The 121,896-nt window shown below is 35.4% G+C and overlaps 8 protein-coding genes and 1 long non-coding RNA gene across 11 annotated transcripts; 3 read left to right on the top strand and 6 right to left on the bottom strand.

The window, feature by feature from the left end:
- Positions 1 to 294: 294 nt before the first annotated feature.
- LOC109019888 lies at positions 295 to 8,833 on the top strand. Of its 2 annotated transcripts, XR_002000842.2 has the most exons (7): positions 295 to 530; positions 3,686 to 5,489; positions 6,555 to 6,665; positions 6,906 to 7,055; positions 8,314 to 8,475; positions 8,558 to 8,607; positions 8,697 to 8,833. XR_002000842.2 is itself a non-coding variant. In XM_019002266.2 (5 exons), exons 2-5 carry the CDS (start codon positions 3,696 to 3,698, stop codon positions 8,458 to 8,460), a joined length of 2,202 nt encoding a protein of 733 aa, XP_018857811.1. In that variant the 5' UTR covers positions 295 to 530; positions 3,686 to 3,695; the 3' UTR covers positions 8,461 to 8,569. The 2 variants fall into 2 exon arrangements, 1 of the variants encoding a protein (XP_018857811.1); XM_019002266.2 differs by lacking the exon at positions 8,697 to 8,833 and having other exon boundaries at positions 8,314 to 8,569.
- A 4,639-nt stretch (positions 8,834 to 13,472) lies between these two features.
- Positions 13,473 to 15,859, bottom strand: LOC109019890 (cytochrome P450 CYP749A22-like). The gene is made up of 5 exons (XM_019002268.2): positions 15,389 to 15,859; positions 15,089 to 15,312; positions 14,685 to 14,917; positions 14,190 to 14,568; positions 13,473 to 14,074 (listed from the first exon to the last, which is right to left on the bottom strand). The coding sequence occupies exons 1-5, from the start codon at positions 15,672 to 15,674 to the stop codon at positions 13,643 to 13,645; spliced, it is 1,554 nt and encodes a 517-aa protein (XP_018857813.2). The 5' UTR covers positions 15,675 to 15,859; the 3' UTR covers positions 13,473 to 13,642.
- A 6,632-nt stretch (positions 15,860 to 22,491) lies between these two features.
- On the bottom strand, positions 22,492 to 24,913 carry LOC109019891. Its single transcript, XR_002000843.2, has 3 exons — positions 24,403 to 24,913; positions 23,812 to 23,916; positions 22,492 to 22,839 (listed from the first exon to the last, which is right to left on the bottom strand). It is a non-coding gene; the product is annotated as an uncharacterized LOC109019891 (long non-coding RNA).
- A 446-nt stretch (positions 24,914 to 25,359) lies between these two features.
- Positions 25,360 to 27,711, bottom strand: LOC109019886 (cytochrome P450 CYP749A22-like). Its single transcript, XM_035686289.1, has 5 exons — positions 27,370 to 27,711; positions 27,040 to 27,263; positions 26,689 to 26,924; positions 26,163 to 26,541; positions 25,360 to 26,056 (listed from the first exon to the last, which is right to left on the bottom strand). The coding sequence occupies exons 1-5, from the start codon at positions 27,650 to 27,652 to the stop codon at positions 25,625 to 25,627; spliced, it is 1,554 nt and encodes a 517-aa protein (XP_035542182.1). The 5' UTR covers positions 27,653 to 27,711; the 3' UTR covers positions 25,360 to 25,624.
- Positions 27,712 to 39,369: 11,658 nt separating this feature from the next.
- LOC108989383 (nucleolar protein 14) lies at positions 39,370 to 47,930 on the bottom strand. The gene is made up of 14 exons (XM_018962956.2): positions 47,562 to 47,930; positions 47,306 to 47,440; positions 46,622 to 46,772; positions 46,329 to 46,411; positions 45,631 to 45,690; positions 45,229 to 45,441; positions 44,183 to 44,311; positions 42,971 to 43,642; positions 42,156 to 42,348; positions 41,845 to 42,038; positions 41,176 to 41,280; positions 40,855 to 40,994; positions 40,255 to 40,533; positions 39,370 to 40,146 (listed from the first exon to the last, which is right to left on the bottom strand). Exons 1-14 carry the CDS (start codon positions 47,784 to 47,786, stop codon positions 39,882 to 39,884), a joined length of 2,844 nt encoding a protein of 947 aa, XP_018818501.1. The 5' UTR covers positions 47,787 to 47,930; the 3' UTR covers positions 39,370 to 39,881.
- A 1,108-nt stretch (positions 47,931 to 49,038) lies between these two features.
- Positions 49,039 to 50,489, bottom strand: LOC108989364 (universal stress protein PHOS32-like). Its single transcript, XM_018962929.2, has 3 exons — positions 50,011 to 50,489; positions 49,820 to 49,914; positions 49,039 to 49,696 (listed from the first exon to the last, which is right to left on the bottom strand). Exons 1-3 carry the CDS (start codon positions 50,336 to 50,338, stop codon positions 49,412 to 49,414), a joined length of 708 nt encoding a protein of 235 aa, XP_018818474.2. The 5' UTR covers positions 50,339 to 50,489; the 3' UTR covers positions 49,039 to 49,411.
- Positions 50,490 to 59,807: 9,318 nt separating this feature from the next.
- LOC108989369 (E3 ubiquitin-protein ligase At3g02290-like) lies at positions 59,808 to 62,904 on the top strand. Of its 2 annotated transcripts, XM_018962935.2 has the most exons (6): positions 59,808 to 59,914; positions 60,632 to 60,782; positions 61,829 to 62,030; positions 62,100 to 62,204; positions 62,391 to 62,500; positions 62,699 to 62,904. In XM_018962935.2, exons 2-6 carry the CDS (start codon positions 60,666 to 60,668, stop codon positions 62,723 to 62,725), a joined length of 561 nt encoding a protein of 186 aa, XP_018818480.2. In that variant the 5' UTR covers positions 59,808 to 59,914; positions 60,632 to 60,665; the 3' UTR covers positions 62,726 to 62,904. The 2 variants fall into 2 exon arrangements, with proteins under 2 accessions (XP_018818480.2, XP_018818479.2); XM_018962934.2 differs by having other exon boundaries at positions 61,829 to 62,204.
- A 10,221-nt stretch (positions 62,905 to 73,125) lies between these two features.
- Positions 73,126 to 88,862, bottom strand: LOC108989394 (agamous-like MADS-box protein AP1). Its single transcript, XM_018962972.2, has 8 exons — positions 88,507 to 88,862; positions 75,857 to 75,938; positions 75,544 to 75,608; positions 74,751 to 74,850; positions 74,603 to 74,644; positions 74,313 to 74,354; positions 74,055 to 74,170; positions 73,126 to 73,468 (listed from the first exon to the last, which is right to left on the bottom strand). The coding sequence occupies exons 1-8, from the start codon at positions 88,689 to 88,691 to the stop codon at positions 73,360 to 73,362; spliced, it is 741 nt and encodes a 246-aa protein (XP_018818517.1). The 5' UTR covers positions 88,692 to 88,862; the 3' UTR covers positions 73,126 to 73,359.
- A 20,103-nt stretch (positions 88,863 to 108,965) lies between these two features.
- Positions 108,966 to 110,405, top strand: LOC108989361 (protein BIG GRAIN 1-like E). Its single transcript, XM_035686336.1, has one exon. It carries the CDS (start codon positions 109,138 to 109,140, stop codon positions 110,137 to 110,139), a length of 1,002 nt encoding a protein of 333 aa, XP_035542229.1. The 5' UTR covers positions 108,966 to 109,137; the 3' UTR covers positions 110,140 to 110,405.
- Positions 110,406 to 121,896: the final 11,491 nt, after the last annotated feature.

The following is a 121,896-nucleotide window of genomic DNA, read 5'->3' as shown; positions in this document are numbered from 1 at the left end:
TCTCAAAATAATAATAATATTAAAAAATAATATTCTAACAATATTTTATCAACTCAACTCAATTTAACATCTAAACACAACCGTTAAAATTTTCATCTCACTTTTCAAACCTGCCCTGCCCTAGTGTGCTCTACACATCTTATCATTTCTCCCAATTTTAATCCTTTAACCCAGAAAATTTACATAATAAACCTTCGGCTCCCAAATGTCGTTAGTCAACAAACAAATCCCCGTCTCACACGTCTGTGAAGCTGGTTATATCTCACTCAGCGTCACGCGAGACTTCCCCAAATCTAAAGCGTACTGAGTCACAACTGCCCACACCACACGAGTATCTTCTGATCGTATAATATCATCGATCCGTTGTTTATTTGGGTCAGAGTTGTGTTTTTTTTGGGAACTAGGGTTTCTCTTTTGTTACAAAATTTTCGATTTTTGTAACCCTCAATGTTTACGCACTCGCCCCGTTCTCCTTCTCTGATTTTGGTCTCTTTCGAATGCGAAGAGTTTCAGGTTCCTCCTTGAGAAAGGTAAGCTTCGTTTCTGGTTGTTACTGTGCGATTGATCCATGCTGTATTCGATGTCCGATGTTCGAATTCTCAATTCTACTTGTGTACTTGCTTTTTTCGTTTTTTTTCCCCTTTGGAAAAGGGGGATAATCTTTATAAAAAAAAAATCTGGATGATTATGAAGGTGCGCGCTTTGTATTTGACTCCAAGCTTGCGGTTCGGCTTTCTAGTTTCTCCTTGGTTCCCGTGTGGGTGTTTGAATTCCAATGGTGTTTTTTGTTTATAGTTGAGATATATTTTCGAGGCCAAAAGATTTGGTTCGTGTTGATGAAGCTGTCCTTTTGTATAGCTATCTGAATTCTTTGGTTCCAACCGAATAGATTTCCTACAAGTGTTTTATGAGGGTTACCTTTCATAAGTTTCTTGTATCCATTCTCAGGCTACGCTTATTTTTTTGATTCAATAAAAATTTATTCTTACTTATTAGAAAAGGTGTATTATGAGGCCGGATTTTGAAAAGAAACTATAGGGCGATGAACGAGTTTCTGGGAAAAAAGAAGAAGCCTTGGGCATCTTGAATCATGTGTAAAACTGAGCGTTACTTGAACGAGTGTACACTTTCACCATCATGCTTTCCTGAATTCACTATTTCTGTTTTCTGTACGTAAGCATGGTAGTGTTTTATTACTTTATTGCCGAATAAAGGTCTCTACCCTTGTCCTTTTATGAAAAAAATTAATTATTTGATGGGAATCAGTGAGAATGGAGTGATAAAACCAAGAGTTATTATCCTTTTGGCTTGAGATGGCTCAGAAGTAATGCTGCTTATGCTTGATCAAATTTTATGTGATGAGTTGCTTAAATAAAGGAACTGTATGTTCTTGGTAATTGCGATCATTGCTTGCTCTTGATATTTTGTTTGCTCGTGTTCCTCTATAGTATGGAAACCATTAGTTTATAGGTTATAATTTTCCTACATCCTACTTTTTCATGCCCAAACTAACCTCGAGTGTTGTCTACTACATCGAGCCCAATCAATTTGGAAATTTCACCCGCAACCTCCTTCAATATTTTTGCATAAACTAACTCTATAGGAATCCAAACTTCATCCGAGCACCACCTTCCTCTTGCTATCTGTTTTTTATTTTTTAAATTTTAATTCATCACTCTTGCAAAAATGATCTGTCATTCCACAACACCATAGCCATTTTTCTTGCAAAGCATGATTGAATGTCAATGGAATTTTGACACCGAAACTCCCACTCCCAATTCTGAATAGGAGCTTACACTGTCTTCCAATTAACAAGGTGACGTTTGAAATTCATATCCTAAACCATAGAAAATCTTTTTATTTTCCACATTATTAGTCATTCCAACAGGCAAAGGGAAGAGGGAGAAAATAAGTTGATGAGCTAGATCATGTACTGTTAAACACAGTCAGTCTTCCTCCTTTGGGTAGGTGGAGTTTCCTCCAGCTTTCAATCTTCAAGAAAACCTTACATCCAAATATTCCGATAAGGATGCTAAGGTAGAAAGAATAAGGTTGTGTTTGGGTAGTGGAATGATCTAACTATTCAATATTTTATTAGTACTTTTCTTCTACTTTTCACTACTTTTTACTACTATTCACTACTATTCAATATTTTATCATTACTTTTCACTACTATTCATAGATCATCTGAGATCACTTCACTATCCAAACGTAGCCGACAATGGTCGAGTGGAACCTATTAAAAATTATGAAGATAGGTTTTATTGGGTTTGTAAAAGTGGTGGGACCATTAAGAATATGTTTGGATTGAGAGTTTTAGGAGATGTTTTTATTGAAGTTAGAAGTTGTGGTGGGGCTCATTAAAAATATGAAAGGAAGAAAATTTTCTTGAGATGTTTTTGAGTTTTGAGAAGTTTTTAATTTTATATTGTTATGGAAACTGTTGATAAAAAATATGTTGTTATGGAAACTGCTTTGATGATTGAGATTTTCTTGGCATAAATAGTTTGGATTAAGAATAAGAAAATTTTGAGAAACTTTTGGTTCCCAAACATGAACTAAGCTTCATATTTCCAAATCTTAAAGGACTGTTACACCTCCTTGTACCTCCATTGTCAAGAAGAATTGGAAGTGGTCATTGAAGCTATTTTTGGCCTAGGCAAGGGTGCCCTTGGTTGGTACCAATGTAAAAAACCTTTGCCTCACTCAAAAATATATGTACGAAACCTTTGTGTCGGTCAACTTCAATAAAATGAACACTCTGACTAGGTGTGTCTGATTTCTACTTTTTGTGTACATGGGATACTAAAACTTATCTTTCTTATAAAAAAAAAGGTCATTAGAAAGGACACTGAGCCACCATCTTCCATAATCATTTTGAAAGATTTTTGACTCATTCTAAAAAGTTTTATCCCTGCATGTTAACCCAAAGCTTGGTTGATTTGAATCAAAGCAGAGGGGCGCAGCTTCATGCCTTAATCACAACTTATTAAAAGTCGTGATCCTAGAGGAAACTCATGGAAAGGAAAAATATATCTTTTGGAATGCTTTAAATATTGTATTGCTTGAAGTTAAAGAATTATTTACTTTTAGTAATGAATTATTAATTCTTGAAATGGATACTTCCATTTACTTTTCATATGCTGCACAAGGTAAGATGGATATGTCTCCTGTAATCTCACATGGAGGATGTGAAGATCAATTTAAAGAACTAATCATTGCGATTGAGGCAAGCTACGCGCTTGAAACCAAATCAAATTTCAAGAAAAGCAGGGAGTTACAACGTCTTTCTTGGGCAATCAACTACGACGCTAAGGGTGGTAACTCAACTAGGGGGAAGTCTAAAGGGAGGGCATTGTGAAGACAAGAATCAAGGGGTTGGGGTTGGGTGTTCGGGTAGAGTTTTAGTTCTATGGGAAACAAGGGGTTGGGGTTGGGTCTGGTGTATTTTGGGTTATCTTTCCACAGGCTTTTTGGGTCATTAGGGGCTTTTTGGGTCATTTTGGACAATATGTTTTCTTGTATACATTCAGTGTACTTGGTTTCTCCTTTTGATATATATAATTTTTTACTTATCGAAAAAAAAAAAAAGATGGAAATGTCTCCTGTGTATGGATATGTTGTTTATTAGCTATGGTTTCATGTTGTCTTGAAATACACATATTCTTACTTGTGTTGTTGACAGGCAGAATTAAATGAGAGGAAAAGGAGTATCCATGGGTCATTCTCAGCCTGGAACTTCTGGGAACAAGAGAATGAAAAGTGGCAACACCAAAGGAAATATTGATGATTTTGTTCTCATTGACGTTGACAATGATCTATCTAGTAATGTTGTTATTATTGATGTTCCTGAGCCATCTATACAACGGGGGTTAAGCGGCTCTAGTGTACAGAGAAAAGAGAGAAAATTTCCGCATCAGGGTGTTATTAGAATTGATGATGATGAAAGTGACGTGATGGATCATCCTGGATCTGGTGACAAAGGTGGTGGGGAATTGGATAGTGATGCCACCTCAAGCAAAAGATCTGGTCCTGCCACTAAGAATATGCAGAATTTTATAGATTTAGATGGTGATGAATGTTGGGTTGTTCATGAAAAAGGATCCTCATTCAGGTTGTCGCAGTGCAAAAAGCAAACATACTCAGATAAAGCTGCCTGTAGGAATCGCTATGGTTTGTATTTTGAGTCTGAGACTGGTTCATCTGAAAGCGATTCTTCTGATTCTGAGCTTATGGAAGGTTCTTTTGGAAAAATTCATGAACAATGGCAAAAAGCTTCCTTAAAGAGAAAGCATGATATTCGCAATGGTCAATCAGGTTTAGATGATCAGACTAGTATTTCTGGTTCCCATATTGGCAATCGTACCAATATTGAAGTAGATAATAGGACAGAAAAGCACCCGGAGGTCCCTGTTTCTTCAAGTTCGAGTAGTGAGCTTTATGAAAAAGAAAATTTGTCTTCCTTTTTTGGGAGTGGTGGAGGATACAATGAGGGTACTTCTTTCAATCCTGCTATGGAAGGCCCTTCTGTAAAATTTAATCAGAGAGTTCACCAGACATCTACTGACGATCCTCCTCTTAGCTATGACTGGCAAAGTTGCAATCATGTTAATGAGTGTGGCAATGGCTTTCTGAGCGGTGAGAGAAATCCTCAAAGGCCTCCTTTGTGGACCAATCAAAATCACAGTGATAAGCAATCTAAACGTACAAGGTCCACTCGAGAAGGTGAAATATGTGTTGATCTTGATGGAGCTGTATTGAGGAACAAAGATGGCGCGTTTCCTCAGGCACCTTCTAGTTGCAACAATTTTGATGAAATGCATGTAAATATTGATAGAGCTGCATCAAATTTAGCTGATGGTAGTGAAGAACTAGTTAACGGTGTTGTCAATGACTTTTACAATGAACACAGTCCCCAGGATTCATTTTTATGGTCCAATCAAGATCAAGGTGCTAAAAACACCAAGTATAAGAATTCCAATGAAGACGATGGTGAAAGACATGCTAATCTTGATGAATGTTTATTGAGGAAAAAAGATGAGGAGTTTCACCAGGGATCCAGTAATAATAATATTGATGACAAAGACAGAGGTGTACTGAATTCTGAATTATCTGGTGAAATGCGGGTTGATTGTGGTGGTGCTCATCCCGAGTATGCAGATAGTACTGCTCATGGTGAATCTTTCTTTCGTGACACCCCTTTGGAAGGCAAGTCAGGAGTGAGTAATGGAAAACCTTTCGTTGAGGAAAAGGGGAAAACAGATTCTGAAAAATTATTATTTAGCAACACTCAATGCAAGGAAACCCATTTTGTGGAAGCAAAGGTGACTTGTGATGTAAGGGGTCAATTACTTACTCAAGATGTCGATGTTACTCCCCAAGGTCAGATAGATATTATCAACGAACGCGAAAAGCTCAAGGAGACTGATGAATACAAGCGAGCAATAGAAGAAGAATGGGCCTCCCGGCAGCGCCAGTTGCAAATTCAGGTTTGGCATGCTTATTTATAGCTGGAGTAGTTGGTTCTCAATGCTGTTCTATTCTCTTACATGCCGTATTTACCTTTTGCTATTGGATATGCTACCATATATTTTGAATAATTGAATAGCATCTCGTTATTAATTCTCCCGAACTTTTCGTATCTTGTCCATCAAGGAGGATCTATTATGTGTATGTCAACGCATAATTATTAGCCTGGAATTGTGAAAGAAAGTACTTGCTTATGGAACAAAGGGCCAGCTACTTTGTTCTTCTTATACATTTCATACACAGCCATATGGATTAACTTGTCTGCTTCTATGCCTTCACAATGTTTTAAACCACTCTGTATGGTAAGGGTTGTCTGTTATGATTTATTACCAAGCATCCATAACGGTATAATGCGTATATAATCAGCAAGGTCATATGTGAGAAGTTTTATATTCTGGTAGATTGTAATTATCTACGAATATTCTATGTTTGTGTTTTTCTCTTGTTTGAGACAAGGCGTAAATAGAGGATGAAGTATTCCTTAACAGCGAAAGAATTTGGGAAGAAGTTAATGATAATGTGTTATTGTAGTTTGAAACTAGTCCGCTTGTGATTTAGTGTGCCTAGACCTAGACACTACTTGGATGGGTAGTCCTAGACACTTATCATACAATCCTTGGATGTACAATAAGCACATTGGCACTTCTTGTTCTTTTAACTCAATGCTGAAGAGCTCAAATTTTAGAGAGAAAAACAGTTGTAAAATTGGTTAATAGGAGAACCATAACAAGCTTCAGCCAACCTTAAGATCCATCATTTACAGTATCAATTCTGCCTTTTCTTCTCCCTTCTATTTATTATTATCATTTTTGTGTCATTATGTCTTTGTTGCATCATACCATGTCCATGTTCTTGTGCTTTTTACTGCACCTTAATGTAGCAGGCAACTTAAAGATAGTTGTAGTGATCACGAAGTGTGTCGTAAAGATGTTATAAAGATGGTTTGTAGGCTGTCTTGAACTGATTTTCATTCTTTTTAATGAGCAAACATATCATCTGAAACTATGTATGTTTGTCATTTACAGGCAGAAGAGGCACAGAGGTTACGCAAGAAAAGAAGAGTTGAAAGGCGTTTAGTGGATATGCAGAGAAGGCAACAGCAACGTGTTCAAGAAATGAGAGAGACTCAAAAGAAGGTTTGGATTTAGTATTATAGATTCATTTATCTTTACTTTGCAAAGCAACTCCTACTCAGTCATCTTTCATTTTCCTTTTCTTGCCCTGCCTCCACTTTCATATATGTTCTATATTTTACTTTAAAAAATATATATTTCGTTCTCAACTAACTATCAAGTTCAGCAAGATATGACTCATTGGTTCCAATGCCCATTCTAATTATGTTTTTCCCACCACCTCTTAAATGATGCCAAAACCAGGATGAGGAAAATATGAACCTGAAAGAGCAAATTCGTGTTGAAATAAGGAAGGAGCTTAATAGATTGGAAATGTCGTGCATTGATATGGCCTCACTGCTTCGTGGCTTAGGAATCCAAGTTGGAGGCGGTTTTTATCCTTTGTCACAAGAGGTTAGTTACATGCTCTCTCTCTCTCTCTCTCTCTCTCTCTCTCTCTCTCACACACACACACACACACACACACGGAAACTTTCAGTCAGTTTTTTTTAGATCTAGATTTACAAGAGAAATATGTTACTTTTAGATCTAGATGAAGAAATGTTGGTAGACTGGCCATTTATTATAATGGGTACACTTTACACTTCCAAACTGCCACCATTGTTGCAATGTGTACCATAATTTAACAGTTAGATCTTAATGAATGATACACATTTTTAACAGGTGTACATTTGAATTTTTCATAGTTTAGGGTACATATTGCAATACAGATGGTAGTTTGGACGTGTAAACTGTAATTTTCCCTTATTATAATTACGAGAGAATTAGGTTAGCACCCCAAACTACAACCCTTTTCAGTTTTCACCGCAGGCTATGTAAAATGCCAATTGACAACAGTTTTGTGTGCCAATAGCAGAAGCAAAAACTTACTACTGTACTCCAAACACTGTTGTGTTTGAATTTTATTTTATTTTAAATAGGTTCTGTGTCTGAACTGAGTTTGGTTACAATTTTAAAGAATAAAGCCACAGTGAAAGTGGCGACACATACACCTTATATGAAAACCTTTCCCTGCTCTGTTTTATTAATCATATTTTGATGAGAGGTAATGGTGATTCAGGTGCATGCGGCTTATAAACGAGCCGTATGTTACTTTTAGTTCTAGATGAAGAAATGTTGGTAGACTGGCCATTTATTATAATGGGTACACTTTACACTTCCAAACTGCCACCATTGTTGCAATGTGTACCATAATTTAACAGTTAGATCTTAATGAATGATACACATTTTTAACAGGTGTACATTTGAATTTTTCATAGTTTAGGGTACATATTGCAATACAGATGGTAGTTTGGACGTGTAAACTGTAATTTTCCCTTATTATAATTACGAGAGAATTAGGTTAGCACCCCAAACTACAACCCTTTTCAGTTTTCACCCCAGGCTATGTAAACAACCCTTTTCAGTTTTCACCCCAGGCTATGTAAAATGCCAATTGACAACAGTTTTGTGTGCCAATACTACTGTACTCCAAATACCGTTGTGTTTGAATTTTATTTTATTTTAAATAGGTTCTGTGTCTGAACTGAGTTTGGTTACAATTTTAAAGAATAAAGCCACAGTGAAAGTGGCGACACATACACCTTATATGAAAACCTTTCCCTGCTCTGTTTTATTAATCATATTTTGATGAGAGGTAATGGTGATTCAGGTGCATGCGGCTTATAAACGAGCCGTGTTAAAATTTCACCCAGATCGAGCATCAAAAACTGACATACGCGAGCAGGTTGAAGCTGAAGAAAAATTTAAGCTTATTTCTCGCATGAAGGAGAAATTTTTGGCGACTTTGTGTTACTAAATACAAATAGAAGGGGTATTATTTATTTTTATTTTTATTTATAAAATTCACCAATTTTCTCGGTGGCATTGATTATAGACTTTTGTCTCATGGTTAGTGATTTGATTTCATATAGTATTTGATGTCTCGGAGCCAGGTTGCTACCAGGTTGGAAAATTATATTTGGAAAGCAACTCCAATTTTCGGATATAACTCAAAGAAATAATTGCTTTAACTGTTGTTTCTTCTTGTGGCAGCTTTGAGGTTGGAGGTGACAACATGAACAGCCTAGTTTTGGCATCTGCGAACTGCAGCATTGGTTCCTCCCTCCTCCCTCCCAGCTACAAAAAAAGAAAAATAATGAACTGCAGCATTGGATCCTCCCTCCTCCCTCCCAGCTAGAAAAAAGAAAAATAAACTGAGGGTAAATGATCTTTTCTCCAGGGAAGCTATATTTCAATTCACCCGTTATCATGCAGATTAGTCATTTCAATTTAAAAAAAAAAAAAGAAAACTAGGGAAGCTATATTTCAATTCACCCGTTATCATGCAGATTAGTCATTTTAATTTTTTTTAAAAAAAAGAAAACTCAATCCGAACCTAAAAATTAATAATATTAAATTGAAAAATGAAGAGTTTGATCTAAATATGTCAAATCTACTAGCAAAAATGTTGAGGGAAATAAATTGATCTGCATGCTTTTGTGGGCATTTAAAATATGATAGCAGTCCCTTGGTGCTCGTCCCTTACTTGGGGGAAGTACTTTTTTGCTCTCCAGACGAGCACTTTGCGTTTCCATGGTGGATGCTTGCTGAAGTTGCGAGCTTCATGCTAGTTCATATTGTTGGCTTAGGGGTGAATACTTTTGCTTTTGTGATGCTCGCCTATGGACAAACTTTTGCTCGATAAGGGGGTGAGTAGTTTTGCGCTCCACAGTATTCACCTAGTATTAGAGAACTTCGCTTTCCCTAGTTCTCGTTGCCCTCCATCAGGTAAGTACTTTCTCCCTGGTGATCAGGGGAAGCACTTTCAATTTTGTTGTACTTGTCCTAGGTCGAACTTCGTTCTCGCTAGTGCTCGCCATGTTGGTAGGGACTTTGTTTTCCCATTGCTCGCTGAAGTGGTGAGGTTTATGCTCATTAATGTTGGCGAGTACTTTCTTTTTTCTAGAAGCTCACTAAAATCAAGAGGCCTTACTCCATAATCTTGAGCAAGATCGTTGGCCTCTTTTATTGTTCACAAGGAAGAATTTTTTTTCTCTGCTCTATTATCCCAAGTAGCTTTTTGTGGAAATTTATCGAGTTTCATATGTACATAAAATTTGAAAAAAACCTTAATGCCACCTTTATTGCCCATATTTACAAAAAAGTGGGGGGCTGTGGAGATGAAGGATTTCCATCCTATAAGTCTGGTCAATGGTGTCTATAAGATCATTTCGAAAGTTCCTGCCAATCGTATGAGTGTGGTGATGGAAAAAATCATTTCAAAAAATCAGAATGCATTCATTAAGGGGAGACAAACCCTTGATTCAGTATTAGTTGATAATGAATGTTTGGAAATGAGACTTAGAGAGGGAGTTCTTGGTATTCTTGTTAAATTGGACATGGAAAAGGCTTTTGGATCGTGTCAACTGGGAATTTCTTTTATATTTACTTGGGAGACATGGCTTAGGAGTGAAATGGTGTGCCTGGATTAGACATTGCATCTATACAGTTAGATTTTCGATCTTGGTGAATGGTTCTCCAGTTAGATTTTTCACTAGTTCTCGAGGTTTGTATCTCATCTCATTCTCTTTATTATTATTATGGATGCTTTTGAGTAGAATGATTGATGCAGCTGTGGAAGGGAATCTCATGTCAAGTTTTTTGGTGGGAGGAGTCTCTCATGGTAGTATCAAGGTCTCACATCTTCTGTTCACTGATGATTCTCTTATTTTCAGCGATCCTAATCATGACCATCTTCGATCATTGAGAGCTCTTTTATTATTCTTTGAAGCTGTTTCTTGACATAGAGTCAACTTATCTAAGTCAGAAATTGTTCCAGTGGGTCCTGTCTCGAATACTAGGGACTTGGCAAACATTTTAGGTTGTAAGATCTCCTCTCTTCCAATGAAATATCTAGGCCTTCCGTTGGGTGCCCCTTATAAATCGTTATTGATTTGGGATGGTGTGATCGAGAAAATAAAAAGAAGGCTAGCGGAGTGGAAAATGATCTATTTATCCAAAGGGAGAATAATTACTTTGATTAAAAGTACGTTGTCCAATCTTCCAACATATTTTCTTTCCCTTTATCCTTTGCCCATTGGGGTGGCTAGTAGAAATGAAAGAATCTTCCGTAATTTTTTGTGAGGTGGTCTTGGAGATACCATGAAGCTTCATCTTGTAAATTGGGATAAAGTCTGCTCATCAATTACTTGTGGGTGTTTGGAGATCCGTAATTTGAGGCTTTTAATAAAGCCATTCTTGGTAAGTGGCTTTGGAGATATCAACTAGAGAGGAATACATTATGGAAAAATATCATTGATGCTAAATATGGGAGGGCTGGGGGAGTTGGTGTTAAGTTAGAAGTGTGTATGATGTGGTTTGTGGAAGTACATACGGAATCCGCATTAACCACATTTTCTTTAAGGTTGGAGGAGGAGATAGGATTCGCTTTTGGCATGATCTTTGGTGTGTGGATTTGACACTTAAGAATGCTTTTTCTTCTCTTTTTAGAATGGCAAGGGATAAAGACGCCACCATAGCTGATTCTGTATCATTTTCCAATAATATTCTCCAATGAAATGTGAGATTTATTAGAGATGTTCATGATTGGAAAATGTCGATTGTTACTGTCTTTTTCAATAGATTGTATGACATAAAAATGGAGCAGGGAGGAAATGATAGAATGTTGTGGTAATATGCTAGAAATTCAATTTTTTCTGTTCGTTCTTATTATAAAGTGCTAACATGCCATTGTGTCAACGAATTCTCTTGGAAGGGTATTTGGAGATCCATGGTTCTGACTAAAGTTGCTTTTCCTATTGGTTGGTGTCACTTGGAAAGATCTTGACAACGGATAATTTGAGGAAGCGCGGTATAATTTGCTTGGACTGGTGTTACTTGTGCAAGAAAGATGGGTAGTTGGTTGATTATTTGTTTCTGCATTGTGAGGTGGCAAAGACTATTTGGGACGAGATTTTCAACAGGTCGGCTGCTGATTGAGTGATGCCCAAAAGAGTGGTGGAGCTATTGGCTTGTTGGAAAGGATATATGGGCAACCATCATATTGTTGATATTTGGAAGATGATTCTTTTTATGCTTAATGTGATGCTTATGGCTAGAAAGGAATGGACGCTGTTTTGATGATAGAGAACGTTCGTTGGGAGAATTTGGAGAATTTTTCTTTCGAACTCTTTGCTTTTGGGCAAAAACTCTTATATTGAATGGGGATATTTTAAACGCTTCTTTTTTAAGACTTTGCTAGTTCCTAGTTCTTAACTTGTATTTAGGTGTTTCTATTTGCATACTTCTGTGTATTTAGGTTATGTTTAACTACTTGTATTAATAAAATCTCTTTTTACTTGTAAAATAGAAAAGAGTGCTCGGACCCAAGGGAAAGCAAAGAATGCTCTCACATCCTAAGCTCATCCCATCCAGTTGAAAAACTAATTGGAAATGACATTCGCGCTAAGGGGGTGATTCGGATCCAGGGTTTTGATTCTGGTGCTTGTCTTTGTAATCAGTTGTCCAATCATTTGCCACGACCTTCCAATTGTCCAAGCATCCATTCCTTCTTTCTCTTCTTTAACATCTTTCTTCCTTTTGACACGATGTGATGTTACTCTACACTTCACGGCCTTCCACTTTTGGGATTGAATATTAGTTGGCGTGATGTTAAAACATGAACTGTTAAAATGGTGTTAGTTTCAACTTCTTTGAGACTGACAGTAAAAAATCTGAGTGGGATGGTGAGAATGGGAAACCAAGGAAAAGATGAAACGTGCCTAAGAAATGCAAGACTGCCATGCGAAGCAACACTGACGAAGAGAGAGAAGAAATCTCTATGGAAGAAACGAGAAGCGCATGGGGAATGTGCGGCTGGAGAAGCAAACGCAATGTTCAGCTTTTCATCTTGAGATGCAACGCTTCCTTGGTAACATGCGGGATGGGAAACGACCAACAATAGTGAAAAGTTGGAAAAACCCAATAGAGGCGGCTGACAAGGTGCAAGTTATTGCAATCATAGGGGCAAAATTGTTTAAGTGCGTACAATGATCAAAAGGGTAACCCCAAAGGCCACAACAGAAACATCTTGAAGGGCTTTTCAGTTTTCCTTCCATGTGATATGAGAAAATTACCAAAAAAAAAAAAAAAACAATCAAATGAGCTGTAGCCAGACTTTAGATTGCTTTTAAATATTGAGATGATAAAATATTATTTTTTAATATTATTATTATTTTAAAATTTTAAAAAGTTAGATTGTTTATTATATTTTATATTAGAATTTAAAAAAATTATAATGATAAATTGAGATGAATTTAGAAACTGAACGAAACCTACTCTTAAGAGGACGTTTTCGTCCATCCAAGTGACAAAAATCCTCAAGTGTCTCCTTATCTACGGGGGATAAGCTCGCAAAAATCATGGAATTCTCACTCTATTTGCCCCTTCCAACGCGACTTTGAATGGAAAATGCTTCATGTGCAAGACTATTTTGTCGTTTTATCTATGTTGCTTGATTACCCAAATACCCTTCTGGCGTAATGATCCTTAATTGAAGCACAAGTCTCCCCAATAACGTCGTCTTTTAAGGATGAGATTACGAATACAAGCACTCTCTCTCTCTCTCACTCCTGGGTCTTGGGTGCAGATCTCCTTGCTGCAGCCTTAGAGAAACACTTTTTAACTTACATAGCAGCTTCTATCATTCTCTTTCCACACGAGCTTCCGATGCCTTATTGGAGCCTTCTAGTTTCGGTTTGAGATATATACAGAAATTGTAAAATGTAGTCTTAAGTTATATTTAACAATTTTACTTGGAGAAAGTGACCAATTTGAAAGTGTATGTATATTGAGATATAGGATATATGAGATATTTGTTCACCAAATACTCTTCCAAACTATCATATTATAAATACATAGGAGAAAAACAGGTACCACATTCCAAGGCGTTGGTGTCTGGTGTTCTGTCCATTTGTTTTTTCCCTGCCAGTTCCTGGTCTTCACAAGGAGTGCAGCATTACCTGAACTCCATGTTGTGGGCGAAGGGTAAGATGCTGAACAGGTGCGTGGACATAGGCTGGCGATAGGGTGAAAGCATAGCGTTGCAGAATCATCGAAAGAGCAATCTTTGCTTCTGTGGTGGCAAAGTTAAAGCCAACACAATTTCGAGATCCCATGCCAAAGGGAATATAAGCGGCTGTATTGTTGTTAGTGGCTTTGGCAACTCCTTCTGAGAACCTCTCTGGTTTGAAAAGATGCACGTCTTCTCCCCATATTTGAGGGTTATGGTGAACTTCTAAAGTTGGGATGAACAACATCAGATCAGCTGGAAGTGTGAGATTTAATCCCAGTCTAACTTTACTTTCAACTTTTCTTGTCATTGAAAGTACAGGAGGATATAATCGTAGAGACTCGTGGATGATCGTGCTCATCTGCATTGGACAAAATACAACAAAAGAAAATAGGAATTTGGGATATGTAGCCGGAATGGATGTGTTCTGCAATTTACTCTAGAAACTTATTTGAGTTTATATCATGAATTCTTACGGTCTTGAGCTTCGTGATGCCTTCTGGGTTTGGATTTTGGTGGCCAAATATTTCGAGCACCTCCTTTCTTGCTTCTTCTTGCCATTCTGTGTGGATTGCTAGAAGAAAGACAGTCCACGAAAGCAACCCGTTTGTGGTTTCTTGTCCAGCAAAGTAAAAGGTCTTGCACTCATCCACCAGATCTTCAACTGAAATTCTTTTGTTAGAATCGGCATCGTGATGAGCCTTTACAAGCAATCCAAGAAAATCATCCCCAAAGCTAGCTATCTTCTTGGTCATTGCCTTCTCTTCTCTTTCCTTGACTATCTCTAATATAGAGTTGCGTAAATCCTTTTCAAGCTTTTCTGATTCGATTTCATCATCGGTTTTATAAACTTTACTGCAAAATGGACGAATGATTAATGGAAATGAGTACGAGAAAAGCAAATCATGCACAACGAATCTTTAAAAATGGGAGGAGCTCTGTGCTCCCCTGTTATAGAGTTGTGGACTTACCTGATGCCAGGAAACCTGAGTTTATAAACATTCCTGGATGATATCAAGGTCATTCTGACCAAAATCTGAAAGACTTTCTTGCCTTCTCGGTAACTGCTACCAAATGCTGTTCTGGAAATCACTTCTGATGTCGTTTGAGTGAATTCTTCAAAAACATCAATCTCTTTGCCTTCATGACGTTTCCACCTTTCAAGCATCACCTCGACACTGCTGATCATTGCTGGAATCATACTCTGGTAAAATAAAACCCTTCTTAAAGTTCACAAAATTAGGAGATTCTGTCCCTTCTGTTATTATAGCAGGAATCCGTACATACTGATTAATGATATGAGCTAATATATAGCCTTGCTTTTGGTATTGAACTTTTTTCTGAAAAATGCGTACTTTTCACACTAAGAGCTTACTTTGAGCCTCTCGGCATGGAAGGCATAATTGGCCAGTTTACGCATCTTTGCCCACTTTTCACCTTCAGAAGTGACGAGCCCATCTCCTAAGAGCTTCTTTATATAGCCTTCAGTCTTCCCCTTCTGATAGGTTCCGTCTCTATTGTTCAGTATCTCTTTGATAAGCTCCGGTTCTGTTATGACCAATTGAGCTATACAGCCATACCATTGAAGATAATTCTTCCCTGCACCAGAGAAAAAATAAAAAATAAAATAAAATAAGATAAAAAAAATTCAGAAAAACATGGTTGCACTTGTTACCGTAAATGTTGATCCATGAGTGAATATGAGGTTGAACTCTGGATAATATATCATGGGAGAAATTGATCATGGGCCTGTTCGTGGCCTCCTTTTTCATTCTGAAAACTTCCTTGGTGGTTCCATGGATGAATCTGTAGGAAGGACCTCTGATTCCCTGTAAACCCATCTGGGTCTGTATGCGATTTGGAATCCACCACAGTTTGTGAAGACCATTGAAGAGAGCTAAGAGGAGGTACAGGCACAGAGAGCTTGAAAGAAAGATTACTATGGCTTCGACTGCACCCATACTGTCGTCTAGTAACTTGAGAATGGTTTTCCTGGTTGATTCAATTCCTCACTCTTCTTGCTTTCTCTTCAACTCTGGGATGAATTGTTTGTACAGAGTCAACGAAATGAGTTGGAGAACCTGCAAGGAGAAGGGATAATCTTTTATAATTGAAATTGAACGGCTGCCACTTCGTGCTTGACGTTGTGGCTTCCTGCTTAATGCCTCAAATACTTTTGTCAAGACTCAAGATCCATTTAGGCCTGATTTGTTATTATAATTATTGTCGATTCAATTATCTCATTTTATTTAATTATTATAATTTTTTTAAATTTTCAGATAAAATAAAATAAATAATTTAATTTTTTTAAATATCAAAATAAAAATAATATTAACAAAATATATTTAAATAATATTTTATTCAATTTTTAACTTTAATTTTAATTTATCTCATATGTGAAAAGAAACAGAGCTTAAGATCACAGTCGCCAAAAAAAAAAAAAAATCAGTTTTCTATAATTAGATTACTCTTTAATCATTTCAATTTTGAATAACCACACTTTGTGTCTTATTTACTTACCCTCTCGTTATAACCTAGTTACATAAAGTAATGCTTTTTTTAAGTTTGTAAGTGTACAAATTTTGTACCGAATTATTTTTTTTTTTGTAAAAATTAGGCCACGCCATAAAAAATGTAAATTTCTTTTTTCTTTAACTGTTTTTAGATATTGAGTTGAGTTGAATTGAGTTTTTTATGAATAGTAGTGAGTTGAGATAGTATAATGAATTTTGTGGGATCCGTTTAAAATGAGTTTAATAGATTGCGTTTGGTTGCAAGATTCAGTTGAGGTCAGTCTTATTTTAAGCTGACTCTAATATTCAAACACTCAACTCTCAAATTATTAAATTCATCTCCACTCAAAACCTTCTTACACGTGAGACCCACAACTTTTTTCAACTTCTCATAAAAAGTACTAAACTTATCTTAACATCTAAACATACTTTAAATTCAATTTAGACGAATCTCACATAACTTTCTTCACTACTCAACTCACTAATATTTATAAAGAATTGAGTTTAGCTCAACATCTAAATAAAATCTAAATGTGTTTAGATGTTAAGATGAATTTAGATGTATTTATGAAAAATTAAAAAAGTTGTAGATTCTATGTGTAAAGAAATGTTAAATTGAAAAATGTTGTAAGTCCCACTTGTAAAAAAGTTTTGAGTCGAGATGAATTTTGTAATTTGAGAATTGAGAGTTGAGTGTTTAGATGTTAGATTTAACTTAAAATTAAATTGAACTTAATTGAAATCAAATGAATTTAACAATCAAACGAGACCTAAGCCACCTATTTTTTTTTTTTTACAAATGTATGCACGCTAAAGTCTGATCAGTGACAACCTTAAATAAATATATATATGAATAAAAATGAACAGTAATAAATAATAATTTTGTTTGAGACTTTTCTTCTTTCACTTATATTCCTCTACACATCATATTCCTCGCAAAATACCAAGAAATGATAGATTTCAGATCATACGCATACATTAAACATGAAAAAACCACATAAGAAAAACTCAATTTTTCATCACGTTGTAAAAATCACCAAGATTTTCTTCCGTCGGCCAAAATACAGCCGATCTAAGAAATTATTTTCTTCTGGGTTTCGAGTACTTCTTCTGGGTTTTTGGATCTTTGAGCTCTGTATCTACCAACGATAAATAAATAAAATTGTTAATTCATCATGGCCCCACTTCTGAAATATTACACTTGAATTGAAATTTGTTGTACAATTATTTATTGTATTTTTCGAAATAAATAAATGCCATACTATAAATGTCATACTTGAGTGTTATTTTTGTTTAATGATTTATTAAGATATATAACTTTTGTTTAATAATTTTTTTTTAAGGTAAAGAATGAGAGTTTATATGGGGGCAGAGAGAGCTGGGCTTCCCGTCTGAAATTAGGGAAGACGGGTTGGGATTATGTTTTGGATTTTTGAACTTTAGATATGAAAGTAGATTTTTTTTTATAGGTTAGATAGGAAAATGGATAATGTTACAAATTAGTTTGTGCTCTTCCATGACAGATCAAATCATGTATTATGCATCGTTCAAAGTAAATGATAATGCAATAATTTTATTTTATAATAAATTATAATATAAATAATGTTTATCTATATAATTTAATTAAAAAATATTAATAATAAAAAATAATAATATTTTATTATTATAGAGTGTTTAATAATTAATTTAATATAAATTTCAGGAAACGAGTGATTAGCTAAAAGACATTCAATTGGGCATGCGTGCCTAAGGCAGGTAACATGTTTTACTAATATATATATATATTGAAAGTCTTTTCAAAGGGGCCAAAAAAAGCGAGCACCACTTGCAAGACTTCTGAAGGCTCTATGAGTACCCCTTTGTCAAGCTTTTGGCAACTTTATCATGTTTCATTGTCGTTTTTGGATCATAAAAAATTGAGTTTTTTGGTTTTAAAATGATATACTGAGTCCTAGTGGGGGTGGGTCACCCGCACCAGTCCCGTCTGGGCAATCGGCCTATACCGCCAAGGAACGGATGGGTAATCTGCCTACCCCTCGTAGTGTTGCGGGCAGATGGTTTAAATTTGAGGACGTGCCTAATTACAGTCCAATCAATGCCACATTTAAAAAAAAATAATGTTACATACAGTCGTGGAATGCGCAAATGCCGTGCAGTTGCTTTGAAAAAGAGTAGGGTCCATTATTAAAAAATTAATTTCTTTTCAGGTGGGTCCTTTATTTATTCACTTTTTTCAAAGCGACTGCACGGCGACTGCACGCTCACGACTGCAAGTATCATTTCTCTTAAAAAAAATTGAGGATGTGCATTTGAGTCGTTCTAATCTCGTGATTAATTATAGTTCCCATCAATGTCACATTTTAGACCAACGATGTTCTATCCCCCTTTGAGTAATGCGGAAGAGTCAGGACGAGTTCAAAATATTATCCTCGTAAATTCCTTTTGAACTTTCAAAAAATATATATATATATATATATATATGCTTTCATGCATTTGACTCGTTCTAATCTCGTGCCTAATTACAACCTCCATCAATGTCACAATTTGGACCAATGATGCTCTATCCTCCGTCAAGTAATGCAAAGGAGTTGGGACGAGTTCAAAATATTATCCTCGTAAATTCATCTCGAACTTTCAAAAAAAAAATATATATATATATATATATATATATTTTTCTTTCATGCATTTGGCTCGTTTTAACATCGTATTAAATTATTACCCCCATCAATGCTTCGTTTTGGACCAACGATGCTCAACCATTTGTCGAGTAATGTGGACGAGTCGGGTCGAGTTTAAAATATTATCCTGGTAAATTCCTTTCGAACTTTTAAAATATATATATATATATATTTTTCTTTCATGCATTTGGCTAGTTCTAATCTCGCCTAATTATAGCCCCCATCAATGCCACATTTTGGACTAACGATGCTCTATCATTCGTCGAGTAATGTGGAGAAGTCGGGACGAGTTCAAAAATATTATCCTCGTAAATTCCTTTCGAACTTTCAAAATATATATATTTTTTCTTTAATGCATTTGGCTCGTTCTAACCTCGTGCCTAAGTAATTACAGTCCCCATCAATGCCACATTTTGGACCAACGATGCTCAACCCTTCATCGAGTGATGTGGATGAGTCGGGCCGAGTTCAAAATATTATCCTGGTAAATTCCTTTCGAACTTTCAAAATATATATTTTTTTCTTTCATACATTTGGCTTGTTCTAACACCGTATCAAATTATAGCCCACAGCTATGCCCCCTTTTGGACCAACGATGCTCAACCCTTCGTCAAGTAATGCGGAGGAGTCGGACCGAGTTCAAAATATGAATAACGGTATTACATTTTAACCCGATGAATAAACATTTAGTTAATATCTATAATATAAATGGTAATCCAAATAATGCATTTTCATTTTCAGAAAATTCATCAGACGTATGAAAAGAAGGAGAGGCCAAGGGGATTGAGGTTGAGGGGACTAATGAAGTATCGAATGATGAAGGAGTTGAGGAGCCAAAACCTGGTATGGAGTTTGCCACTGATAAAGAGCTTATGGTTTATTACAAGTGATATGCCAAGCAACAAGGTTTTGGTGTTATAACATAAAGGACGAAGAGAGAGGCAGATGTGAGTGCCAAGTATCTGACAAGTGGGTGTCCGTGGGGTGGCAAGTATCATCCTAGCAACAACAATATCTCGAGGCCAAGACCAACAACTAGAACCGATTATAAGGTGAGGATAAATGCTCATTTGGTGAAGGGTGTATGGGTGGTGACCACGGTTGAGATTGTCCATAATCATAGTACCATCAGCCCACAGAAGTCTAGGTTTTTTAGATTGCACAAATGTTTGGATGAATATAGTCAAAGGATGCTGGATTTGAATGACAGAACAAGTATTCGAATGAATAAGAATTTCGGAGCACTTGTTGTTGATGCGGGGGGGTTTGAGAATCTTGATTTCCAAGAAAAAGATTGCAGGAATTTCATTGACAAAGCCAGACAATTAAGGTTGAGTAAAGGAGGTGGTGATGCACTTACTGACTACCTTAAGAGGATGAGGTTGATCAATGATGGCTTTGTTTATGTTGTGGATGTGAAGACTTGAGAATTAGAAATGTGTTTTGGGCTGACGCACGAAGTCGGGCAGCGCATAAGTATTTCAGAGATGTCATCACATTCAATATGACATACCTAACAAATAGATATGGTATGCATTTTGCTCCCTTTGTTGGGGTTAACCATCATTAGCAGTTTATACTGTTAGGTGCTGGCTTGATTTCAAGTGAGGACATAACTACTTTTGTATGGTTGTTTCGTGCATGGTTGCAGTGCATGGATGATCGAGCTCCAAAAGCGATAATAACAGACCAAGACCGAGCAATAAAGTCTGTTATTGCATTGGTATTCTCAAACACTTGCCATAGATATTGTCTATGGAATATACTGCAGAAACTTCCCGAGAAATTGGGATCCTACTTCCAATTCAATAATGGGTTGAAGACTTCCATTCTTAGTTCCCTATATGATTCACAAACATGCGTAAAATCTGAGGAGAAGTGGAGGCAACTAATTCAGAAGTATGACCTTAGTGATAATGCATGGCTGCAAGGGTTGTACAATGAGAGGTCGTTCTGTACCAGCTTACTTGGAGGGTGTCTTTTGGGCTGGCATGAGCACTACACAACGGTCTGAAAGCATGAATGCTTTATTCGATGGATTTGTACATTCTGGTACAACACTGAAAGAATTCGTAGATCAATTTAATAATGCTTTAAGGAAAAAGGTGGAGGTTGAGACTACAACTGGTTTCATGTCCTATAACCAAACCATCCCATATGTATTTCCGTTACACATTGAAAAGCAGTTTCAAGCATTGTATACAAACGCAAAGTATAAAGAGGTCCAAAAGAGTTTTTGCGGATGATGTGTTGTAATTATCTATTTCTCAACAATGAATGTTGCATATTCACATTCGATGTTTTGGATGAAATTACTATTGAGGATGACCATATCAAAATCGTCAAGTACACAGTTTATTATAACGAGGAGGAGTGTGAATTGAAATGCACATGTGCATTATTTGAAATGAAGGGGATACTTTGTAAGCATGTATTGAAAGTTTGTCAGATGAAGAAGATTCACAGTGTACCAGAGAAGTACGTCTTAGATCGATGGCGGAAGGACTTGAAGAGAAGATACACATCGGTCAAAAGTAGCTGCGATGACATGCGGCAAAATTCAGACGCGTGAAGGTATGAGCTTGTCGTGAAATGATGTCTAAAATTAGCAACTCGTGTATCCCAGCGTGATGAACATGTCAATGCATTCATGTGCCATTTGGATGAGTTTGAGAATAACTTTAAAGAATTATCACTTGAATCTAGTTCAACGAAGGTCAGAGAAAACGTGGCCGTAGACAACGATAAGAAAATATTAAGCACACATGTTGTCCGAGGAAAAGGGAAGCCTCCATTGAAAAGGATGGTTTCGCTTGTGGAGAAGGCTGCGATCAAAAGAAGAAAGAAACATGTGGTAAATTTTTTTTATATTAATTATATATTTATTGGACTGCATGCATTACCATTCTAACATATGTGTATTTTTTTTGTTTGAAATTTAGATTTGCAGAAAAATATTTGATGATGAATCACAACATGGTGTGGTATCGGAAGCTCAACCTAGTGCTAAAGTGGATCAACTTAGTTATAATGTTGATGATATTCTTGTTGAAACATAATGTAGTACTGTCACACAACCAACACCATTGGGCAGTGAGGAGGTCCTGATTGTGCTTTAATAATTTGTTGTATCATTTATTGTTATGATGAAATATTGTGGTGAGAATGTTGTTGCGATATTGTAGTTATGTTTATTTTGGATGTTGTGACGAAATATGCTGGGTTTTGTGATGATTTGTAAAGAATGTAAATATGGTCGATGAGTTTGTAAAGAATGTTTTGTAAAGAATGTATATGGGTTTTGTAAAGAATGTATATGGATTTTGTAAAGAATGTCTATGGATTTTTATTAGAATGTTTTTCGGATAGATTTGTTCTACTTTATGAGAATCTAGACAAATTTGTGATGCCTATTAATACTGGAAGGGTTTTTTTTTCCCCCTGCTTAGGTTATGAAACTGGACAGATTCTCACAACTGGACGAGTTTTTATCACTGGACAGCTAAAATGGACAGATTTGTTTTGCACTAAAATGTATAGTACTATTCTCACAAATACAAAAAAGTTAGCATCTATCACCATAAACAAATCATTCCATAATTACAAAATATTCATAGAGAAGTATGCAATTACAATAACAGTCGATACATCTATCATCTGAACAAACAAAAAACTATTACAATAGAAAAAACCCAATACAGACACAATAATATACGGCCACATCTACTCTCTACGACCCACATTCAAACTTCCTCCATTTGGATGTTCAAATCGTTCTCTCTTTGTATTAGTTTATCTTATTTTCTTGACACTTCATACTCGCGCAACAATAAATCATCTTCTCTATTTTGGAGTGCATTTTCTTTTGTTATAAATTTCTCTTTTATCAATTGAAGTATATCGGCCTATATGAAGAATTGATAACTTGATTTTCCCTACATACAATGCAAGAATTTCAAACATTAACATGTGACAACTGTGTTGTAATTGGTATTTACAGAATAATAATAATAATAAGTTGGCTTATCGTTTTATACGTCAGACAAGCATAAAATTTTCTTGCTGGGTTTTGGTTAGTTTGAGAGGTCTTTAGTAGTGTTTTCAAACCACACCAACAAGTTGGTGCTTCTATTTAAAATGCATCCACTATAAATGATGATGATTGACTTGATGTCATAGCTGATATAAATGACAACCTTTGCTGAAGCAAATAGAAACAACTACTGAAAATAGCCCAAAACAAGATAGTAGCAAAGGTATCGAAACATAGAAGGTCACATGATTGTACTAACATTCTGCTACATGTTCCAACAAAAGAATGACAACAAAAGCAGTCCATTATATGCAAATGACCTGTTTTTATAAAGCACTATCAAGTTTTACAACCAAGCTCCTATCCAATCCTATCTCAAACTGTAATGTGTTTGGCTTTTTCTTTCATTATGAGAAGCAGGCTTCCTTAAAATGAAAAGAGTATGTAGCTAGTTGCATGCATATGTATATCATTTCTATACTCATAAAAGAGTGTAAGGCATAAAGAGTGTAATGTGTTCTGGGAAGCTGTCTCGCTGACTCAGTTGAACCAAATTGGAAATTGCCGAGAGTAATTGTATACGTGCTGAAATGGAAGTAGCTAAACAGTAATTGTATCCAACAAAGTGCCCTTCTAGCTAAAAGCATTTGTTGCTGTGATAGTTGGCCTAAAATTCGTATACAAACAAGTCTGGCAGAACTAAAAAAAAACAATTCTTCCATCACAGCCAAGCTCCTATCCAATCCTATCTCAAATATAAAAAATTCGTGATGAGATAAATATAAGAGAAATCAAAAATGTAGGTGGAGTAACATGCAAAATGTTGAGAAATTGAGAGCAAGAGGTCCAGAGAGTGAAGGAATGGAGGTGGAACCTGCAAAATTTTGAGAAACCGAGAGGCCTATTATGATCGTATCCATAGGCTAGCTACTGGAACTAGTATCCATAGGCTTCCTCAATGTTAAGTGATCCTACAAGCCTATTATGATCATGCCCAAAATAAATATAATAAATCCCATTTAATTTCAGAGAAGTCATAAGAGCATAAGCTAATATACCAACAATGACAAGTTCCAATTAAGTAGCCAGTGTAAATGGAAAGCATTAACCAATCTAGTAACAAGAATAAAGAAGATGGAATAATGTGAATCATCAACCAAATCAATGCAACGAATAATCACCCATGACACACCATTTGAAATAAGAATAAAATAACATAACCCACATTGAAATAAGCTCAAAACAGCTCGAATCGAAGCAAATTAGTTGATTTTACATGTATGCCTCACAAAATTGAAAAAGCAGCCACTAGAACAACAAGCGGTTCACCAATGATAACTCAAAAAGCAGTTCCACCACCACAAAATAGAAAATCAAAATAAAAATTGACAATCGAATAAAAATTTATGCTAAATTATCAATTCCAATTCATTGGAATGTTAAAAAAAAAAAAAACTGAAATTACCTTCAGGACTCCAACTTGGTGCTGCGAAGAGAGGCGGAGAGCGAGTTGAGTAATGTGGAAGTAATGTCATTGTGATACGGAAGCATCATTTCCACACAACAGCTCATCTCTTTATCCCAACAAAAATACAAATGAAATGGTGGCCAGTGTTAGGGCTTTATCGTGAAGTGGATTTTGAGGAAAATTTCTGAGATCTATTAAGGGATTTCTCGAGGGATGGTATCGACGGGGGAGAGGGATTTGGCATAGGGAGAGAAGTGAGAGTAAGATGGCTACGGTGCGGCCTTGAGGGTGAGAGATGGGAGTGAGGGCAACAGACAGAGGTGGTTTACAGACAGACAGAGGGAGAGAAGTGTGGGTAAAAGATCTGATTTGTGTGAGGGAGACGAAGACAGAAATGAAGGGATCTGAAGGTGGATCATGGACAGAGGGAAGTGATGGAGACGGGGAGGAAGGGACTCAACTGGATAGATGCAGATGCATGTGAACCCTGTTTGAGAGGAAAGTGGAAAACCGTGACGTGTTGAGCAAATCGGGTTTGCCACGTCATGGTGTGTAGTGTTGGTAAAGTGAACAGGCCTAAAAATAGATTTTTCCTTTAAATTTATAAAGCGAAGTGATAAGTGGTTGGGTACCACCCGTCCACTTAGGTATATATATAAATTAAGTTAAGAAAAGTGATGCAGATATAAAGTTAGTAAATATAGAATTTATATGAAAATAATTAATTTTTTAATAATAATTCTTATTTTTTTTTTAAAAATGATTGCGTAAAACTTTCAAACTCCACGACTAGTGTATTTAGAATTACCCTTCCATATTACCACTTCATTGCATGTGTTTTGTCCTTCCCGTTAGTTATCGCTTAATCATTTTATCTTCTTTCATTTATATGTGTTTTTTTTTTAAATTAGTAAAAGAAGCCCATGCTTAAACATCTTAATCCACACAATCAAGTTATAAATAAAATATGAAATAGAATATAAATAAATATTTAATAATGTCTTGCACAGTAGTACCTCGGGTGTGTGACTTAATTCTATCATCGGAGCAGTTGCAGATTACACTTTGGATTCCCTTCGTTTGCTTTATCTAGAATGACCGAAATGTCTAATAATTGAAGGAATCTGTCCCGTCAACAGAGCACACAAAAGCATGTAAATAACATGATCAATAATACACGACATCCCGGCCACATGATGGCGCCATTTGATGCTGGTGTTCACGAGGAGTGCAGCACTATCTGAATACCATGTTGTGGACGAAGGGTGGGATGCGGAACAGGTGAGTGGACATATGCAGGCGAAAGAGTGAAGGCGTAGCGTTGAAGAATCATTGAAAGAGCAATCTTTGTTTGGGTGGTGGCAAAGTTCAAGCCAACACAGTTTCGAGGTCCCATGCCAAAGGGAATATAAGCGGCTGCGTTGTTGTTTGTAGCTTTGGCAACCCCATCTGAGAACCTCTCTGGTTTGAAAAGATGCACGTCTTCTCCCCACATTTGAGGGTTATGGTGAACTGCTATATTTGGGATGCACAAGCCCAGATTAGCTGGAAGTGTGAGATTTAACCCCAGTCTAACTTGTCTGTCAACTCTCCTTTTTATTCGAACTATCGGAGGGTATAACCGAAGAGACTCATTGATGATCATGTTCATCTGCATTGGAAAAATTCAACAAAAAATTAAGAGCATGTAGGATGTGTAGTTCTGCAATGTTCACCGTCAACTAAATATATGGGTTTATATCATGATAACTTCTTACGGTCTTGAGTTTTGTGATGCCATCTGGGTTTGGATTTTGGTGGCCAAATATTTTGAGCACCTCCTTTCTTGCTTCCTCTTGCCATTCCGTGTGGATTGCCAGAAGAAAGACAGTCCAAGCAAGCAAACCGTTGGCGGTTTCTTGTCCAACAATGTAAAATGTTTTGCACTCATCCACCAGATCTTCTATGGAAATTCTTCGGTTTGCATTGTCATCATGATGAGCCTTTATAAGAACTCCAAGAAAATCGGCTCCAAAGTTGGCCACCTCCCCGGCCCTAACCTTCTCTTCTCTTTTCTTAATGATCTCTAATATACAGTCACGTAATCCATTTCCAAGCTTTTCTGACTCAATTTCATCCACCGTTCTATAAATTTTACTGTAGAATGGATAAATGAATATTAGATCAGGACATGAGAACTGAAAAAGCAATAATTTAAATCACCAAGAAATATTGTTCATCATATGGGAGTAGTTGTATATATATATGCTTCTATGCTCGCCAGTTTCAGAGATTTGGACAAACCTCATGCCAGGAAACCTTATTTTATCAGCATTTCTGAATGCTAACAACTCCATTTTCATCAACATCTGAAAAATGTGTTTCCCGTCTAAGTAACTACTACCAAAAGCTGTCCTGGAAATAATTTCTGATGTCAATAGATTGAATTCTTCATAGACCTCAATCTCTTTGCCTTCATCATGAAGTTTCCACCTTTCTAGCATCACCTCTACACTACCGATCATTTCTGGAACCATGATCTGAAAAAAGTTCACAATATTAGGAGATTCTGTCCTTTCAAAATACTCACTTAAAGTACATGTTCTTCAACAAACAGTAAATGGCATGCAGTAGAAGCACTAAGATCTAGCTTACTTTCAGCCTATCTGCATGGAAAGCATAATCGGCAAGTTTTCGCATCTTTGCCCACTTTTCACCGTGGGTTGTCACCAGTCCATCTCCTAACAGCTTCTTGAGATAGCCTTCGACCTCTTCCTTTCGATAAGCTCTGTCTTTATTGTTCAGTATCTCTTTTATAAGCTCTGGTTCTGTTATTACCAATTCAGCTTTAGAGCCATGCCATTGAAGATAATTCTTCCCTGCAGTACCAGATCGAGAAGAAAAATTAAAAATTTGACCTAATTTATTGAAATATTCCTTGCAACTAAGATTCAGAAAAACAGAGACGTTGGAGTTGTTAATTACCATATTTGTTGACCCATGAGTGAATATGAGGCTGAACTTTGGAAAATATATCATGGGATAAATTCATGGGCCTGCTCCTGGCCTCCTTTTTCATGCTGGAAATTTCATTGGAGCTTCCATTGATGAATCTGTAGGAAGGGCCTCTGATTCCTTGTGAAAGCATTTGATACTGGATGCGATATGGAGTCCAACACAGTTTGTGAAGAACCTTGATGAAAGCGAAGAGAAGATACAGACATAGAGAGCTTGAAAGACAGATTACCATGGTTACAACTGCCACCATAATTTTTTAATTTTTTGCAACTTCAGAATTGCTTTCCTGAATAATTCAGTGTCGACTGTGCTTAGTTCTTGGGTATGATATATAGTCCCTCATTCTGGGATAATTATTGAGTTAATTACTAAATATTAAAACAGTTTTAAGTTCTTGTTTGTTTTTACAGATGATATGAGATGAGATGAATTAAGATTAAAGTTTAAAGTTAAATAAAATATTGTTAGAATATATTTTTTTAATATTTTTTTATTTTAATATTTGAAAAAGTTGAATTATTTATTTTATTTTATGTAAAAATTTAAAAAAATTATAATAATTAAATGAGATGAAATAAGTTATGAGAAATTATAAAAACAAATGAGAACTTAAATTTATCAAACTATTTAAACTATATATATATAATTAAAACTTTTTCATCTTTTGTTTTTCTTTAGAATAAAATAATTCCTCAGTTTCATATAAATATAATCTTTGTAATTAAGAAAAAAAACAATGATATTTTTATCTATTTAAAATAAAAATATTACAGGTGATATCAGAATATTTCATTAAAAGAGAGTTGGGAGCGAGCTAGCTAGCTAGGGGCCGGAATTCTAATAATCTTTCATTGTGTTATGATGGATCAGGTTGTGGCCTTGCACACCTAACCACAAATTTTAATTTATTTATTTTCTACCTGATTAAGACTCAACATATTGTGGTATGCATGTGTAAAACCCAGCACATTGCTTCACCCACGTACGTGAATAACGTCTTTCATTTTCGTCACATGAGTTAACACCATATTTCCTTTTTCTTCATGCACGTTTTCCTTCCCTTTATTTTAAGTGTTATGTTTTCTATTTATAGCCTATATATAGATTAAGTTTTTCTCAACCCTAATTGCTTTTCCTTTGTTCTCTTCACGCCGTAGCCACCCAAGCCGTTCGGTCATCACCTCCACAGTCACACGAAGTCCACCCCTCAAGCCGTGCACCACCACCCTCTCCGTGTAAACTCTACCTCCGTTGCACCATCGAAAAGCAGAGCACCAGCCGAGCCAACGAGTCGCCACTTTCCCCCAGACCTAGCCCACACAGAACCTCAGCCTCGTAGCCGCCTCCCAACGCCTCCGTAGCCTCCATTACAAGCCCCGAAAATCCCCTGTTTTAGTTGTCTAAAACAGAGCAGCGTCCAAGCAGCTGCAGTCGCGCTCCATCGAGAGCTCCTCCGCGCCGTACCCCAGAGAAACTGCCGGCGAGGACCTTCCATCACCCCAGTCCGTCGCACGCTGCCTCGAGTCCCCCGGTAAGATCACGCCATTTCTGTTGGTTTCTCTTCTCTCTCGGTTTCTCCCTCATCCTCTCACCGTGTGCCTATTTGCTGGTCGCTCTCTCTCTTTTCTCTCAGCCAGTGACCAAGCGCCACCCCCCATCCGCTGTAGCCAACTGCTAGCTCCACGCCGTCGTGCTTCCCCCCATTTCCGTAAGTGATGCCGCTTCACTGTTGTTGAGTTTCTTTTTCTTTTTCTTTTTTTCCTGGTGTATACATATATATATTGTAACTTACGTTAATTCAATAGTAAGAAGTATTATTACCTTTTACCCTTAAAGTATGCCTCCAGATTTATTGTTTTGGGTGTTTAGTTCAATAAGCTTATATTACTGTACTTCGGGTTTGAAATCATGAGTATATTACGTGGGTTACAGAGTATGTTTTATTTGGACGTTGACGTGTGGTTTATTTTGTTAAGTTGGGTTTATTTTGTTAAGTTGGTATTTTCTTAGAGACTGATATTTTTATCGGAAAATAATTATTAAGTAAATACTGATGAATTTTTTTGGAATAATTAGTAAGTGTAAAATCTTATTGTTGAATCCTTTTAAAAGAATAATTTTATTTAAACAAAAGTATGATTATCTATTTATAATGATTTCGATATAGTTATGTTATTTTAGTTTTATAAATTATAGTAAGATCTCAATGGTGAATAAGTCAAAATTTAATGTTTTAGTCGAAGTTATTGTGTTGGATATTCGTGAGTTAGAAAGTGATGTTGGTATTTAGAAATAATGAGAATTTTGAGTTTGAGGAATTAAAAATGGATTATTTTAAAAGTTGTAGGCTTGAATATCGAAATACGAGATTGATTGGAAATATATGGAAATTTACGTGATTATCTTATAGGTGACGATTAATTTTTGTTCGGCATTGTTGAGGAAATTTTTGAAAAGTTAAGAATTCCAGGTAAGTGGGGTTCCTATGCTAGATTTACATAAAAAGATATGAACTGAGGTTGGTTTGTAAAAATATGCATGTGGTGTTAAAAAGAAAAAGTGAAAAATAACCTCAATATATGTTTTGCATTCACTCATGAGATACGTATGAAAGAGAAAAAAAATGTTTTGACATGAAATGTGTAGACATGAGCAATATTTGACATGTTTCTGAAATGTGCAAAAGAATGAATACGATATATGTGAATTTTTGTACATGTGATATAAAATATCTTGGAACTGTTTTTTATCAAAAGGAAATGATATGAATATGTTTCGCACGTGTTTTGATATGATATGGATATGATAAAACTTTGGCATACTTATATGTTCTGACTATGGTTCTGAGATGATGATACTGTTTCACGTGATATGGTTAGTACCAACATGATATGATATGATATGAGTGCACCCACTTTGGAAACAAAGTGGTCTTTTTACGTGTTCTTTCATGTATACACACTCGGGGCTCCGAGATTGAAAAATAGAAAGTTCACCACATGATACTGCCTGTTTTGGCCACCGAGGATATCATAACCCTACTACGGGAGTTAAACATGGTATATGATATGATATGATATGATAAGATGAAGATGTTTAGTTATGTTATGCCAAATTGGTTTTCTTTTTAAGATGAAAATGGTTTATGAGTATGAAAGAATTTAATCGTCGCTCTGATTTTCTGATAACACGCTTTGAGATGTGTATATGAAAATGAAATGTTTTATTTCTGCATACCAAACTTTGTAAAAATGGCTCATGTTTACATACTAGTATATGTTCTCTGCTTACTGAGTTGTGGATAACTCACCCCCTTATCTTTTTATATTTTCAGATGACATTGATTGCCCAACTGGGAAGCATAATTAGAAATTGGAGCTTATCTAGATATGGATAGAAAGTTGAGTTTCATTATTAGTAGAAGGGTACAACTTGAGTAATTGAAGTACTTGGAGTTGTTTGGACCTGTTGAGATTTTAAAGATGTATCATTCTGTTTTCGCTGAGATTATTGAAAAAATTGTGGACTCTTTTGGATTATGTTATTTTTGTAATGATGAATTATGGAGCTTGTCTTGTGGTTATTTGGATAATATGATATTGTGTGTTATTTATGAAATCCTTGGGGTTTTAGGTACTTGGAGAGACAGGTTGGTAAGTGGCATGTAGTAATTCTCTGACCCTTTCGGGTACGGGGCGTTACAGCATGTCTGCATAACCTTAACAAAACCATGAAATGGCTTTAGGTGGACCAGCCCCAGCAAGGGGCAGTGCAGCGGGTACTGCAAGCATGCGCAGGAGGAGGACAACAAGTAGCGGGGCATCAGGAGGGGCAGCCGGGACCATGCTCCAGTTTTACACAGATGATGCCCCAGGTCTCAAGATCTCTCCAAATGTGTTCTTGTCATGAGGATTGGCTTCAAAGCCTTCGTTGCTATTCTTCATGTCATGGGTAAGTTGTACTTTGTGTGCAGAGAGGCGTAGAAGGACACTGGTAAAGGACTCAAATGATAGGATATACTAAATTCAGTATGCTGAATTCTGGGTTTCGAATGAATATGTAGACTTCAAATTTCTCAACTTTTTTAATGATTGGTACAGTACTTGTATCCGTTTCGGTTAATTATTGAGGGAGAGGTTAATGCTGCTTAAAAAAAAAAAAAAAACCAAGATATATATGATCGATCTTTTGCTCAAGTTAAAATAATCGCAAAATTATATTTCTAATTAAAATTCGGGGTGTGCAATCGGATTCAAATCCAGATATCCAGCCATAATTGAATCTGGATCCGGATTTTAAAAACTGAGCAGTTATCTGCTAGGATTAATCTGGAAATAATCGGAGCGGATAATTGAATTTAATCCGGACATCCGGATTTTTTTTCTTTTTTTGGCTATAAATCTAGATATCCGAATTGTAACTAGATTTAGATATCCAAATTTATTAATACTTTTAAAAAAAATTGTTTAAACTTTAAAAAATATTTTTATAGCACTTTTTTTAAAAAAATTATGATGTCATGTTTAAATTGCCCAGATTTTTTTAAAAAATAATTTAAACACTTAAATTTTTTTTAAGAAAAAAATAAATAACAAAATAAATAAAAAAGTAAAATAAATAATATTGTTGTTACATCACAATACAAAATATTAATTTACAAAGAACAAAATAAATAATAATACATCATAACTAATTAGACTAATACAATGCTACTACTCTTCACATCTTGAATCTGAAATTGGGGAGAAAATTGATTTCTTTCACTACAACACAAGTTGAAGCAATATCAAATCAAGTGTACAATGCCAGCTCTAAAACTTTACAATCACAGATAGAATCCAGAGGTAAGCATTGGTGAAGTGCCATTTTTATAATGACATCCATAAAGTTTCAAGCAATAATTGCATCGAGCATTAGGTTCAATGAAATCAACATGTTTAACCCTTATAAAATAATCACATACAATAGATTGATTTGTAGCCTTCGTAGCTCTTTTTGGCTTTGGAGGGAGAGATGGTGCGGCCTGGGTTTTGGGGTATTCATGGATGAATGCACTAAATGATTAGTGTCTTCCTCTGTGTCTAATCAAATATGAGATGAACTAGAACCACCAACATTACCACTAAAACTGTCTTCTATCTGTTTTAAACATAAGAAAAAAAAATATATAATAAAAATCTAATGAACAGCTAACATAGTCGATTAGTGATAGCCAAAAAAGTATAAAATTGCAACATTTCCAACACAAGTGCCAGAAACCCAAGTTTGTGGTTAAAATAAAGAAAAAAAAAAAAGAAAAAGAGCGAAGTGGGCCACTAGTTAGGGACCCAAGTTTAGGAAAACAATCTTCTGTTTCTTTTACATTAAGAAATATTACACTTTGGGTTGCTTGGATCACAGAGAAAATGGATTCAGGAAGGATCTAAGATATTCTGCACACATAATGCTCCTTTTATAGAGAGGTTGATTGGTACTTCATTGTGAATTGGAGGAAATGTCATCATACTCCACCACTAGTATTGTAAAAATCAAGCATTCTTTGGAAACCATTTTGGGTTTGGGTCATGTTTCGATACAAAGTCAACAACTCCCCCCACCCCCATTGGAGAAAATTTTTTGCTTGACTACTGTCTACCCAAACAGTCAGTCCAACATCTACTATTTTATCATGGAAAAATGCATCCCTTTCGGTCTTGACAGGCATTTGAATTTTGAATCTTGGAGAAATCAGAAGCATGGATGGGTGACAACTAAACAAGAAAATAATAAACTACCGTTTTGCACTAAATTTGTAAGTGCAAGTGATTCAACAACAAATTCTTTTCAACTCAAGAATTGCAAAGAACAAAAAAGGTAGATTCTTCATTTGGTCCTGTGTCTTTTTAACTTGAGTTAGTTGGTTTTTCTCTTCAACCTTTTGTCAAACACGTTGTGAGCAACTCTGTTTATTCCTACAATATACCATAGTCATTGAATCTGCTTCCGGAATACAACCAATCCAGAATATTGAGTAGCCTAAGATGCATTTTACACAACGTAGGAATAAAAGAAAATACTTGAGAGAGAGAGAGAGAGAGAGAGGAACATACAGTAGGTTTCAAAGTTGAGAGAGAGAGATGGGGCAAACAGAAGCTGAGACTAGGGCTTCGAATTCGTCATTCGAGCGACTTGAGAGAAGCTGAGAGACTTGAGAAAAAAAGAAGAGGATTCATCTGAGAAAAAAGAATTTCTGCTTGAGGATTTGTCTGAGGATTCGTCGAGAGTAGTATGAGAGAGACTGATAGAGAAAGCTTTTCTGCTTCCAAAACAACGTATGAAAGATAGACTGATAGAGAAAGATTTTCTTCTTCCAAAACGACATCATTTATTGTTGGTGCCTTACTAGTAATATAAGAGCGTGGAGTAGATATTTTGCATTGTCCTAAAAAATCGCGTTTTCATGAAATAAAAAGGAAAGTACAAGCTAGATGAAGAAGTGTTACAAAATTAAGGGGCACGGAATACCAGTTTGGGGAGGTCATCATTCGTCTTTCTTTACAGAGCCGTGCATCATCCCTTCCCCCTAGAAACTGGTAGGTTGAGTTGTAGACGGAGGCCTGCTACAATTCTTCGGTGGTGCCCAGCCTATTTTGTTCCTTTGTTGTCGTCCAAGGCGAGCCCTTCATCTATCTACTTCAGCTCCTGGACGTAGCATTCCCTCACCGACACCTGCTCTCCTCAGACTTCCCTCACTCCCTGTGGAGTTGGGAACTTCATTTAGAGGTGGTGGGTTGACGTGACGACCCTTAAGTTGTTAAGGGTGGGCCTCCCGATGATGGCCTTGTATGCCGACAGAATTTTCACCACCAGGAAGTCAACCATAACAAGGGTTGCGCAGGGGCTTACTCCCCACCAGGACGGATAGCATGATGGTTCCCACTAGCTAGACAATACTTCAGGAGAAATCTTTTAAGGGCATGGGGACGGGCAGCAATTGGGAGGCCTCAATACCCATCTTGACGAAGGCTTCCAAGAACAAGATGTCTATGGAGCTCCCGTTGTCGATGAGGATTATGTGAGTGGAGAGGTTGGCAACGAGCATTGTGACCACTAGGGTGTCTTCATGGGGGTACATAACCCCTTCTTCTTCAGCCTCCGTGAACGAGATTACTGGAGTAGGGTCACCCATTCATTGTTTGGCGGGATGATACTCAGCTGAGTATACCTCATAGTATCGGGCCTGCCTGGCATGTGCTTTCCTACTTAACGAGGTGATGCCCCGCCTACGACCCTCCAGCTATGGTTTGAATTTTCCCAAGGGGGGCTTCTACCTTGGTGGCGAATGGGGGCGACCTGGCGGCGGCTCCCTCATCGCCAGTCGTTGAGGGTTGTTGGCTCATCTGTGTCGGTCACCTCAGTCCCAACTTTTTTCCCTCGATCTTCCCCCTTTCTCTTGCTCTTGTCTTCTAGCTGGGGAGCGGCTACCCTCTGATGTTCCACATATTCCTTCCTTCCTCTCAGGGAGAAGCAGTCTTCGATGTTGTGTGAGGTGGACTAATGGTACGTGCAGTAGTAACGCATTGTTTCCCAGTCGTCCTTCTTTTAAATGGTGAACGTGAGCTGGTCGTACTATGGTGCGGGTCCCTTTGCTGGGAATTCCTCTCACTGCTTCTCCTAAGAGCCCTTCTCCCCTTTCTCATGGGGTTTGGCCTCGGTTGGGGCCTTCTCCTTCCTCTCTGCACGCTCCACTTCCTTCCTTCATGACTCTGTCAATGCCCAGAGAGTGTGACAAAGTTGTCGGCCTGGTCCATGAATTCCTGCAATGTCGCGGGAGTCCATCTGGCTAGCTCTGCTATGAACTAAAAGCACGACCAGACCCCTCCCAGGAGCACCGCCAAGGTTATCTTCTCATCTTCGTCATCGGTGGTCATGCGATCTTTGTTGAACCTGGCCAAGTAGGACTTTAGACTTTCATCCTTCTTTTGTTTGATAGTGAGGAGGTACGCAGCCGGATGCCACCTCCTCCGACTGAACATGAATTAGGTTAGGAATAGTATGGCTAGCCTGCCAAAGCTGTCCACCGATTTAGGTGCTAGTGACCTAAACCATACACGTGCTTACCCCTTTAAGGTCAGTGGAAATGCCCTGCAAGCTATTTCCCCAGGGAAGCCATGCAGCGCCATGTGAGCCCTGAAAGTTTCCAGGTGCTCAAGGGGGTCTCTTCCTCCATCATACATTTCCATAGTGGGGACTCTGAACTTTGGTAGTAAACGAACCGCCATTACTTCTTCAATATAGTGTAGGCCCATGATCGTGAGCAGCTGGTCCACCGTTGGTGACATACCCACTTTTCTTGCTATTTCCTCATATTTCCCTTTTAGGCTGCGGAGTTCATCCTGCATGTGTTTTTGCTCCTCTTCCTTGTTAGGTCCCTCCTGCATGTTCCAGGATCCCATGTGCTCAGTCTCGCTAGATCCCGCTTCTCCATTTTGCTCCCGTTGGGGGTTTTCTAAGCTCCTTGTTTTCTTTGCGGAGTACCTAAACCTCACCAATTAGCTTCGTCACCCACTCCTCTATAATTTTCAATCTTGTTTCCATGGTGTCTCCCATGTTTCTCCTGAGTTGTTGGAACGGATTGTCGCTGGCATGAGAAGGACACGCAAGATCTATTATGATCCCACAAACGGCGCCATTATTAATATCGTGTTTCGCACACCTTTGGGCCAAGCTCCAACAACTCAGATCTTCGAAAAGGGGTCCTGCACATGGTAGAAAAGATTGCGGCTTTGAGATGACGACCTTGGGGCCGAGAAACCTCCAATGCCAAAGTTAGTAAATATTCTTAGAGTGTAACAAATAAGTAAGAGAGTCTAGGGATTAGATAGAGTATTCTCATACTTGGGATTTGCTATTTATACTACCAGTTCTATAAGCAAATCGTGCCTGCTTTCATGAAGTTCGTGTTCCCCATACTATTCCTTTTGTCAGAGTTTTTAAATGTAACGTGGCTTTGCAACGGCGTCATTAATGTGGTGTATTGTCCGGGTGATGGAACCATTAATGCGGCGTGGTTCTCCAACCTTCTCCTCTTAGTCTGCCTTCCTTCTGGTCTGTTCATGCCTTCTCTATCAGCAAATCAAAGGTTCTCCTTATATCACGTATGCGGTGTGAGCGGCACTCGAGGGCTGGACACTAGTCGAGGGGTTCTCATATCGACGAGTCACATCCTCTGCAACACCATCTCTCCTGCAGGTTATGTACAGAGGAGCTTCCTAGTGGGCCGGGTTCATGACTTTCTGATCTGGGCCAGGCTTGATGGGGCCTCTTGGGCCTTATGGGGAAAATCCCTTTACAAGGTGTATTCACATGTATACTTTCAGTTTACCTGAGCTATGTCTAGCTATCTTCATATCAATGAAATAATTTATTACTTAAAATTATAATAATAATAATAATAATTATTAAAAAAAAAAAAAAAACAGGAAGAAGAAGAAAGAAAGAAAGATGCCCTGAAAGAAAATGTGCAACGATCAGCTCAATTAGTAATTAATAGGTCATGGAAATTGTAGCCTGGCCTGGGCATTCATGCATCGAGTAGCTAGCTAATAAAGTCACTGTAGCATTACAATTTTCAATTTTGGGCGGTACTGTTTTTTTATCGTGTACTACTACTGACACGACCTATCTTCTTTTTTTTTTTTTTTTAAATGAAACATTAACATAGAAAAAAAAAAATCGAGAAGAGATATTGCATGCAGGTCAATTGCTTATAAAGCAGAGTCCAATTTTCAAGAACATCTTATACAAAATGTTGGGCCGATCTTAGAGCACTGAGAGCATTGGCAAGGCTAGACCATTGCCAAGTAAAGTCCAAATTTTAGATTTTTTTGAATTAAAATTTCTGTAGACTAGCTAAAATGATATTTGTGAAATTTTGAGTTACAGTGATTTAAGATTCTTAGTCATATTTGGAGAGTCATTGTAGAAGGATCAAATCAGATTTTTTTCATCCAACTACTTCTCTTTTAATATTAAATTTTAATATTAATACAAAATATTAAATATTAAATACAATTGTATTTACAAAATATTATTTTTTAAAATATTATTAAAATATATTACTATTTTGACTTTAAGATGGCTAGTCCAATGTAGATTAATCTCTCCAAAAATTTTAGTTATAGCCAAAACCTCAAATTCTAGTAAGCCATTAATGCATTTTCAAAATTTGAAGAAATGTAGATAAAATGATCTACATTGGCTTCTTCAAAAATTAAAAGTTTCAACTATGAGTTACAGTAATTGTAAGTATATCTTCAAATTTGAAGATGTACTGTTCATCTTCAAAAGTAATATTTTATTGTAAAAATTACTCCAATTACTTTACTTTTCAGTTTTTATTTTTCACGATTTTCACTTCCTTCGAACGACCTCTCACTTTCATTAATTAAAAATATATTATTAATTAATATATAGTTAGTTGAAATATGTGAAGAAAGAAATATTATTACTAATTAATATATATAGTTAGTGTAATTGTAAAATATATATATAAATATTATTTAAAAAATATTATTATATTATTATTTTGAATAGTAGTGATATTATTAATTGAAATTAGATTAGATGAGATGAGATGAAATGATATGCACCTTTGTATCCAAACAGGCCCTTAAGGGAATTAGGTGCCACGTGTTGAATACAACGGCCTTAACGAATACCCACAACAAAACCATCCCATAATTGTTGAAAAATAATCTTTAACCTTAAAGATTTTGTCCAATATGTACATGAAGATGTGCTCATGTTTTCGTTTTATTCATTTATTTGGCTCTAGTAAAGACATGTTTGTTTAACATATGCGAGTGTTTTGTCGATCAAAACAGCCATTGTGCATAAAATTAAAATGCTTTTAGTTTTGGACCTTTTTTTATACTCACAACTATATCATGTTTCATGCTGCTGTTCTGTTTCTTGCAGCCGAAGTACTATGTTTGTTTGTGTTTATTTGTAGTTTTAGGTTGCCTAGGCTTAGTCATTGTAATGTGGCTTATGTCTTTATTGTTTCTAATAAAAACATGCTTGCCTGCCATATCTGTCTGTGTGTGTTTTGTTATCGTTGGAATTAGGGGAATTTTGTCACAATCAAAGCGCAAGAACAGGCATTGTGCTTGCTTGATAACACATCTAAAATTAAAAAAGAGAAATGATTTGTATAAGCTTCATACAAGCCCTCGTAAAAAAATAAACATCATCTTAAAAAAGTGTAAAAAATCTATTCTTTATTAGTACAACTCACTTTTTTACAAATAACTTGTATAAAACTTGTCTATTTAAAACTTGTACCTAACGATACTCAATTCAAAATGCTCTTTTTTGAGCTTTTTTTAGATTGATCTAAATCTTGTATCTTGCTGCCGTTCTATTGCTCGCAGCCATTGTGCTTTTGGCAGTGTTTTCTTTGGTAGTTTGTTGGTTGGCCATTTGTGGAGTGGCTTATATGGCCTCAACCTCTCATGAGATTATGCTCAATTTTGCTGTAGGATTCGTTCATGATATATCGTAAGTAGGCCGAGAACTCTAAAATCGTGTTATTTGAGTCAATACAGCATCCAGGAAATGTACCACTTCAAGTTTTTATCGGAATTTAAAAGCCTAGAGCATGAGAAAAAAAATACATGTGAAGTGGACTTTACCATATTTATTGATATCCAATTTTTTTAATTTTTTTTTTTTATATAAGTAAAGATAAAATTACTACTCAGATTCTGTAAAAATACAAAATACCCCTAAATTACAACTTTTTGATAGTTTGAGGGGATGATTGCCAAAATAATGGGTTCTGATCTCTCCTTAGCCCCAAAAATAAAAGACTTCTGATCTGAATGATGCACAAAAACACGTGTATAAAGTAATGCAATATTTGCTCAATTGAAATGGCGGCGGGTTACCTTTGGTTCAGCTTCAGCATCCACGTACGAGCCATAGTAAAAGCCAATACCTCTCATCTCTGCATTTGGTATGGTGTTTATGTCTCTACTCTTCATAATAATATAGAATTTATGAAATGATCTGCCTCACATCCAGGTTTAGCTGATGATGTAATAGTCACATTCTTCAATGGCACTCTCCTCAATCTTCAGAAGCTGATCTCCGACTTAAACATCCTAATATGCATATGTCTAACAACATTCGCAGAGACAGCATCCAAGGGCTTACAATGGTGGAGCCAGGACATTCTGGGGGACAAGAAGTTTAAGGCTTCAACTCAAGGCAACCAAATATGCTAATTTGGTATTTGGAGGCCATGTTCCGAATAAGCTAATTTAGGGGGGCCAAAATTGTTAAGACTCAATTCTCTAAAATCACAAAAGGGATTTGGTGCAGTTAATCGAGATAAAGCCTCCAATTTATTTCAAGGCTTCAACTCAAGGCAACCAAATACCCCAGTAACAATTTTTATATATATATATATATATATATAGCATAAATAATCAGCTTCATCTCATCCTCTTCTTGCCTTTCCCCAATTGCCCAGATTTGAAAGCATGTTCTTGTTCTTGAAGGAAGGCTAAAGCCTTTCCATACTTCTCTGCTCTTTCTTCTTCCAATAAGGTCTTGTCTTTTTCCTTCACCTCATATAAGAAAGAATTATCTTTACGCAGTTCACGAGCAGCCCCTTTAGCTTCACGATTTAGAAGTTTCTTCAACTTTCTCTGCTCAGCCCGTTCACGATCTGGATCATAATCTCTACCTTTAACAAAGCTGCAAAACAACATGATGTAAAATGCTCAGTTCCAGCCATCCATTCTTAGTAATGTTATACATAACACAAAGATAAAAGTTTGGGGAAAGGGGAATGGAGTGAATTACTTCTCCTCAAATTTTGGATTCAGTAATTTGATAGGCACTGGCTTTTGCTTCCGCATTTGAAGCGGACGCCGCAACAAGTAATGTTCTTCGGCTTTAGTCTGAATGAGTTGAGCAACATCTTTGAATTTATTTTGCAATACATACGGCATATTTTCCTGTTGTGCTACTTCAAGTAACAACACAGAAATTGGCAGAAAAATTTCAGGAAAGGAACTTAATCCCTCATAAACGTTAACATATCCTCGTAGGGTTTCAATAACAGTTACCAGCACACCAGCCCTACAAGTTGAAAGGTCAAACTTAATCAAATGGCAACAACCTTACAAAGAGATTCTTATAGAACAAAACCTAATTACGACATTTTGAACAGACATCATATTACTAATACCAAACAGAGGAATGCAAAATGTTTGGACAAGGCCACTATACCACTGGGCGGTAAATCACAATGCATCATCAAGTTCAATACCCCAACACTTTATAAATTTTTTAACAAGTAATACCCCAACACGTTGTACCATATTGTATCATCAAGTGGTGTGATCAAACCCCATCAACACCCTCATTTGCCAAGGAAGAAAAAAACCACCCACCACCAACCTGAAGGTATCAGAGGTAAAAAAAGGAGAGTCCTCAGGCATATCCATTAACATTATAAAATTCAGTGGACTGATCTCAATCTCGCGATCACGTATACAAAGCAAGGGCCTGAGTGCTTTAAATTCCAATCGATAATAAAACTGCAACAGAATAAACACGAGTCATTTCTGAATGAATCTTTAGAGTAGAATGCCCATCAGCAGGTATAATCTCAAGCAAATGCAAGATAATTGACAACTTATTTGATTAAGAAGAACATTAGATGCATTCTAATGTTAAAACTGTGATACAAAACACAAATAAGAGATCGAGGAATCATACCTGAGAGTCTTGACATTGAACCGGTTTTGTGTTTGCTGCAGCCATCAGCAAAGTTCGGAGAAACGTTATTGCTTCCGGACAGAACTTCTGAGATTGTCTAGTGACCTGCAATAAAATTAATCAAATGAACAACTACAAATTGCAACTCAAGGTTAATGACACACCAGTTCAGTCATGCAGCACAGTATATTACCAATGTTGACCATATTAAAACACTCAAAACTTCATCAGTGGTGATATGAAAGTGAAAGCGGAATCAGAGAGTGCAGTATACTTAAAAGTGGCATGTCTGCATAATGAACAAAGCAATTGAATAAACATAGAACCAATAAAATCTTTGACTCATGAACTGTCCATTCAGAAGTTTTTCTTATTTTTTATAAGAAATGCAATTTTATTAAAAAGCACAGTGAGGTGAAACTGAAGTACACATGAAGTATACAAACAGAAAATCCAACTAGCATGAAGAAGAGAGCAAAATTGTTAAGTCTAGAAAACTATAGAATCAGAAGAGAATAATGCTGCTGACTGAGGAAAACAAACATATGATGGATGAGAATAATACTCTTCTAACACCACTCAGACTCTTCTACAAACCTTATCAAACATCCCACAAGGAAATCAAAATCTATTGAAAGAGGAAAGCAAATAGTTTAAGAAAATACATACAGAGAGAAGCATAGAGCATAAGAAAGATCCCATAGCAATATCCCGCCCCAACACAATGGGACAGCGCATCAGATATTCACACATCAACAAGATTGCTGGAGTCATGACCACATGACGAAAGTCAGAGCATGGGAATATCATGGACCAGAGCCTCAAAAGAAATAATGTTTTTGAAGAAGGCCAACTGCTAATTTCTGCAAGAATATAAAGAATTGAACAGTGTAAAAATATTTAAGATAAATCTCAGCAACCCTTTCTTGTAACAATGAATTTGGAAAACAAACAATGAATATAATTTTCCCAGGGCTGACCTGGATCTTTGATGATCTCACAAAGTTGCATTCGAACTCGTAGTATCCTCTGACGAGCACATATTGCAGCAAAGTACGGGATCTCCACACTCATCTCCATCAATGGCTTCACCAGCAAATTTAGTAGCTCGAAATTTAAAGGCTTTTTATTTGCTAAGATGGCAAAATACTGAAGTAGTATGCCATAGAATACCTACACAGGAGCAGACATAATGGTGAATATCAATGGAATTATGTTGATTATATGGTTTGTGTATAAAGCATAAACAGTCATGGCTGTGTCTAAGAATAGCCAATAAACCTTCTGCTTTAGATATTTCTGGAAACCATAAGCTATTATAAGTTAGAAACTAGAATGATCAGCTTTTTTGAGAACTCCTAATATGCAAAAGACAAATCAAATATGCATTAAAAGTTTTGCTATTATCAGCCTCCTAATATGATTTCAATGCTAGGAAATAATCTAGTTTTTCACAAAGCTTTAAAAGTTTTTACAAAGATGAGAGGTCAAAAAGCTACTTGAAAGGAGTACACATTAATATTTTTCATATGTAAACAATAATTTTAAGCACATCAATATCTGGGTAACATCAGCAACCTTACAAAATTCAGCCCAAAATTACATTATATAGCTTTCTGACTTCATACAGCCTTGAAATTTAAAAGACAAAATTTAAGAAATTCAAGTGAAGTCTCCAAGATTTGGGAAGCCTAATCGGTCAGAACTTGGACCAATAAACAAAATTGGTCAGAATTTACAAACAACCAATAAAAATACTTTTATAAAAGTACAAAAGCCTAAGAAAGATTCATACTTGCATTTTCTTTCGATTTTCTGCTGCAAGCTTGATTGCATTGCTTGTCCGAATTCGATTGAGTATCAACGTAATGTCATTATTAGAACGATTGCCCAATAATGCAGATAACTCTTCAAAACTCTTTGGAGCTTCAATCAAGTAGGGAATGTCCGGCGTTGAAGAGTGTTTACCATCTGTTTTGCTTTTTTTGGCATCTAAAATATCTCCATTTCTCTTACTAGCTGCAAAAGCAATAGTTTTTTCTTTCTTTTTCTGGGGTTTTGGCTCCATCTGTTGCCCATCATCATCATATTCTTCACCTTCTTCTTCACCATCTTCCAAATCTTTAACCAAAGTGTCATCATCACTTTGTTCCCAGTCCTTCAAAGATAGATTATTTTCACCTTCCTCGTTATCTTCATCAGATCCTTCTTCATCACTATCATCTTCAGCAGTTTCAGAATCACCTGATGAATCACTAGTTTCACTCTCAGAATCATTGCCATCCCTTCTTTCAAGAATCTCATCAACCCAACCCTTTTTAGACCTGGGCTCTTCTTCAAGCGAGAAGGAATCACCAAGATCATCCCCAGATATAGATCTTTGACCCTGGGTAGATGGTTTCAGAGCATCATCATTGTCTTCATCACTGGAATAATCAGGAGCAAGCATTCTTTTCTGTCGTTCATCCTGAAATGTTGAACATCATAAAATGTTGTAAGTATTCAAGTTTATATTTTACCTCACACAAAGGAACATGTCCCATTCCCAGAGTTTTTTTTTTTTGTAAGTAATCAATAATATATTAATAGAGATAGGCAAAGCCCAAGTACACAATTCCCATTCCCAGAGTATTGCATTGAATGCAATGATAAAGTCGTATGAATCGATAAAAACAGGACCCAAATTGTCAAAATGTAGTGACAAGTATGCTAATTCAAGCATGGTGCATATTCAAAGTCTTACCATCATTCAGTTAAAAAATTACAATTAACTTGTAAGAAATAAACTATTTATAAAGTGTAAGAAAGTAGGAATCACAATATTTCCCAAGTCAAGCTATATTCATGTACCCTAACAAGATATTCAGAAAACTGCATGTCAAACCCTCTATTAGCAATAACAAACAACAAAACCATAGCCCAGAGAACAAGAACTACATATCCTGTTAGTATGCAGTCACATACACCTATATGGGCACCTACAAGAATTATGATGATGCGCTCATACCTCCAAACGCTCTAATCGTTCTCTCTCCTCCTGGGCAATCTCTTCAGGAGTCTTAGTCCTGTCTGAGGGGCGAGCACGCATTTCCAGTGCCATCTCTTTGACAAGTTTGTCGTAAGAATCAGGTTGATCCTGTCATATGCAATAGATTCTCATTATTGCGCAAATCAACACATATGAAAGATCATATCATAAAAACACAAACAGCATTCCTTTTTTTTATCAGTAAAGGATAACTCTATTAATGAGAAAAGTAGGCACAACCCAAGTAAATGGGACATATACAAGAGCAACACCAATGCATGATCGTCATACAAGGAAGTCATGAATGTTCATGCCATTAAAATCTATAACAAAAAATCTACTCTCCAAGTTTCTTGGGCTAAATTTACTCATCAAAAAATCTATAACAATCAACCAATGGAATAAGGTATTAAGAAAAAAAATTCTAAGCTCGTCCAATGTCCGTTCACGATCCTCAAAACTCCGAATCAATTCCTCTCTATCCATATACACTACCATAAACAAATCGGCACCATCTTCCACATAGATGCTATTTGAGAGTTACCTTGGATGCCTCTCCAACTTGCCAGTAGATCAACCACCGTTCGTGGCATCACCCAAAGTAGCCCCACTCTAGCAAAGATATCATTCCAAAAACTCATGGCCACATCACAATGCAATAATAAGTGGTCCACGAACTCCCCACTTTTCTTGCACATACCAACACAATGATTCGGCATTTCCTTAGATTATATAAGGTGAGGATCTTCCCTAATGATGCTTGTCTAGACAAAGAAAGAGGCTTTTTTTTTTGTGGGTGGGGGGGGGGCGCTAGTCTTCCACATGTTCTTCCATGAGAATGGATTTGTATTTTGTATCATACGGGACTGCATGCCAAGCCATAGATTTTGCAGGGTAGCGGGGGAGAACAAGGTAGCCTCTGTTTCCAGAGCCCTGGTTTCTTCTTCTTATTGAACTTAAAAATTCCAAATGCCAAATGTATTGCACAAAAGTTGAAATCTAGAACCTTCATCAGAAAACCATACCTGGCTAAAATTTTCTGTTTTTTGAGTTGTAGATGGCTCATCCTTCTTCTTTTTCTCATTCAGAACACTCTTGTTCACAAGAGCCTTCAAAGCATTCAGCTTACCAGGTTCAGTTAAAGATAATAATGCTTCAGACTGCACTAAAGATGTGAAGTTTTTGTCCAATTCATCCATCAAATGTTCATTATCTTCTTTCTCTCTTGCTTTTTGTGCCTGAAAAAGGTTAGTGAAACTTGTTAATTGAAACAAAGATTAAGAAAATAGGATACCTTTATTCACAAAGAATTTTTTTTTATTGGCACCGGGTATCCGGGAACAGCATCCCAACTAATCCTGGGGGTGCACAGGCCCTCAGTAAGGAGTTTCACAAAGAAATTTTCTTAATGTGAAAAAGATTTTAACCTTAAAAAATTTGCTTTTTGAGATAATTTCCTCCATCACTTCTTTCTTGCTTTTGTGTTTCTGCAGTGAAAAGACATAACTTTGTATCAGATTGAAGCCATCATCTAACATCAGTCATTAACTATGAAACAAAAATTAATCAGCAGATGACACAATCCATACTAGGAATATGATTCTGGGTAGAAAAATCTAATCTTCACATCAGGAAAAATGAATAAACCAAATGATCACAGCTAGAATATATGCTGCAAATCTAAGGAATCAACTAACAGTAATGTCTACAAAGACTAAGTAGCGTACTCAAGATAAATTACACCTCTGTAGAACAAACAGAGAAATGAAACTTTTTTCCCTTCAGTATTTTTTTATAAGTACTTTTTTCCCTTTAGTATTAGAGCAAGGAACCGGGGGAACTACTTAAACGCATTAAAAAAAATGATGGTTGCATAAAGCTCCAAGAAAGCTAAGAGGCACAAGATGGAGCAGCAAAAAGGCAATTATAGAAAAAGAGAGTAAACATCAGTGAGTTGGGGTATACAAATCTATAACATCAAACAAAATAGTCCGAAATAAGAGAAGTATCATTGAATTGACAATCTACACTGTTCGTCATGCTAATTAGGGGCATGAGTAACAAATAATAATATAGAATGTGAATGTAGTACACCAAAATAATAATATAGCAGAATAAGTCTCACATTTTCCCCTCCTTCAATCAGATGCCTCTCCAGTGGATTCTGTGTCTTATGAGCATTAAGTTGATTTAGCATGGCTGACTCTTCTGCACAGTTAAAGGCATCCTTAATAGGTAAGTAAGCAACTTCCAACTGTTTAACAGAACCATTACAAAAACAAACTACAAAATGCAGATTGTAATATTCTGTAATCCAAGCATATCTATCACTAATCGAAAGCAGAACTGTCGGCCAAACTACTTGTAGAAAATTCTAACAAAGAATGTCTACATAGCATCACAAAATCCCATACATACTCTTAGTGGATTCACCATCATAGTCATCATCATCAGGCAACAATTCATCCTCAAAATCATCCCTTTCAGAGAATGCACCAAGACCTTGGATTTCAAAATCTTCTTCTTCTCCATCTGATAAGTTATACTTGCTTTTTTTATTCAGTTTCAACTACAAAGGAAACAAATGGAGAAGTTTTCAGGTAAGAAGAAGAAAAAAATGAAAGATAGAAAAAAATCACAGATCCTGATTACTCTCATTTAACTCAGTCAGTTTGATATATTCAGTTATGCAATGTCTGGGTTCCCAGAAATCTCAGCAAAAAAGGGAGAATTTCACATTTGAGTGGCACGCATTTTGTCATTTTTGAAGTACAATCTCAACAGACCATGTAGAGTATGATATCTCAAGAAGACTAGTCAGTAGAAATTAATGCCACGTCTTACCGAGAAGCGACAGGAAATAAAAATGACAAAAAAATGGGTAATCAGTATTTCGGGGAAAAAAAAAAACAGAGAACCAGCCAACCATAATTCAAACTAAATGAGTAACTTGGCATGTTATTTTCCATTTATCGGGCATTGAAAAAAGAAATAATTATAAATCACAAGACTTTGTTAGATTCCTTAGTCCTAAAGCTACCACCAAAATGCAGTAGAGAATTATTCGACATTCAAGTGTCATGGGAATCCAAATTAACATACCTGACGCTCACGCTGAGACCGCAGAATAGCCTTATCAAATTCGGCAAGCGTGTCATTATTCTCTCCAATACGCTTATCCAAGAACACCGAAGCCTTCCCACTTTGTTCGTACTCCTTCAGCAGCGTCTTCTTCCTCTGCCTCAAAGGAAAAAAAAGAAAAAATTAAAAATGCCATCACTAACCAATATAATCGACACAATGTAACTTTGAAAATTGAAGGGATTAAGAGAGGGTTAAATGGGTAAGCTCTTCGTGCCTTTTCCACAGCAAGGGAGCGAGCGAGGCCGACACGGCGCTCTTCCCCCTTGCGCTTCTTCCCGAGGATATCGAATTTTCTTCGGGACCAAATGGTCTCGAATGGATTGGCTTTTGGGGCCTGGACTTTCATGGCTACGACGTTCGGGCCTGACTTCTTCCTCTTTTTCTTGTTCTTCTTGATGTCGTTGGGACCGGCGCCAGTGGGGTTTGATAGCTTAGCCATAGCTAATTTGATTAATTCGAACGAGGGACTGAGAGTGGCGTTAGGGTTTCAAGTCCCGGAGGAGGGTGGGTGGTGCAGAGAGTTTAGGGTTTTGCTGGGGGTTATGATCTCTATGAGCGTGATACGCTGGGTGGGCTGAATCGGAACCGGTTCGGATTGGCGGTCTAACTAAATATTTTAGCCCATGATGGGGATTGTTAAATAAATATTTTAAAATTCATTTACATTAGATTATTTATAAATTTGGCTAAATTATTAAAATAGTTTTTTTAAACGATAAATATATGTTTTTATAAAATCTAAATTAAAAAAGTCACATATATTCTTTCCTTTAAAAAAATATTTATTTCTCACATGATATCTACTATAAATCTATTTGGTTTCTTAATTGAATCGAAGTCCTTGATTCAACCATCCCATAGACAACATTTTATGTTTGGAATTTCAATACGACTATTAAAATATTATATGATAGAATAATGCTAGCATGTCTTTTTATTTTGTCTTTGAATTTTGACCGTTCATGTATTTATTTTTTTTTCTTACTGATTAAGAAAATGATTATTAGCGTATTGATATTTTTTTTATTTTTTAAAAATATTTAAACATGTTTAAAAAAATTTAAAATAAAATAAATAAATAAATAAAAGTGCAATTTGCACTATAGGGCATGTATACCAAGTGTGCAAATTGAGGGGGCATAGTAGCAGTATCCTATATGATGTATATTCATGTATGTTTATTTTTACAGAAAACGTTGTACACTACTCTTTTTTTATTTTTATTCATGTATGATAAATAATAAGTACTGCAATCTCAGGCAAGTGAAGAATAGCAAAACTATGTAGTCCTTCAATGTAAAAAGACCATTTTTAATCTCAAATCACCTCTAAAAAAGACTTAAGTTTATATAGGCAGAGGTGAATTTAATCATCTAACTTATGTTCTAACTCAAATGTATTAATTGTATGTTCTGGATGTTTCCTCAGATCCTCCTACTATCATGTTCTAACTCAGATCCATATGCTCTTTTCATGCAAGCTGAATTTTCACAAATGGGTTGGCTTTAAGCAAAAAACCATGTGAAAAAACTTGGCATGGCTACAACATAAAGTTGCAGCAACGAAGTGTATGATGAAGGTGAGAGCTGTGACAACCAAGGACAGTTCCAGGTAGATGATGATCCAAGAGTCCCCTCAACTTGTCAAATTAAGAATCCAGAAAAGGTCTGCAACCATGTGCCTTTAGGTACCACTGTAGCATCCGGAAGAGACCCACTGTCTCCCATATATATACTTTTTCATTCACAAACAATCCCCTTTTCATTATCATTTACAGACAAATACATATTCATTGCTGTATGATTAGACTATTCTTTATGGTCTCAGCAAAGACTCACGTAACAGATGATCAGGATTCCTTATAATTTTCTAGCCAAAAGCCTTCTATAATTCGAAGAAAGATAGATATAGCATATGCATCTCAATGTATTTAATGTTTGGGTCCACAAACAACATTTAATATTGTGAGATCTACAAACTATGTCTTTCTCTCTCCGAATTATAGAAGGTGTTTAGGTTTATAGGAATCGCAGTCTGTAACAGATTAACCTGCACTTAAACTGCTTAAGCCAAGAGCCAGAAGTCTTTCTGACGCTTGGTGGTGATCAAATACCCTCCAAGCTTCTTGCTTTTCCTCCTCACTGCAATTGCCAAGCAATCAGCATTATGGATACAGTACTCCACAACTCCACCTGTGACCCGTTTGTCTGCCCACATCATCATAAGGCGCCATGTTGTGGAGCGTTTCTTCTGACCTAAAACCAGCATTGACACCCCTTGTTTTCTTGCTTCTTCCACTATAGCAGGTCCTTTTTCCTTCCCTTCCACAACTGCCACCTCAAGTTTCACCTATAAATGATGAGCAAGTGAAGTGCCATTCAAAGAAGCAGGTATATAAAGTGAGTATAGCAAATCATGAAGTCTTGAAATTTATACAAGAACAATCAAGGAGCTCAACTGTAATGTACCCACCTCAGGTTTCTTCGACTGACACAGTTTTTTCAACGAGTCAATAAATTCATAACTCCTTGGAACAATCTTCTTGCTGGACCCTTGACTGCAGGTGCCTGTGAGAAAGATTCAAAACCAAACTATACTCTAATTTACTGAATAAATCAGTCAACTTACATGGAGAAAAGTAAGAGTTAGAAGAAGAATCAAACCTTGCTTAGAAGGCTTTGTTACACAAAGAAGAATAACAGTGTCCTCGATCTGAACTGTGTGGGAGAGTGCCCATTGTAAAGCTCCCTTAGCTTCAAGGCTGGAATCAACCACAACCATTATTCTCCTACTAATCACCAATCCGGGTTTCAGCCCATGATCACCTGATTTTTCTTCTTTGAAAGTGCCAGGATTCTCACTTTTTTTATCAGATTTGTTGGAACTCATGACATTCCCAGGCTTAGATTGTACTGGAGGGGAACGAACTCTAGCATGAGGCCTGATTCTGTTTAGGCAGAAACTCGGCAACTTTGTGCCTGCTTTGGCCATCTCCTGAGATAGGCTCTTGAGTGAAAGTGAGGCCCCAATTATTATAAGAAGCAGCAGAAGAGGATAACAAATTTCTAGATATTAATGTTGCTCTGGTCGACGGTTGATTTCTGCTTTGCTAGCTTTCCCTTTTCTTTTCTTTTCTTTTCTTTTTTTCCCCTTCTTTCTTTTGCTTAATCATGTCAGTTCTTGGTTCCTTTATATTTCCCCGTGTGTGGGGGCTAATTCCTGAACGTGCTTGTCATGAAGCCGTAGGCCCATCCCTTCTAATTCCAGCTGTTCAGTTCAGCATGACCAGAGGAAGAATATATCTGGCTGCCTACTCTGATCAGTACGTTGTATTGTTAAGGTGATTTTCCTCTTTCTACCAGCATCTTAACAAGTGAGGGTTATAAACGGTCCGGTGAACGGACCGATTGGACTGTCCGGTCAGTCCGTTCATCAGACCAGATTGAGATTGAGACCAGTCGATCTCGATCTACATTTTAGAAGACCGAAAAGTTTCGGTCCGATCTACAGTCCAGGATTTTTCCGAACCGAACCGAATGAAAAATAAAAATAAAATAATATTTTATATATATTATTTATATAATAATTATACAATTAACAATATAAAATTTTAAATATGTTATTAACACTTGTTAATATTATAAATATATAATATCAATTAGTTAATTATATAGTAATTATATAAATTAATAATGTAATTTTCATCTAATTTATTATCATTGACCATATAAAATATTTTTTTATTGAGTTTGTTACATAATCTACATTAATAAGTCACTTAATTTAATTTAGTATTTTAAATAAATTTTTTTTATTAATTAATTTTAAAAAAAATAGGCCGGACCGAATGGACCGACCGGATGGGACCGATAGCTACCGGTCTGATCCGGTCCCTATGGATGTTCAGTCCGGTCCAATCCAAAAAAATGATGGACCGTCGCCCGAACCGACCGATTTGCACCTCTATTAACAAGACATAGTTCAGCTAATTGTAAAATGTTTTATCAAACCACTAATATATATACATATATATATATATATATAGTTCTAAGGTGTGCAAATCTTATACACTATCTTTAAAAACCATTAGGTCCGGCCATCCCGTCTTTCTCTCGTTGCGCCATCCAAAATCGGTTAAAAATCGTCAAATCGATCGGAAACTAGTCAGAATTGATATTGTCAGTTTTCTCCACTTAACCGATCGGTTACACCGGTTGTATACAAATATAAAACCAATTCATTCGGTTTTTACCCCTAATTTTTATAATTGTTACAAAAAAAGAACGATAATAAAAAGTTGTAATAATATATATTTATTTATATACAAAAAAGAGTAGTGTTATTATACCTCTTCAATTTGTTAATTTGGTGTGCCACTAGTGTAAATTGTGTTTATTTTTATTTTTTTACTTTTCATTTCAAATATTTTTTAAATATATTTAAATATTTTTTTTAAAAATATTAATATATTAATAATCAATTCTTTAATTATTAAAAAAATTAAAAATAAGTTAAATATATGAGCAATAGAAGAGAAATTAAAGAGTCATAATAATATTATTAAAGTCTCATTTACTACAAGACAATCAATCATATCGTCGTACGATCAGTACGGAGTAGTGAGTACTAAAGAGTAAAGACTACCAAAGATGTGACTTTATTGAGTACTAAAGACTATCAATCATATCGTCCCATTTACCCCCTCAAACTACTTCTCCTTTTGCAATTTGTGATCCCCTCTCTCAAGAGCATTTTTATCGATTTAGGAGTGTTTAGATTTGAAGATGATTTGAGATGACTTGAGATGAGTAGAGATGAATTGAGATGGATTGTGAATAGTAATGAGATTTGTGAGTTAAAATTGCTGAATAGTAATGAATAGTAGTGAGATGAGTTGAGATGAGATGAGCTGAGATGACTTGCGAATCTAAATTATATTTAAAATTTAATCAATATCATTCTTTTTTATATTTATCTATTTTATTTAAATTTAATCTCTACATTAAATTATTCATTCACTCTTTATATGATAATAAAATACTATTAATTTAATAATTTTTTATTTAATTTTTTTATCACATTTTATATCTCTATCAATTAAATGTTAATAATAATTATATTCTAATTAAATTAATATTAAAAAAAATCATATTTTAAAAAGTCATTTAATGTTAATAAAAAAATATTTGATTAAACTCATTTAAAATTCTATTTAAATTTTTTAATTACAAACTAAATAGTATTTTTACTTGGAGTGAGAAACTAATATTTTAATATTTGTTTAGAGTGAGAAATTAGTATTTTAATGTTTGGTAAATCAATTGTGGTTCTCCATATTTGGTCAATCACTATAGCAAAAGTCTAAATTATTTTAAATTTGCCCAATTCAATGTGGGATGCTTTTGACATCAATTATATAAATTTTAACCAATCTCCTCATTTGATTAAGCCAATAAAGATGCTCTAAGATCATACATTATCAATTTATCGTTCATTAACAGTCCTATCTACATATATAGAGATACGCGCGAGCACTTAATTAATATCCTTTGCTTTGTTGTTTATTTCGGTAAATTAATTAACTTCCTTTTTAGTTGGGTGAGACAAGATTTTTAATAAAAAAGTATGATTTTTTTCAAAAAAAAAAAAAAAAAACTAATTAATACATAATTTAATGCATAAAAAAAAGTAAATTTTAAGAAATATCTTTGGATAATGATAAGTTAGTGAAATTTAATAATTACATGTTTTGATAGATTATAAAACAAAAATATTTGTTCAAATCTTTTGTTCAAAAGAAAACAAAAGATTTGATCGTGATTCAATCTTCTGTGGGATTAATTGAGAGCACATTCAATTTTTTGTGATGTTGCTTGAGTTGATCAAGGTCTGCACCAAGTTGAATCACATATTTTCTTTGTGAAGTCTGTGTTGCAATGTTCTCCAAATATGTTAATTTTATATAAATTTATTTCCAGCCACTTTTGTGCATTATGCAATGCAGCACATTAACTTCGAAAGAAGAGATAACTCAGTAATCATGTGATCACAATAACTTTTGTTAAATAATTGTCACTTATAACAAATAAAAAGTGTATTCAATTATGAGTTAAATTTCGAAAATGTTATTTATTGATCAATGATATATTAAATGGGACTTCCAAAACTTTTTTCTTGTTTTGAGAAGGAGGGGGGAAGATGTATATTTTTCTCATTTCTGATTTTGAATGGTTTTTATTTAATTGTGAGTTAGGGGTATTCCCATTATTTATATATTCCTATGTTGGACAGGAAATGTTATGTCAAGTTTTATAGAAAAATACCATATACACAAAATAAGTTTTGAACTCATTTTTACTCATCAAAAGTTTGTGCTCCAGGAAAGATATCTCAAAAGGCTAAAAAAAAGTTTGGTACTACCAAATGCAGTAGCCATCATTTTAAAGACACCCAGATTACAATATATTCCCAAACACTAGCTCAAGAAAGGAAACCCAACCACTCATAAATTGCAAACATGTCATCCAGATTAACATTAAACTCTCTTCTATTTGATCATGAAGCCAAAATTTTATCATGTACCTCTGGTGGATGGACAACTCCAGTGTAATTATTTGAAATAATCCATTGATGGTTTCCTGTAAATGTCGCTCAACCTACTATCCTAAAAATATTAATAAAAAGTAGCACCTACGAGCTTAGTTTCAGGAAAAGCACTTGAATAAAGATAGCAAGTAGAAATGAATAAAGTAAAAGAATAATGACTTTTTGCTTGTTGACATGAATCACACACAAGTGATATTTATTGGACTCAAAAGGTAAATTAAATTTGGAGACAATTTGATGAACGATGTGAAATGTGAGACCCCAAAAATTAGTGTGTTTTAATTTATTTATTATTATTTTTATTGTTTATTTTATTTTTATTAATCACTCTTTAGGTTTGAGCCTTTTGTGTAGTGGGTTAGGATAAGATTTTTTTGTGTTGTGATCTGTTTTAGGCCAAGGGGGTGGAGAACAAGCCCAGCCCGTGGCAAGTGAGCCTAGTCCCTTTTAAACACTAGCGTTTTAGCCAAAGGGTGAAAACCTTATCTTATTTCATCTCCCACTTCTTACGACCCACCCCCAGCCTCTCTCTCCCCTTTCTTCTTCCTACAGTAGAAAACCCTGCACACCGTCCACCACCTCGCACCGTTGCCGCCGCACCTCGCCTCGACACCCCCACCCCACCTGGTCCTCTTCCATCTCCCCGCAGCTCTATCTATCTCTCTCTCTCTCTCTCTCTCTCTCTCTCTCTCTCTCTCTCGGGTTCACCCCCGCAAAACCCAACGCCGTCGCAGCCAGCCCATGTCGATAGCGTCACTAGCCTTATCCCTTTCCCCCAGCCACTATCCCTGCAAATATAGAAATGTTACAATAATCAGCACCTAAGAAGTGCTTACAAAAGAAGTGCTTGCAAAATTTAAATGGCCCTCTTGCTCAACCAAAGGGCAAATAACAAGATAATATAAGAATATGGCCAGTAGCAGCTCGGGCATGGCATGCACGGTGTGGCCCTTGGGATTGTAGGTTAATTGCTTCGTATCTTATTCACTATTACACGTTAACGGAAATAGAATGAAAATTAACGGAAAAACAATAAAAAAATCACTATAGCAGTTAGATAGCCACTTATATATATGTGTGTGTATATATATATATATATATATATATATATATATATAGAAGGACTTGTTCCAAAGTCCCATGCATGTAGTCGCATGTTGTATTAGTTCATCATGAGTACTTGACAGCCCCACTCAGTACTTAATATATAAGTCTTATCCGGTTTGGTTACATAAAACTATCTCATCTCATCTCATTTTATCTCATCTTCTAATTATAATTTTTTCAAACTTTCACACAAAATATAATAAATAATTCAATTTTTTCAAATTTTAAAATAAAAATAATATTAAAAATTTATATTATAACAATATTTTATTCAACTTTCAATAAAAACATTTCATCTCATCTGAATTGCGTAACCAAACAAGACCTGATCTATGGCCAACTAATTTGCGACTTCTTACGATCGACCCGATCTTTTGGGAGCTAGCTTGTTTCTTGATTTATTGCCTTGGGAATGGGCATGGGTGTTAAAAAACAACTAAATAAAGAAACAGATCATAAATCATGCCTATCATTGACACTCTTGCTTTAAAAAATACGAAAAGCCTCAAGTAGATGTTCAAGATTAGAGATTAGATGTTCAAAATGAATTTTATAATATTTGTTATTATCGATGTGAATATTCCATATGTATATATAGTATTAAATGATTAATAAATATTATAAGATCCCTACTACATATGCCTATCAAGTTTGGATAAATACGTTTTAAGTATTTAACTATGTCGTGTAGATGACCATAATCGTTATTATACCCATATCATGTAATTAAAGTACAGAAAAAAAAAAATGGCAACATTGAAACACTCTAGCAATAAGTTGGATATATGGTCCGGGCGGTGCTGATTTGTTAGATTAAGAGCATGTTTGAGTAATGAGATAAAATGATAATTTTTTAAATAGTAATGAAATTATTTGTAAATAATAATGAAATAATTTGAATTAAGATGTTTCATTGAGTTTTGAAAAATAAGATATAAAAAGTTAAATACAAATATTATAAAAGTTAAAAAATTGTTTGAATATAATTTTTTATTTTAAAATTTGAAAATATTGTATTGTTGTTTTTAATATTTTGTTTGAAAATTTAAAAAATTTGTAATAATTAGATGAAAAATTATATATTTTAAATTAAAAAATATTTTATATTTAAGTAATATATTTGAAAAAACTTATAAAAAATTTTGAAATAAAAGGAGATGTACTCATCATCTCACTTTCCATACATGGCCAAACTATTAGTTATGATTTTGGTGCATAGAAATGATAGTTACAGTTGTGAGTGTGTAAGTATCATATAATCACTTTAAAAAAAGTGAATAAATATGTGACTCACGTGAAAAAGTAATAATTTTTTAATAATAGACCCCACTTTATTTTCAAAACGACTACATGGCACTTGCGTACTCCACGATTACATGTAACATTACACTTTCGTGCAATGCTTTTGGTCCGCTTTTAATACGTACTTCCTAGCCAGCTAGGTAGTTCAATATTTGCAATATACTGTCTTGTTATTTAGAGCCCTAATAATATAATCAACAAAATTTAAAATTTACTTTTATAAATTTAGCTAGTTATTTTTCAACAACATTAAATAATAGACTAAAAAATCTATTATTATTCTATTAAAATATTGATTATGATATTTTCATTTATTTTATTTCTAACACTCTCGAACATTTGTTTTGATATATAGTTTATGGTCTTCTTCTATAATATTTAATTCTGTTTTAGTTCTCATTCCTTGTATGAAACAAAAGTTGAAGCTCACAAACTCTCTGCAGTGATGCTAGGAGTTCAAACAGTGCTTACAGAAATGCATCCTGATATATATGCTCACGTCAGAAAACTTGACGGAGAATAAATGAACTAGCCAGATGAATTTTTTATTAAAAATAATAATATTTTAGGAGTTCATAAAGATTAATTTTTTATGATAAAATAATATTTGGTCGACAAGAGGTAAGGGGCTAGTCAGATTTAGCCTATGAAAATAATGAAAGTTAAAATTATTGTTCATTTGTCAAGTCTATTATAATAGATTATTATGCAACTTAGCTAAACCTTCGCTAAAATTTGACTAAGTTGAGTCCACTACTCTGATTACAATGATCAATCTACCTCTGCAGAACTACTCTGATTTCAGAATTAACCGAATTAATTAGAGATCAGCCAATGATCATATATAATCTATGTCTTGCCCTAGCCATGCACATGATCACCATGTGTCAGACACTGCGATATTGGCATGCAATGAACACAGAAATTAATGTAATGATGTTTCTTAATTGTACAAGGGAAGAATATGCTGCCATGATACATGATCATCATGTACAGATCATACAAGATAATAATTTATAACTACTTTCTTTAATTAATTTATGATCGAGCGCGCTATTGATCTACTTGTAATTCCATATAAGTATAATAAACGTCATATTTATCAAGAGTACAAATACGAATACATTTTTATATTAATAATGTGTTTGGCATGTTAACAGGGGCGGAACTACCTTATGGCTTGAGGGGCTTTTGGCCCCCCCAAAGTTTTTAAAATTTGATAAAAATTAAGTTTTAGAAAGTGTTTTTATAAAGTAGACTATATAAAAATTAGTATTTAACCTCCCCAAATTTTTTTTTTAACTTAGCCCCCCAAATTAAATTTTCTGGTTCCGCCCCTGCATGTTAATAAACAAGATTTACATATATATATATATATATATATATATATATATAGATTCTTTCCTTTACGACATTAAGGAAAATACTACTTTGCTCTCCTATTTGTACCGCTCCATTTGGCAGCTTGGCAATTTTTTTTTTTTTACTAAATGATTAAGAAAATGAATTTAAGTGTATTTGATTTTTTTTCAAAGTATTTAAATATATGAAAATAAAACATTTAAAACAAAATTCAAAAATCAAAAGCATAAAGTTGAGAGGGCTACTCTGGACAGCAGAATAGTCCGACTCTTACGTTAAAGGGATTTTGATGGCGAAAAAGTATTGGTATCAATCCCTATTTGGCATTAGCCAAAACACACCCCACGTGTCAACCGATTTTATCTTTTAATTTTTTTTCTCTCGTTACAATCGACATTTTCATGTGAAAGAGAACACTTGAAGAGAGAGAAGTGAGGGACGTTAAGGAGAGAGAACACTTGAGGAGAGAGAGAGCTTGAAGAGAGGGAGGTCGAAGAGAGAGAAAGCTTGATGAGAGAGAGACATAGATGAGAGAGCGCTTATGAGAGAGAAGCTTATGATATTTAAAACAAATAAAAAATAAAAAATATGTGTAGTGTGTAACCAAATAGTTGCGGATCCCTAACAAAGTTCTTTCTAAGATGTCATGTCGTCTCACAAACTTTAATTCCACCTGTCAATGTTTGTACGTTTGTGTCGGTAAAATTTGGAATTACACCATAATGGCCGGCAGGCATGACATGAATCAACAAGCTGGTAAGTAATTAGATTCTAGCATCTTATTTTTCACCTAATTTATATTGGCACTACCACAACCTTTTTGCCTTTTCTTACCTCTTTTAAACGTCGAACTTTTTCCATAATCCCGATTAATGCTCACCAATTGATTGATTATTCAAGCAAAACAGGATTAATATTCGACTGTTTAAGCCCAACGAATTAAAAAGGCATGCAAAATCATGATTCTATTGGCATGTCGTGTCTCTTCTTCATGTCCCACCCAAATCGAGAAATTAGCCGAGGAACAAGCGCGTACGTTAAGAGCTGGCTGTACGACTACGTACGTGGAAATGGGCATGCATGCATGTTGGACCGAGCTGATCCAAGACATGGGCTTGGCTAATTAGCTTCGGCAAGTACAAATGCCTCGAGTCTCGACCCAAATTCCAGCCCTCCTAATTTTCTTACGCATATTCGGCCAGTACTGTACGTGGCCTTCCATGCAGTTTGATCTGTCCAGATTAGAACGAAGAAAAATGACTCTTATAATTGTAATAATTTTTATGTCTTTAATTTACATCAAAATTATTTATGCGATTTTAAGGTGTGTAAACTTTGTATACTTTTTTTAAAAAAAAAAAATAAATAAATTTGACACTCACATTAAAAAAAAAAAACTCACTTTTTAATGTGGGATACACTATTTTTTCTCAAAATAAGTATATATGCTTACATATCTTAAAATTGTATCTAACATTATTTTTAATTTACATATTAATTTGTAAGCCCTGGAATTATAGTAAGTCATGATGTGTTTCCCTTATTTTTCATAAAAAAATAAAAAAATAATTTTTATAAAAGCTATAAAAAAAATGCCAACCATCACATAAATTTTATCTAAACTCTCCTATAAAATATATATAATTTAAAATTTTAAATAGATAAATTTTGTATAAATCTTTATAAAAAAATAAATTATACCTTAAAAAATATAAAAAAAATATTTTTTATTTATAAAATTCACTAAACTTTTATATAAAATTTATCTATTTAGAATTTATCGTTAGCCATTACTCAATTTTAAAATTATCCAAAAGCCTTCTCATTTTGAAATGCACGCCTCAAATCTTTTTGAAAAAAGATGATTTGGCACGTAATTAATGATATAAATTAATTGATCAAAATCCTAAAGAAGTTGACACGATCGGCGCAAAGTGGGCCCGCGAGGGCGCAGTAGGCCCCACAAAATCTTATTTCAGCTTTTTTATCGGCGAAGAAACCTACGCGAAGAAACCATCTGATACTCCGACTCCAAGTTGAACTCATGTATTCTTCTTCTATTCCCAATTTTCCATCCTTCATCTTCATCTTCATCTTTATCTCTATTTCTCTAAGTCGTTCTTCGATTCATATCTGCTTCAGAATAATATTTTCGAAGGCTTCTGCTATCTGCTCTCACACCGGAGACATGTATGTTTCCCAGTTTAATTAGCGTTCTTTTTCTTATATGTTTTTTCTCCTTCCCAAGTTTCCGACGTTCGCTTTGTGTTGTCAAGGTTTCTAGCTTTTTTTTTCTTCGTTGGTTTGTTGTTGCTTTCGATTTGTAGAAGTTACTCGTTCATGGGATTTAGTGAAGTAATTATGTTGGACCATCTTCACGAGAATCTCCTTATGATTGATCGTATATGCTAGTTTTTACTGGAATCTCAAAGATTCATATTCCAGGAAGAATCCGTTCATTCAATTGAGCATCGACCCTCACGAAAAAATATGCTGTGTAGTTGGTTCTAAATGATTTCTCTCTCCTTTCTTGGTTTTTTCCCCCTGTTCTGTCCCAGTTTGAAGCTGAGGAATTTTTTTAGTCAGCCGGTTCTGAAAAGAAAACATTTTCCAGGAAAACAAATGCCAAGACAAGAGTTCTGTCTGGAAGAATCGAAAAAATAATTCTTCCTACTAATTTAATTAATTTTATATATCGTTGCAAGGTAATATTAATTCTTCACTTGAGGATTAAAAATTCTGGGAAAATTTCAGCAAACTAAATGCAGACTCGATTAATTGTTGTCGTTGGACGGTCATCTTGGCTGTTTACTGTTGACTTCTTATATGTTCTTTGAATATGTTCTTTACACTGGCATTGAGAAACTTATTTCAATTTTGCTAATGAGACGTTAATATGTCTTGCAGAAGTCCATATCTCTGTAGAAATTGAAGCCTTAAGATGGAATCTTTTTTTTGTTGCTTTCATGACAAGGATGATCCTGGAGAAACTGCTAATGTATCCAGCCAGGGAAACTGCACTTGTCCTCTGTGCTTCACTTGTAACTCATTCAGCAAGGTATCATGTCCATGGGAGTCCTGCTACATTGACCTTTTGTTTCCTGCGGAATAGCTATTAGCAAAAGGATTCATGTAGATCTCAATAGTACTTATATTTTTCGTGAAGCCTTCAGTTACTAGGAATGCTTGTTCCATGCATCTCAATGAATCACAACACCTGTGAAATAGCAGAACATTGTCACAGCTAGTAAATGCAACCAATGATATAGTTAGAGGAATGCTAGATACATTTATAAGGTGTTCAAATTTCATTTGAAAAAAGTATGGTCCACCGTTAAAAGTAAGTTATTTCATGTGGCTCTCATGTTTGCCCACGTTTTTCAAAGAGTGTGAGCTTACACACCCTAGCTAGACTGTACAAATTAATTATTTCCCATATAATCATGATAAGTATTTGAACTACTGGCCATGTTTGTATCTTTCTAAAGTTTAAACCTTTTGTTGCTTTCTAATAACATTCCATTACGAAGAAGTAAAAAGAAAACTATACTTTCCACCCTTAATTAGAAGGTGTTTAACGTTTTGCATCCGAACCATCGATGCTTAGACATATTGCACTCCAACTACCACTTTTGGTCAAAATAGCGTCATTCGTCCAAGTCTAACGTACAGTACGTTAAGATGAAAAAAATAGGTGACAAAGTATAATAATCTGGACTGTCAAACCACCCCTCCCAATTGAACTACTTCCCATTTAAGACTTCAGAGAAGAGCATTGCTACAGACATGGATCCGTGCACACAAACAAGAGACATGAACAATGATTTTATCATTTCTGCTTCAGAGAAATGCTAGTCCTAGGTCATGGTATCTGGATTGTATGCCTGCTGTGGTGAAGCTTATTGTGACATGATTTCATTATGTGTTAATCCTTAGATAATCAGAAGCATGGAAGTATCTTGCCACATTTGCTCTATAGATGTGAAGTTAAATTTTCGTAGATCATTTTGTTTCGATCTTAATCTTGATAATTGAATGATGGTATTGAATGCTTGGAAATTCCCCATGATCTGTATCCAGCTTTTCTAATGTAATTATGTACAGTTTGCAGCATTTTTCAGAGGTGGGCATGAAATGCATGCCCTGCATTCATCCTCCCAGGAGGCAGCTTCCTCAACTCCAAATGGGGCACCCGCATATACAGAACCTGCGACTATTTTATCTCTTCCTGGAACTTTGGCATCTAATACCGATTATAGATCCTCCAATTTGCAACAGGATGAGCTGGTCAAAGGACTAAACAAAGGTAAAGGTGATTTGAGCATTCATTCGGAGCTCAGTTCTAGTACTCACACTGGAGAAGAACTTTCAACAGATTCCTCACTGAAGTTCTCATTGGAAAATACGAAAGCTGGAGACCTTCATGATGACCGTGCATTACCCGAAGATCATGAAGATATATGCCCTATATGTCTTGAAGGTAACCTGTTTTTTTTTTTTTTGGATCCAGTACACGTGGTCAGTTTATCCTGATTTCTTTGTCCAACTTCTGAGCAGGATATGATCTGTGTCATCTAGCTAGAAGATAGAAATTGTTGTATGTCAAAGAAAACATATTGCTACTCTCATTTTCTCCGTGACTCTTACCATGCTTTTCTGTTGACAGAATACATACCTGAGAATCCTAAGATTTTAACCCAATGTTCTCATCATTACCACCTTAGTTGTATATATGAATGGATGGAGAGAAGTGAGACCTGTCCCGTATGTTGCCAGGTAATTAAGCAATTTCCTCTTCATACTTCTTAGTAAGATATTTAGTTTCATAATTCAGTTTCATAAATCAGATTCGTCACTCATGTGTTGCTAAGAACCAGATTCTTTCATTCTAACGTTTTCGATTGTTCCCCAATTTTTCATTGAAGAGCAAATGTTACATTGCACTGAACTCTGAAATATGAACTGGTTTTCCAGGTGTTGATACTCGATGAAACAAATTAATCTCAACTTTCTCATGGCATGTAAAGAGTAGAAAATTGAAGATGATGAAGATACATGAATTGCAGAAGCAGATGAGGTCGAGCGGAAACATGATCCTAATAAGTTCTCATATATAGTTCAACAAATGTACGTGAAAGAGACTAAAATCCAGATTCTTTTAATACATGCATGCTGAAAGACCTCCCTCTCTATGTCACGTTATATCAATTTATTAGCTCTGGTTGAATGGATTTTTTTTTTTTTTTGATAGGTAGTTCTGGTTGAATGGATTATAGATTAATGATACCAGCATATTTGATTTTTCTCTTTTTTCAAATGTCCTTTTGGCATTCCTGAATTCTGATGTATTATTATATATAGAATTTCTTTTTGGTTTTCATCCTAACAAAGTGGTACCAGAGCTTCGGTTGATTATTTTGTTTATTATCGGTGTAAATTAAATATGGAGGATTCATCTAGTAGTATGATCAAACTCACTTCTTCCAAATACTCAATTTGGAAGACAATGATGGAGGATGTTCTGTATTGCAAAGAGTTCTTTGAGCCTATTGATTTGGCCGGAGTTAAATCAGAAAAGAAAACTGATGATGAGTGGAAGAAATTAAACAGAAAAGATGTTGGTCATATCAGGCAATAGGTTGACCAAAGTGTCTTCCATCATGTAGCCAAAGAAGTAGATGCTTATATGTAACGACCCGATCCTATATTTTTTAGGGATAAATTACGGATAATTTTGTTAAACTCAATAAATGAGTTAAAGCTCATTAGAGAATTTATCGGATAGATTATTTTTTTATTAAGGTTCCATTATTATTATTATTATTATTATTTTCTCTCCAAGCTCATGAGTCCTTTTCATAATAAAACTCCTCCCTACCAGATTTTTCTTCTATAAATTTCAAACAATTCACTCGTGCACATTCATGTCTCTTTTTATCTAGGATTTTCTTTTGGGTTCTCAATCATATATATATATATATATGGTACCCTCACCAAAACTGCAAGCCGCACTCCCCAAGTCCTCCACCATGAGTCCTCCTTTCACGCATCAAGCCACTGCATGCACGGCTTCATTGCATCTGTTTCCTCTGCATGCACGTCTAGTCATCTCACTCATGCACGTCTCTTTCCCTAGGTTTTATTTTGAGCGTTCTCTATCACCTATATATATATATATATATGTATATATGTATATACATTTTAATCTCCTTAACGCCGCTGCCCAGCCCGCACCCCGTAAGCCACGAGCACACAACCTTCCTCCACCATGAGCCATACCTCTCGTTGCCTTTCACCACGACACCAGCGAAGCCACACAACCCGCGAGTCCGTCACCGAGAGAGTCTCGGTTTTATCCACCTTCAAACACACAACCAACGCTCACCGTAGAGCAAACACGAGACCACCGCACAACACACGACAGTACACCAAAAACCACCAGCTTTCCCACACGCAGCAACCATCACACGGCAAATAGAGTCTTTCCGCAGCCCACCTAAACGGTGCCAACCACCGAAAGGTTTAGAGAGGGTGCTCTGTTTTCACCATCGAAAACAGGGGATTTTTCTCCCCACCGTGAGACACAGCCCAACCACCCCACGGCACCAACTCCCTACACGTCTTCACCACACTGCACAGGAAGTGCCGCCTGGCACCTCACACCAGCCCAAGCCACTGCTCCCTTTTGATAAGTTCACAACGTGCCCACTGGTTCTCTCTGATCCCTCTCAGACTTTTTTTTTCTTTCATCACTTGGTCTCTCTCTCTCTCTCTCTCTCTCTCTCTTTCTCTCTCTCTCTCAAGCTTTTGGTTTCTCTCTATCTCTCCAGCCTTGAGCCACCGAGGAACCACCTAGCTCCGTCGTTCAGCACCACCAAGTCCAAAAGCCTCACGCCTAGCTCTCGGTAAGCTCTGCTGTGTGTCCATCTACGTAGTTGCATGGTTATGTTTCAAACGAAATGCCAATAATAGGTTCTAGTTTGTAACATTATGATAATTTTACCCTTTAAAGTTTAGTTTGTAATGTAATGAGCCTAAGCAGGCGTACTAGGATCTTAATTAGAATTGAGTTATTTTTTTATATTATCATGAAGATAAACATGTATGTTATTAGGCTATATTCGGGTTCTAAATCATTTTAGGTTTGATAATATTTTTTTATTAGAGCAACAATTATATTATTTAAGTGGGATATGCTTGTTTCTTAGATAGACTTGTATTGAATTAAAATTAGGGTAAGTAAATATTAGTTGGATGTCGATGAAATTAGGGAAATGATGGTATTTTAGGGATTAGGAGAATTTTAAGTATTGAGGAATTAAAATCGGTTAATTTTAGCATTTCAGGGTTAAATATTTAAACATGTGTTTGATTGAAAAATTTACGAAAATTACACGCTCATTGTATAGGTGATCGACTACACGCTGAAAATAGTGGATTAGCTTTGCAAGGTAAGTAATTTGATCATAAATTAGGATCATCACAGTTCAGCTTATATATAAGTATTATTCAAGCCAGTTCATTGACAACCATTATTTATGAACCACTCATGTCATATGCAAATATGTCATCCAGCATAGCATGCGATCGTGTCATTCTGCATCATGTTCAAATTCAGAAATTATAATTATGTATGTATTATGTCATGTATCTCATGTGTATAAAACACGTAAGCTATCTTAAGTTCAAATGCAAGATAAGATAAGATCAGTTAATCAGATGGTCATTCAGATGCATGGTACCAATACAGTTCAGTTTCAGGGTGGATGTGCAAGCCACGGGCTCAAGCGTGGTCCACCATAGTATGCCAGAATACAATCAGCGGCTCCCCTTGCTGCCGCGGGACGTGGGGCCGGTGCACAACCTCGTACACAGGGTTAAGTGTGCTAGCTAGTCAGATAAATCAATTAAATCAGATAAATTAGTCAGATCAGTCAGTTAATTCAGTTAAATCAATCATACATAGCATATGCATCAGTATGAACAGTCATGAACTTTAAGTCATCAACATGAAACCTTTTATGAAAATCTTATGTTTATTATGTTTATGTTATTATGAATCTTACTGAGTCTTCGACTCATTTTAGTTTATTTTCATGTTTTTAAACCACCCAGGTGATGAATGAGGATGAGACTACAGGACAAAACTTGACCCAAGGAGGGGAGGCAGAGGCCTAGACAAATTATGCTATAATTAGTTTTATGGTTTAAGGTTTAAATAAATTATTTTGATATGCATGACTTTCGTATTTTTTTAAATAAGTGCTTCTGCTGACTTTATTTTGGGTTTTTAGTTTTTATTGAAGTTTGTTTTATTTATGGAAATCTTTCGCATTTGACGCTTTGTTAAAAAGAAAAGCTATTAAGTTTAAGTTTAGTAGTAACAAACTAGCTCCCCGAAGATTCTAAAATGTCTTTTTGGAAAGCGGCGTGTTACATTATAGTCTCTAGATGAAATTAGAAAGTCTTTATGAGTGAAAGACTACACAAAACAAAACTTTTATGATATGAAGGCTTGTGAATTTAAAATATAGGGATGGACAAAGTGTAGCAGAACACCTTAATAATTTTCAAGAATTATTGAATGAGTTGTCTACCATGAAACTTGTCTTGGATGGTGAAGTTCAGGCTTTACTTTTGTTGAGTTCTTTGCCAGACAGTTGGGAAACTTTAGTTATGTCTCTCAGTAATTCTGCACCCAATGGTGTAATGACTATGAATATGGTGAAATATAGTATGTTCAATGAAGAGGCAAGAAGAAAAGAGCATGGCATTACTTCTCATTCGGAGGCACGAGGGAGGAGTAAAAGTAGAAAATCTTATGGTGATAATAGTGGTGACAAGGTAAGATGAAGGTCCACTTCAAGAAGAGGAATAAAATGTTTTCACTGTGGTAAGCTTGGACATATGAAGAAAGAGTGCAGGGAGTTTAAGAAGGAACAGCTAAAAGAAAAAAAAATGAAGAGCTAAAAGAAGAAAAAGAAACTGTAGCAGTTGCATCTAATACTAATGTGTTCATCGTTTGTGATGATGCTCATGTTAATATTGCTTGTCAGGATACTACTTGGGTAATTGATACAACAACTTCTTTTCATATTACCTCACGTAGAGATTTCTTTTATTCTTATACCAATGGTGATTTTGGTTAGGTTAGTATGGGAAATGAAGCGAAGTGTCAGATTGTGGGCATTGGAGATGTGCAATTGGAAACTAACCTTGGGTGCAAATTGCTTCTCAAAGATGTCAAGCATGTTCATGATATGCATTTTAATTTGATCTCAATTGAAAAATTGGATGATGAAGGCTACCATAATCATCTTGGAGATGGAAAGTTGAAACTTAGTAAAGGCTCTCTTATTCAAGCAAGAGGAAGGAAGGTCAACACTTTCTACAAGACAGATGCAAGATTCATCAAGGATGATGTTATTGCTATTGAGATAGAAATCTACACTGAGTTATGGCATAAGAGGCTTGGCCACATTAGTGAGAACGAACTTCAGATTCTTGCAAAGAAGCAAGTCCTATCCAATATCAAAGGTACGCAACTAATGCCCTGTACTTCTTGTCTTATGGGAAAACAACGAAGAATTTCCTTTAAGAAATTTTCTCCTTCTAGAAGGAGTGACATTCTCGATTTGTTTCATACTGATGTTTGCACTATGAATGCTAAAAGTCTTGGTACTGCATTGTATTATGTCACTTTTATTGATAATCATTCTAGAAAAGTGTGGGCTTTTCTATTGAAAACTAAACATCAGGTGCTAGATGTGTTCAAGACACTACATGTGAAAGTTGAAAGAGAAATCGGAAGACATTTGAAATGTGTTTAAGGAGATACTGGAGGTGAGTATAGAGGACCATTTGAAAAATACTGCATAAGTCACGGCATAAGGCTTGAGAAAACGGCTTTTAAGACACCACATCAAAGTGGTGTAGTAGAGAGAATGAACAGAACAATTTGTAAAAGAATCATGTGTATGCTTTCTCATGCAAAATTGCCTAATTCTTTTTGGGGTGAGGCAATGAGGACAACAGTTAACTTGATCAACCTTTCTCCTTCAGTTCCTTTGGATAGTGACATTCTTGAAAAAATTTGGACAGGAAAATATATTTCTCTTGAGCATTTAAGGGTGTTCGGCTGTAGAGCTTTTGTTCATATTCCTAAAGATTAGAGGTCTAAACTTGATAGTAAATCCAAGCAGTGCATCTTCCTAGACTATGCACATGAGGAATTTAGTTACAGATTGTGGAATCCAATTAAGAAGAAAATTCAGAGAAGCAGAGATGTTGTTTTCTTTAAAGATTAGACCATTGAAGATGTGAATCAAAAGAAACATGAATCTCTAAATGAAGAACTTGTTGATATGGATTCAGTCTTTCCTTCTTCGGTTATGCATGATGAGCATGGGGGAGATGCATTAGAAGAACAAGTTGATACTGTTGAAAGATGTGAACTTGAAATTAAGGATATGGGATCAGATCAACAAGTAGAGGGCTCTCCTTCATAACCACCTGTAGATAATCAGATAAAAATATCTACCAGATTTCCTGCTGCTGAGTATGTTTTACTTTATGATGGGAGAGAGACAGAATGTTATCAAGAGGATATGCAACATGATCAGAAAGATGAGTGGTTGGGAGCTAAGCAATAAGAGATGAAATCCTTGCATGAAAACTATACCTATAAACTAGTAGAACTACCAAAGATAAAAAGAGCATTGAAGAATAAATGGATTTTCAGATTGAAGACTGAGCCAAACAGATCACTACCAAGGTACAAGGCACATTTGGTTGTAGGGGGATTTAGTCAAAAGAAAGGCATTGATTTTGAAAAAAAAATTTCACCCGTAGTAAAAATATCTTCTATTAGAGTTGTTTTGGGCTTGGCTGCCAGTATGAATTTAGAAATTCAACAGCTTGATGTGAAGACTGTCTTCCTCTATGGTAATTTAGGGGATGAAGTATATATGGAGCAACCAGAGAGGTTCACAGTAAAGGGTAAAGATCATCATGTGTGTTGACTGGAAAAGAGTTTATATCGACTCAAGCAGGCACTTCGACAATGGTACAAGAAGTTTGACTTTTTTATGAGTAAGCACAGGTATGATATGTAACACCCCGTATTTTAGTGTATTTTTATTGAACGATTATTTTTATTTTATTCAAAAATTATTCTCTTGTTTTAAAATTATTGGATTTTAATTGGATCATTTTTAAGATTTTTAATTTGGTGAAAATTAATTTTTATGTGCTTTCTTAATATTTATTTAATGTGTGTATTTAAATTACTTTTCATATTTAATTAATTACTGTGTGATTTAATTATTTCAATTTGACTTTACCATTACGTTTAAATTATTTTATTTAACTTGTGGTTTTGAAATCGTTTCCGTTGGATCATTTTTGTGACCCAAGATGTGAGGATTAGACCTCATTTCTTTCTCTGCATTTTTCTTTTCCGCATTTCTTTTTCTTTTCTTTTTCTTTTCTTCTTCTTTTCTTTTTCTTTCTTCTTCTTCCTTCCCCTCCCGCGCGACCCAGCCCCCCTCTCTCCCGTGCGTCATTCTTCGTCCGCCCATCCCGCCGCCGTGCGTCGGCGGTGGTCGACATCGCCCGGCTCCCTAGCTTCCCCAGCCACCGGCGATGCTACCCCTCCGATCTTAGCTCCATTCGCGCCGCCGTTAGCCACCACGAGCCCACTGAAGCAACGGCATTCTTTCCGCCGCTACGCCGCCGTCGCACCACCATTGGCCACCATCTTTACACCACTTCATCATCGACCTCTTGGCAACCCATTGGACCCAACCCTACCTCCGATCCGTCACCGGTGAAGCACATTCATCAACATTTACGTTTTGGATATTTTTGGCCTTAAACCACCCCTTGTGCCGCCACCCACGGCCAACCTTCACCACCACTAGTTTCACCGACCTCCCTAGGCCCTATCCTATCATTTTTGGGTCTTTGTTTGTCTCCGTTGAAAAGTGGGTCTTTGAGACCCACGGCCACAGTGTATTTGACACTGTTCTGTTGCTGTATTGCCGCCTCTTACAGTTTCGTGATCCTCCGGAAATTATTATATAGCACTATAAGTATTTTCCAAAGAATTCTTGTGAATTTAATGTATTTTTGCACTAACACATTACATTGTATTTGAACTGTTGATTGCTTTTGCCGGACTGAGTCCGAGGAGTACGGGGGTCGGATGGTTTGGTGAATGGAGTTGTTTGGTTGGGTTGGTTATTGATGGTTGTGGATTAGAGTTGGTACATGTACATTTCATAATTTCATGCATGATCATGTTTGTAAAGGAAACTGGGTTTTCGTGTATTGCATTCATGTTCATGTGTTTATTGAAAACTGGGTTTTCATGTGAAATGATTTATTGGGTGTGTGTGTGTATCACGAACCCCAAGCCGAGATGGGGTATTATCTCGGTGGAGCTCCTCTGGTCACTCGGGAGCGTAATATACTGAGTGACGTCCCCTGGATTGTCGCTGGGCGACAATCGGATCGGACGAGAGATTCGTGCCGACTCCATGGTCCTTCTGCTGGAGGGGACTAGAGGATGCTTGGCTACATACGCGCTGGGCGCGGAACTGGGCATCGCTCGTTGTGTAGTGGATGTTTTCCCACGTACGTGTTGGGCGCGGAAGTGGGCATCGCTACGAAGCCAGGGTGTGCGGATGACCCATAGGGGAGATCATGGTGCATACATTAAAAATGGACTATTTTCTTGGAAAATAGTGTGTGTTGGATTTTGTGTAAACCATTTTATGGAAAAATATTTTACGGATTATTTTGGGTCAAATGGGATTTTGGCTTGTGTTGGAAAATTATCATTTTCGGGGAAAATGATGTTTTGAAGAAAAATGCATATTTCTTCATATGCATACATGTTGGCTGCATTAAATGCATTTTATTCCTGATGATTATTTGGGTTATACTTACCTGCAGTATCATTCTGTGGTAATGCAGATTTTGATGCAGATGAGGAGGAGGAGGGCGAGCTTGAGGAGACGGCTCCGCCCGAGGAGTGATCTGGGATCACTGGCTTTGTTATTTTATTTTACTCATTTGTATTTTGGGGCATGTGTTAAACTTTATTTTGGATGACTGTATAACTACTTTTTAAACTTTACTGATGTTTAATTATATTTAAATTCTGGTACTTAGTAGACTTAATTATCCGCTACGTTGTTATTGTACACTGTCGCCTGTACACACACTTGGCACTTTCGTTGGGATGTGTGACCGTGTTGTCATCATCCCGGCATCTCGATTCCCATGTTTTCCTTACATGGGGGTCGGGGGCGCCACATGATAAAACTACTTCTAATCAATGTGTATTTGTTAAAAAGTTTTTTGAAGCTGATTTTATTATTCTCTTACTACATGTGGATGACATGTTGATTGTTGGTCGTGATTCTAGAAAAATTAATAAATTGAAAATAGAATTGAGTAAGTCTTTTGCCATGAAAGACTTAGGTCCTGCAAGACAAATCTTGGTATAAAGATCTCTCAGGACAGAAATAATGGCAAGTTGTGGCTATCTCAAGAGAGTTATATCGAGAAGGTATTAAACAGGTTCAACATGGGTAAGGCAAAACCAGTGTGTTCTCCACTTGCAGGTAATTTAAAGCTTAAGCTCAAAGCAGAGTCCTACAAGTGAGAAAGATAAATAAGAAATACAGAATGTGCCTTACGCATCAGATGTGGACATCTTAATGTATGCCATGTTGTGCACAATACCCGATATCGCTCATATTGTTGGAGTTGTCAGTCGATTTCTCTCTAATCCTGGCAAAGAACATTGGGCAGCTGTGAAATGGATTCTCGGGTATCTCAGAGGTACTTCCAAGGTGTGTTTGTGCTTTAGAAATTGTAAGTCTGTGCTTGATGGGTTTACAAATGCAAATATGGCTGGAGATATTGATTCCAGAGAGTCCACTTCTGGGTACATGATTACTAATTTAGGGGGAGCTGTGTCATGGCAATCCAAACTGCAGAAATGTGTTACTCTATCTACCACAGAGGCTGAGTATATTGTTATAACTAAAACTATCAAAGAGTTGCTAAAGCTGAAGAAATTCTTAGAAGAATTGGGTTAGAAATAAGAAAAGTATATTCTTTACTGTGACAGTTAGAGTGTTATCTATCTCAGCAAGAACTCATCCTTTCATTCAAGATCCAAGCATATTGTTGTGAGGTATCATTGGATTCGTAATGCATTGAGGATGAAGTTGTTACAGATTGAAAAAATCCATACTGATGAAAATGGATCAGATATGATGACAAAACCACTGCCTATGCAAAAACTCGAAGTATGTAAAGCAAAATCAGGTTTAGTGTGAGGGAAATTATGACAATGGCATACTTGTAATTTTACTTGTCATACACATATATAGGTAAAAATGAGTGGCGGCTAAAAGGGGGACATACCTACACATGATAAAAGAAAAAGTGAGAAGAGAAATAGACAAGAGAGAAAGTTGTGCGTGCATGTACAAAGTTTTTCCTTTTTTTTTTTTTCCTCACATTTCCATCAGACATTTGAGAGAAAGAGATCATTCGTGGTTTGATTTTAATGAGATTTCAGTATGTTGTTCATGATATCGACAAATTCATTTTGACTGGTGTCGATCGTTGATATTCATCTTCATCTGTCCACTACAAATACTCAATTGATGAAATCTTTCTTGTCACTCTTGTGGTTTTTCCATCTGTATAGTGATGATTTTGTGTTGAGCCAAGAATATATAGATATTCTTGATGTATTGGTAGCCTCTAGATATTGTTCTAGAGAAGACAATCTGTAACTTTATTATCGTTGATAGTGGAAGTTTAACTGAACTAGGTCTCGTGATTTTTCCCTTCGCATTGGAGGGTTTTTCAAGTAAAAAATTCTTGTGTCTTGCTTGTGAGTTTATATTTACTACATTATTAATTTAATTTACATATCGAAAGGGTAGAAAAATATTCCGCTGTGATTTTTGGTATTCACCCTAACACATGTTACTACATTAGGTTTGTAAATTCTGTGCTAGGATGAAAATCATGAAATTGATGTAAGTTTTATCCGAGGATGAAAATTAGGAAAAAGATGAACATGCAAAAGTTTCAAGTAGGAGACTTTGTCTATTAAAAGTTTCAGTAGTTTGCACTCTGATATAACTGATCAAATACAGACAAATAGTGAAGCCAGTCACCTTGACACCTTTTCACATAAGATCTAAACTTTCAGCTTCAAAGGTTGCAGATAGGTATACACAAATACCATCCAGTTAGCATTTTAAAACAAAAAATCCACTTAATCCACTTGCGAAATAAAAGAATAGAAATAATGAGTGCATGCTCTATGAAAATACAAAAGGAGATATTCTATATATATATATATATAATTCATCTCAACAACAAAGCAATGATTTCATTTATGAGCTAGCTAGCTAGCTCATATTAAATATATGTTTCTTGTCTCAAAACAAGGTCGACAATATATATATTAGGCAGCTAGGTATAATTAGAGGATTCAGAATTTAATTACTTCCCCACATTCAAAAAGAAGCCAAACATATAAATATATATATACCCAGCTAGAAGTAGCAGTGTCTTTAATACTTCCTTCCCTGATCATTTCACAGGGCAAAGCATCCAAGGTGACATGAATTATAAATTGGTTCAAGAGTGAGGTCGAGCTCATGATTCCTCCGCATCTCTGGCTCTTGTTCCCAGTCCGTACTGCCACTGCATAGCAGACATCCCAAATAGCATCTTAACTACACTGCCTCAAAACATATTTATATATGTAGTCGACTTTCTAGTTCTAGACAGTAAAAAAACTTGAACCATGGGATTTGGGATGCATGCATCCCATACTCTCGAACTGATCATTATTCACACTTAAAATATATAATAGGGTTAGGTCCAGTTGCATATAACATTGATATCATATTACTCCATTGATTAGTAGTACTGGAAGTGATGATATTTGACTATGTCCTCTGTAAAATGTTGAAAGTTATATATAATTTTTAGGAAAATGCTAAGGATGTGCATTCCTGTTGTTTGCTTTTTTTTTTTTTTTTTAAAGGAATGCATTCCTTCGGTGCAACCATTCGGTCTATGTAGAAGGACCCTAATTTTTGGGATGCACAGGAGAAGCTAGCGTAGGGAAGAGGAAGGCATTGTTATTATTTGATGTCATTGGCACGTCGGCCGCCCGGCCAACTTTCACATTTAGTTACACATAAAGAATAATTCTGGACAGAAATATATAGTGTATGGTGTAATAGACAATATATTGCACTGTCAGAGAGAAAAGCTTAATTACCCTATGTTTGAACAGGGAGGTTGCTGTGGTAGTAGGAACGATGATGATCCATTAGGGCCATAGTTTTGCTGCTCCCACTGTGCCTGTGGCGCCACAGTTTCCTCCTTTTCTTTGAGCTATTGAAAGAGAGAGAGAGAGAGAGAGAGAGATTATTTATTCTTTTCAATAAATTTGGCTAAAGCCCCCAGCTTGCTGAAGCAGCTATATATACTAAACTTGCGTGCATGCATGCAAAAATATATAGACGGGGTACGTCACCTTCTTTGCTAGGACGGTATTCTGCTCCTTTATTGCCTTCTCCTGCATGCATATTGCAGTCAATTAGCACAATGCGATATGAATTTCGACAGAGCAGTCGACTAGTTGTTGTGAACATATATAGAAATGCAAAAGCTCTTGGGGGGGATTTATAATATTAATCAAGATGTGCCAATGTCGATCGACCCCTTCAAATAAAATAGTATATATCATGCAGAAATGGGAATCATATATATATCCTCGGTGATTTGCAAAAACCAAAAGATGATTAATGTGCCGAAAGGCCTTGCCTTTCTCTGAAGATCCGAGATTCTCTCATGCATGAGTTGGGTCTGCAAGAGAGAAATATTTCAGTTCCATATAATTAATTATATGCATCACCGAATTAATTATAGAGAAATATTAATAATAAATAATATATAGCGCTAGCTAACGTACTTTTCTTGCTCGAATGCGTTTAAGAGAAGCATCAAGCTGTTGCTCTAAATGTTGTAGCTCCTTGTGACTTAATGATCCCAGATCATCCCCCAAATAGTGCCTGATCAAAGAGGTACTTTACATATATAATTAACAACAAAAGCATATATATATAAAATATATATATTTATATATATATATATATATATATATATATATATGCACACACACACATTGACCTGAGAAGATCAAGTTGTTCAACAAAAACTTTGGAGATCATTATCAATATTTAAAGTACTAACATTATTGGTAGTACTCTTTCAAAAGTTCTATTATTTTTTATTGTATATGTAATACCTCAAGGTATATATGGTATGCTAATTTAGTTAGAATATGGATCGGTAATTTTCAATATTAAGTAAGTTTAGTTATTCATGCACCTTGCAAAGGCCTACATGAACCAGTTTTTACAATGGGTAGCTCAAACTATCAAACTTCATATATATATATATATATAAATATATTAATTATAAAAAGTTGTATTAAAGTTCACCATTGATATTAAGATTAGTACTATACAAAAAATAGGTCACATGGCAAAATTATCATAATTATTTTTTATAGTTGGATTATAAAGTAATATAATATAATTAAAACTGATGGTTTACATTAGTGTGCAAGTACTGAATAAATGCAGGATGCTGCATGTAACTCCGATCCCCTAAATACATTTAATTAAGAAAACATGACACATGACTGGCACGGGTACTGTAATCAATTAATTAATTAAGCTAGCTAATTAATTAGTACATACCCGTGGTTTCTTTGCAAAAGCTCGACCTTAGCCTTAAGTCTAGAAAACTCAAAGCTCCAATTCCCCTGCATGCAGTTCAATGCATGCACAAGATCAATTAATTAAGAATTAACATTCAATTTTTTATATATCAATGAAAATAATCATTTCTTAATTACTAAAATAAATATATTCTCATCACAAATAATCATTTTGATGACAAATAATTATATATGTGTATATATATATATATATATAAAATACACGACATTAATATACCATGCATGCATGTTGCGTTTTTTATCAATGAACTTAGATATTGACAAATTATTACCTGAAATTCAGAATCAGTACTAGTGACTAGCTTCCCCTCTGCATAAGAATAGCTCTCATAGCGTTCAAGTATCTTTTCCATGCTGTTGCATAAGGAAAAAAATTAATTAATATTATCTATTGTCATTAATGCACATGAACTAAAATAGCATGCATGCAGTTGGTAACTCATGATGATGATGTGCATGGGAAGCTTTAAAATGCATGATCATCAAGAGAGAACAGTACTGATCAATGAGTAATGCTACATACAGTCGTGGAGTACGCAAACGCCGTGCGCCGTGCAGTCGTTTTGAAAAAGAGTGGGATCCAATATTAAAAAATTCATTTATTTTCATGTGGGTCCTATATTTATTCACTTTTTTCAAAACAATTGCACGGCGCTTGCACACTTACGATTGCATGGCGCTTGCACACTTACGACTGCAAGTATAATTTCTCTTGATCAATATTCTACATCTGAAACGCACGATCACGTACGTTAGGTCAAAAGTTTCTTATAATTAGTTATCACGTTTAGAGTCTTCATTATAAATTGCTAAACTAATATATCTATTGAGAAAAATCGAGCTAAAGTTTTGTATATCGATTCATTCTCGTTGCAAGTAACCAATCATAAATATCAGTTTTTCTTGCAACGTCGTAGCTGCGGCGAATGTCAGCAAAACATATACATGCATCTAGGAGATATATATGCTAATGCTACTTAATTTGTTGATCTGATCCTTACGATCGAGTACAGAGTATCGCTACTCATGTTAGGAGTCAAAAGCTAGCCACTAGCTACCGCGCGCGTTCTTCATTATGATGTTTAGATTAACGGTGGAAGAAATCATTTGGGGATCATGTTAAGCAAAGAAATTGGCCGGGGACAAAAGTTGTGGCTGTCAACAAGATCAAAATGGACCCAACAAAAAGTATGTAGCAACTGTACTAGCCCACCAGTACTATCTACTACAGTAACATGATATGTAATAATATTATTGATTCGGAATATAGAAACTTTTTTTTTTTTTGGCTGAATGAATATATATAAAGACATGATTAATTTAATTACTTGGTGATCACCGCAACTCCAACAAGTTAGCAACAAGCAGTATGAAATAAATATAGCATGAAGTACCTGCATGCAACAAAGAAACGGCGGCCGGAAATTCTAGTAACAAGAACAGCTAGCTAGAAGGCCATAACCATTTCCAATGAATATTATTTATAAGTTCATAATATTTCCAGCAAGAACATGGATCGACCTGTATAGCTGCAAATAGCACAACAACCAGAGACTCTAGCAAACGCCAAAAGCAACGTACACGAACAACAAATAGCAAGCTAATCAAGCTAGCTAATTTAACTTGATCCATCCAAGTGATATTTGGCTTAACATTAATCAACTGATACAAATTTTGGATAGCCATCCACAACTCACTATTGTTGTTGTGTTGCGACACTAGCCCTCCTCATTTGCTCCATGAGATGACTGATTCATGTATGCATGTGTCCAAAGATCATCTTTAATACTCCAATGGAAGGCCCAAATCACATGACTTATACTCCAAAAGGATTAGCCAATAATACAATTGGAGCCCCATTGAAACCTTATAAAGAGCAAAAACTTCTAATTCCCAAGAAATATGGGATATTATACATCACCTACTTTTATCCTTATCATATGGCGTATCACAATATCCTCTTTTAAATTCCCGACGTCCTCATCGGGCCTATCCTTCGTAAGTGGCACAACTTAAGTCTCACATTTCTAGTCGGGATGGGCTTTGATACCATTTGTAATGTCACAATGGAAGGCTCAAACTACATAACCTATACTCTAAGAGGACTAGTCAATGATACAATCAGAGCCCCATTAGAACTTTATAAAGAGCAAGAACTTCTCATTCCCAAGAAATGTGGGATATCATACACCACCTATTATTATCCTTATCATATGGGATATCATATCATCCCACCAAACTACACTAGCTTATGCCACGGGATCCTCTTCCCTTTTGATCTAAGGGTCTGATCATAAACACTATTGAAGGTGAAAGCAATGCTCAGATTACTCATTCATTGAGCTTTGACTCTCGTAGTAATATTTGGCTTAAAACCAACCTATAATTAAGAAATTTTGGATAGCCATCCACAACTCAATATTTTCTCTGGTGGCCCAATTCAACCCTGAACCAACAAAAATCGTATCTAGTTTCACTAGGATACTATACCTTGATACAGCAACAACCTCCCTACCAAATCTGTCAATAAGTAGGTTTGTAGGGTGGTAGTTATCAGTCCAAAGAAGTGGAAGAGTCATTCCCAATTAATGGTGTATTTATTTCAACCCCCTAACTAAAAACCTTGAGGATCTTGCACAACGACCACAAGCAATCATGGTGTTTTTGTTTTGTAGTACTCTAGGATAACTATAGGGATAGTGAATTTGGGATCCTAGATTGTTTAAGAGAAATGATTCCAAATGGCTTTAATTGTAATATTAATTAGTCATTTTACAATATAGTCTCAAATGTGGCTTAAACTTTTTTGGATCAATACATATGGTATTAGACCTAATCCCAACAAGAAGTGTGAAATTTGATTAGTTATCTAAGGCAATAAGAATGAAATAAAATACATGCCATGTTCTAGGATGCAACAGGCTTGATCATGACTTCCAATCATATGGTGTTGAATTCCCTTTACTAGTTTGGAGGCAACAACTTGTGTACAGATGGATTTCCCTTTTCAATTTGAAGATAGTTGTTCTGTTTTGGGTCACTAGGCATCAACTCGTGATTTTTCTTTTTTTATTTTTATATGCCTTACAAACTTATCCAAATAGTGAGCCTAAGTATGGTCCAGAGAGCATGAAAGTCAATGAATGAGCGAGATTTTATGAAGATGTTAGCTAATTAAGGAGAGGATGAGTCGTGGGGTTGAAGTAAAACATGAGCAATTTGTTCCCAAGCTTAGTTGTGGCCAATTTCAATGTGCTTTCTACATAACAGTTGTGTAAAATGCATTCAAATTGTTGCAAAAAAATATACAGGATGAGTGAAGGCAAATGCCAAAGGTCTTAGCAATGGCATGAGCCATAACCCTATATTAAGGTAATTGTGTGCTGAAGCGAGAGAAAATGTTTTTCATTTTAGCACACTAAAAAGGTGGAATTACTTTCCAAAAAGGTGTAGTAGCCTATGGTGGAGCATCCCAAGACAAGCGAACCAACCCAATCAACGTTAGCAAAGGCATATCAAAGAATGTGCTTGACAATTTTATAATGGCTCACAGTTGATTGTTACGTTAATTGTGATACAAAGTTAACGTTGAAGGAAAGATAAGGGCGAGTAAATGAGATATTGGAGGGTATTGACAATACTGCAATAAATAGTTAGGCAAGAAAATTGGATATCAATTTTTGTCTCCTTTGTTTTCTAGGACATTGACATGGAAATTGGCTTTCATTTTGTCATTGGACCACGTTGTGTGGAGGGGATAAAAACCCCCTCAGCCCAGCAGGTTGAGCCCAACAGGAAATAAGAAGTCCGTCTCTCAGCCGAATGACCTACTTGGCCCAGAACCCCATGAGAAAGAAGAAGCACATCTCACAACCCAAGAATCAAGCCAGTCCGGCCAAGAGACCCTCAAAATGATAAAAATGGGGATTGAGGAAAATAATGAAGCTCCGACAAAGAGTTGACGAAGGCGGGTGCCACCCATGTAGGTTGAGAGGTTGCCAGCGAAACTGTCAAACTGTCAAAGGTTCCCGCCAATTAAGTAACCTTCCTCTGATACGTAACATCACAATGGGTGTCTCAAGCACGCCCCAGATACTCATGCGTTATAGCTTGAGGACGTGCATAACAAGTAACCATCACCTGCACCTAGAGAGTGGAAAAGGCAGGCATCGCCGACACAGGCCGAAAGGTCGTCGACGTGCTTGTCAGTGACCCATGCCGCATTAGCCACTCTTCTTCGGTATACTACGTCACATTAAATGCTCTAGGTGGTTAGAGCATGAGGATGATGGGACTGCACCCTAGCGATGGGTGCGAGATGTTCCTCCATACCTAGTATAAAGGCAGACCACCAGGTACATACTAACTTAGGTAATAATCTTCTATAAGAATTTTGATCAAGAAAACTGACTTAGGCATCGTAGGGTCCCCTGACCACCCCTGAGCCTTCTTTTAATTTACAGAGGTGCAGGTCAATTGTCCACCTCCCCAGTTATCTGAAGAGACCCTGTGGTACGTACGAAACACGTCCAAAACATTGTGGAATATCTAAAACATACTTGGATTGAGACAAAATTAAACCATAAAAAACTAGGGTCACTTGGGTCTGTAAAAATAATGTAGTGGGCCAAGATTCATCATATGATCAATTCGGTATGAAGGGAGATACTAAAATTATTAAGGAACAGTGCACTCAACTTGTTAATGTCATATTTTTCTTTATAAGTAATCAAGAAATTTCATTTATAAGAAGAGAAGGCGTAGTCAAGTACACACGAAGTATACATGAGAAGTACCTAACTAGGGTTTGCAACCGAAAGTAGAAAATCATGGACATTTAATCCATTAAAATCAATGACCCTAGCCCATAAGAACAAGGTTTTAAAAAAGAGAACTTTAAGTTCATCTATTGTCCTCTCACAATCCTTGAAGTTTTATCATTTGTCTCCTGCCAAATGCACCAAAACATTCATATAGGAGTCATTCTCTAGATTGTTGCCACTTGTGGATCAGCTTAGAGGCCTCTCTAGCTTGCTAGAAATTCTACCAGCCTATTAGGCATGACCCATGATAATCTAATACTATAAAAAGAAAAAAATCATTTCACATGGTCCTCGCCACCTCACAATATAAAAGTAAGTGATCTACTGATTCATCATTCTTCTTACATATGCCACACCAGTCCAACGTCATTATCTGAAATTTTCTCAAATTATATGTTTGTCGAAGGAGGCTAGCTATCCAAATAAAACAAAACTACTTTTAGAGGAGCTTCGTCATATTCGTTCATGGAAAAGTGGTCATACCCTAGCTAGTTAGAACTTGCTAGAACAATCTGACTTTTAATCTACCTTTCTTGGAAATGGAGTTTATCTTTCATATGGTACCCTCAGGCTCTGTTTGGATGTTAAGAGTATCTTAGATCATCTGTGAATATCAGTGAAATAGTTTATAAATAGTAGTAAATAGTTTGTAAATAGTAGTGAACTGTTTATGAGTAATAGTGAAGTAGTATGAAAATGGTTGAGAACAATTGTGTTCCCAAACACAGCCTCAACCACTTTTACGAAATGCATATAAGCAAAGAACTGGAGATAACCTCCAACTCCCAATGTTATGCTACCCTAATGAAATCTATATGCCATTGAGGGTACGTAGACACAAGAGAAGACCAAAAGGTCATATACAGCTGCATCCTTCACTCATACAAACTAAAAATTGGTAGGTAATGTGTCTTTGAGGCTTTGTTGACACACCATTTGTCGTCCCAAATTTGACACCAGAACTATCACCCACTAGACAACGTACATGTCTTAGGAAGATCTCTCAGCATTTTCTAATATTTTTCCACAGACCAGCCCATATGGATTGCGTACCTCATTCAAGTACCATCCTCCCCAAACAGCCCCAAACTTCACATCTATAATTGTCTTCCATGTGGCTCTCAGTTCTTGTTGGTACCATCACAACCATTTACCTAAAAGAACTTGGTTGAAATTCATCATATTATGGATTCCCACTCCACCCCTAGATATTGGTGTGCAAACAATCAACCAATTCACCAAATGAAATTTGAACTGTTCCTCCACCCCACTCTACAAGTTGTAGTTTTTCGATATGGTTGGCAACCTTTATGTGGAGCAGGAACAGGGACAACAAATATGTTGGAAGGTTAGAAAGAGTAATTTAATCAAAGTAAGTCTACCCTTTTTAGACAAGTATAACCTCTTCCTAAAAGCCAATATGCGATCCTCATTTTCAATCATGGCATTCCAAATCCCCTTTGATTTGAAGGAAGCACCCAACAGTAAAGTTAAAATACTTCATTGGTAGAGAAGATACCTTATATATATCCTATGAGACAGACACCACATTGGGGAAAACCACCACCGGCACTAATTCAGACTTTGAACGATTAACTCCCAAACCAGAGAAAGCTTCAAAACAAAGAAGAAGAACCCTCAAAGATTGAGTGTGCCCAAAATTTGCTTCACAAAAGATGAGAGTATCATTGGCAAAAAAAAAAAGAGTTATGATAGAGCTATAATCAACATTCCCCTCTGAGAAATCATAGAGAAAACCACATTCCACACGGCCTGAAATCATCTTGTTTAGAACTTCCGTGGCGATAATGAAAAGTAATGGAGAGAGCGGATCATATCATTAACATATGATAAAATAACAAGTATTGTGTCATGATTCAAACAATGGTGCCTATTCCATTGAGACATGTTCAAATAGGAATCCACTAGATTAAATAGTATCTTGTGGGGTGGATTAGGGGACGAGTAAAAATTCCACTTGATTAAATGGGACAAGATTTGCACTCTCCTACCTTGTGGAGGCCTGGGGATTTGAAAGTTGAGTATTTTCAATAAGGTCATACTTGGAAAATGGTTGAGGCGGTACCTTCAAGAAAACGAGGCTTTACGAAGGACCGTGGTTGATGCCAAATTTGGAAGTACTTGGGGAGGCTGGATTTCTAATGAAGGGCGATGATCGTATGGTGTCAGGGAAGATACTCACGAAGGGGCCTAAAGTTGGATGATTGTTTCCTCTGCATTCTTCCATTCCTACTGTTATTTCTTTCGCTTGTAACACTGTAAACAATAAGGGTGAAGTATGGCACAAACGGTTGGGTCATCCTAACTCTATTGTTTTATCTCATTTAATAAACTCTAGTTTGTTGGGCAATAAAGATCAATTTTCATCTCATCTTTCGTTTGATTGCTCCACATGCAAATTAGGTAAAAGTAAGTCCCTCTCATTTCCCTCTCATGGTAGTCATGCTGAACGGTGTTTTGATATGATTCATAATATGTGGGGAATCTCTCCTGTTATTTCACATGTGAATTATAAATATCCTGTTACTTTCATTGATAATTATACCAAGTATACTTGGATTTATTTTCTATGTTCTAATTCTGAAGTTTCCTTTCTCTTTCAACAATTTATCACCTATGTTGAGACTCAATTTTCATTAGGGATCAAAATTTTAAGGTCTGATTCAGGTGGTGAATATATATCTCGTGAGTTTCTCCAACAAAAAGGTATTTTTTCTTAGCGCTGTTGTCTTTATACACCTTAGTAAAATGGTGTTGCTAAACGAAAAAATAGACGTGTTGGATGTTGTTCGTACGTTATTGGTTCAATCATCTGTTCTGCCTAAATTCTGGGTCGAAGCCTTGTCTACAGCAGTTTATTTAATTAATAGATTGTCTTCCAGTGTCTTGAATTTTGACACTCCTTACTTTCGTCTTTATAATCAGCATCTTCGTTATCTTGATATACATACTTTTGGTTGTGTTCATTTTGTTCATTTGATATCTCATGAATATCATAAATTATCTGCTCAATCTGTTAGGTGTGCTTTTATGGGTTATAGTATTTCACACAAAGGCTATGTTTGCTATGATCCATGCTTTAACAGATTTCGTATTTCCTTTCTTTGAAAATCAGTCGTTCTTTTCTACTCATATTGAGTCTTTACCTGAGATGCATGTTTTGCTGCATCAAACCTGACCGATTCAAACCTAAACTTGTGTATGAGCGACGATGACCAACTTTGCCCCTTCATAAGCCTGATCCACCATCTGACCCTACTAAGACTACCTCTTTACGGGTGATCCGGACTTCCACACGGTTCCTCGACATCGGACCAGAGTATCTCGTCACCCTGATTGGTATGGTTTTTTACATAGCGCTCTCCACGCTACTTTGTCTTCCATTCCCATTCCGTCAGGTTATTCCAAGGCAGTTAAACATGAATGTTGGCATGAGGCGATGGCTGAAGAACTTCGGGCTCTTTAGGACAATCACACATGGGATGTAGTTCCTTGTCCTTCTACTGTTAAGGCTATCTGTTGCAAATGGGTTTACTCGATTAAGCTAAGTTCTAATGGGACTTTGGATCGGTATAAGGCACAATTGGTTGCACTTGGCAACAGACAAGAGTATGGGGTGGACTATGAGGAGACTTTTGCTCCTGCTGCCAAGATGACTATAGTGTGGACTGTTCTGTCTATTGCTACCTCCCAAGGTTGGCCCCTTCATCAAATGGATGTAAAAAATATCTTTCTTCACGATGATCTCAAAGAATATATCTACATGATCAATCCACCTGGATTGCCATCTTCTTCTTCATTTGATGTTTGTATGTTGAAACGCTCATTATATGGGCTGAAACAAGCTCTTCGAGCATGGTTTGATAAACTCAGACCCACCTTGCTTCAGCTTTCCTTTAAGCAAAGTCAATATGACTCCTCTCTATTTCTCTGCAAGACATCCATTGTATTTTTCTTCTTTTAGTTTATATTGATGATATTGTTATTACGGAGACAGATTCTGCTTTGATTACTAGACTGCAGCAGCATCTTCAGTCCTCGTTTCATATGAAAGATCTTGATCCTCTTACGTACTTCTTGGAGTTGAAAGTTCATACAAATTCCTCCGGCATTTTTCTTAATCAACAAAAATACACTCAGGATTTTATTACATTGACAGGCCTTCAGGATACTTTTTCAGTGGATACTCCTCTGGAAGTAAACACAAAGTATCTTCATGAGGAGGGAGATCTCCTTTCCGACCCGACTGTGTTTCGACAGTTAGTGGGTAGCCTAAACTATTTGACTATTACTCGACCTTATATTTCTTTTGTTGTCCAGCAGGTTAGTCAGTTCATGCAAGCTCCACGTCATCTACATTTAGCTGTTGTTCATTGCATTATTAGATACCTTCGAGGGTCCCCTAGTTGTGGTTTGTTCTTCCCCGCTGGGACTCCTCTTCTCCTTGTTGCTTATAATGATGTTGATTAGACCGAATGTCCTGATACACGATGATCTGTCACGGGTTGGTGCATGTTTCTTGGTAACTCTTTGATCTCTTGGAAAAGTAAGAAACAAGATCGTGTCTCTAAATCTTCTACTGAATGCGCATACCATGCGATGTCGACTGCTTGTTTGGAGATTCTTTGGCTTCATGGGCTCCTACCTGAGCTTAGTTGTGCTCAGTCGGATCCTACTCAACTCCATGTTGACAATATTAGTGCTATTCAGATTGCTGCTAATCTCATTTTTCATGAGCGTACAAAACACATTGAGGTGGACTGTTATTCCATTCGGGAAGTCTTGGAAGCTCGTATTATTTCTCTTCCTCATATTTCCACTGACTTCCAGATAGCAAATGTGTTTACCAAGGCCATGACACAGCAACGTCATCAATTTCTTGTAGGCAAATTGATGTTTCTTGACCGACCAACATCAATTGAGAGGGGATGTCAGCAGGAATGTAGTTATCACTATACAAATTTTAGTCATACCTTCCTTACTTAGACAATATTTTGTAGTTGTAAATAGCTTGATCATCGCCTTGATTCTGTAAATTAGGACTTTTATAGCTTCCTTATTTAGTTAGATTTGATTGTTGTAATGGCTGATTTTCAGCCTTGTAATTAGTGATATTGTTCTATATTATGAGAAGAACCCTCACAAAGAGGTCATTCAATCCAATTTGATAGGTTCAACCTACCTGTTTCCTAATTGTAGACATTGAGCGTGAAGGGGCTTACGATAGGGAGTGGTGACCAAGGTTTTGAATTTCATTCCGTACCGGCCGGTACGGTCGAAATTTTTCGTACCGGCCGTCCGGCCGGTACAGGAACTATATACATTTCATACCGGCCAAAATACCGGCTGTACCGGCCTAAATTTCGGCTTGTACCGGCCTCAATTTCGGCCGGTACCGTCCGATATTTCAGCCAGTGTTTTTTTTTTTTTTCATTTTTTCAAACTATAAGTTTATTTTTTAACCCTCAATTCAGACTAAACTATTTATAATTTATATATATATATGTATTTATATATAATTTATTTATATATAGACTATTATTTTGAAATATAATTTTGAAATATAATTTATTTATATATCGACCATTCCTAAATGTTATCCCGAAACGGTACCGGTACCGAAATATTTCATTCCAGTGCCTTGACCGGTACAGCGTCCGGTACGGTATTCAAAACATTGGTGGTGACCCCTAGAAAGCCTAATCTCTGGTAGCAAGCCAATGAACTCACTGGCAACAACCCAAAAACAAAGTGATCGAAAGATCAACAGAATGATGATCTATATATTTTCACAATGGTTTTCTCTCACAAATCATAAATATTATATTTTTTATAAGTCACAATTATTATATTTCTAAAAATATGTCAAGGTTCGCTTATTAGAAAGAACTCGCATCCTTAAAAATCGTTCTTCCAGGCTTAACTTAACATCTCAAGCAATGTATAGCAGATTAATGATGAGTAAGTTTAATTACAACATAATTAACAGTTAGATTTAGTGAGTTACTTACAACATAAATCTCACATACATTAGTAAGTTTGACCTGGTAAGTTGAATCCAATGGTAGAGGTGAACAGAGACCATCGGGACCGACCATCACCGACCAAAATTGGCTATTGGATTTCGGAACCGGTGGAGAATCGGTTGGTCAGCAGTCCTTTTTTTCTTTTGTTCGGTGTTAGCTGGTGGTCCAAATTGATTAAAATCGATTTCGGTTCCGATTTGAGCCGTGTTTAAACCAGTGAACCGACCGATATAATATATTATTTTATCTTTATTTAAAATGACGTCGTTTTGCTTAAATTAAATGAGGTTGTTTTATAACGGTTTGTTAGAAAAAAAAATAATTAAAACAATGTCATTTGGTTTAATAAACTAAACGACATCGTTTGAGTTAGGGCCTCGCCCCTCCCCCTTCTTCATTTCTCCTCTCAACTCTCTAGCATCATTTCTCTCCCATCTCTCAGACCTCTCTCGGTTCTCCCTCCATCCACCGTTCGGCTATTAATTCGATGACTCTGATTGCCGACCCTCACTCGCTCACATCCCATCTCCCTCTCTCTCTCTCTCTCTCTCAAACCTTCTCAAACTTTCGGTAAGTTACCTAACTTGCATTGAATATTTGGGTAATTTTTTTGTCAAATCTCGAATATGTTATTTGGCATTGTTGAGCTGTAATTTCATTTCCAATTAGAATTTGTGTTCTTTCATTTTCTTCCCTTTTCTCGGAGGCCAAACAATTGTTAGATCCTATAACTCCTAAGATCTAAATTAAAATTGGACTCTAGATCAGTAATTAAAGGTCCAAAACCGACACTTAAATCGTCGAGTGACCGGAATCGAGCCGGTTGATCTGCATGTAGGCTTCATGAACTAATTCAGATTTTTATCAATATACCATCTTTCAGCCAGAATTTTCTCTCTATTTTATGTCTCTGTCTTTTTTTTTTTTATCTCAGTCTCGTAATTTTGTTGATTGATGCTTGATTCCAAGAAACCAACCGAAGCACTCTCAAGCCCCTTTCTTTCTTCAGCAGACAAACAGACACCCACAATGGCGCGCGCACCAGCTTCTTACTCTTGGGAAAAGTACGAATTATTTGGAAAACCAATATGAATGAATTGCAAACACAATCCTTGGCCAAGAGAATCTTATCATTAAGCTTCTACCCCAAAATAAAAATCGTTTGTTGTGAACTGACTAGATCCGGCATCAGCGCCCTAAGATGCTAGCCAACACCTTCGCAATACATTCAAAGATTGTGTTGCAGCAGGAATTAGGTCGAAAATCCTTGAAAAAAGAGTGGTTCACCATTCACTGCATGAATAGCTAGCTAGCATATGCATCAACCACAGGCGCTGCCATGCCCATTCGAGAAATCGAAACTAAACCCATCCGATCCCGGGGCTAAGGGAATTAGGGTTGCCTTCATCTGCTCGTATATATGTCATTTCCTTAGCCAACACAAATTGCTAATTGTTATCCAGCTCTTCTAAGGTCTGCATATTTTTGTGACAAATCCTTGTCTTCCTGCTATTCTGTCAATGGGCCTGCAGTACTGCACCAGCCCCTGAAGTGTCCCTCGCTAGTTCAACCCATTTCTCCCAGAGACATTTGAAAACTTGGATCATAACTCTAAGACCTTTCAAGTACGGTAGCTTCTCTAAGTGGTTTGACATGGTATCTTTAGCACATAGCATTGTTTTCTCAAGTGAAATCCATACTTAAAAGTACTTCAGCAAAATATATATATGTACTTTGTGTAATAGATATAATTTACTCTTGAGTTTGGCGTTTGTTAAACCAGGAAAGAGTAGTCTCATCTCCCGAAGTTCAAAGTCTCTTTCAGTCAGATATATATGACCTACCCAGGGCTAGCTAGCTTTACTTGGAATAAGGCTTCATAAATCTCTCTCCTAGAGCTTCTGAACTATATATAATATCGTGTGTGTGTGCACTATTATATTAAATATATCATGCAATTAAGCGATTCTGTCTCTAATAAAATTATTGCATTTATGACTGAAAGAGAAGGAGCTGGAGGAAGATCAAGAAGAATCGGAAGTAGAAGAATACCAAGAATCTGTGGAGTACTCAAAAAGCTTTCCCTTGTTTGAGAAGACAATCAAACCGACCTCAGCATCACACAGCACAGAGATCTCATGCGCCTTCTTGAGCAGCCCACCTCTCCTTTTGGAAAAAGTAACCTGACGGTTGATTTTGTTCTCTATACGTTTAAGCTGAACCCTACCCCTTCCCATGATCTCAGTTTCTCAAGAAAATAAGAGGAAAAAAAAAACAGGATCCAAGAAAATCCCAAAAAAGAAGGAAAGCAAAAACCACCTGCAACTGAACACAAACAAACAGTTAATTTGGGATGGTTGGGGGGGCGGTCTTCCTTCTTGCCAAATGTGAAAATGTTAAGAAAACAAGTTGCATATATATAGAATGAGGAGTGGCTTGAGAACAATGCAGAAAGCGGTTTAAGGGAGAAAACTAAATGGTTTTGGAAAAACCAGGGTAGTTTTAAGGATATGTTGTCGAGTTGGGATTGGTTGGCTGTACCTGGTAGCCCTAGTGGCTGCTGTTAGCTAGGGATCAATATCTTCTTTATTTTTTATAAAAGTAGAAGGTCTTTATTTTTTACGGTGTCAGACAGTCAGAGCAGGGGTTTGTATAGGAAGAAAGAGGGACCACAACACTGACATGCGTACTACTAGTCCTCCTGTCGACTTCTTGGCGTTAACGGCGCCCGCATGCCTACCGCCTACTTGATGTATACATACGAAGAATAATATTACGTATAATTATAAAATATGTAAATATAGTATAATTATTTTAAAAAATATAAAATTTATTATTAAAAAATTAATTTTTTTTATCTAAATTTCATATTTATTTATTTTTTTCAAAACAACTATACAGCACTTACACACTTACGACTACAAGTATCATTTCTTATATATTAAAAAGAAAATGACAAATGTTATTTAAGAAAAAAAAACTTACCAAAAAAAAATCATTTTTTCACGCATCAATTAGTGATATAATAAAAATTATAAAATTTCAAATTTGAATTTTAAAAAAACTTAATAAAATGAGTCTTGTAAGTAAAATTATAAGGACATATAATACTACTCGTACTAAAAAAACACATACTTATACATAAATATCTAATTAGCATAAAAATTGATGTTCCTTTTAATTTTTATCATTATATTTTACCAAAACAATTGTGGCACTTCATTTCTTTTAATAAAAAAGATGGTTCTTTTTTAACAAATATGGAAAATTAATCATATAATTAAAGACATTCCTAAGCTACTAGATACAAAATTAATCCTTAATTATGATTTTCAATTTTTTATAAATTGAGATCACAGCTTTCAACTTTTACAATATTGATGTCCGAGGATCAAGAAATTAGAATTAAGTACCTTCATCAGTCTCCCGTTAAAAGAATTGCGCGCCTCGTGACAAATTGATACTTACATCTCTAGCATCTATTTCCCTAAAGTTGCATGTTAGAAAATAATCCATGTCTTGGACTAATGTTTTAATGTAAATTTAACTACTTTCAAGGATATGGGATCAAGATCGACTCATTAGTTGTACTTGTATCTATATAGTTTGTGTTATTTCGAAAGAGTAATATTGTTAGGTATAAATTTTAAATAGACAAGTCTCATACAATCTCTTTGTAAAAAAGTGAGTCCCACTAATAAATAATAGTTTTTTTTTATACTATTTTTATTTGGGATCCACTTTTTTACAAGAGTTTGTATGAGCTTGTCTATTTAGAGATTGCACAAATCATTTCTCATTTCGAAAAGTATGATCTATATGACAAATATTAATTAATAAATATTTTATATTATGTTATCTCTTTCTTACTTAAAATTCTCAAATTCTAAAATTATTAGTGTCCAAGCGTACGTGGAGGTTGAGCAACAAAGTGTACTCCTGACGATGGGGATATATAATTGTATAGCATTACCTATACTTAAGTTAATTAACATGGGTACCTATATTTAAGTATTTGCTAGCTCAAAAGGTACTCGAAATTTAAGTTAGGGCATTTCCCCCAAAATGTGTGGAGCTGATTTCACCTAAATAATAATATCATGTAATCCTAGCTGATCTCACCAAACCCGCTCACACCGGTCCAGTACTTTATCCACTCGATTGCCCTCTTTTTTTTCTCATACCACCTATATATATATATATATATATATATATATATATATATGTGTGTGTGTGTGTGTGTGGACGCGCGCGCACCTTGTTAATTAAGCTCTAAAAGATTCATACTTGCCAAGATTGTTTGGATGGCATAAGACATGGCCTCCAAATGAGAGAATTAGATTTGAACCCTCCACCTCCTATATATAAAAAAATAAAATAGCCGTACTTGATGAAGTCTCCATAGTTTTGTGGCTTTTCTAATATCGTGAATCATCCTCTTTCCACAGACTATTTTGGCTTCCATCCTATAAAATTATCACTTATTCCAAAAGTTTAACCTGATGGGAAGATGTAGATTTTTATTATTTAATTTATATTTTAACATTCTCCCTCACGTGTAAGTCACACTCCTCCTCTATGAATTAGTCCAACTAGTAGAATATTTAATTAAATGAGATAGAGTGTAAAGTCAAGATTCGAACTCAGGAGTACTTCTACTCTGATATCATATGAAATTAACACTTGTCCCAAAATTTAAAACTGATAGAAAGATGTAAATTTTTATTATAAAATTTATATCTTAACGTCACTTGCATTTTGCATGTATGCAGGCAGGTTCTCTTAATTCTTATCCAGGACCAATGATAATTTATGACTACTACCAGCTTAATTATCATATAATATATTGACAACTATAAATTTAACTTCGAATTTAACCAAGCTAATGGCTTTTTGTGGCGATTGTTATACTTTTTACGACCGACAAAATTGCCGCAAATACAAAATTGGTCTTTTACAGCGACTTTTCAATTTTTGCGACGAAAAATTCCCTGGAATATTAAAAAAAAATTTGCGACGCTTAGTTAATCGCTATGATTGTGAAAGTGGTTATTTGCAGCGATAAAAATCGTTGAAAAAGATTATTTCCAGCGATTATAAAATTATCACAAAAAAAAATGCACAGTCCGTCTCCCACAACCCCACCACACCACTGCCACCTCACCTTGAGCACAACCCACGCCGGGAAAGGCCCTGTTTCTTGTTGTGCCCTCTCCGTCTCTCCTTCCACTCATCGCGACATATTCGAACTTCCCCAAGGTAAGATTTCCAAACCCTTGCCATTTTATGGTCTTCTAAGTCTTCCTATTCTATTTCATTCGCTGCTCTTCAAGCATCTAGACCCACGATGATGTGGCCAGATAGCTTCCACCCCCGAGTACTGATATAGTACTTTTGTATTAATCTTGTCAAGGTTATTCTCTCTCCAAGCGTTAGCTAGATGCAGTTTTCTTTTTTATCTAGGTTTTAATTTGTTGTGTTGTTCCAAATCTACTTAATCTTCATGGGTTTCCAAAGGGAGCAGTGGTGGTGGCCGTGGTCTCTATTTACTAAAATACATCGTATCGTCTTTTGAGCCCATGGATGAGGTTCCTTGTATGGACGCAAAACTAGGGCTTTTTACTTGGTAATCATTGATCAACAAAGCTAGAGAAGGATAGGACGAGAATATGATGGATTCCTCTTAAACAATAAATTCTCATGTGTTACGACATGGTGAAGCCATACCAACAGTTGAACTACTACTCAGTGATAAAGATGGGAAAGATACAATGGTGGGATAGCTAGGCATGTCCATTACCCTATTTGATGTGTAACTAATTTATAGTTTATCCTTTTGGATTTCTATTAAAAACTATTATCTGTGAGATTTACAGGAGTTAAGTTACTTATATTTCTTGGCATGGTCTGAATCTCTTTCATGCTTCTTGTGTGCGCAGGTAACACCCTTTTCTCATATTAATAACATTTTATTCTTACCTATCTTAGCATGGCCTAATTACTTTATGTATATGTAACTGGTTAATTTATAATGTCATATTTGGTATAGTGTCTAGACCTTTGGTTGGTACTCAATCACCTGGATATTTTTGTTTCAGTTCTAATTGTACCTTGAACATTGGGTGTTGTGCTATGTAGAAATATTGAAGCTTTACTCACTAAATACCTATGTGAACATTTTATTTGGGTTTGATTTAATTTTGATTCTGAGTTATATTCATTTTGGTGGCTCAAATGTCTACCGTGCTACACTTGGATCTGTACCTCGGTGAGGATAGATGGAAGGTTCAAATGTGGGATTTACTTTTGGATAAAGAAGGCAATTATTGGGTCTTCCTCATTCTCATCTTATACTTTTGTAATAATAGAGGGATTATTTTCCTTGTAATTTGCTAAAATCTCTTGTGCCCTACAATTGGAGCATTTTATGCTAACAAGTCATCCTTACTTTAATTAGAGAAAAGTATATGAGGGTTTGAAACATGAAAGTAAACAAACATCTTTTTATAAGGTTCTTAGACTGTTGAAACTGTATTCTTATATGTTTTCAGACAAATGGTCTTCACTTAAATATATATATATATATATAAATATATATATATATATATATATTACAAATGACCTCTTATAAATGAAAAGTATCATATTGATGCTTTCTTATTAAATTATTATTATTATTTTTGTTCTGTAAAGGACATCTAACATTATTTTTGGTATTTATGTTGGCATTATATTTGATCTTTAATGCAATACAAGCCATAATCCCCACCCCATGTTCACCTGAGGTGAAATATTCTTTGTAATTTCGATGAAGATAGAAATCTAGAATTGTCCTTGTTGCTCTCAAATTAATGTCTTTTTTGTTTATTATTTTAACAGTGAATTATTTTATTCCTTATGATTTCGTTTTGCTTTATGTAACATTTGTTCATAATGCATAACTAATGAACTATTTTTAGTTCTAATTGTTGTTTTGCTCTTAGCCCTGAATCATCGTATGTGTTTTTATAGTTTTTCAGTAATAATTCCCTCTATTGCTTGTCTTGGTTTCATAATTGAGAGGTGGATCTACGCTTTACCTATAGGGAGGCAATCTTCACATTAGTCTTGTAGGAAGCACTTGTTTCATTATTTTTGTTATTAAATTATGTCATCGACTTTATCTTTTATCATATTTGAACAATTTTAACAATCTAGTGTTGTCTTTTTGTTAGTTGTAGTTGCTAGTGTCAGAAATTTATATGCTGCCAAGATTTTTGTTATTTGAGCTTCTAATCTTAGTTGAATTGATTTTCATATCTTTCTTTTGTGTCATAAGTTGTATATGTTTATGTTCTTATGCAGAGGATACTTATGTTACCTAGTTTTCAATATCATTTTATGGTTACCATATCTAAGTCCCCTTAATTGAGGAAAGGTACTTCCCACAGGACTCTTTCTTTTGTAGTTATTTTCTAACTTTCTAAAAAGAAGCTATTTTTTATTTTTATTGGTTAAGGCTGGTTATATTTAGAAGTCAATGACCCTTGAATGATTCAGATTTTTCATTTAGCAATGGCTAGCACTTTAGCTGACATTTTTGTGATATAACTAGCTTATTTTGGAGGCGAGGGGATTTTACTATATTAGATGGGACATGTTCAATGAATTTTTAATGTTAATTATTTTAGAGAGGGGATCAAGGCCAATAATTTGGATGTTAGCTATCTACTCACTAGTACTACATTTATTTGTGACATCTTAATTGGAAAGATTTGAAAACATGAAAATGCACAAGTTGTTAGTTGTCCAACTTGTGAAGAAAAAGTTTGCTTTCAAGCTTAGCATTCCAATTTCTAGCCTCTAATCAACCCTTGGTCTTTCCCTTTCCTATGTAAATTCAATTTAGTTACATCTATCATTTTATGACATGCTGGAGTACTAAAAAATCGAGACATACATAATAAACTTCTTGTCAAAATCAGTTTTCATATAACCATTTGTATATAACTATCTAAAGTGTAAATACTAGGTTAACTTAGTTTTGGTTTTACCTGTGTTCCTTTAGATTTTCTCTATTTTTCTTCATCTGAATAGCCTTCATTCATAGTTCTACTTTACTTTTAATGTAGGAAATGTGGTGGACAAGCATTAGACCACTATTCTCATGCTTTGACACCATGAAACCTCACCAAGAAGCTTAGCCTCTCTTGAAATGAACTTATTATTGAGACTTCCAAGTGACTCATGGGCCTTATCTTGATTTTAAACCAAGATTACATAGCTATTGTGTGAAGTGTAAAATGTGGTTGAGTTTACAATTGTGTGATTGGGTTGAATGGTGAAGCAGTTGGGTTGTTATTGTAAATATATGGAGAAGGAGCATTATACTTGAAGTTGGATTGAACTGAGTACGCCGTTGATGTAGATTAATAAAATGCAGGAGTTAGAATGTGGTGTAGAAACTTAGAGTCAAGAAGTGGAAGCTTGTGTTGTATTGTACTCTTAATCAAATTTTTCAGTCATTAAATACACCAGTCACCAAAGACTACTTTTGTTCTCGTTGATTCTCTTTTGAGCAGATGATATATTTCTCTGATGTTTTTCTCCAACCCAAATTAAGTGACCAACCAGTATTACATTAATGTCACTTTCTCTCTCTGTCTAGTAGTAAGAAAATATCATATTCTCTCTAGTACTCATGCCCTTTATGATATGTGCTCAGATTTGGCTTGATTGTTTGTGTTCTCGGGAAATATTGAAACGGGCTATTGGCATTGAATTGGTCGTCAATCTGAAGCTCCAGGAAGATATATTGCCTAAGAAATGTCCTCAAAGAAGAATTTGCAGTGAGTTTGGGAAATTTCAATATGGCCTCCACTAACATCAAGGGTGGAAATGAGAATCTTGGTATTAGCTGGCTCCACTTATTCCCCAGCCACATTTAGTTGGAGAAGAAGAGATGAAGAGATGAAGCTGATTGTGATTTAGTTTCTAGCTTGAGGGCTGTTGCAGGTTTGATATGGTTTGTCTTTCTTCTTCCTGTTTTTAGGAAAAGGCATTGATAATTATGCTAAGAGGAGAGTAGTTTTATTGATTTTTTGTCTGTGAATGGTATAGTTTCTTCTATCAATCTTAGATAAGTGATCACATTGTGTAGTTTTATGAGAGTTAGTATACTTAACAGTATAACTGGAGAATTCAATTGGATGCCTTCCATTTGATTCTTGGTATTGGTGAATGGTACTTTAAAGGATTAGATATTCAAACATCCTAGATATTTTCAACAAGATAACTGTCTGAGCATGCACAAAACCAAATTGAAATTATCCCATATGCTTTGGTTTGATTATGTAATAATAGAATAAAATCTGGTCCTGAAAAATAACTCTGCTTTAGTCATGTAAACTTGTTGCATGTAAGCACCCTTTCTTGTTTGGGTGTTTTTGTTGTTTAGTTGTTTGCACATGTATTGAGTGGAGCTAGGTAATGTGAAAAAAGAAAAAATGTGGGAATTGAATTTAGAGATTTTCTTGGTTATATAAGGTGGTGTGGTTGTATATATAGTTGATTCATTATTGTTTGATATAAATACTAAATTGCAATTTATATAGCTTGAGCTTTGTGTGGCCATCCAGAAATTTCATAGTGAATATAATTTGGATGTCTATTATATTTTTTATTCATTCTATTTTGTGCATTTTCTTTTATTCTCTGAAACATTATTTTCGGCGAGTACAGTTCGCCGTAAATAATTTTTTCGCCATAGAAGACTACTTGCGGCGACTACATATCGCCGCAAATAGTCTTTTGCAGCGACAATTACTCATTGGAAAAGAGACAATCCTATTTGTAGCGATTTTAACTACTGCAAAAAATATTATTCACAGCGATTTTTTAACACGCTACAAATAATATGAAGATATTTGCGGCAATATTTTGTGTATTTGCAACAATATAAAACGCTGCAAATACTTTTTCGCAGCAATAAAGAGATGAAATATGAACATTATTTGTGGCGCAATTTACAATACTAGCAACGAAAAAAATATCTGCAAATAAACATTTTTCGCTACGATTTTTGGGTTTCGCTAGTTTAACTTTTAAGTGAGTCAACAATTGTGACGAATGTATGGCACAGCATAAATCGCTGCGAAAGATTATTTGCAGTGATTTTGAGATTTATTTGCGACGATTTTTGGCGCCGGAAAAAGCTCTATTTCTTGTAGTGGGCCATTACGTACTAATTATGGGGTGAATTTATAAATAGCATTGTTTCATGATTATGAATTTTTTAGTCAGCCAATATTCATCAACCTAGGCCTGCCACTATTGATTAAGGGGATCGATCGAGTTTCTTGAAGAGTAATAGTACTCAACATCGATCAAGATTAGTAATTCAATTGCATACACCAAGTCATGTGTGCATATATATATATATATATATATAAATGATATTGTAGTCGTAGAGTACGCAAATGTTACGCAATCTTTTTGAAAAAGTGAATAAATACGGGATTCACATGAAAAAAAAAACTAAATTTTTAATAGTAGAGCTCACTTTTTTTTAAAATGATTGCGCAACACTTGCGCACTCCATGCATTGTAAGTAGCATTACTCTTAATTATTTGTCCCATGAATGGTCAACCTCAAAAGACAGCACAATATCCGTAGACTCTCTCTCTCTCTCTCTCTCTCTCTCTCTATATATATATATATATATATATTTATGGGCAGGTCTTTATGTCTTAATGATGATAAAAGTGCGCAAAAAGTAATATTCAGATCTTTTATAATCTCCTAATATTCCAACATGGATTTAATTATTTATATTTATCTTAACACTCTCACTTATGCTTCAGCCAACCCCTATTTAAATGAGTGAGCTTAACACATAAAATATTTAATTAAATGAGGTACTAGAGTGTAGAGTAAGGATTCAAACTCGTGATCTTTGATAATATGTGAAATCACCACTTATCTCATAAACTTAAACTGATAGGAATGAGTAGATTTAAGTTTTAACCATTTATATTTACCTTAACAGTTCTCCTCACGCATGGGCTAGACTCCTCCTCAATGAGTGAGCCTACCTAACATATGAAATATTCAATTAAATGAATATGTATTAATTGACACTTAAGATCAGAGGGATCTTCGCGTGCATTGCATAGTAAATCATTTTATCATTGGAAGAGTTGGTCTGGTTAAGAATACAATACAAATAATAAAATTTATATTTTTTTATAAATTTAAATTTTTGAGATAAATGGTGATTTTACATGGTATCAAAGCAAATATCCTTATGGAACTGGCTTGACTCTACACTCTGTCAATTTAATTAAATATTCTACATATTGGGCCTACTTATTAAGAGAGAGACAGACCCACATATGAGGGAGAGTGTTAATAATATAATATAAATAATAAAATCTACCTATTTTCATTAGTTTAAATTTTTGAGACAAGTAACAATTTCACGTAACTCTCATTTTACTTGTTTGAATTCCATTATTTTTGCTATCACCTTTAACCGATCGAGACTCAATCAATGTTGTGGTCGAATGAAATTATTAGCAATCAACTGACCTTTAATATCACTTAAATATTATATATGGACTTTTAATATCACTTATGTATTATATTATATCTTCATAAGTTTTTTTTTACCAAAACTAACTCTTTTTCCTCAGTAAAGGTACAAATTAATGATGATAAGGACTCGACCGATCGAGTTTATATCCATAAGAAAATAAAATTATTGTGTTTTCTCAATTATCATTATTTTTACGGTACTCATGACTAATGAATTTACAAACAATAAACCAATTAAGCTGGCCGGATCGATCAGCATGGGGAACAAAATTAAAAGCATTTTCAAATTACAAGAAATTATAAAGAGAAATAATAGTTGTAGTCATGAGTGTACAAGCGCATCACTTTAAAAAAAAGTGAATAAATATGAGACTCACATAAAAAAAATTAATTTTTTAATAGTGGACTTCATGCTTTTTCAAAACGACTACACGACGCTTGCACACTTCACGATTATATGTAGCATTATTCAGATGGATCTAACTAGCTAGCTAGCTAGGTAACCTCTTGAAGGAATGGGAATACTGCTTAATATAATGCATCCAATATTCGTAGTACATCATGTACAATTGTGTGGTCAGTTGGATATATATTGATGAGAAATGATAGTTGCAGTTGTGAGCATGTAAGCGCCGCGCAATCAATTTGAAAAAAGTGAATAAATAAGAGACTCACATGAAAAAATAATAATAATATTTTAATAGTGGACCTCACTCTTTTTCAAAACGACTGCATGGCGCTTGCATACTCCACGACTGTATGTAATATTACTCTATATTGATATGGGCGTCATGATCTATCTCAAAATTATTATAAGTCAACCAAACAAGGAACAATATTCTCGCAAAAAGTAAATGAATAAGCCAAGGAAAAACAAAAACTCTATGTGCAGTCGTTTTTAGTTGCATCATTTTTTTTTAATATAAGATAATTATTTTGGTCATTCACATCAGTAGAGTGCACAATAAATACACAAAAATAACTGTATGCAATAGATCTCAAGAATTAATCACCGACTAATTGATTGTTTAGGTTGTGCTTAATTATTAATGCAGGTGCATCCTAATCCTTTTAATATAGGAAAATTATATTCATCATCTTAATTTATACCACATATTTATTTATTTATTTATATTTTTTTTATATGTTATATAAAGATGATGAGTAGAAAAACTATTCAATATATATAATCAATTTTGATTCTACTTTTATTTGGATCTAGTCAACAGGCCTATTTCTCTTTAATTATAGTGGGCTTACATTCACTTTACATATTCAGGCCTTGGTGAGTCGCAACCAAGACCTCAAATTCCCTAAATTAATCAGTACGGTCTACTTAATTTACTTCATTACGTTAGAGCTAATTACAAATTTTAAGATATGTATTGCTCTAGACCCAATTTTTTGTCAGGTCATGAAAATTAAAGGGTATAAAAATATATAGCATATGCTCATTAAAGTCAGTTTCATCATCTCAATGTTTTTTTTTAAATGTCACATCTTGATCGACATTTTATTTATATAAGAGATCGAAATATTTTAATCGTAAATAAATTTTATAAAAAAAAAATTCATAAATATTTATAAATTGATCATATGACTTAATGTGGTATGTTATATTATAAAATTATTTTTATTATAAAATAAATTTAACAACGTTAATTAATCAGATACCGTACGTGATTATAACATTCTAAACGTGGACAAGCTAGCTAGGCAGGCATGCATGCATGCATGGTATATGTAATGATATGTTGATTGCAATATGCAGCCATTATCATATTATTATTATTATTATTTCAACCGACATTATCATATATACACCAATTCTTCCAGATAATTATAATCTAGAACAAACGGTTGGTACGTAAAACTCTCTAGCTCTGCCCCACATAGTACAGTGGGTGGATATCTCTTTATTGCTATTATTTTATATCATGCATGTTATTATTAATTAATTTGTAACTTCAACTAAAAAAAAAAAATTGAAAGGTTAAATTTAATTATGATCTTAATGATGAATATAATATGTATATATATAACTAAGTTAAATTAAGTAAGCAGTGAGTAAAATTTTTAAATGCATGGGCATCATTAATGTTGATAGTAATTTCATCTTCAGATTTTGGTTGATGAACATGACCTAATTAATTGATCTTCTCTCCCCTCAATTCTTTTTACTTTTATATACTTTTTGTTTTAATTATTATGAATTGAGAGAGATCAACCAATAATTTCTTTAAAAAAATTAAATTATTCTAAATTAAATCACCTTTATAAATCAATTGGTTAAAAAAAAATTGAGGGCTAGTTATTAATACAAAATTTTACGTTAGAAAATAAAAAATGTCAGAGCTTGAAAAAATGCAAGCTACGATCGACGTTCTTAATTATAAACTATATATATTATATGTGAATAATTAGCTGCATTTCGTTTTATGAAAGATATATATATCTTTCTATATATAAAGAGTCTATCAAACGGAAATTTCTTATTTTAATGCAGTTACAATAATTTTAATTGTTTTCCGTTAAATCCGTCTGGGCCATCGAACTTCACTTATCTCATTGGTTGCTGTAAAAGAATATTTATGAGAAAGGAAAATAACACTTCCAGCACCAAGCGCCTCTTCGTATTCATCACTCTCGCTTCGTCTTCCACATGAAAGTTCTCGATGTGCCTCGTCAATAGCTTATGCCAACCCCCAAAATCTCCCTCGGAGTGTTCAAATCCCTCCTTCAGTGTCACTCCAAAGCCCTATTGCGCTTCCATTCCTCCACTACCATTGCTAACCATAACACACATCTTACACTTTCTGAAACATTGCTTCTAAAAGATTAAATATGCCCAATATTTCTCATTCTTTTTAATTTTTTTAAAGGTTTTTTGTGGTTTCAAAGTTGTATTTTTTTGTATTAAGATTAAATTTTTTTTAATGTTTTTATGAGGTTTTTAAATGGATTCTTAGGGCTTGACGGAAATCGTAATCGACAGAAGCCTGCTCGACGGAAATTTGCTACCCGGATTTTGTGTTAATGTTTTTGGCATCTCGTACTTCGAATTTGGATTTTTGCGGGTTTGCTGGACCTCTATTTCGTGCATTTGGGTATGTGTAAATAGTTTTGTATTTAGGGTTTTTGCGTTTAATTTCTATGGGTTTTGTCATGTGAATATCTTATGCTAAATTGTGATGTTTTCTGTTTTTCCTTTTTCTACTTCATTTTGTGCAAAGATGGTTGTACCTCTTTACACATGACAAAAAAATATGAAAACCACATGGGAATTAAGATATTCTACATACAAAACCAAGCATAGGCATCCTAGATCTCTATTTCTTTACTTTTTCTAATTAGTATCTTTTAATGGTCAGTAAGACAATCTTTCTTAGCTATTTTTTGTCTATTTGTTGATACAAATGATTTATCTATCTTCTTATGGTTGACAGACTTAATAATCGCATCTTTCATGGATGATAATCTTGTATCGATATATAGGGATTTGGAGGCCACTTTCTGTGCCAATCTATTTCAGCGTATGCCTTCAGGTACAACTACTAATTGTACCCTTATCTACTTTCTTATGGTTAACTAAAGATTTTAATCAAATCACCTAATATAATTCCTGAGAATTGAAATTTCTTGCCCATTACACATAAAGATGGAATGGATTTTGATTACTTATAAAAAAAATGGTAAAAGAAATAGAAATAGAACAGATGAAATGATTGTCCCTTGCAATCATATCAGGATTATCATTCCAAATTCAGCTTCATTTTGTTCAAATGTTGTGATCACGGTCTGTTCATGTTTCACCCTGTGTGCTTAAATATTTTATTGTAGATCATTGCCTGATCTAGCTTGTATTGTATATTGCATTTTTCATTACTTATGTGTGTTTTTTTTTTTTTTAGCACTCCTACTGGTGTCGAGATACCTGATGTTATTGACCTTCAAAAGAAGCAGAGAAAGGAACCAGCTGAGAGGTGACCCACATTCTGTTAAAAGTTATGCTTATAGTGTTTTAGCATCGGGCAAGAAAGTGAAGGAGAGGTGAGGGCCTTGTAAGGATAGGAGTGACTTATATTTTCACTTTGATCTTTTATATCTTTTCTTTTCCCCACTTCTCACATGCCATTATTGTGAGAATCAGATTTTCTACGCCATAATTTTAATTCTATCTACTTTTTTCATGTTGAAACATATATTCTGAAAAATTTTTAAGGATTATATTTTGTAACTATTCTGGTTTTAATCTATAGTAAATAAATGGCATGGAGAAACCAAGATAAAACAACTATTTATCTTGTGATTCTTATCTACTTAATTATCATCTACTTAATTATGATTAACTGTCAAATTTTTTTATGTTAGAAATTATATTTTTTTTTCTAAAAGCATTACATTATTAATCAAAAAAATTTCTTAATAGAAACAATATTAATTCTTAAAAATAATCATATAATTAAATTAGGCAAACGTATTTTGCACGTTGCTTTCACCTAGTATATATGTGTGTGTATATATGTGCATGTGAAATGCATGTCTATCTTATAAGAGAATTGATTTGTACAGATTCTAAATAGATAAATTTCATGCAAGCTTTTGTAAATAAGTGAACCTTACTTTAAAAAAATGTAAAAAAATCATTCTTTTTTAATAGAATCTATTTTTTTATAAAAGACTTACGCAAAACTTGTCTATTTAGAGTTTTTACCTAATATTGCCCACTTTTTTATAATATTGTTGAACTTTTTCGATGGATTTGTGTGTATATATACACATACGTACATATATCATCATCATCATGTGTGTACGCAAGCGCGTTTGCAAAGCCAGATTAAGGCCCTATTTGGTTGTTGGACTGCATTGAGACAAACTCAATTCAATCTAATTTTAAGCTGATTTTAATATTTAAACACTCAACTCTCAAACCACTAAACTCATCTCAACTCAAAACCTCTTTACACATGAGACTCATAACTTTTTTCAACTCAGCACCTCTTTACACGTTAGATCCATAATCTTTTTTAAATTATCATAAATATATATATAAATTTATTTTAACATCTAAACACATTTAAATTTATCTTAAATAGACTCTATAAAATTTATTCTATCATCTCAACTCATTATTATTTATAAAAAAATTATTTTATCTCAATTCAGTTCAACATCTAAATATAACTTAAGCTGCGTGCACGTATACGTATAAAGTAGTGTAGCTAGACTAGACTAGACTAGACTAGTTGCCACGTTTATTTGGACGTACATGCATGAGTGGGAAAGTTAGAGGCCAATGAATCCAGCTTAGAATAATAATTAGTTAAATGCATTTATCTTTCCCGCCCTCCCTATCCAAATAGTCTTCAGTTCTTAGATCTTATCACAAATTAATGTTTGTTTCTTTCTCAAGTATATTTAAAGCAACAGCTAGCTAAATTGATGTATCCCATCAATTGTACATTGCATTCCAGCTGTAATTAAGACTACTTGGAGACTTTTATACGTACAGTGATTTTGGGGTACAACTTAGGTCAATGCTCCTTAATCATTGTCTCTGTAGGGGGGCACAAGGTGTCTCTGGTGGGTCCAACCATTGAATTGTATAGCCAAAACTATTCTGAAATAGGACGTTGTTGGGTCAGTGCTGTCTGCACAAAGCCTAGCCTTGATGATGTGATCGATCTGGGGAGCTTTTTCCTGTGATTTATGCATGATTGGTTCAAAAACTTCAATCTATATATGAGAGCTCCACATCAAGCCAACTTTGTAATTTAGTTTCTGATCCAATGTTCGATCTTATACTGAAGAGGACACATGAAGACCACCGGGAACATATATATATATATATATATATATATATTATATATATATAGGGCTAGCTAGCTAGCTAGAGATCAGATGGGGACTCATTGGAAAACCATGGCCATGGGAGGTAACTTTTAGAATGGATGGCACAGAAGAAAAGAAAGCAACAAAACGTTATGATCTCCTCCAACATGTATCTAACAATAATCTTTATAAGAGATTAATGGCTGGCTTCTAGTGATGAAGACGGCCATGCATTAATGGGGACAAAAATTTGGCAAAACATGTGTGGCCATGCAGTACCCTTCATTAATAATCACGCCCATAATTAATTTGCTTTTTCCTGATGCTCCCAGCTTTATAGACCTTAGATCGATCTGGGCATGCAGCAATTTGTTGACTTTGTTCAATGAGTTTGGTCCCTTTCAATATCCTTCCTTATACGGGCGATTTGTGTATGGTTTTCTTGTGTTTATGACCTGAGGATTTAAAGGATTAAAAATAGAATATAGATCATGCAAGCATGCACATCTTATATATATATATAGAGAGAGAGAGGCATCTTAGACATAATTATATGCATTGCACGAGGCCTTTTATAAAGTATTCTGAACTACTTCTCTAGCTAGCTAGCTAGCTAAGCTGTATACGGTTATAATTCATTAATTTCCTCGATTTAAAGAACAAATCACGTACACATGAACCTGCATTGATTTAATTAATATGATATTGTTAGAGCTAATTAACGAGGAATCTGATCCCTAGCTAGCTAACAGTTACATGGCCTGCTCAAAACAGTCATGTCATATATGTTTTACTGATGCAAGGAGTACTACCTGTTTGTGAAAACATCTACGTACGTACCTGTTTTAACAAGTTTGCAACAGCTAGCAGCATTAATTACTATCCGTAAGTCTTCGTTTAGTTTTAGATCGTGACACAGAAATTGGTTGGACTGTCACATGCAATATCCGGAAAGGATGGATCATTGGGAGATAGACATGACATGAGTAGGCCATGCAGCATGCAAGTCTTAAAATACATCATGATAAATGCGGAAAAATTCATGACTTGTCATGTTCATCATCTTCCTCATGAACTGGGTTTTGGAATTCTGCTACCGATCGAGCTAGTTAGCTAGCTAGAGCTAGGTTGATATATACATATATATATATATATATATCACAAAGATGATGACCGGCCACATGCTTATGCACGTTGATCATGATCTCATGTATTTCTTTGGTTTGAGTCATGATCATCAGATTATCAGTACGTACGTACTCGATCGATAAATGACTCAAATTTGATTCGACTAAATTTAACTTGCGTTGAATTAGTTTAGCATATAAATCATTAGTGATTATGAAATTATAGTCAATTATTACACGATACAATATGTACAAAACTCGACTCGAGTTAATATATAATGATAAGAACGAGTAATTCGATCCATCGTATAAATTAGATTGAGGATCAACTTGTTATAAACTTACTCTAGTATATATATTATAATATACATATATATACACATAAGTATTATATGTATGTATATAATTTATATTATAATAGATGAACTCTAAAATAACAATATATATATATATATATTAAAAATCTTGAAGACTTGTTTTTTCCCGAATGTGTAAGTTAATATTTGTAATTAAGTTTGTATTTTTATTTTGAAATTGTAATATTAATGTCTTTTATTAATTAATTTTGAGATTCGACTAAAAGTCAATAAAATTGCACTTTTCAAAATTTTTTTTTAGTTATGATAATTTTTTAAGCTACAAGATTATAAGAAACTAAAAAATATATAAATTTTGAGTGGAGCCAACTAAATTCAATTGAGTAATTGGCTCTCGATTAAGTTCAATTCACCAAGTTAGGACTGAATTTTCAACAAATCGAATTATCATATTCGAACAAGGTTAAGGTCCCGTTTGGATTCAAAAAGTGTTTTATCTCATCTCATCATTACAACTTTTTCAAATTCCTATACAAAATATAATAAATAATTCAACTTTCTCAAATCTTAATTCAACTTTTTCAAATATCAAAATAATAATAATAATAATAATAAATAATATTCTAATACTATAATTATCTCTTTATCTCTAAATCGGACCTAAAAGCTAATTTCATTGCTTTCGAGTCGAGTTCGAAACTGCGGCCTGAATTCAAACAGTACGGATACAATCCTAGCTCATGCAGCTAGTTGTTGCCGTTGTCCGACAAGAAGGAATGGGGTTTATGTTTGATGGGCCAAATGATCTATTGACTAACCCAATATATATCTTGAAAGGAAAAGAAAGCTGATTTCACTTAACATACACATATATATGTCTGGTTCTTTACACCAAAAGAAGGTCAGTCCACAATAATTCTTTTGTTCTTTTGGCGGGACTTCCCATGTAGTTGATTCTAATGTTGTAGTACTACTAAAGAAATTTTTTGATTTTTCTCATACTCGACTGCATTTAATTAGCTACAATGCATCATAAAGCTGGCCGCTGGCATAAATATAGATGGCTCGGGAAGAGATCCCATTGTAGTCGTTGCACTACTGATCAGTGCGATCCACATCATCATTTGTTTTTTTTGAAAAGAGTACGGTATTCTAATTTTATTGATAACTCTCATTTATGATAGAGAAAACTCATTGTTACAAACTTTAAACGCTTGGAATGTACAAATAAGCAAAATAAAAAACCAACTCCCAGACAGCAAAATCAACAACCTACAAACTAAATGTACAGAAACACAAGACCAAAACAAAAACCAAGACAAAAAACCAAGACAAATCAAAACCTACAAGAAGAAAAAACCACACAGTCAAATAATGATAGAAAGTAGGGCTGTACAAAAACCGCCGGAACCGACCGTGAATCAATCAGACCGACCGCCGAAGCACGGAACCGGCAAAGAACCGGTCGGCGGTCGAGAGAAATGGAAGGAAAACCGATATCGACGGTTCGGCGTCGGTTTGAACCCCTGGAAAACAGCTGAACCGGCCGATCCGGTCTATTTATATATTTTTTTTAATATATGTATATAAAACGGCGCCGTTTCACTTATTATAAGTGAAACGGCGCCGTTTTAAAGCTTGAAAGTTAAAAAAAATTAAAATAGAACTGCACCGTTTGGCTTAAAAGCCAAACGGCGCCGTTTTAGGATGAATTAATAACCCCCCCAGGCCCCTCTTGTTCTTCCCCGCGTCATCTTCTTTCTCTCTACTCTCTGCAACTCTCTTCTTCTTTCATGGCAACGACGGCGAGACAGTTCTTCACTCTTCCTCAGTTCCTCCTCCTTCACAGAAGACGCCGACGGTGGACCGAAGACCGCGCCGACGCACGTTGAGACCGATATGATCGGTTTTTTATCCCCAAACCATCGGTTTCGGCCGGTTCAACCGACCCATAGCAGACGTCGGTGGTGTCTCGATTTTGCACCGAAACCGACACCGAACCCATCGGTGTACAGCCCCAATAGAAAGTGAGATGGACTAAAAACCAAAAACCGTACTTGGGATAGAAGCTACGAAATGCACAGATAAAGAAGACCAATTCTATCCATTCTGAGAAGACCACGTAACTGTCTAGGCAGATGATCACTATCATTGTACCAATCCATATCAGAACCTCTTGCACCTCTCTTGGTAAGAAAATCAGTCACAGCATTTCCTTCACGATAAACATGACTCACACAATAGTACTCCATGCACTCTAAATAAACAAGTAAATCATCCCAATAATACTCAAGAGCCACATCATTTCTTTCACGATAAACATGACTCACATGATAGTACTCCATGCACTCTAAATAAACAAGTAAATCATCCCAATAATCCTCAAGATACGATCCACATGATCATGCATGTATCTACCACTACTTCAATAAACTATCTGTTCAAAGTTTTGTTTATCCTAAAATATTGCACTATTAATTTGTAGAAATCAATATATATTTAGTTTATATACATATATATATAATTTACATAGATTATATATGCATTCATACATATTTATACTACAAAAAGAATAGCATTTATGACGAATTATTTGCGATGAAAATGACTATTTATGACGACAATAAACTCATTTTTACAAAATATAATAATTTTTGTAAGAAATAATTGATAATAAATAAGCAATTTTATAATGTGCACCCTATGTGATCAAATGCTGACGAACAGTTCGATTCATTTACAAGACGCTTAGTCATCATCCATGTGATTAATTATGCATGCACTTATGTATAAGTTTGTACGCAACCGAATTATATTTTGTTTTCCTTTATGCAGCATGTTACACCGTAATGAATATCTCGAAGTTAACCCGTAGCTTGGAAAAAGACAAGAGGCTATTTTTACCAAAGCACACACACATAATTACTTTCATTTTCCATGGGCCATAGGCATTTTATGGCAATCAAAGATTTCTTAGCAAACAAATAACTTTAATTCATTTGGGTAAAGGTTCCCAATGAATTAGAAGAGTGGCTTCCAAGCACTCAAAAGAGGAGTGGGATATGTGATAATGATATCATGTACTTATAGGTCAAGTATTAGTACATGTCCCTTGTGACTACCAGCCTAGCTAGCTAGAATCCAAGGAAACAAAGCTCTTTGCCCCATAGTAGTGAAGTAGTGTGAGATTTCACTTTCCAAACACAGTCGCATATGGTTTTCACAGCATGATTAGGACAAAAAATAAAAAATAAAAAGCTAGTTTCCCTTGTTCCACACTCTCTTGATCTTTAACCAAAGCTAGCAGCTAGCTAGCACGAACTTCACATCATGTGGGTCTCTACCAAAAACCTCCAAAAACACTTCTTGTTGGGATATAAAAACGGTTTTATTTCATCTCATCATTACAATTTATACAAAATATAATAAACAATTCAAATCTTAAAATAATAATAATATTAAAAAATAATATTCTAATAATATTTTATTCAACTTTTAATTTTTATCTAAAATCATCTCATAATCTCATCTCACTATTCAAACAAGAATTTAATATTTTAGACTCAGCAATTGATTATGATCATATAAGTAATATATATATATATATATATATATATATATATATATATGAATGTATGTATATAGATGAGAGAGAGAGAGCTTTTCCTGTCACACAATCATTTCCAACCCATTAACCTCTCAACATGAATCTCATAAACCTCCCCCTTTAAACTCCCCTCAACATTATAAACACTTTAAAACCTGTGACATAACTTTCAAACAAAATGCGTTATTATTAATATCCCATCAGAGAAAGTTTCGAGTTTCAGCCATGTCCATCACAGCCCTTTCAGACCCAGATAAATTCTATAATAAATCATTCCATGGAAGGAATGATTCTGGTGAGATTGACGTGTTCGAGGCTGCGAGGTACTTCTCCGGATACCATGAAGCTGGTGGCTATAGTGCTACAAATTTTACTCAGAATAAGATCATGAGAGATGAGATCAGGCCGCAGGGTAGTAGAGTAGGCAGAATGAGCTTAGACGTTCCAATTATGAGAAACTCTCTTCCTCATCGACCACAACATGGGGTGGAAAAGCAAATGAAAGAAAAGAAGTACAAGCAGCCCAGCTCACCGGGTGGACGACTGGCTAGTTTCTTGAATTCTCTCTTCAGTCAATCAGCTTCTAAGAAGAAGAAATCAAAATCTGCCGCACAGTCCATGAAAGATGATCAAGAGGAGAGTCCTGGTGGAAGAAGGAAGAGGAGGAGCAGCATTAGCCATTTTAGCAGCTCAAGTACCGCGGATTCCAAGTCTATACATTCTGCTTCAAGAAATTCAGGATTTAGAACACCTCCTCCGCCTCATGCGCATGCACAAACACCTACAAAGAGCTATAGGGATTTTGGAAGCTATTCAGAATATCACAAACAAATGATGTCTTTGTCAAAGTACAACAATGGGCACGCAAGATCCTCGGCTTTACATAATGATCAGGTCTTGGATATTGACAAAATCAGAATTAACAAAGACTTAACTTGGTTGGATGAAAAAATGGCACTCAGCAATGGTTTTCCAGGGAAATGCAAGAATCTCAGTAAAGAGTATTCGGATAAAGATGGGATTTGGGTGCATAAATCTTCACCGGAGGAGAAGGGATTCAGGAGTTTCGGTGAGGAAGATGATGGTGCTGAAAGTGATTCAAGCTCTGATCTGTTTGAGTTGCAAAACTATGACTTGGGTGACTATTCAAGTGGTCTGCCTGTCTATGAAACTACCAACATGGATAGCATCAAGAGAGGAGCAACAATTTCCAACGGCGTTCAATGATACTGTATATTTACTCTTCATGTTGATGTTAGAATCTCTAATATCAAAGAAAATCTCCAAGATCTTACTTTTTTTTTCTTTTCTTTTTTTTCTGTTTATTGATTTCCGCTTCTCTCTTTGATAGCTCTTACAGTTCTTTTATCAGTTTATGTGCAATTTGGTAATGTTTTGCCTTCCATTTTCTCATTTTTTCTTGCTTTTTAGGGGCTATCTTAATTATGGAATATTGCAAAAACTTTATGAAAAATCCACCACTGGAGTGGCTTGGATTAGACTGTACGTTGGATGACGAGAGATTTCCACTAAACTAAACAATTAGAGAAAGAAACAGTCAAATACATCTTCACCCCATTTGGATTATTGCATATCTTTATCTTTTGACTTTGGAGGTGCAATAATAAATACAAGCACATCATCTCCGAGAGGCAAGGCTTTTTGTTTTTTCTTTGGTGGGGAATTGGGAAATTAATTTGCATTCAGAATTCATGCACATCTTATATACACGATAACCTTCCATACACGAGACGATTACGAGTGGAAGCCAGATCAGATGAAATACCGTTTAGGTTTTAGATATTCTTAGAGTTATTATCCGAATTCAAGAGCGTAGAATGAGAGATAGAGATAGACACATAAAATAAGTTTCAAAGTAATGCAAATTACAGTAATCATGAATCACTACAACAAATTTTGGCTTTTGGGACGAAATGAAAATCGACCCAAAAGATGTGTTTTAGGGACGAAAATCAGATTTCGTCCCAAAAAGTTGATGGATGTCGTTATCCATTCGAACATATCATTTTCCGTTCAAACTGAATATATGGGACGAACACATTTGTTCTTGTTTGAAATATTGTTCGAATGGGTACTTAAAAGTTTGAACCAAAATAAAGTGAACCTTCGAACGATTATTTGGAACCGTCGAACGTTAAATTGGCGGGTCAAGTTTCAAAATTATAGCGGAAATTTGAACAACCGTTCGAACAGTCAATTTGGATGTTTGAAGTTACCGTTCGAACGTCGTTTAATGGTTCAAACAAAAATTTTGGTAGGTTAGATGAATAAAAGTATGGCAGGAATAGAAAACACATTCGAAGGCTTCTATCTATCCGTTCGAACGGTGGTTTAATTTTTGCCATTTTTAATTTCCAAAAAGTTCCTTATTAATATAGGTAAATATTTAGTTTATATAATAAATATAGCATTTAAATAATATAAATAAATAAATGAACTCAATAAGTAACTTAGAAAGAAACTCAATGTCATAACTAATTTAGGAAATGAAAAGATGATGAATATTTAAATTAATTATACAAAATACAAATAGTCATGATTGTCCATACAAAAAATTAAAAAAATGCAAATAAAAGATATACACAACTGGACCAAATCTTGTAGCACCGCCTCAACTCCAGTGAGGCGTGTCTCAGTATCTGTCACTCGAAACATGAGCTTTGACTCAATCTCTGAGAGGGCAACCCGGACTGCATCAATGATCTCTAATGTCTGTGGGCGCATCTCTACATGCACGATATCTGCAATTTCCTCAAGAGTAGTAGTGCGTGATGCACCCTATGTAGATACCTTACCCGATACGCCATGTGCATCTCCCTGAGTGTCGACCACATCTGTAATGGGTGCACGAATACGAAACTCGGAGTGTCCCGTGCTACTAGACAAGGTCGTGGAGTTGATCGGTCCAATCGGCTCCCGAACACTCTCAAACACATTTGACGTGACTCTCATCGCTAAGAGAAATCGTGTGAGCAGGACTCCAAACGGAAATATATATGTCATAATATAGGTGGTCTCTAATCAAATTCTAGCGAAGATATATCTCGCTAGGTCAATAGGCACCCCATGAGCGACCCATAACATAAATCGTGTCCAGTCTATGCTAACCTCAATCTTGTGGATCGATGTTGTTGGCTATTATAATGTTCATAATCTTGAAAAAATGGATAAGTCCACATGTGTGATGCTCTTGCTCCCATCATAGGAAGGAGCATCTGGACTCACAACCAACGGACGAACCTCATGATCATTAGAGGAAGCAAGGTCAAAGATCGAGGAATTGAGAACAAACTAGCATGAGTTAGTAATGGCCCAATGAGCTGACTTGGAGATGCGAATGAAACAACAAGAAAAGCAACAAGCTGAGTTCATGAGAGAAATGCAACTTCAAATGCAAATGCTTATGTACAACTCAGGCCTCCAAGCAATTAATTTAATTTATAGATCATATTTTGAACTATAATCTTTTGTATTATGATAACAATTTGTGACAGTTTTATTTATTTTGTTTGCGTTTATGAGACTACTCTTTATGTTTGATGAACATGTGTACTAATGTAGTTTAAGCTGTTATTTGTGTGATTTCTATTTTTTATTAATGGGTTGAAAAAAATATTATACCGTTCAAACGGTTATGAAACGTTAGAACACCAATTAACAGCCAACCATTCGAACAATACAATTAATACATTCGAACGTTCCATAACCGTTTGAAGATTACGCTAAGCGTTCAAATGCTCATTGAATATTAAACTTTTTCTACGCAGAATTGATGTTTGAACGATAAACTATATACGTTCGAACTATAAACTATTAACGTTCAAACAATGTATGACGTTCGAATTGAAATTGTGTCATTCAAGCCGAAAATCTACCCGCCTTAATTTGAACAGTAGAATTTTATCGTTCGATCGCTAATCTGAGACCAAATAAAATCGGCCAAAAAAAATCATTCGAACGTCATTTGAATGGTTTCCTCCATTTTCGTCCCAAAAAATCTTTCAAGATAGTGATATTGGGACGATTTTGTGTCGCTTTTTTTTGTCCGGAAAACTATTTTGGGATGAAACATAATCTTTTTTAGACAAAAATATTCGTTCCAAAAGACACAAACTGTTGTAGTGAATTGAATAGGACTATGAAAAAGAACTTTGGCACGACTTAAAACACTGTTTTATATATATATATATAAATGGAATTAGGTAATACAAAAAATGCTTAACATCGATCTAACGTATTTGCTGCTAAATTCGATCCAACGGCCAGCAAATTGGATCTTATGGGTACTTTAGATACTGATGATTTAACAGTGCTGTGCATGCATGCTGCAATGTCTAATGGAGATTAAAGTTCAGGACTAACTTAATTGGAATTAGCAGCCAAGCAGGAACAACCTAAAGTATAAGTTCCGTACAATTGGGAACACAAGATTTCCTGATCTGATCTGTTATAAGCTGCTAGCTGCACATCTTTTTAGCTTAACTCAAATAATTAAGAGGGTTGATCATATAATGAAATAGGTCTAATCAGAAGATCAACATAGAAAGGTAACCTGCAGGGCAGGCAGGCAGCTTATTCTATAATCTAATCAATAAATATTAGGGGGACAGAATCTAACAAAGAGAACACTAGCTAGGAGGAGGACCATCGATCTGACACCATCTATATATTTTGGAATTTATAAAGGCCCGACTTTTGAAGTTAATATATAGATACTTAAAAGCCAAAAAATTATTCTGTCATGACATCAATGATTATGCTTGAGAATTTTTCCTTTTTTCTCAAGCCATCATCATGGAGATATATGGCATAGCCTGTTGATTACTACTATCTGTACCCCAACTTATATCATATCCAAGAGGACTAAGGGACCCCAAAAACCTTTTGTTATTTATAAATTTTCTTTAATGCTGTTCCAATTATGAGATAGATCCACGTACGTGATTTTAATATATTAAACTCTCTGTCAACAAACTCCAAAAGCTGGCATGCATATATATATATATATATAGGTTAAACCAGTGCTGTAAAATAGACAAGTTGGGAGGGCATGCAGCTACCAGCTTTATCACTATGCTAAAGGATAGTTCTCAATCTGCACCAAAAACAGCTAGCTAGCTAAATCAGTTTACTGAGAGACAGTTCAGTTCCATGAATGGATGCTTGAGGGTTTACTTGAAAGTTTCAAATAGGAAAGAGAAATACAGACACATGATGAAGTATATTTAACATTTTTTTGTTATTTTCGTACATAAATATTTGGAACATCGATCATTTATGCCGTGAGACTTACTTCATGTGTCTCTCACTAAAGACTCTGATCAAGTATATATGAATAAGAAATTGAGATCTAGGATCGACGTTCATCCAAATGTATGTGGGTGGGTGCATAAGCGCCTGTTAATTAAGTCCGGAGCTAGTATGGTACTAGATGATGAATCATGAATCCTAATTTGGATAGGCAAGGCTTTTCGAGAGGATGACATGAAACTTAATAATGATGCATGATCGGCATGCACCAAAAAGCTAGCTAGCCCTTTTGATGAGGCATGGTATACTCAAATGATGATGCATGGGGCACCAAAAAGAAAAGGTTTAGCCAAGCATATATATATGTAACTATCAGAGTGGCCGTGAGAGGGCCCAAAAGTGTTATGATCATTCAAAGTGAGATGTTCTTGATGAGAAGTTTCATGCCCACAGTCCACACACTACTGTGCAGCTTGATGCCTACATAAGAGGAAGAGATCAAGGAAAGACGTGCAGACCTTTAATTCGTTGTCCATCTTTCTTTTGTCAAGAAATGAGTTTCCAATTTGATTTTTTTTTTTATCGTAATTTGCGTAAATATGACGAATCTCCCATGCCTGCTTTAAATAAGATCGAGCGCTATCGGCCCATCGGGATCCATTTGATCTGTGCCAACAGTACTACTACTGTTTACTAACAGTTTCAGAAGAGGCTAAAGACCCTCAACAATTCAACGAGAGTGAAACAATAATTCAAGACATTGAATGCGTTCAACAACCAATATATATAATTAAAACAATCAAATACCATAGAAACAAACACGCAAATATATCAACTATTTATTCGTCATTACTAGGGTCATGACTAGTATTATAATGAATGTAATCCTCAAACTAATTAAGTCCCTCGACCGTCTATATAAATTGTTAAAGAACATATTAATTTGGTTTATAAAGAGATATTATAAAAGATAACTTACAAATTCATGACACGCGTAGTTTGATATGGTAGATTAGATTAATGTTAATCATGTTATTATAAAGTAAAAAACTTGACAAATAAAGAGATTTCATAAGAGTAAACTCTAAATTGATATAATTTTATATGATGTGTTATATTTACTTTACAATAAAAAATAATTTTATAAACTAATGCACTAGTACATCAAGACACGTACTTAGTTTGTGAGTTAATTACTTTTGTAAAGTTATTTTGTGAACTAAAGCATTTCGCTAAAATTAAAACATATTAATTTATAAACTTGCTTTTATAAGATTTATGTATAAATCTAACATTCTTTTCACCTTTGTTAATTAATATAGAAAGAGGCAAGACTGAGATAGGTTATTTGAACGTGATAAACAGCTTCTTATTAAAGTATGAGAAATGATATTTGTAGTCATGGATAGGGGTGTACAGGAATCGCCGGAACCGGCCGTGAACTAATCAGACCGACTGACGGAGCACGGAACCGACAAAGAACAGGTCGGCAGTTGAGAGGAATTGAGAGAAAACCGATATTGGTGGTTCGGCGCCAGTTTGAACCCCTGTGAAACCGCTAAACTGGCCGATCCGGTCTATTTATATATTTTTTTAATATATGTATATAAAACGACACCGTTTCACTTAAATGAGTGAAACGGCGACGTTTTAGAGGCTGAAAGTAAATATATATATATAAAAGAACGGTGCTGTTTGGCTTACTTAATAACCCCCCCCGCCCCCTACCCCTCTTCTTCTTCTCCGCGTCATCTTCTTTCTCTCTGCAACTCTCTTCTTCTTCCATGGTAGCGATGGCGTGAGACTTTTTCCTTGTAACCTCAGTCGAGGTTGTGCAGGCAAGGGGAACTTATCTATGTGGTGGGTCACATACCTTTAATGGAATGGGGTGTTTCCTCAACGAAGCTACTCAACCATGGCTATAGTGCAAAAGCATAGAGATAACTAAGGTTGTAAGACTCTTGGTTTGGACCCAAAAAATTGACTAGATCGATAATCTTATTGGTTGATCTCAGAGTGTGGTTTTTTTGGAACGAAATCAGACCAAGACCGACTGAATGTATATATAAAAATATTTTTATATATAATATATTATTTTATATAGTAATTGTACAAGTTAATTATGTCATTTTCATCCAAAAGATCACAATTGACTATATATACAATGAAATTATTTAATATTTATTAACCAACAAAAAAATATTAAAGAGATCACTTAATTTTAATTTTACTAATTTAATTAATTTTTTGTATTAATTTTTCTGCCAAAAAAAGAAAAAAAGGAAAAAATAATATTCATAGACCAAATGGACTAATAACTAACGGTCCGGTCCAGCAAAAATGATAGACCGAAATTTTCACTTTGTGATCCCCCGGACTGGACCGGACCGATTACACCCCTAGAGATAACTTCTCTCTTTCTTCTCAACACGAGGTCCCTCCAACGTCTCCATCTTTCTCTAATTCTCTTGTAATGGGTTTCGCTTGTTCATTGTTGTGATTTTGTTTTTTTGTTTCTTCTTTCTCTTAGACTAAAACTGGCCTTCACTCCAAGCTGCTCAACCATGGTTGTGGTACAAAAGCATAGAAATAACTCCTCTCTTTATTCTCTTCACGTGGTCCCAATGTCTCCATCTTTCTTTTGTTATTAGTTTTGCTTGTTCACTGCTGTGATTTTTTTTTCCCCTTTCAGCTTAAAAAGCTGGAGAGGCCACCAAAAACTGAAGAAAAGTTGTCTTGGAAGAAAACTTCTAGGTTTGACCAAATGCATTTCAAAAACAAACATTAGAGTTTCCCATAATTTTTTTCCTTTAAAAAAAATATCAAACTTTTCCATATCTTTTTCGCCCCCAAACGCTCGAAATCTCTAAATCCGTACTTGAAAAAGTCCCGATCACGACAAAATATATGCCGCTTTGGTGCTCGGAGACTACAATAATGATTCCTTCTTAGAAATAGGCCAGAAATTGTGACAAAAAGGATTACTACTATTAGAGAGAGTGATGCAGAATGTGTGTGTGTGTGTGTGTGAGAGAGAGAGAGAGAGAGAGAGAGAGAGAGAGAGTATGTCTGTCTTTCTTTCTGGTTTTTTTTCACTATATGACGTGGGATCCAGCCATGCCAAACATTAGTGCACTGCGATTCCATTGGGACCAATTCTTCTACAGGTACACGGGACGGGTACACACAGGGGAATCGACTGAAGTGGCGTAATGCCACGTCAGCTGATTTATTATTAAAAAAAAAGAAACGAAAAACACAAAATGCGAGAATCCCTTTTCTCCTTCAGAAATCAAAATCTCGAACAGAAGAGAAACCGTGCTCAAAACCCAAAACGGAATGAAATCCCTTGACAACCGAAAGCCACCGAATCCAGCCAAATCCCGTCAGTCTTTGGCGTCGTTGCCGAATCCCGTGTAGGCGTCATTGCCGAATCTTGTATAGGTGTCGTTGTGGGTAGCCACTGAATCTTGGCATCGTTGTGGGTAGCCACTAAGTCTTGGCATCGTTGTGGGTAGCCACTAAGCTGAATCCCGTGTTGGCATCATTGTGGTAGCCACTGAGTCTTGGTGTCGTTGTGGGTAGCCACTGAGCCGAATCCCGTGTTGGCATCATTGTGGTTAGCCATTGTTGGGGGTGGCTATCGTTGGAGTCTTTGGGGGTGGCTGTCGTTGGCATCGTTGAATATCGGTTTCCTGAGGCTCCATTATATGTGCTTGAGCTTAAATGAGTTTATCATTTCTCTGTTTTGAGCATCTAAGCCTAACCAGAAACTAATCTTCATATGAATGAAAAATGTATTTAGTTTGATGTAATTTATGTACTCGAATGGAGTACTCAAATGGAGTATTTCCATCATCATTTAATTTTAATACTCAAAGGCTCCATATTTTTAATTTTCATTTATGTTAGTATGTAATACACAGCCGAATATGTAATTTTTTTGTTCATTGTGTTTTGCATTTGGTTGTATGTAAATTGTAGGCAGATAATGTTTAACCAAATTAAGGTACAGATGTTCTTAGGTTATTCGAGGGTGTTGTTCTATGTTTTGGATAAACAACCTCTTACCACCACCCTCTCTTGTAAGTAAAAGCATAAGTGTGTTTCAAAATTTCCTCTTTATTACCATTTTTGTTCAGTTTGGGGGTCTGACGAATAGATATGGGATGTCATTTCCACCATTTGTTGGTGTAAACCACCATGGCCAGTCAATTCTATTGGGTGCAGGATTGATATCCAGTGAGGATACGGAGACGTTTGTCTGGTTATTCCAGACTTGGTTGAAGTGTATAGATGGTATAGCTCCGAGAGCTATTATCACAGATCAGGACAGAGCGATGAAAAATGCGATTGCCATTGTATTTCGAAAAAGCCGACATCGATTTTGTTTGTGGCATATGCTGAAGAAAGTTCTTGAAAAGCTTAGCTCACATGCTTCGTATAAAAATGGAATAAAAACTGCATTGATGAAATATGTGTATGGCACCCAAAGTGTTGAAGAGTTTGAAGAGAGTTGGGATCAGCTAATCATCACGTACAACTTGTATGAGAATGCCTAGCTGCAAAGTATATATGCCGAGCGTCAACATTGGGTACCAGCATTCTTGAAAGACGTATTTTGGGCTGGAATAAGTACAACACAGCGGAGCAAGAACATGAATGCCTTTTTCGACGATTATGTTCATGCTAAGATAAACTTGAAAGAGTTTGTCGACCAGTTTGATAATGCGTTGAAAAAGAAAATTAAGAATGAAACTGCAGCAGACTTCCACTCATTTAGTATCACTATTCCATGTATATCTAGATCTCCATTTGAAAAAAAAATCTAAGATTTGTACACGAATGCTAAATTCAGGGAAATTCAACAGCAAATTACCAGCATTATTGATATGGATCCAAAGTTAATATGGATCCAAAGTTACTTAAGAGTAACGGTGTTGTAAAGACGTATCACATAGAGGATGAAATTTGGTTTGAAGAGTTTACTAAAAGGGTTACGCACTATGTGGACTTTAGTGAGGAAGATACAGTCGCAAAGTGTTCATGTGGATTATTTCAGATGAGAGGGATATTGTGCAGGCACATTTTGGTAGTATTCAAATGTAACGAAATTAAATTTGTGTCAGAAAGATACATTTTAGAGCTATGGAGGAAGGACATCAAAATGAGATACACGTTAATATACAACAGCTTTGATGCAAGGGATCAGCAAGCAAATGCTAACCGATGCTCAAGTCTATTGAATATCTGTTATAAGATGGTTACCCTTGCAGCGGGTTCAGACAAGCATAATGTGGATGCAACAGGGAAGTTATTTGCAATGATTGACTTATATAGTGACAACCAAGAATCCCCATCGATGACGGTCACGGGTTCCAATGTTGGTTGCACGGAAAAGGACACAACTATAGGTGGTAGCTCACAAAAAGTACTCAGTCCACTAGCTGTGAGAGGGAAAGGCAGACCCTCATTACTGAGGAAAGCATCAGGGATGGAGAAACACATGCGAAAAGTTCAAGCGAAAACGAAGAAAACAGCAGTGAAGGGGAAACACAAACAGGTGCATTTTTTTTTTAACTTTACATGTTTATTTGTAATTTAATACTGCCAAGATTGACAAATGTGTTTTGCTTTTTGTTATTTGCTTCTTAGCGAGGTGGAGGAGATACACCAGCCATGGCGACTTCTAGGAATTTATTTGCCACTTCACAAAGTGTAAGAATTCTCAAATAATTACATATTTTTATAGTAATGTCGATATCACATTCTTAAATTAATATTATCCGTTACAGATGCAATATGGATTGGATGACTCACAACCGGTGCAGTATGGGATGGATCAGCCCTCACCAGTGCAATTTGGGGTCGATGAGACTGAACTGACAGTAATAAAATAGTTTAATTTTGATACTTAGAATATTTATGTGTTTTGCAATGTAATTCATGGACATGTGGTAGATTTGTGTTTTTTCTGAGTTGGAACAAATTACTATATTATTTTGGATAATATGAGAGTTTGTAAAAGGGTGGAAACATGAAGTTGGTGCCAAGTAGATTTGTTGTTTATGGAATATTGTATACCAATGAGCATGAACAGATTTGTAGACCAATGAACATAAACATATTTTTGTTTGTTTATTGGTCATTTGAAGTGCTTGTGGCGAGCCTATTTAATCCTAGGTTCTTTGATATTTATTAGTCATTGGAAAGATGTCATGCAACATTTGAAGTTATTGGTATTAAACAGGACTTAGAATAGTCTACAATATCTGAGGGGACCATAATTGGTTTGAAGTAGACTTATTGTTTATGGAATATTCAAATCCTATTCAAATAGCAGATAAAAAGAATTAAAATGAAAAATAATTCATTTTTGTTAAACTAGCATACTTCAATTCTCATTACAAGTTTCAATTCACGGAAATTACACGTTTCAATTTACAATGAAAAATAACACCATCAGTTACTGCCTGTCACTACACAATACTAATAGGTAACATGACACAACAACTGAAAAAACCCAATACACCCGGAGTAGTGTTCTTGAACGTCTTATTTCAGCTTCTTGATCCCGAGCCAACATCTCTCTCTTTTTTATCTCATCCACACTCTTAAGGACCTCATTCTTCATCTTCTCATTATCGTTCTTTATCTTCTCAATATCGTCGAGTATCTTCATGATTTGTTTTTCCTTCCTTAACAATTCATCATTTCTTTCTCAAAGTTTGATATCATTCTCTTGAGTACTATCTGCCCACTAGAAAAATGTGCAGTACGGCAATCCCTGATCATTTTTATACATAGATAAAAATGCTAGATGTACAGGTATATTAAGCATTTTTCACAAAAAATTGCTGCTCTTAACTCTTTGTTGCACTTTGGACATCCTAAGAAGGGCCGTCCGGGATTTCTTCTAGTGTTTGAGTATTTCAATGTGGTTTCGAGCTCACAATAGCATAATGGTTGACCCGAAGAAGACAATGACAATGACGATGACATTCTAGCTTGAACCAAAATCATAATCATAATATTACCAAATAAAATCAAGTTTCATTCATTCTCATACAATCACAATATTACCAATCTGAGAATGACTCAAGTCAATTATCAATGGAATACCGCATATACAAAAGTACTAAAATTTACTAATATAGTAGTTGTCAACCAACCAACACAGATTTTGTAACCAAGTGAGAACATACTTCAAAAATCTCAAATCCTACAACCAATTTGAGGTCAGCCAATTGAAATGCATTAAACCAAATGTGTGCAAGTAGAAGCAATGTTTTAAATACCGTACCGGACGTCGTACCAGTCAAGGCACTAGAATGAAATATTTCGGTACCGGTACCGGTACCGTTTCGGGATAGGGTTTCGGGATAACATTTCGGGATAGTCGATATATAAATAAATTATATTCTAAAATTATATTCTAAAATAATAGTCTATATATAAATAAATTATATATAAATATATATATAAATTATAAATAGTCTAGTCTGAATTGTGGGTTAAAAAATAAGCTTGTAGTTTGAAAAAATGAAAACAAAAAATAAATAAAAAAACACTGGCCGAAATATCGGCCGGTACAGGTCGAAATTGAAGCCAGTATAGGCTGAAATTGAGGCCTAAACGGCCAGTACGGCCGATACGAAAAATTTCGATCGTACCACTACCGGCAGGTACGGTATGAAATTCACAACACTGAGT

Source organism: Juglans regia, chromosome 16, assembly GCF_001411555.2.
Source record: "Juglans regia cultivar Chandler chromosome 16, Walnut 2.0, whole genome shotgun sequence".
Lineage (NCBI taxonomy): Eukaryota > Viridiplantae > Streptophyta > Magnoliopsida > Fagales > Juglandaceae > Juglans > Juglans regia.
Note: the sequence above shows the minus strand (reverse complement) of the source record. Positions and strands in the feature narration are given on the sequence as shown.

Coding starts and splice junctions, on each gene's coding strand:
- LOC109019888 (XM_019002266.2), top strand. CDS start 3,696: ATGAGAGGAAAAGGAGTATCCATGGGTCATTCTCAGCCTGGAACTTCT. Junction 5,490..6,554: donor AGCGCCAGTTGCAAATTCAG/GTTTGGCATGCT, acceptor TGTCATTTACAG/GCAGAAGAGGCACAGAGGTT. Junction 6,666..6,905: donor TGAGAGAGACTCAAAAGAAG/GTTTGGATTTAG, acceptor TGCCAAAACCAG/GATGAGGAAAATATGAACCT.
- LOC109019890 (XM_019002268.2), bottom strand. CDS start 15,674: ATGGGTGCAGTCGAAGCCATAGTAATCTTTCTTTCAAGCTCTCTGTGC. Junction 15,313..15,388: donor CTCATGGATCAACATTTACG/GTAACAAGTGCA, acceptor TCTCTGGTGCAG/GGAAGAATTATCTTCAATGG. Junction 14,075..14,189: donor GCATCACGAAGCTCAAGACC/GTAAGAATTCAT, acceptor TGTCCAATGCAG/ATGAGCACGATCATCCACGA.
- LOC108989369 (XM_018962934.2), top strand. CDS start 60,666: ATGGAATCTTTTTTTTGTTGCTTTCATGACAAGGATGATCCTGGAGAA. Junction 62,205..62,390: donor ATGCCCTATATGTCTTGAAG/GTAACCTGTTTT, acceptor TTCTGTTGACAG/AATACATACCTGAGAATCCT. Junction 62,501..62,698: donor CCTGTCCCGTATGTTGCCAG/GTAATTAAGCAA, acceptor CTGGTTTTCCAG/GTGTTGATACTCGATGAAAC.
- LOC108989364 (XM_018962929.2), bottom strand. CDS start 50,338: ATGGCCAAAGCAGGCACAAAGTTGCCGAGTTTCTGCCTAAACAGAATC. Junction 49,915..50,010: donor AACAAAGCCTTCTAAGCAAG/GTTTGATTCTTC, acceptor TCTTTCTCACAG/GCACCTGCAGTCAAGGGTCC. Junction 49,697..49,819: donor GTCAGTCGAAGAAACCTGAG/GTGGGTACATTA, acceptor CATCATTTATAG/GTGAAACTTGAGGTGGCAGT.
- LOC108989394 (XM_018962972.2), bottom strand. CDS start 88,691: ATGGGAAGGGGTAGGGTTCAGCTTAAACGTATAGAGAACAAAATCAAC. Junction 74,171..74,312: donor ATACCGTCCTAGCAAAGAAG/GTGACGTACCCC, acceptor CTCTTTCAATAG/CTCAAAGAAAAGGAGGAAAC. Junction 73,469..74,054: donor CCTCCCTGTTCAAACATAGG/GTAATTAAGCTT, acceptor TCTGCTATGCAG/TGGCAGTACGGACTGGGAAC.
- LOC108989383 (XM_018962956.2), bottom strand. CDS start 47,786: ATGGCTAAGCTATCAAACCCCACTGGCGCCGGTCCCAACGACATCAAG. Junction 41,281..41,844: donor TATGCTCTATGCTTCTCTCT/GTATGTATTTTC, acceptor ATTTTATTGCAG/GTCACTAGACAATCTCAGAA. Junction 40,534..40,854: donor TTTACCTCTGATACCTTCAG/GTTGGTGGTGGG, acceptor TTCAACTTGTAG/GGCTGGTGTGCTGGTAACTG.
- LOC108989361 (XM_035686336.1), top strand. CDS start 109,138: ATGTCCATCACAGCCCTTTCAGACCCAGATAAATTCTATAATAAATCA.
- LOC109019886 (XM_035686289.1), bottom strand. CDS start 27,652: ATGGTGGCAGTTGTAACCATGGTAATCTGTCTTTCAAGCTCTCTATGT. Junction 26,542..26,688: donor ATAAGGTTTCCTGGCATGAG/GTTTGTCCAAAT, acceptor TCCATTCTACAG/TAAAATTTATAGAACGGTGG. Junction 26,057..26,162: donor GCATCACAAAACTCAAGACC/GTAAGAAGTTAT, acceptor TTTCCAATGCAG/ATGAACATGATCATCAATGA.